The sequence below is a fragment of the Lagenorhynchus albirostris genome, chromosome 12 (assembly GCF_949774975.1).
Source record: "Lagenorhynchus albirostris chromosome 12, mLagAlb1.1, whole genome shotgun sequence".
NCBI lineage: Eukaryota > Metazoa > Chordata > Mammalia > Artiodactyla > Delphinidae > Lagenorhynchus > Lagenorhynchus albirostris.
In genome coordinates this window covers 34,448,237-34,592,415 of record NC_083106.1, presented here as the reverse complement: position 1 = coordinate 34,592,415, position 144,179 = coordinate 34,448,237, and the positions used below count along the sequence as shown (strand labels likewise).

Below are 144,179 nucleotides of genomic sequence, written 5' to 3'. Positions count from 1 at the left end.
ATTTGTTTTTCTCTTTCTGACTTACTTCCTTCTGTATGACAGATTCTAGGTCCTCACTACAAATAACTCACTACAAATAACTCAATTTCGTTCCTTTTTATGGCTGAGTAATATTCCATTGTATACATGTGCCACAACTTCTTTATGCAGTCATCTGTTGATGGACATTTATGTTGCTTCCATGTCCTGGCTATTGTAAATGGTGCTGCAATGAATATTGTGGTACATGTCTCTTTTTGAATTATGGTTTTCTCAGAATATATGCCCAGTAGTGGGATTGCTGCATCATATGGTAGTTCTATGTTTAGTTTTTAAAGGAACCTCCATAGTAGCTGTATCAATTTACATTCCCACCAACAGGACAGGAGGGTTCCCTTTTCTCCACACCCTCTCCAGTGTTTATTGTTTGTAGATTTTTTGATGATGGCCATTCTGACTGGTGTGAGGCGATACCTCATTGTGGTTTTGATTGGCATTTCTCTAAAGATTAGTGATGTTGAGCATATTTTCATGCATTTGTTGGCCATCTATATGTCTTCTTTGGAGAAATGTCTATTTAGGTCTTCTGCCCATTTTGGGACTGGGTTGTTTGCTTTTTGTTGTTTGTTTGTTTTTGTTTTCTGATTTAATTTCCACAGCTGCTTCTTTATTTTACTTTTTTAACATCTTTATTGGAGTATAATTGCTTTACAATTTTTTACAATGCTGTGTTAGTTTCTGGATTGTTTGTTTTTGTGATATTGAGCTGCATGAGCTGTTTGTATATTTTGGAGATTAATCCTTTGTCAGTTGCTTCGTTTGCAAATATTTTCTCCTATTCTGAGGGTTGTATTTTCGTCTTGTTTATGGTTTCCTTTGCTGTGCAAAAGCTTTGAAGTTTCATTAGGCTCCATTTGTTTTTATTTCCCTTACTCTAGGACATAGGTCAAAAAGGGTCTTGCTGTGATTTACGTCATAGAGTGTTCTGCCTATGTTTTCCTCTAAGAGTTTTATAGTGTCTGGCCTTACATTGAGGTCTTTAATCAATTTTGAGTTTATTTTTGTGTATGGTGTTGGGGTCTGTTCTAGTTTCATTCTTTTGCATGTAGCTGTCCATTTTTCCCAGCACCACTTATTGAAGAGGCTGTCTTTTCTCCATTGTATATTCTTGCCTCCTTTATCAAAGATAAGGTGACCATTATGTACGTGAGTTTATCTCTGGGCTTTCTGTCCTGTTCCATTGATCTACATTTCTGTTTTTGTGCCAGTACCATACTGTCTTGATTACTGTAGCTTTGTAGTATAGTCCGAAGTCAGGGAGTCTGATTCCTCCAGCTCTGTTTTTCTTTCTCAAGATTGCTTTGGCTCTTTGGGGTCTTTTGTGTTTCCATACAAATTGTAAAATTTCTTGTTCTAGTTCTGTGAAAAATGCCACTGGTAGTTTGACAGGGATTGCATTGAATCTGTAGATTGCTTTGGGTAATATAGTCATTTTCACAATATTGATTCTTCCAATCCAGGAGCATGATGTCTTTCATCAGTGTTTTATAGTTTTCTGAGTACAGGTCTTTTGTCTCCTTAGGTAGGCTGATTCCCAGGTATTTTATTCTTTTTGTTGCAATGGCAAATGGGAGTGTTTCTTTAATTTCTCTTTCAGGTTTTTCATCATTAGTGTATAGGAATGCAAGAGATTTCTGTGCATTAATTTTGTATCTTGCAACCTTACCAAATTCACTGATTAGTCCTTGCAGTTTTCTGGTGGCGTCTTTAGGATTTTCTATATATATTACCATGTCATTGGCAAACAGTGACAGTTTTACTTCTTCTTTTCCAATTTGTATTCCTTTTATTTCTTTTTTTCTCTGATTGCTGTGGCTAAAACTTCCAATACTATGTTGAATAATAGTGGTGAGAGTGGACATTCTTGTCTTGTTCCTGATCTTAGAGGAAATGCTTTCAGTTTTTCACCATTGATAATGATGTTTGCTGTGGGTTTGTTGTATATGCCTTTTATTATGTTGAGGTAGGTTCCCTCTCTGCCCACTTTCTGGAGGGTTTTTATCATAAATGGGTGTTGAATTTTGTCAAAAGCTTTTTCTGCATCTATTGAGATGATCATATGGTTTTTATTCTTTAATGTGTTAATATGGTGTATCACATTGATTGTTTTGCATATATTGAAGAATCTTTGCATCCCTGGGATAAATCCCACTTGATCATGGTGTATGATCCTTTTAATGTGTTGTTGGATTCTGTTTACTAGTATTTTGTTGAGGATCTTTGCGTCCATGTTCATCAATGATAGTGGTATATTATTTTCTTTTTTTGTGATATCTTTGTCTGGTTTTGGTATCAGGGTGATGGTGGCCTCATAGAACGAGTTTGGGACTGCTCCTCCCTCTGCAATTGTTTGGAAGAGTTTGAGAAGGATGGGTGTTAACTCTTCTCTAAATGTTTGATAGAATTCGCCTGTGAAGCCAATGTGATCCTGGGCTTTTGTTTGTTGGAAGATTTTTAATTACAGTTTCAATTTCATTACCTGTGATTGATCTGTTTATATCTTCTAATTCTTCCTGGTTCAGTCTTGGAAGGTTGTACTTTTCCAAGAATTTGTCCATTTCTTCCAGGTTGTCCTTTTTATTGGCATATAGTTGCTTGTAGTAGTCTCTTATGATCTTTTGTATTTCTGCGGTGTCAGTTGTAATCTCTCCTTTTTCATTTCTAATTTTATTGATTTGCGTCCTCTCCCTTTTTTTCTTGATAAGTCTGACTAAAGGTTTTTCAGTTTTATCTTCTCAAAGAACGAGCGTTTAGTTATATTGATCTTTGCTGTTTTCTTTGTTTCTATTTCATTTATTTCTGCTCTGATCTTTATGATTTCTTTTTCTACTAATTTTGGGTTTACTTTGTTCTTCTTTTTCTAGTTGCTTTAGGTGTAAGGTTAGATTGTTTATTTGAGATTTTTCTTGTTTCTTGAGGTGAGTTTGAATTAAGAGAATTTGTTAAGAGAAAAATATATGGAAACCCGAAGGTGCAATGTCTGGTGAATCAGAACTTCCCAGCCAAGCTGTAACAGTTTTTGCCTTGTCATCAAAGAAATATGCGGTCTTGTGTTATTCTGATGGAAGATCGTGTTTTCTGTTGACTAATTCGGATGCTTTTCATCTAGTGCTGTTTCAGTTGGTCTAATAGGGATCAGTACTTGTTGGAATTAATCGTTTGGTTTTCCAGAAGGAGATCACAATAGAGGACTCCTTTCCAGTCCCACCATATACACAACATCACCTTCTTTGGATGAAGACCAGCCTTTGGTGTGGTCAGTGGTGGTTCATTTCACTTGCCCCATGATCTCTTCCATTCCACATTATTGTACAGTATCCACTTTTCATCACCCATCACAATTTGTTTTAAAACGGAACGTTTTTATTACTTTTAAGTAGAGAATCACAAGCAGAAGTACAGTCAAGAAAGTTTTTTTCACTTAACTTATGAGGAGCCCAAACATCAAAGCAATGAATATAACCAAGCTGGTGCAAATGATTTTCATTGCTTGATTTGGATATTTTGAGTATGTCAGCTACCTTCCACGTGGTATAACATTGATTGTTCTCAATTAATGTCTCAATTTGATCACTATCAACTTCAGCTGGTCTATCTGACCTTGGAGCATCGGCCAGTGAGAAAGTTCCAGCATGAAACTTAACGAACCACTTTTGATACATTTGATCAGTCACAGCACCTTCTCCATACACTGCACAAATCTTTTTTTGCATTTCAGTTGCATTTTTACTTTTCTTGAAGTAATAAAGTAATATAATATTACTTAAAATAATAAGTAAAATAAAAAGTATAATAAAAAATGTTGCTTTTTTCTTGCATCTTCAATATTAAAATGGCTACACAAAAATTCACCAATTTTGATGTTTTTTTTTAAATGCATGCTGATATGACAGCTGTCACAATACAATCTAACAAAATCGTTTCGAATGAAGTTAAAGACAACTAAGCATTACTAGAGCCATCTTATGGAAAAAACCCCGACTAAGTTTTTGGCCAATCCAATATTACATGGGATTCTGCAGGCATTAGATCTGCTAGTATAACTGAAATCTTGAAAGATTTTTCTTTATTTGTTTTTATTTTCAGGGATTTTGGAAAGGGGACAGGACTTGAATTCAGAAGACATGTTTGGAAGCCTTGCTCTACCACTTTCTAGCTGTAGTTATTCTATGAATCTGAGTTTCCTCATGCAAGATAGAGAAATATCTTCTTCACAAGCCTGTTATTAACATAAGAGGATATCATATAGAGAGCACTCTGCAGTCTGTAAGGGTTATACAATCCTGCTATATCTGATCTAATCTAGTCTAATGAAACACATCATAGTTAAATGGAAAGGTTTTTCCTTTGTCTTCATTATTCTTGATTTGGCTGAAACATTTTACTCTGTTGATCAACTTCTTCCTGAAACAACCTCCTGTGTTTTTTAAAGAATGCATCATCTCATTTCTACTTCTTTCCTTCATCATGGTACTTTCTTGATCTCCTCTGAAAGGATCATGATTTGAAGGAGGAGAGAGGGGGAGAAGGGGAAGGAAGAGGGAAGAAAAAGTATCTGAATCAGAAAACCCACTTTCAAATAAGACTCCACTGCTTGGTATGAGGTCTTATACCAGTTATTACTTTGTTTTTAATTTTCTTCATCTGTATATTTATACTAAAAATATGTATCTGATAGAATTCTTGTGAGTGTTAAATAGGTAATACAACTGATTATCTACATCCCCTATGACATGACTAGGTTGAACATCACCATGCCCTACATTCTGGTTTAACTCAATATCACCACTCCGTGTGCATCAACTAGACTTATCTCCCAATTTAGATCTTTATATCCTTTAGTCTAACTCAAGCTTCCACATCTTGTCAACATCTTGCACTGTGCCCCCTGGAACTCATGGTTTGTCATCATCAATAAACCCAATATTCTCAACCTCTTCTCCACCAGCTCTCTTCATCATCAGATTCACTGCACCTTGCATATCCCTCAGTTGATGGTTTTTTCTTCCACCCCCAGGGATGAGGTAGATATTCTCTCTGCCTTTTATTGCCACTTCCAACTTCCAAAAAAAGTTCTGGTTACTTCCAAGTACCTGCTATCAGACTCTGATATGTGATAACCCTTCCTTATTGCTGATGCCTATCATCATCCAGGTTGCTCCCTCTCCTTCACTGAATATTTTATCACCTTTCTCTTTACCATCAGCTCTGTATTATGGGGATTTCAAGATCTATCCAACAGTTGGTGACTTGGTTCACTGACCTCCCACTCATTCTATGCTGTTCTTATATCATAACCTTGAAACAAGCTAAACTATGTAATGTTTCCCAAATATACACTGTGTTTTCCAGCCTCAGAATATTTGCTTAAGCTCTTTTTTCTGTTATAGAGCACCATCCTTTTTCATTTCTACCTAACAAATTTCTACTCATCATTCATTGCCTACCCTTAATAACATTTTCTTCATGCAGCTTCTCTTGATCATTTAATTTGGCTCTGAATTCTCCTTTCTTAAAATCTTGTGTCACTTTTATTGAAGTTAGTTTTTAATTATACCCTTTTGCATTCTTGTCTTATCTGTCTAGTCTTACACAGGTGTTTATTTTATGGTAAGCCCTTAGATAGCAGGAACTACTTTTTACCAATGGCGGCATTACTTGATGGATCTAATACAGACATTTTCCTAAATATATACTAAAGAATCCTTGTTTAATTGGAGAATTATTGCTTCTTAATTATAGTTAATAATCAAAAAATTTTTTTCATCTCAATAGACTGCTGGTTCCCATAAAGAATATGGAGTCAGGCAAAGGGCTAAAGTAGCATCTTTTTCAGATTCTGATTGCCTAAAACAGTGCTTTTATATTCAAATAATTTTTGTTGAATGAATGAATTGTTCTGCTTTTTAGGTCAGGGTTTCCTATGCCCAATACATCTGAAGCAAGACAGACCCTTGCAAGACGCAAACAACCTGCAAAAGTCTTGCAAGAAAAAAATAATCCTGAGTAAAAGTGGTGACAATTCTCTAAAACTGTGATTCAAAAACTTGACCAGTCATAAGAATCATCTGCAGAATATTATAAAAAATGTAAATGCCTAAGCCCCATCCCAGACATACTAATTAAAATCTCAGCAAGTGAAACCAACCATCCAAATAACTTAACGATCTGGGGATGAGACAATTTTGGAAACACCTCTTGTAGGAAACATGGCTGAGAGCTGGTTCCATTTCCTACCAGTAAATATAACTTCTGTACTCCATCCAAAGTAATTATATATAACATATTTTTTTAAATATGAGTGTTTGTAATCTGTGCATTGAATAGGCATTTAGGAAATATAATTGAGGCAGAATAATTGAATAAATCTGCAGGTCAGTGATAATTACAAGTAAATACTTTAAATGTGGAAAATTTAATGCGGCTCTACTTCATTTAAAATAGATTTATATAATATTTGTAACCCAATTTTGGCATATGAAAAAGGAATTTCCAATTTAGTGTTTTTCTGGAGATTTGCTGAATACAAAAAGACTAGGCAATGTTAGTATGTATTTGATATTGTCTGTTCTTGGCTTGTCATGTATAATTGTGTCATATGGACAGGTCCAAGCCAAGTAGACATAATTTAGCAATGTAACAGTAACATGACAGCTAGGAAAGATTATTTATGATTACGTAAGATAGCCAATTATAATTTCTGTTTGTGATTCGTGGGGTTAATCACAGTGGGATAACACTAACTTTTACTTAGCTAATCAACATCTCCTCTATTTTCAGAGAAAACTGAGCACCACACCTTGTTCTCAGAAAAGATTTAATAACTGAGAACTGAAGTGAGATTGAAATGTCAAGTTGTATTTCTCATATTAAAATTAAAAGCATTAGACTAGGAGCAGAAACACTGGACGTTGTTGAGTCAACTAATCTAAGTTCTTCTGCTAATTCTATATACTGAATTGCTGTGGGGAAAAGGAGAGCTGTTTTAAATACTGAAACTATATTTTTATTTAAATAGCAATGAATAGGGACTTCCCTGGAGGTCCAATGGTTCAGAATCCGCCTTCCAATGCAGGGGACGTGGGTTCGATCCCTGGTCAGGGAACTAAGATCTCACATGCCGCGGGGCAACTAAGCCTGTGCACCACAACTACTGAGCCTGCACACTCTAGAGCCCATGCACCACAACTAGACAGCCTGCCTGCCACAACTACTGAGCCCGTGCGCCACAACTAGAGAAGAGCCCACGTGCTGCAATGAAGATCTCGTGTGCTGCAACTAAGACCTGATGCGGCCAAATAAATAGCAATTAATAATAATAATAAAGACAAGAGAAAAACCTTGCTTCATTTGTGTTAGACACAGGAAACTTTGACCTATAAAGATAGAAGTCATTCATTCAACAAAAATAATTTGAGCATCAAACGATTGTAGTAGACACTCAGAAGCCAAAAAAAAGAAAGAAAGAAAGAAAAAGCAGCCACTCCAGCCCTTTGGATTCATGGTCTAACAGAGAAGCCAAAAATATTAAGAGATAAACAATGAACATATTTATTAAGCATCGATTGCATAGTCATCTAATATGGGATGAGTTCTCCATGGGCTTTTCTAACCATAGGAAACTTTAAGGAAGAGAGAAAATTTACTTGGGCTTGAATAATAAATGAAAAGATAATCAGGCATCGGAAAGCATTATAAGCAGTGTTCTGAAGTAATAAACACCATATTTGCAATCACAAGACTTTGGTTCCATTGAGAGTCATGTAATTTTTGAAAGCCAGTTAACCTTTCCGAAACTCAGGTTTCTCACCTGAGAAATGGGGAAAATAATAATATCTACCTACCTCTTATCATATAGGAAGGATCAAATAAAATAGTACCTGCAGAAGTGCTTTGGAAGATGCAAAGAGCCATGAATACGCTTCGGATGCTTTGAGCTGGGGAAATGATGTGACTGGAAGATCCAGAGGCCCAGTGAGCCTGGTGTGTAGAAGAAGGAATGTCGACAGTAAGAAAGCCAACTTAGCTGAAGTGGAAGACTTACTGGGAGTAATGTAAAGTCAAGTTAAATAGACATAATTAGGGTCAAACGATTTTGTTTGCAATCTTGAGAAGCTGTTTGGAGTCATTTTACTAAGCAATATAAAAGCACTCCTTAGAGAGCTTGCAGTTGAGGGGAAAGGGGGCAAATCAAAGCTGACTTATTTTCTGCCAAAGCTATGCAGATGGCTCAAAAGAGGGAGAACATATCAAATAGTGAATAACTGTAGCATTTTAGAAATGACTTCCTAGCAATCTGTGCTAGAATATTGTCTGTGATAATGGAAAGGAAGGGCTGTGTAATGACAGAAACAACTTGTCAGAGTAGCTGACGTGTTGCTAATGTGAGATATTCCAAAAGGATACCCAAGATTTATATTGTTGTTGGGCCATGAATAGAAATGGAATACAGGAAAATAAAATCAGTTTAAATGTTTATGGGAGTAGAGAACCAGAGAGGCAGGGAACTGCCAAAATAACAAAGTTTGTTTTAATCACGTTGAGATACTTTGAAAAAAATGAATGGAAAATTTGGGTAAAATACTGAAGTCATGAGTATAGAGTTGATAATGGAAATGCTAAGAAATTTGATTTATATGTATAAGGGAGAGGGGTGTAGGATATGCCCATAAATAAGGGAGTTGGTAAAAATGAGAATGTTTAAGAAATAAATAAAGGATGAGAAACAAGGGACAACAAGTAAAGATTACTACTCTTTTAGTTGTTTTAGCAATTAAAATTTTTTAATATTAAAATTATTAAAATATTAATAATTAATTAAAAAGAAGCCCTTGAGTGAATCTTTAAAGGTATTGGGACAACAAGTTGTAACGGTGTTGGGTGTGTTTGTAGACAAAGGGAAAACAGGAAATTTAAGAAAGAAGTTCCCGAGGGACTGAAAGATGAGATCAATTTTTTTTTCATTTTGTTTATGATATAAATATTTCCTTTTCCTTTCTCTCTTTCTTACTAAGTAATGCTTATTTTTTCACAATGGCACCTCGAGCTACAGTGTGCTATTCGCATTCTTCGAATAGCCTCACAGGAGTTAATTTGCCAAAAGTCAAATATCTAGCAAGTAACAATCATAGTGATTTAAATGTAGATATGTCTGACTACAAAACTTGTGATCTTTCTTTATCCCACTCTTTCCTTATCTGTAAAATGAAATTATCAGACTAGATACTCTCTAATTCTTCCAATTCTAACATCTCCATGGTATAACCACTTCACTGGACAACTCACCTTATTCTTTCATTGCTGGCAAAGCAGGGTTTTAAAATGAGCCCTTGGACTGGTACTATGACTGCCTGATCTTCCCCAAGATGCATTTCTTTCATTTAAAAATGCATACTTAATTTAGTAAATATGTCATATTTAATTTTGAAAAAAAGAAAATCCCTGTCTGAATCTTTGCCTATTCTTTGAAAAGTACTAGTAGAAGTTAGACATTAAATGGGAAATGATCCAGATGGTAATGAATATATGTTCAGGTGATATTACTTCCTCTTTGATTTACTCCAGAGGTGTAGAATACTCCAAGTGTGCTTTAAGAATTCTGTATTCTGCAGCCAAATTTTAAAAATATCTACAAAATGATGGAGTTTGAATAAAATTGATAAGACTCTACCCTAATCCTTTCACTTCGTAGATGAAATAACCCAGGCACAGAAACATGAAGGCAACAGAGTATTCAGTAAACACACGGGCTTTGGAATGAGACTGCCAAGACTAAATCTTGGCTCAAGAGCAATGGTTTCTAGGAATCATTCTTGGTCTGATTCTCAGATAATTATCTGTAAAATGAGGATAATTATAGTATCTACATGATAGAGTAGTTGAGATAATTAAATAATTTAATGTATATAAAGCATTTACCATAGTGCCTGACCCAGAATAACTGCTCAATAAAAAGTTATTGTTAAAAACATACTGTATAACTCATTTATTTTCATTCAAAAACAAGCAAAAATAACCCATGGTTATAAGTCAGGAAAGCTATTTCCTTTGGAGAGGAAAAAGTGAGTAGAGATTAAAAATGGGATGTGACGGAAAAAGGTAGAGATGGAGAGATACTGGAAACATTCTGGTTTTAGACTTGTGTGGTGATTACACGTGTATCACTCTGATAATTCATTCAGCTGTATACTTAAAGTTATGTAGTTTTCTGCATGCATTTTTTTTTTTTTTTTTTTTTTTTTTTTTTTGCAGTACACGGGCCTCTCACTGTTGTGGCCTCTCCCGTTGCAGAGCACAGGCTCTGGACGCGCAGGCCCAGCGGCCGTGGCTCACGCACCCAGCCGCTCCGCGGCATGTGGGATCTTCCCGGACCGGGGCACGAACCCGTGTCCCCCGCATCGGCAGGCGGACTCTCAGCCACTGCGCCACCAGGGAAGCCCTGCATGTATTATTTTGATTAAAATGTTTACAGTAAAAAACAGTTATTGTTATTACTACTATCATCTTCATCATCAACAGCATAGTCAATATCAGCAGCATCAGCCTTGTTATTCAGGATTAGTCAGAGGCAAAACTCGAACCCAGGTCTCATGAGTCCTACTCAGTATTCTTTCACTTTAGTTTCAAAGTTCTTCACAGAATTTTAAGTTAATAATACTGCACAAAATTCTTTAAAAAGTGCCTTCTTCTTGGGTACCTCTCTCAACACTGGTAACTCTGTTTCAGTAAACGTCACTATATATGTAGTTTCCACAACCCGACCCAGACCACAGTCAATTAGGATGAATGTCCCGATAAAAAGCAATACTAACTCTTCATCACAAGTGCAAATAGCAATATTACAGAGCGGAGATAATTCAATACACAATCATTTGAAGACAAATTGAAGTTGACATTTTTCATCAGTCTGGGTGTTTGTGGCACAACTGTTCTCTAATCCTCCCACATTCTTCAGATGGTAGTAATGATAACTCCCATTTGCATAGAGCTATACAGTTTTCGGAAAAGTTTTCAACTCACATCTTCCTGTTTGATTCTCATTATCTCATTTTACAGGTGAGGACAGTGAAGCTAAGGAGTGACTTGCTTAAGGCGACCCAGTTGGCAAGCAGCTGAGTCTGCACTGAAACCCAGAAATTCTGTCCCCAAGTATAAATGTGCCCTCCCAGCTAGAAAGCACTCTCCCCTTAGCTTGACTTCTTACGTATACAGGCAATTATTTACAAGACTGTCAAAACGAGATTTTTATTTCCAGACCAGGTTCAAGTACAAAAGAGTTGCCAAGTGAGTTCTTAGAGTAACTGCAAGGCACTAGCATCTTACAAAATAAGTTAGTCTTATTCAGACAGAAATATTAATCTGGTTTTCTGGAGCATTACTAGTTGTACTCCTGCCAGAGAGAATTAGATACCTGTGAAGATAAAACTCAGAATCTTTCTTTAAAGCCTGGAAACACACACAGTAAACTTTCCAGTGGAAAAAAGAAACCTAACAGAACAAGCAAGCAAGCAACGGTCATCTTTCTAAGTTGTTATCAAGACTTCTGTGCAACATTTGATTCTGTAATCTGTCATTGCCCAAAGCCAAGAAATAAAGAGACAGTGGGAGTCAAGTCCTCTGTAGAAAGCAGTGGAGCTGTTGGGGGCTTTGTTCCCTTCCTTCTGCCAAATGGGACGGGACTCTGGCAGCAAAATTTTGAATAAATCGTGAAAACAGTTTTAAGGGCCAAGAAATTACTTCATAAGGGAGAGGGAAGGAGATAGAGAAGGAGGTGCTGGATCCCTGGAGCAATCAATTTATGTGCTGTGATATGAGCACATAAATTATCTTTATCTTTATAAAGATATAAAATATCTTTATCTGATTTTTATAACTTCAAATGCTATTGGTCACCAAATACCTTGCATTTTTAAGATCTCTGACTCATTTTTTAACCTGGTGACCTGTCTCTACATACTGGTTATTAGTTCCATTTTTCCCAAGTAATTCAGTATGCATCACCTCCACATTCCCTGAGGGTATTATCTTGTCTTTTGTTAACTAGCATTGGTTTTCATTTTTCATTCTTCAATTCCAATTCATTTTTCAATATCACGCTAAAATAATCACAGCAAGTTATAGTGAAAAAAATGTTGGATTTAATATAGGGAGACTTGAATTGAGGTCCTGGCTTCGTCATTAATTGTATGACTGTATCAAGCTTAATTGTATCAAGCCATTTTTACTCCTGAGGAGCTCAGTTTTCTCCTTCATTCAGAAAAAGAAAATGTTTATTTCTAATTTCTAAGGCTTTAATATCTTCTATAGTTCTACAAATTTCTGACTTCCAAACAATCCACAGGAATTCCTATGTTGCCAAATACTGAGGTAGTATTTCTAAGTAAAATACACTCTCCTCGCACTCTGGTAGGAGAGTAAAAGAATCTATAGGCTACAGCACATATAGCTAAGGTCACATTTTATTCCAAAGTATTTCCGTCCAGGTGAATTAAATGAGCAGATACAAAAGCAGTTAAGATGTTATGTATTTGTTCATATCTTGCTTTAATGTGCAATTTAAAAATATATAAAAAATAATATGGAAAAATTAATATATCAAAAATTAAAATAAGGAAATTGCGAGTCAAATAGAAGACCAAGACCATAAGGGTAGACAGAACAAAGACTTGTTTAGATTGACAAGGTCCTTTACTGTTATTAACGTTGATCTTCACGTCAGTCCTCACATTATGTTTTCCCCATGCTTAAAGATCACAAACTTTTGTATGGGGCAGTGAAGTTATGTTTATTATTTTCAAAGTCAAATATTTTTAAATATTTGTGGTCTTTTCTTACAAAATATCTACCTTATTCAGGAAAAGCCCTGTCTCACACCATATTTCCTAAGTCCCAGATCATATCTGAAGCACTCAGGATTGGGCAATTCTACATGTCTTCTGAAAATAATGTATTCTCTATGCTTTTTAATGCATATATATCTGATCCATACTTAAATAGGTTTTAAATCCAAGGTCTGGATCTTTATTGAAATGGTTTTCAAGATATATCTCCCAGTTATATACTACGATTTGATTCTTTTGACCCCACTGTCAACCCAGAAAACACAAATCGAGTAAAAGCTTGATGGCCATCTTGTGGGGATCTTACAGAGGGTGTTCATGTTTTGGGCAGAGCCTGGCTTTTTTTTCATAAAAGCTGGTGAAAACTGGGTGTGGACTTCAACCCTATGGACCAGTTCTCAGGAATGAGACAGAATCCCAGAGGCCTGGTTAGATCAAATTTGTTTTGCAGAGCACTAGACAGCAGATATAAACCAAGGAGCAAGCACTAGTTTTATCACAGGGATTACCAGTCACTATCTGAAGAGTATTATTAAACAGAAGATCCAAGAGAAAAATGTAAAGACGTAGACAGGAAATAAGGCAAAAACTCAGGAGCTACAGAGATCATGAGCAGGTCAGAAATCAGTGTGGATGGTGGCATGTAGTGAAATGTTTATGATATTGCTATCTGGTCCATGAATGAGTGAGGCAACGCCGCCAGGACCTTTTTTTTCGGGGGTGGGGAGGGGATGTTGAATGGTACATAGATTAGTGAGCTTAAAGGAGCATTAGGTTGGATATATACCACCACAGTTATCCAGTAGAAAAGACAAAAGTGTCAAACCCTCTTCAGATGTTCTGTATCCTCTGAGGCCACCTTAGCCCCATTGCTTTGGCAAAGTAATCATAATAGGCCTCTCAGATCACTCAATAATTTAAGTGTAGAATATCGAGAGGAGAAGCATGTTATTGTCAAATTCTGTTTTAGGAGACAATTCTCCATGAGCCTCTTCCATTTTTCCACATCTTATGAGCTGAGGCACTTTCTATTATTGGACCAGACTGTCTTTTCAAGGATATTTGTAAAACAAAGAGGCTTTGGAAGATAAAGACAGGTTACACACCAGAGCAAAGGTCAGGTTTGCCTATTGTCTCCTGTAACAAAAATTGTGTCCATTTTCAGAGTAAAAGGCAGGAATGGTTACTGTCCATTATAAAAGATTCGGATCTCCTCATTTCAGGACCTCTCTCCTTTAATACAACCCACTGCATGGACAGATATTACCTAATATTTGCACTGTCTTATGAGAATGGGGTGTGGGGAACCACTGCAAGTAAATGCTCGATACTCTGGCTGTTGCTGTTACTGCCAATAAGGTCCTTTGTCTCTGAAGCAGGAGTCCTGTATCTTCTGCCAGCATCTATGAAACTGTGGCAGATTAACTTAGCTTGCAAGGAGTATAAAATCTCAAACAGAATAAAGATTAATTTAAAATAACTTGCTTGTAAAAGAAGTATCTTAAGAGAGACTCATCTCTGTTAACTGCTTCCATGTGAAAAGTGATACTTTACCATAGGCTCTGAAGAATTTAAAAGCTTGAATTTCATGTGATGTTTATCTATTATATTTTATACACCAAAAATATTGGCTTTATATAACCTTACTTCAGAAGCATAGGCATACCTACTGAAAAGAAACCCATTCATACCTATAGATACATTGAATACATTATCTCTACCCTAAATGAGATTTCCTCTTAACTGATAAAACTTGGATTTAGAAATCTCATAAACTTTCCCCTTTGACTTTGAGTTTCACCTCAGTTATCCTTGATCTCTACTCCAATTTGCAATGAATTTTTATTTATGTCCTTAAGATATTCAGTACATTTGCAAGTCTCAAATGGTAACCATTTATAATTGAAGCATCCCAACCTATTGTTTTTCAGTTATCACATCTACAGCATTTATTTGTCCGAGTCAGTACTGTAAGCCTTTCATTAAAAACTGGAGGAAACATGAGCCACATCTACATGGTACTCTTTACAGAGGTCCCTTGTAATTTGTTAAATTCATTTTTTTAATGTGATTGGCATTATAGCTGGATTGGGGATGTCATCCTGGAATACAGTTTGAGAAAGATGCAGAAGGGGAGGAAGAAGGATCATAAAATACAGACATGAAAGAAGAAACAAAATGTAGGGTCTTACATTTAATTTTAAGCAAAGAGGTCAGTAAATTCAAGAGGAGTCCATGATGGGAGGAAATAGAAGGAGCAGAGGTGACAGGGCAGGTGGTGGCCTGAGGCAGACATGCTAGTACACCCCAAACTTAGGTTATTCTATTTTATCATTTTACTGTCCCAAACAACTCCATCAATACAAATGCACTACCCTATTCACTTCAGCAAATCTTGCCAACACTCAGTAAGTTTTAGTTTAAACACATCACACAGATGTTTCCATTCAGCAGAGAAATTTGAGAATTTTCATCAGGATATACAAAAATTGAGTCTGGAAGTTTGTGGTCTAACAAGCCCTCCCACTCAAAAGCAAAAGCATTATTGCTGAAAAGGCTGTTGACGAGGGGACAGAAGGACTGAGAGGTTTCCTAGATGATGGGAAATATCACACCCACCCAACTAATCTGTGTTATGAATCAAGTCATCTTTCTGGCCACACCAAATTGTCCAAAACCAGATTTTTGTGCTTCCTCAACTTGGTGTCACAAAAAAGAGGAACTGTTTATTTCAATAACTGCACATTGGAATTCATGGTTTGGGTTTTTTCTAGGAATGCATGACAGGGCCCTGAGTAAGCAGGGCTCTTATTTCTATCAATGGAAGTTTTCCCCTAGAATATACATTTTAAACTATAATTTTTCTTTTAGTTTCTAATTTTTCACTTTCTGCTATTTATGCAATAAAAGTCATTGATCACCTACTATATTTAAAGCATTTTACACAGCACAGAGTACCAAATGATGAATAAAACAAAATCTTTGCCTTAAAGGAACTTAAAGGGGGCAGTTATTTTTGGAAACATACCATCATAGAAACAAACACATATTGCCACGCCAACAAAAATATTTAGGTTGTTAGTTGGTTTAACTTGCCGCATTTATTAAGTGATTTCACCTACCAGAATGAAAGACATTTTATGAATATTACATATATATACATATATAAAAAATTGTTACTATACTTTTGCAAAGTTGAAAGTGATATAGAATCACAAGTGGCTAGGCTCATTCTTGTCATTCATTTTTATTAAACTAGAAATATAAAGGTACTATAAATACAAAAACTAGCTTGGATTAAACAAATAATAACAATAATAGCTTGTGGTTTTTCTATAACCACCATAAACCCCATTCTCCAGTCATGCATCCAGCACTTGGTCACTCTTTTCTGCCTGTATAAAGGAGCAGCTAAGTCATTCTTATTGTGAATTTACTGCCATCATGAGGTTTGCATTTTTTAAAACGTGAATCCAAGGAAAGTAATCCAAGGAAGGTTTCAGACAGCTTGGCCAGGATAGAGATAATATAGGTGCTGAAGACCCATCCTACAGCCATCAAACAGCATTACACAGTCATCTGATAAATTTATTGTTGGGGTTTATCCTTTCGACAGCCACCCTCTGTTCTTGCCCACAGGATAATTATTACAGTGACATTGCAGGCTGTAGACAAACTGCAATTGAGAAATCTGTATCAGATCTGTTAGGAGACACGGACAAAAATTCAAAGATCATATCCTCGAATGTACCGCTATCCTATCGCCCTCTGCTTCAGACAGTAAAGCCACCTTACGTTCATTCATATATGGTCTGCACTTAATATCTGGAGCAGCCCTAGAGGAGAAGAGAATCAGTACATGAAATCTAAATACAAGCCTCTAATTCTCACCAGTCATTGTGACTCTTACCTCCTCTACACTTATTTTACAAAAGCGAAGATACCTCATCTTCAACCGGCCTTCAACCGGTCTCATCTTCAAATCTGGTCTCTGTTCCCTTTACCCATCTTTTCTCTCCTAGAATATTAACTCCCTCTCCCTACCTCCAGCGTGTGCATTATTTCAGTTGCTTCTGAACACAGCCTATGCGCCCATGGCCTCACCCTTTTGTTTTCGCCCATTCATGGTCCCTAGTCCTCCTGTGGTTCCTAGCTGGAAAACCTCCAAACTTGTATCAAGGCAAAAAATCCCCCTTCTTATTTCTTGGCAACAAATCCACCTTCTTATTTCTTAACACCCAGGAAACAAGGAGAAAGTCACTTACTGTGGAAACTGTGGCCTCTACCTGTTTCTGGTTTCTGGCCTCATCTGGGCCTGCGATGTTTCACTTGACCCTGGCCTTTGCCTCTCCCTCCTGGTTGCTCGTGTTAGGCATCCAAATTTTCACATCTTTCCTTGCCTTTATGCTTCATCCCACTCGCCCCAGCCCCAGCCCATGGTTTCTTCCTAACTACCGCCCCACCTTATTCTTAACTGCACATTCACAGTGAGCTTCCTGAAATGTGATCTTTCCTTCCTTTTACTTTGTTGCTGTTCTGAAGAAATCAGTGATCATTTCTTTCCTGGACTAATGCAACTTTCTAACTGCTCTCCCTGCCCGCAGTCTTGCCTTTCCCTAGCATCTGCCCCCTTATATACAACATATTTTCACTCGAATCCTATTTCCATATGCTGGTAACTCCCAAACCCATATATCCTGTCCTGACTGATCTTCTAAACTGCAGGTCCATAGTTACAACTACCTTCTGAATATCTCCAAGGGGACATTCAGCAGATTTCACATGCTTAACATGTCAAAAACAAACTTTTAAATTCCCACCCTGTAACCTACTCTCCCCTGCACTAAGGTATTGAATCACTAGTGCAAGTTAGAATCTGTTACTCATTGTAGGCCCCTTCCTCTCATTTACTAGTCTCCCCCAGACATCACATATAATCGACTGCTAAGCATTGTTACTAAACCTCTCAAATACTTTTTGAATCTATTCTCTTCTCTGTAATCCTCTTACTAATGTTCAAGTTTTGTCATTTTGGGTCAGAATCATGAAAGTATCCAACTAACGACTCTCGCTTCCTCAACCCCACTCCCCATCAATGCACCTGCCATGGTGATGCCAGAGCAATATTTCTAAAACACACATGGGTAATTCAGCGTGAAAAGGCTGGAAGTCTCGGACAAATCTTCCCACCCTTCACCATCTAAAAGAAATGAAAAGATGACACACACTGGAACTTAAGACCAACAGTGAACTAACATCAGAATTTAGGAAGCATTTGAGAAGAATCCTCACTAAAAGGAAAGTCAGTGGCACTGCCCACCATAAGGAGGAGGAAAGACTATACATTTGTTGAGTACCTACCATGTGTCCAGTCATCTAGTGGGGGCTTTAGACAGGAATCTAATTCATCGCAACTCACTGGATCCAATGTGTACTCTCCAGAGGGAACACCTATATATCCCTGGTGGTAGGTGCACGTTTTCGAAGCAGGCAGGGGGCTTAATTCTACTTCTACTGCCCAGTCAACCATTGGGACCTCCTTTTCTACATCTGGTCTAATCCTGAAAATCTAGGAAACTGGGTAGGAAATAGAGTGTGAGAACGGTGGTGACGGCACATTTATTTCTAGAATGGATACTTCTTACAAGTGAGTCATTATAGACATAGGTAGAGACAAGATTTGTGGAAGCAGAGTATATTGAAGATTGTAGTTTTTAATGTACTTATGTGCTCATAATGACATATAGCAGACAGTGGAATGTAAAGGTAGATTAGATCTTAGATAACGACACTAGATAAACAGTTGCATAGTGAAAACTAGGCAAGAACTCTCTGTACCAACCAGACATTATGGCCAGAAGTCTAAGAAGTAGACTTAACCATCACTAAAGTAAACAGACTCTGAAGCCCAAGGGGAACGCACATACCCAGTGTGTTAGCAAACACCAAGAGTAAATAAACAGAAAACTAAAACAAAAATAAAGAAAGCTGGACTTCAGGAAAAAGCAATAAAAAGTAATGGTAACCTGAGAGAAGTTACATCAAATTTAACGCCCAATGAAAGAAAGAGAACTTTGAAAGAATAAATTTAAAATGTGTATATTTGGTATTTTAAATTAAGATACAAGAAATTAGAACATTTATGAAATAGAGGAGAAAGCCATAAAGGTGAGATGAAAACCAGCAGAGTAAGAATCACAAAAACAAAGATATAGGTAAGATAAGAGAGGATTGCTTTCTTAAGCTAAAATGCAAAAACAGAATTAAAATTCGCATTGGAAGACACAAATTATGATATTAACACTGTGAGAAATAAAACCAGTAATATAGTGGACATCCTTGAAGCAGTCTTCCAAAATACTATGAAAAAGAAAAAACCTAAATGGTGGGTATGTAAGCAAGGTAACAAATATCTAAACAACCAACAAAAGTTAACACTTACAGAGCAGCTTCCAAAGCACTTTACATGCATTCCATCCACTCAGTTCTCTCAACAATCCATCCCCATATTTACAGATTTTGAAATTGAGAGGAAATGACTAGCCCATGGTCACAAAGCTAGTAAGGAGAGACTTACAACTAAGGACATTTGGCATCAAAGTCTGCTGTTTATTCATTGCTATGCTATAATATCCAGGGGAAAAAACAGTCACATAAAAAAGAGAATTTAACTGATAAGGGATTTAAAAAGTTACATTATGGATTTATTATCCATAAAGATAAACATAACCCAGACAAGAAATTTACGTGATGACTACAAAGAAAAAGAATAGCTGACATAGATCTTTTCTGTAATAATAACTGGCAAAAAGAGTTGAGGGAAAATTTTTTGTCCCAATAATTTAATATTCAGCCAAGTTAGTATTCATCTGTGAAGGTAACTGAAGATAGGCAAAGGTTCAGAAACATACCTTCCTTACAACACTTATTAAAAAAATATATAAAGATGCTTAAGAAATGTTTGCATCATACAGTTAAGTGAGAAAAGTAGATTATAAAACAACAGGTATCATGTGTCTTTTTTTGAAAAAATGTATATCATTACAAACATATTCACGGAAAATATTTTAAAAGTTATATAGCAAAATGTAACATGTATGAAAGGATTTTTTTATGTGAATTTCCTGTTTGTATTATGTAATTGCTTGTGTCATAAAAGAATAATAAAAGGTAAAATTAAAAAACGTTTCTGGAAACCAAGAGCTGAATCAAAACTTCATAGGTAATCATATTATTTTTAAAAGATGGTTAAGTGCTAAACTCTATTAAGCATAGAATCAAATTGAAATACTCACTTGATAATAAAACATAATGAGAAACCACATGAAAAAATAATTATTTGCTAATAAAAATCTTATATAAAAGTCAATATTTTTTAAAACATCAGTACCTCAGTAGCAGGAAGAACTAAAGAGTAAAATATTCCCATAGTTCATAACACATGCAGGTCCAAAAGCTATCATGAGGAAAGAATAAAAGCAAGCACTTTCAGAAGAAGAAATTTTAGTGGCTGGGAAACATGGAAAGCTAATTGTCTTCTTCAATTAAGGAAAAAAAAATTAAAACAGCAATGAAATTTTTTTTCACACATGGGCTTGGCATAAAATAAAGATTTATACTATCCAGTGCTGTTGAGCTTAAAATTGTTGAAACTGATCACAGTAAAAATGTGTGTAGAAGGGGCTTCCCTGGTGGAGCAGTGGTTGAGAGTCTGCCTGCCAGTGCAGGGGACATGGGTTCGAGCCCTGGTCTGGGAGGATCCCACATGCCGCAGAGCAACTGGGCCCGTGAGCCACAACTGCTGAGCCTGCGCGTCTGGAGCTTGTGCTCTGCAACAAGAGAGGCCGCGATAGTGAGAGGCCCGCGCACCGCGATGAAGAGTGGCCCCCCGCTCGCCGCAACTGGAGAAAGCCCTCGCACAGAAACGAAGACCCAACACAGTCATAAATTAATTAATTAATTAATTAATTAATTTTTAAAAAATGTGTGCAGATGATGGGAGATGTAGGATTTGGGAGTAACCAGTAAAATTTACAGTGTGCATAACATTCATCTCCAGCAATCTCACTCAGTACTTCTGTATCGCAGAGAAATATTTGAACATGAGCACATAGCACATAGAAGCACCTGCAAAATATTTATTGCAGCATTATTTTTAATAGCAAAAAATTGGAAGCATGTAAATGTAAGTTAAAAGGGAATGGGTTACAGCAATCCCACCCCTGGGCATATACCCATAATTCAAAAAGAGTCATGTACCACAGTGTTCATTGCAGCACTATTTACAATAGCCAGGACTTGGAAGCAACCTAAGTGTCCATCAACAGATGAATGGATAAAGAAGATGTGGCACATATATACAATGGAATATTACTCAGCCATAAAAAGAAATGAAATTGAGTTATTTGTAGTGAGGTGGATGGACTTAGAGACTGTCATACAGAGTGAGGTAAGTCAGAAAGAGAAAATCAAATACTGTATGCTAACACATATATATGGAATCTTAAAAAAAAATGGTTCTGAAGAACATAGGGGCAAGATGGGAATACAGACGCAGATGTAGAGAATGGACTTGAGGACACAGGGAGGGGGATGGGTAAGCTGGGACGAAGTGAGAGAGTGGCATGGACATATATACACTACAAATGTAAAATAGATAGCTAGTGGGAAGCAGCCACATAGCACAGGGAGATCAGCTCAGTGCTTTGTGTCCACCTAGAGGGGTGGGATAGGGAGGGTGGGAGGGAGACACAAGAGGGAGGAGAAATGGGGATATATGTATATGTATAGCTGATTCACTTTGTTATAAAGCAGAAACTAACACACCATTGTAAAGCAATTATGCTCCAATAAAAAATTTTTTTAGAAAAAGGGAATGGGTTAGATCTTTATGGTACATCCATACTCTGGAGTACTGTGTTTGAAAGAATGAGATAGAACACTGTGCACTGGCATACAACAATGTCCAAAAATCATAGTTTATGAAGAGATCAAAACTCAGAAAAATGTATACAAGCTTATTTCATTTATTACAAAACTCCACAGAGCAAAAAATGTGTGTGTGTATATATATATATGTTCATCTGTCCTAAATGTATGAAAATGTCTATTAAAAATCTGGAAAAAGGAAAAAAAATGTGAATTTTTAAAAATTCCTACATTTTTATAGTTCTATATGGGATTTATTTAAAAAAAAATATATATATATATATGTCAAAACCAAGGTTTCCTATAAAACAGAGGCTATGTTAAAGGTTAAATCTTTGGGACTTCCCTGGTGGCACAGTGGTTAAGAATCCGCCTGCCAATGCAGGGGACACGGGTTCGAGCCCTGGTCCGGGAACATCTCACACACAGTGGAGCAACTAAGCTGGTGCGCCACAACTACTGAAGCCTGCGCGCCTAGAGCCCATGCTCTGCAGCAGGAGAAGCCACCACAATGAGAAGCCCATGCACTGCAACAAACAGTAGCCCCTGCTCACCGCAACTAGAGAAAGCCCAGGCGCAGCAATGAAGACCCAATGCAGCCAAAAATAAAATTAATTAATTAATTAATAAAAAAAAACTTAATGCTTCACTTGGGAAAGAGTGCAATCAATGACTGCAAGAGTGAATGAGAGAAACCAGAAAATGAAGCAAGGAAGCAGGGAAAGCAAAGACAACATGGGACTGTATGCAGCTGGTACAGTTTCACAGGAAAGGATAGCCAGGGACATGTCCTGGCAGGCCACATGGAACATCCATCCCACATCGGAACAGCTGGGGGTGGGACGAGGAATGAACTAGAGAATCAGCTCTCTCTCATCTCCTATTCCTCATTGGTCAACTTTTCCCTCACAAGTTAACTCTGTACTTCTGGGTTGTCTTAGTCATGACATCTGACGAGTCTTTGGGAAAGGCAAATCTCATGCCCAATGCTCAGTGCTCAACTGAACGCAAAACCAGTGGGGGGGAAAAAACAAAACCAGTGGGAAGAGATAAAATTGTCATGCATTTAGTTGAGTTGAGCCTGGTTTAGATGCTGCTGTAGTTCTGCCTTCATCAGGTGCAGTAAAATCTGACATCTTGCCAGGGGAACCTGAGACAGTAAGGGATATTTGGGGATGAGGTGACTCCACAGTATAATGGCCAAAGATCTCCACTGAGCAAGTAGCCAAGACCCCAGGAAGTACATGACATCAAGTGAATGTGGGAAGATGCATGTATGTTTAATTCTACCACAGATATATTAAATTATGTAAGTATACTAATTACAGAAATAAAAATAAATAACTAAACAAACAAAAAAGTTACTAATACATTTTTACCTTCAATATAAGGGAAACTAAGAAACTAAAGCATATTTGAAAGTGTTTTAATTCTACTAGTTAACCAGGAGTAAAATTTAAAATGGGATGCTTACTTTCCAAATTCATGGACAAGTAAAAACCAAAATATAGTTCATCACTAATAAAAGGAGACTCCCAGGAAGCACAAAAATCAGAAAATATAAAACAAAATACTAAAAAGGAAAAATCATACATTTAAATTATGCTAAATGGTCAACTTCCCTATTAGAAGACAAGGATACATAATATTAAAGCAAACAAACAACCAACCAATATCCAAATATTTATTGGAAAAACCTTCCTCATCAGTTCTGAGACCTCTCAGAGCACAAACTAAGATATTAACTTCATTTCATGCAAAACATCTCCAACTGTCAATAGAAGAAGAGCCCCCAAATGAGTAGATGAATATAGATGAATTGTCTTAGAGTCCGTGCATGAAATCTAACGGCCAGAACTGAGTAATTTGGAAGTTTGAATATAAAAGCTTCATTTAATTATTTTAATGGAATTTATCTTATCTATAGTTATAGAAATATGATTCTATTTCCTTGTTTTCTAGTATGAAAAAATTATTTTATAAATCATGGAAACGACAGTGCATTGAGATTTTTTTGGTGGGGTGAGGAGAGAAAAAGTGAAGGAAGAGTGTGAATCCTTATGCTTATGGAGAAGATTCTTTGAGAGCTTTACTTCTCTATGTGTTTTGCATTTTTTAAAATCTTGGCACAAAATTGAACAGAAGTATAAAGGCAACAAGAGAAATCTACCAGTAATATTTCAGATAAGACTTTTGAGAGAGTTCATTATGATTAAGATAAGTTCCTTATTTCTGTGCATCTGCCCCAACATAGCTTTTTTCCCTACAAACGTTTTATATATTTTTCTGCATTATTGTAAATAAAACTTAATCTTTTTTTTCCTCTCTAGTTCAAAGATCTTTAGTGGGTTTTCCAAAGCCATATCTAAATGTTTGAGATAATTATTGCACTACAGAAATTTACATATGCCATCAAAGTCTTTACCATTTATCCTCAGGAAATATTACAGTTAAAAGAAAAGATATTTTTTTCTGTTCCATTATTTCTATCCTTGATACAAACTGCACCCCAAAACATACAAAATATGAAGAATTAAAACCATATATCCAGCATAAAGGCAACAGAGACTCATGACTATAAGTAGTGTATAGGTTACTATGAAGACTACTCTTCTGGCCCTAATTTTTTCCCAAGGAATGGTCTTGGCACTGGCTTTATAAGTCTTTATAGATAAACACATTCGCTATGATGTGTTCAGTTCTAGATTCTGAACATTTTTATGGTATTAGTGTCTTTATTCCAAGATATTCAAGCACTAGTTTTATCAGCCATTCATTTTAAGAGCTTCCAAAAAGATTTGAGTTCAGTGCACATAAACACATCCATTTGTCAGTTAATCCATACTTTTCAGACATTAAAAGAAAAAGAAATGAAGAAAGAAGGGAAGAAAGAAGGAAAGAAGATGACACAATCTAAAATCCTGAAATACTGAAAGTAGGTCAATTCTATGACAATATCATAAAATTTATGTTTACTTTATCAATATTGGCCATAAATATGTTATACGTTACCACCTATATTATTATCAATAGCATAAACTGCAAGCCTGAAATCCAAGTCAGCTCTGAAGCCAAGAGAAAAGAATGACACCAACCACATCATGAGGGCAGAGAGCCAGCTGCTCCTTAGTAGAGTCACAATGGCTTTTTAATATTTAAACTATTCCTCTATCATTTAAAGGTACACCTCAAACTGTGAAAGGAATCATCAAAGAAGATACAGAAACTGAGACTCTAAAATCATAGATGATACTAATTATCTCTATTGTGAAATTCTGTTCAGAGTTTTGAGGTAAGGGATAAAAATGTTTTTTTTTGTTTTCTACCATATCAATAGTTTGATTTCATAAATGAAAACATCTTCATTCTACAATGAAGACCTAGCAATTGCACAGGGAGATCAGCTCGGTGCTTAGAGGGCTGGGATAGGGAGGGTGGGAGCGAGATGCAAAGAAGGAGGAGATATGGAGATATATGTATACGTAGAGCTGATTCACTTTGTTATACAGCAGCAACTAACACAACATTGTAAAGCAACTATACTCCAGTAAAGATGTTAAAAAAAAAAAAAGACTTAGAAATTAACCTGGAAGATAAGTTATCACAAAGCCTCTGCAGTCTACATGAGACATTGCACACTCCACACTGCTCAGCCTTATAGAACTCCAAAAAAGAGCAGCTGAACAAAACATAAATCCAAAGGACAAAACTAAAATACAGAGTGCCATGAACTCCTACCAGAGCTCATCCTTGCAAATGGCATTTATCCCTCTTTAATACTGTGTTTCAATCTGGCCTTTAACATCAATCTTTTTGACACTACTGACTCTAGTCTACTATATTACCATTAATATAACAATTTTCAGATATATTTTTAAATGGAGATAAAGTTTTCTTACCCTAGTCATCACATCAGTCCAGAGGAGGCAAAAAGAATTGGGGGGGAGGGGGGAATGGAGGGATTGGAATTAAGCAACATGGATAAGAACTCTGCCTTCCGCCCTGAGCTGAGCTGAGAGGTGAGGAGGCCACCCCTACATGAAAGAGATTCAATATCAGAGTAGAAGGAAGAACACTCTGCCCACGCCCATTGGTAAAGCCATATATGTTCATGGCATGATAATACGAAGGACATGATGATGCACAAGGCCCTCATGTCCAGAACTCTCAACCCCACCACTTAACATTTTATCATCAGGGATTTATGCCTTTGCAATTACCAAGGGAAGGGATCCCACAGCGTAAGCTGACACCCAAGAGGAAAGAAATGGTAGCCACTTGAAGAAAGAAATCCAGAAAAGCTAAAATACAGGATGAAAGGTTTGTGATGAAAAAGGCCACTGAGAGAGCAGGTAATTGTAAGTTACAAAAAAAAAAAAAAAGACAAATTCCACATGTGTCACTCTTTTCCCTGGATAAAATTCCATTTCCTAGTAGAGGAGAAGGACCAGTAAGAATCAAAGCAAATAAAATACATATTGAACACCTAGCATATAAATGTCTTGTTGTAGCTGTGGGCTGTCAGGAAGAAACAAAATGTAGAAATCAAAGTAGGAAGATAAGAAGGAGACATAATAATAGAAATCAAGGTTACAATAATTAAGAAACTGTGAAGCAAAATTCTAATACACATTTTGGACTAAATGTGAGAATTTCTAATTCCACGTTCAGCTCTATTTAGAGATGTGATCCTGTTGTGATATGGAAATAAATTGGTACCTGATGAGAAAAACGCTGGCAACTCTTCATCTCCAAGAGCTACATCTACAGGAAATTAACTATGTGGAAACGTTATGCAGATCTTAAAAAGCATTCACTCAAAATCTGCTTTGAGTAGATACCAATTTATATTTGCCAGAGAATAAAATCAAAGCTGTGTGATTTCTTAGAAATAAATATGTAAAGGACAAAGAAATACAAAATAATTTTTCCTCCCTCAATCCCTAAAGAGAAAATTTCCTAAAACTATTTCCTCACAGATACAAGAGCCGTCTCATCATTCAAGCATGAAGCCTGAAGAATTTCAATTAGTGATACTAAAACATGTCTTCTTAAATAAATAAGTGATACTAAAACATGTCTTCTTAAATAAGTTTTTTATTCAATAGCATTCTTTTTTTCATGTTTAAATAAATGTTTGTTGAGCATGTCCCATGAGCAAGCCATGTTGCTTAAAATGAAGAATATAACCAGATCACTTGATCCCTACACTTAGGGGGCTTTAATGTGTGCTGAGGTAAGACATGTCAAAAAAACAACTCTAAGGCAAGGTAGAAGATGATAATGCCAAAAGAAAAATGAAAGCAAAATGCCAGGAAAGTTCAGAGGAAGCAGAAATCATTCCCGTAATGTTGGAAGGTACAAGACGTTTTTCATGGAGCACACACCAGCTGAGTAGGACCTTGAAGAACATGTAGGATTTCTATAGTTGTAGAGAGCACTGGAGGAATTCCAAATGAACGAAATAGTGCAATAAAAGGAGCAAATGTGAAAAAACCCAAGAAGTGTTTAAGGGAAGAACATGTAGTCCAGTTGTGTATGTTTAATGATGGTACAAGTATTGTAAGAACAAAACTCTAGACTTCACAATTCTTCTAGAAGTTCCTGGCTCATACTCAGATTTTCAAGACATGCTTTTATACAAACAATAAACTATCTTCTATTGAAATAACGTCATAAAATTTAGATCTGGGCCTTTCTAACTCAACCCTCTATTTTAGCAGAATTGAAAAACTGACTTTCAAAGAAGATAAGTGGCATTTCCAAGTTCATACAGCTAATTAATGGCAGCGCTGAGACTCATAGTGGAGCTTATATTCTGGTCTGGAAGGAAAGATTTTTCCTGGTCCATAAATACTCTCTCACTCCACACCTTCCCTCCCCATTCATGCCAAAATATGCACTGGTTCACAGGCTGACCCATGCAGTCTGTAAGGGAGGGGCAGGGTATTTTCTCTGTAAGATGCTAATTGGCTCACACAAGGAGTCATTCCCTACCTTGGCCTCATTAGCTCCAGCTTCTCACCAACTCCTGGACGGGACCCTTATTAACAAAGAGGGTCAAACAACGATGTCAGCAAGAAAAGGAATTTCTAAAAAGAACCAATAGCAGTTGAAATGCATGAAATATAACTTTCTTAGATTTGACTCCCTCTAGAGTATGTTGGAGGGAAAGACTTGATCCAGGGAATTCTTTTTCAATACACATTTTAAAACATGGAAAGTTCTTGATACAATACTCCCCCTCCTCCACAAAATCTACAAGTTTTCTTTAAAAAGAAAAGCCAAAGCAATTCAGTCATTCTTAATGGAGAGAGCTAAAATGTTTCCGGCTGAGTAAACTCCTGATTTATATCTCTAACTCATCACCTGCTGATACCAGGACCAGAGACCTCTAAAGTCAAGTCATTAAATACTGGCTCTGTGATTTAAAGTATTAAAATTCCAAATTCACAGTAATAGCTTTAGTGTGAGGCAGCTAGTGGTTTTTTCTAATGGGCTAGCATTTAATAAATGCTATCAAGTAAACCTATCATGAAGCCTTTATTTCTACAACTTAAAGTTCACTAACCAAATTCAAATGATATTCAGCTTTTTCACATGTATAACGAACATACATTCATTTGTAAAATGTGTAAATGCTATGTGTTGTTTCATGGCAAGATATATATGTATGGTTTCTATACTGCAAAAAGGAAAATCCGGGACTTGCTTAATTCTCCTAAAATCATAACATCTGAATACATTTAAGAGATTCTTTCACCCGTTTTGCATTCTCAATCTCAGGTAGGCTTATTCAACATAGAAGTTTTCTCAAGGTCACTGAATCATTAAGTATCATACATCAATAACAATGGAGGTATTTATGAAATCCCTCAAGGGAATGATACTTATGCTAGGATAATCAAGTTACATCTAATCATTTTTGTTCTTTCTAGCAGGAAACCTACATAAAGTACATATATATATGTGTACATATATATGTATACAGATATCGATGTATTGTAGTTATGGATATAGATAGATATTTTAGTGACCTGTTTAATGAGCTTCTGCTATTCTAGGTTGGTAACCCTATTAAAGTGTTATTTTAGTATCTACCACCCCAAAATTTAAATAGCATATTTTTGGGAGAGGCATGCTATGCAGCTTGTGGGATCTTAGTTCCTGGACCAGGGATCGAACCTGGGCCCCAGCAGTGAAAGCGCCGAGTCCCAACCACTGGACTGCCAGGGAATTCCCTAAAAAGAGTATTTAAAGAAACTTGAAAATAACATGAGAGAAGAAACCATAAGATCTTAATTTGAAAATACCTTAACAGTCACCCGAATTTATGTAGGAATTCTACTCTGCAGGAAAACACATTCCACTTTAGGCAGCTCTCATGGTCCAAAACGGCCCTTATGTCCTTCTCTCTCAAAAATGCTCCACTCAGTGAAGAAATTTCTCATTAGGCCTTGGGCCCCCAGCTATTAGCTGATTAGTAAAGTACTTTGGCTTGTCTACTAATATTAATAATTAACTTGATTGATTAATATACATTAAAGGTGCAGAGGAAAGTCATGCTGGTGGGAACCTGTAACGAACTGCTTATTTATTTGGACACTCTGGTACATTGAGAGTTCATTTTGACTTCATTGAATACTGCAAAGCAGATAATTTCTCACTTTCTGCAGGAGTGAGAGAGAACTCCTTTTTTGACAAGTTGCAAAATGTAGTGACTAATCTTTATTATATTGTATTACACAGTTATGTGACGACTCCTGACGTCCACAGACCATTTTCCATTCCACAGACTGGACTCACTTGACTTTCTGTTTATTTAAGTGACACTTTTGTTTGAAATTCTGGGTGCTTCTTACCCCTTTGAGTCACACACTGTGTCTGGGAGCCTCTGCTCTGGCACTTTTAGCACCTCATTAATTACCAACTGTAGCAAAGTCCTGCTGTTTTGCAACTCCTCTGCCTTTCTTGGGAAAATCACAACCCCTTGTTAGAATGAGAAGGCAGGACAATAGTTATCTGCCAAATGTCCAGTTTGGAAGCATATTACAAAGGCTAATTATCTTAAGGTCTTGTAATTTCCCTAGATATTCAAACTTAGTAAGATAACTCATTGTGTCTCTGAAGTACGTTTCAGTTTAGCAACAGGGGAAATCCAGGGAGCTTTTGCATTCAGCTAACTAAGATTAAGAGAAGTTAAATAATTGTTAAAGCTATAAGTGAGAAAAAGTGATGAAATAGAATATAGTCTCCTCGTTCACATAGGCATCTTTTAGCAGGAGAGGCCCAGAGCTCAATACCCACAGGCATAATAGCACTCCCAACTTCTTTAGCACTTATTGTCTGAATCTCCAGTTTGGCTTTCAGTATGTGCTCTGCTTCAATGTTGTTTATTTTCTTATGCATACAAGTTCTGACCATCCGCCCCACCTCCCTCAGAGGCAGGGGCTGTATCCTTTAATATTCTTTTTTTTTTAATCTGTAGCACATAGCAGAGCACTCCACACATTTCTCTACGTAGGTATTTAAAATACACGGTATTTTCCTACTACAAAACTACAACAAATAAAAATCTAATTATATAAATCATTGCAAGGTCTTAGAAAGAACAAGTTCTTAAATGACAGCTAACAATTTTATGAAGGATTAATCTGTCAGACCAATTTGGTGTTCTATGTTAAGAGGGCAGATATATTGAACAGATGCAATGAGCATACTCCACACCAGTATTAGAAATGTGTTGTTGCCCTTTGCGTCACATATACCAATAAAAAGACTACATATTCTTGAAATCAGTATTCCTCAATTTGGGGGTTAAATAAAAGAAATCCAAAGGATAGCTTTCCACAGTACTGAAGAACACCTACTCATTCCCTTCACGTTGAACCCTAAGACTCTCAGTCATGTTAACCATTCTGATTTGCTCTCTGTCTTCCCCGAAATACTCTGGTTATCTTCTCTGAAATGTTCCCTTTCAGCACCACCCCTTTCCCAAACAAAGAGATTTAGAGTTGTTGAAAATTATTCACTGATCTAGGTGCAGCAGGGGCTCTTGATAAAGTTAAGGGGACACAGACTGATTTGAGCTCTACCCACCTCCACCTCTGCTTAGACCCTATCAGATATTTTGGAACGTATATCTCATCCCACATTCTCTCCTTTCCATGTTTACCTCCCTGCTTTGTGGGTCTATTCCCTCTCGTCATCTGGTAAAAGGATATAGGGGCACTGACTAGAACCTCCTGGGAAATGTTGAAATCACACAGATGCCCAACAACCAGAGATTCTGCTTTAATTGTGTTGAAATAGAGCTCGTTCATCAGTACTTTGAAAAGCTCCCTCAAATGATTATATTGTGAAGCAGCTTCTCAAACCTTAATGTACATGCAAATCACCCAGGAACATGGTTGAAATGATTCAGAAGATTGATTCAGCAGGTCTAGAGTGGGTCCTGAGATTCTGCATTTCTAGCAAGGTAATCTCTGGGGTGCTGCTCTGTGGACCACATGTGAGCAGCAAGGCTTATTAAACTGACATCTTTGGGAACGGAGCCAGAGCTAGAGCTAGCACTTACTCACCCGCCTTCCCTTCCGCTCTCCTTCTCCCCCACATACATTACTTATATATTTTAGATTCCAGTGGTGAGTAAGACTAATAGCATGGAGGGGAAGATTGAGAATAACCTGGCAACCTGCCTCGTTGGAAAAACGATTAGGTGAACAAATGTGACAACACGCCATAGCGCCTTGTGTGGACACTGGAACGTGAGCTCTCAGGAATTGCTGCTGAAAGGGAATCTGAATGTTCTGAAGGGGCAGATGCACAGACTGGGTCATTCAATTGGTCTCAAAGGAGAGAGAGAAAAATTCAAGCGTAAGTCTTTCTTTTGAACAGGAAGAACTTCAACACCTGAACTACCCTTTCCCTATATCTTCATCAGATTTGCTTCAGAATCTGGCTTAACACCCAAGTCTTTAAAGACTGATACCTTGACTGCACTGACCTAGTTCTGCTCATTTCTCTGTAGTCTAAAGAGGAACCTTTGTAACCTTTTTATGTCCTCCTCACAACTAAATTATGAGCCCCTGGAGACCTGTGTCCATCATTTCTTTGGTATAATTTTCACAAAAGTTAATACATTTATGTTTATTGTCCACATAGCAGACATTCATCATTCTCACTAATCGTTAGTCTGGAAGCAGAATCCAAGTGATTTTCATACATTGAAGTAATTTGAAAATAAGTGACAATTTCAGCAGTACAAGTATAGGGTATTACATGGAATAAACACATTGCCTTATTTAATTGAGGAGGGTATAATTTTTTTTTCCTTAAGTACAACTGAAAAATAAAAAAACAGAACAGGGCCACTTGTATAGCAAATCCATATTGGAATTCTCTATTATAAAAACAAATATGGGCTTCAGTTAGGAAAGTAAATACAAAAATATTAGATCTTCCTTCTATTATATTCAGAATTAATCTAACCCTAGACTTTGCAAATGCAAGTAAATGAAAGTCTACGAGGAATTATTAAAAGAACCAGAATTAAAATGTTTAACTCAAGGAAATGGGTAAATTCATAATATTTTAAACTGTATTAAGAGTTCTTCCTTTGAAAATGGTAATGAGAAACAAAGGCAATGCCCACAGAAGGTAGTAAAGGAATGTTGAATAAATGTGAGTGAACAAAAGAACGAACTAGTGAATGAATGAGTTGTTCTCAGACTCCACTGATGTGAAACAAAAGGATACAGATTTCTAAAACAGCACAAGTGATGAAACACTGAATGCTAAATGAAACTGTGTTCAGAATCTTGGTGTGGTCAAAAATATCCTAGTAATGAGAGTGACTGGGCTTTAGTCTCAGCTTTACCAGTGTGACCTTGGGCAGGTCATCTCATCTTTCAGGTCTCAGTTTCCTCATCTACAAAACAAAATAATATATATAGGGCTTCCCTGGTGGCGCAGTGGTTGGGAGTCTGCCTGCCGATACAGGGGACATGGGTTTGTGCCCCGGTCCGGGAGGATCCCACATGCCGTGGAGCGGCTGGGCCCGTGAGCCATGGCCGCTGAGCCTGCGCGTCTGGAGCCTGTGCTCTGCAACAGGAGAGGCCACAACAGTGAGAGGCCCGCGTACCACAAAAAAAAAAAAATATATATATATATATATATATATATATATATATATACACACTAAGTGATCTCTAAGAGCCCTTCCAGTTCTAGAATTCCATGAATTTGGGGAGTCAAATTAAACTAAAACTTTCATTAAGAACCAGAAGTTTTACCAGTTTTTAAGCAAAGATTCTAGTTTGCTTTTGAAATTTCAATTCAGTACAGAAAACTTATGTTGGCATAAGCTGCATTAGAGTGAAATAATATTTGTTCTGTATTTTTTAAAGCTTGCAAAGAAGATTGTAAATTCCTCCCCGCAAGGTCTTTAAAAACAATGCAGACTTTTGCATCTCAAGGATGCCTTTTGTGTTCTCCTGCCTCAAGTTCAAGTGTCAAACAGGTTCCCCTATTGTATTCCAGCTCCCATCTAATGGCGGTCACAGCAGAGAGCCCTGTATGTAAAGCAGCCTGAAGCCCCTTAGGACTTGGTGTTCCAGGGTGCCACAGTCACAGCAATAAGGTACACTTCAGTGGGAGGGAGTTGTAGCACCAGACTGAAATATTGGCCAAGTATGAAAAATTAGATTAACTACCAAACCCTTCAAGTTCTCTAAAACACATGTATATTAATTCATCAATAGCAAACATATCTTACTCCAGGGGATTCAGCTGTGCCATCTTTCAGTCAATTTTGCCCATTATCAGTAAGAGCCTATTGAATCTTACCTTGTAAATTATCCATTATTTTTATTATGATGGAAATTGTCTATTTTAATTCTCTTTTTATTATTCTCCTCCTGCACACTTGTCTTGACTTACATATGCTAAGACCTATATTGACTGAAGGAATCAGAATTTGACTTAAGGGAAGTCTCAGTAGCCCAATAACTACAAAGCTGTATCTCTCACTCATGCTGTATATCCAACATAGCCAACAGCACGTAGAGAATGAGAGGGCTGTTCACCATAGTCCCCCAGGGACCTAGTCTGAAGAAGGCTTCATTTTGTCCTGTGCTTCCATGAACATCACAGCACTAGAAAGAAAATGTGGTAAACCTGACTCTGGTTCTTAAAGCTTTTATCTTGAAGTGACTTAGTGTCACTTCTACTCTCATTTCTTTCCACGTATACATTCTATGCCTAACTTTAAAGGGAGGGAGAGGGAGGGATATGAAATCTCTGTACATGGCTAGAAAGCATAGCGAACGGAGATAAGACTATTTGCTGAACATTCATGTGGCTACCACATGAAGCCATGCCAGGGCTGGCATTACAATTATTATAGGGAAACTCCTGTGCTCACTTTCAACCCATACTTGAGTGCTGTACAAGATGTCTCCGGCTCCCAAGAAGGTCTGTCCTTGAACTATTATGTTAGGTCCCACCAGCATAGGGAGGAATTTTAGTTCATCCTCTGATCTTTGATTATAAGTTCCTTATGGACTTTTTACACAAGGCCCTAGATATCCGTAACAATTGTATCCCTCCTATATGAAAAGAGACATGAATGATTGCCTGTCAAGAGGAGACTAGACTATGACTTCTTTGTCCTACTCTCCTACTGTATTTCTTCCTGTTCCAGAAGAATTCTCCATGTCCTCTTCCTTCTGACAGGGAAATCTTTAGTGACTACACTGTGACTTTCAGTGGAACTCTGTATTTGTATCTCCAACTTTGCTTGTATACATAAAGGGAAGTTTTAAAGTATAGAAATATCTTGACTCTCAAAAAATCTATGGCAAGGTGAATATTACTGGGAATTCAAGAAAGGCAACATTGAGACTCAAAGCAGAACAATGAAATTGTGGTCTAGGTGATATCTGCCCTAACCCACAAATAATAAATAGCCTTGATTCAATAGATACAGTAGCCGTAGGGCAGCATAATTTTCAAGAGAATGAAAAGTTCATGTGCTTAACATTTTCAAAATTGGTATCTTCAAATTAAGCAACGTGGAATATTAAACTTCAGGGCTATAAACTAAAATGCTTTTCACTAGCTGGTACAGTCTTTATTTAAAATGTAGCATGGGTCCTAGTATACAATCAGAAATATCTATGTTGCCATTGAGGGTTCCCCCAGTTAAGCATTTAGAAGTTGTTCATATCAGAGAAAATCCTTTCATATAATTCTCACTAAGAGGTACCAACAATAGCAGCAATTTTGATAACAATTAATTTTTCAAAGAAAATGGATAAAACGTAAAAATGGCATAGTATGTTTTGCCTCACCTTTTTGTGTTCAAGAGTATATACTCATCTATTTTCAATCTTCAGAGCACTTTCTGTACAATTTTTCTTCTTTCCTAAGTCATAGGACATGCCTACTCTCAGGTGAAGCTGTATCAGGGAATTTTAAATTACTTTCAGAACAATCCATTGTTTAATCTTTGCCATAATCTCCTCCTATGGTAAGGGGATTGCAGTATGGTGTCTAATTTACAGTTTTGTTAATGCTTCATTGGGGTCACCCCTAGAAAACTAAGTTCATCCTTGAAACAGTCACACCTCCCCTTCTGCTGCTTTTTCTTTCAGCTTCTGTTTCTGCCCTTACTTTTCAACCTCCCATAGTCACTGAGCATCCTTATTCAACACAAGTCTCCACATACTCACGTTTCATAATGCCCTGCACATGTTGGACCTTCTTCCCTTGCCACATGTCAGAGATCTGTTCAGAAAAAACAATCTAATTAAAATAATTCACTCCTTCTTAACTTTCTTGGGAATACTTGCATTTAAATAAATTTTTAATTATGAGGATTTCAAGTAGTATACATGTGAACAGTTTCAACAATGGGACTAGACAGATGAAAAATATGTACAGTCATATGCACACATAGAGAAAAAGTAGCCTTACATCTTCCCTACATCTGGGGCATACCACCCAGGCCAACATGAAATCAAAATCAAAATATGTTTCTAGAAAGAAAGGTTTACGTGAGGGTAGAGAAGAAAGAAAGAATGGCAGAGCTAAGCTAATCCTTTACAGCGGTCCCCCACCTTTTTGGCACCAGGGACCAGTTTGGTGGAAGACAAGTTTTCCACGGTCGCAGCGGGAGAGAGGCAGATGAAGCTTTGCTCGCCCCTACTCACCTCCTGCTATGCGGCCGGTACCTAACAGGCCGCAGGTGGGGAACCCTGCCATCACTAACGTGTGAGCTAGGGTTAGGTTTCAGAGTAGGGCGCTTCTAAAGCGGGGAGGGGGCTTCCCTGGTGGCGCAGTGGTTCAGAGTCCGCCTGCTGATGCAGGGAACACGGGTTCGTACCCCGGTCCGGGAAGATCCCACATGCCGCGGAGCGGCTGGGCCCGTGAGCCATGGCTGCTGAGCCTGTGCGTCCAGAGCCTGTGCTCCGCAACGGGAGAAGCCAAAACAGTAAAAGGCCCACATACCGCAAAAAATAAAAATAAAAATAAAATAAAGCAGGGAGGGCTAGATTGCCCAATGGATGAGACTCAGCAGGGGACGTTTGGGTAAGGCTGGGTGACCAAAATCCTGTCTGGGAGAACATGTTGCAAAGAAATACCAGAATGTGTAGCGGATGGTGGAGCGTTGGGGCTAGGGTGGGAGAATGAGAGCAGCCAGACACCTAGAAAGGCTGACCTTCATTTTTTTGTTGGTTACTGTAAATATACTCAAACACTTATAAGAAATTGGAGAAATGAAACGTCATTTTTCTCCCATGAGAGGAATCCACCCACAGTGCAGCTACAGTAAACTGGTCAAATCATTAACCCACAAAGACCCCTGCATAGGTATCAGCCATTAACAACACTCCCACATAGTCAATATTGAGCCACATTGAATTGCCGGAGGAGGAGGCCTGATACCATTCCAGGAGCATGGCTGCCTCCCTAGCAAGCGGGCAGCCAACCTTGACCACCGACCTTCACAAAACAAGATAGAAGGAGAGCTTATCCTTCCACCTCGGAATTAGGGCCAGTCTAAGCAAGGGAAGGAATCCCTCCTTATCCACATTTTAAGACTCACCATTAGTCCTTTAAATGCTGCCCATCTTAGACACAGAGTTTATCTCCCCCCACCTTTCCCCAAAGCATTGTTCCTTTTTCCTCTTCCCACAACATACCACCAGCCTTATCACATAGCATTTATCTCGTGGAAGCTTTAATGGTTTATGTGGCTGTCTCCCTCACTGAGGGTGTTCCACTGGAAGGCAAGGCCCTAATCCTCATAGTTTTGTATCCCTGGAGCCTAGCGTGGTGCTTGCCACATGTCCAGTGAATGCTGAAATAAGGGTAACCAGCTGACCAAAAGTAGCTACCCAAATGCATTGGTAACAACAAATGTAAACCATAAATGATAGGTAAATATATAGGTAGAGAGAGGTTGTTTTTGTTTTGTTTTTTAAGAGTTGCTTTGATGAATGTTTCCTTAAAGCTTGTTGTTGAACATGCCCTTATGTGCCTCTACATGCCATTTTATTTCTGTCATAAACCATAACATTGTTTTTAACCAGAGCACCAATACAACCTATAAAGTCATCCCTTGCATGTTCTTATCTTAAAGACCTCGCATAAGTCTCTGCTTCTTTGTCCAGCCCGGAGTTCACTCATAGCAGGCACCATCAACATACATTTCTGGAATGAAGGGATGACTCACTTACCTTAGCTGCCACCCTTCACTACCCTTTCCAATAAAGTACCCTCACTCACCTATGGAATGTAAAAGACTGGTTTTAGACCTAGCAGGAAAAAATAAATATAAAAAATGACTTATTCAAAACAGCCTTAAAATCAACATCATCTTTTGCTACTGCTGTATCCTGACTACTTTGCTCCTTCCCTTCCTACGTATCACCTTGTTGCTGACGCCTGGCTACAATTTTGAACAGGAACTTCGCTTTGCTCCTTGCCATTCTGATTCTAGTTTTTCCCTCTGGTTTAGCCCACAGCCATGCTCTGATGTCTGTTGTATGCCTGCTTCTTTACTTGCGAAGCCTTCCTGGCTTGTAACCCTGCAGCCTCCTCTATTTCCCTCCCCTTCACCCAACTCAGTTTTAATCAGAGTGCATTCCTCTGGAAAGGCCAGACAACATGGTAGAAAAAGCACTGGCTTTGGGCTTCCCTGGTGGCGCAGTGGTTGAGAGTCCGCCTGCCGATGCAGGGGACACGGGTTCGTGCCCCGGTCCGGGAAGATCCCACATGCCGCAGAGCGGCTGGGCCCGTGAGCCATGGCCGCTGAGCCTGCGCGTCCGGAGCCTGTGCTCCGCAACGGGAGAGACCACAACAGTGAGAGGCCCGCATACCGCAAAAAAAAAAAAAAAAAAAAAAAAAAGCACTGGCTTTAAGTCAGACAACCTGGTTTCGAGACCCAGCTCTGACACTTATGCGTCACTTCAGGACCCCGCAAGAATTTTTGGAAGATACTTTTAAAAAGGACTATTTATAATAGCACAAAGTGAAGGGAAACAACAGGAGATGTTAAGGCACCCAGGAACTAGTCATTTCCACTCCTAGGTAAAGAGGCAGGGAGAGTCAATGGTGTTATTGAAACCTGGTTAAGAACTAGGGCCACAGAAAAGGGGCTGCTTGACGGAGCTGTGGTCACCCCTAGGGATACAGCCATTTCCAGAACTGTGTCGAAGAAGTGAGGGAGCAGAATCACTCTTTCCTCCCATACTCTGATCTCCTGCTGGTGCCCTCACTGATTGAACTCAACCAGGAATCAGAGGAAGAAAGTTCTGGGGATTTGTCCATAGAAATCAACATCCTGGGGGTCAGGGAAGGCAGAGAAAATAGATGTTGGGGTAATATAACCAGAGTAGTTTCTATATAAGTTTAGGCAAGCAACTTTATCTTTCTGGCTTACGTTGTCTCATCTAGGAAACAATGTGTTTTGAGGCTGTTTTGAGGTAACACATGCAAGAGCAACTGCAAAAGTGTTGCTCATTAAAATTATCCCTCATGTAGCCTTGCCCACGACATCTTATCGGACTTGTATGTCGTCGACAGTAATCCTTCAGCCTAAGTCTGGGACCACAGCCACTCAAGCTTCACTGTTGACTTTCTGAAGCGTTTCCTGGGACAAAGGAGACATGGATATCAGTCCTCATCCAAAAATATAAGTAGGAAAAAGAAAGGACTAACACAGAATAAAAAGGAAAGGCTGTGCTCAGTAAAATCCATGTTCCTTCCTCACTTACAATTCCTAAAAACAAAAGGAGATTGAGTGGTATCTCCATGAGGTGCAAAAGTCCTTTACTCTAATCTCTATGGGCGTCTGCCCAGAATCTGAGGTTTAAAATGTGTTCCTCCTTGTCCCAAAGTCTAGAGACATCTAGACAGATTAAACTAGTCCTGGACCTAATTTGCCAGGCCAGCGTCATCTAGGATTCTTGTAAGGGTTTAGGCATTTCCAGAAAATCAACGCGTTTACAGGCAGATTTCTAAATCTGGACCTATTCAGTTAAACATAATTCCGTAAGTGAAAGATGTGATGTCACGTAACTAGAAATAGCATTGACATTTGCAATTACAAGTCTGTCTTTCTTTTTTGGATATATTGCCATTATTTTCAGAGCTGAAAGGGACTTTGGAGATGATTTACTTGAATTCCCTCATTTTTCAGATAAAGAAAGCTGAAACACAACAATAAATTCAGAACAAGGACTCACCTTGATCCCTAGATTCTTGCCCTTCTTACCACAACACACAGCCTCTTTCTGTTAAAACTCTGTAGTCAAACAAAATTTTCTGAGGTAGTAAATAATTTATATTAAGTACTACCAGATATTCACTTTTTAAATGAGCCCAGCAAAGAACTGATTTGTGAAAGTTTTTAAAAATAGGCACACCAGACAGTGCTCACCACAATTTTATAAGTGTCCCATAACTTCATCTGGGAGGAAGAACATTCTTTCTTGTTGACAGAAAGTAATTCATCATGGGTCTTGATTTTCTCATGTTCTTAATGCTATATAACCATTTAATCATTTTTAAAATTGCTATAATAATTCTGTCTCCTTTATTTCTCTTTCTAAAAATAGTAGTTTCCTTCATCTACTCATTTCAATGGCTTTTAAATACTGCTGTCTGCTCTCTATTTCAGGGATGACTTCTAGCTGCATCAGTTAGTTACACAGACACCACCCGGAGGACCCTGCTTGACTTACTCACTCAGATGCCTCCAGATCTGAGTAACTGGAGGGTTGAGCATTTTCAGGATCTGCATGTTAGCTCTGTGGTATAATGACTGATGTCAGCCCGAACTTTGCCAAACAACTCTCATCACTACCAGTTATGTACCATTGCAAACTATTGGGCTTGCTCTCTCTTTCTGGAGCACACCCCCCTTTCACATATTTGCAGTATGGATTCAACAATATGACAATCATTTTCTTTCCTTAAAGTGGCACTGCTGCAAGTGACAAAAATAACTTGTTACTGTTGTCACTGCCTGGTGGGGGAGGTAGAAAAGGAGAGATGAGAAGTTACGGTAACTAGTCTGGATGTGTTTAACCCTCTATCTTTATCCAAAACTATTCTATTCTCCTGGCCGACTCAAACTCCTGGTTATCTAAACTCCCTGGGACTTTGATGTTTTCTGGAGAAAAATAGCAAGGAAATGTTGACTTCTATGCTGAGCCTATGGTTTTTAACTTGCTTTAGTCTTGGGCCCTGGAATTCATTGGCAGCCACAGGCTTCTGTGAGCACTGTTTTCTTGATTAAAAAAAAAAAAGTGCTATGTTGCACAAAATAGGCCATGGCAAGCTTTCCATAAGCTGTAAGGACAGTCGAGGGACGCAAGGCTCAGCCAGGGAAGTAAATACACACTTAATAGAACGGTAACATGGATCAGGAAAAAGTTATTCTAAAGCATAGTGTCAAGAGAGAAAGAATACACTCGCCGTTTATTTAATGTTTTCCTTATGTTTCCTCAGAGCAGCACTTATTCCTTGACAAGCTTTTCCTGCCCACTGCATCTAGTTCTTTTCTGGGATGGCTCAAGAACTGCAGCTTCTCACTGTGTTTGTTTATTTATTTACACGCCCATTCCTGTCCTCATCCAAACTAACATATGTCTGCACAACACACAGTGAAAAAAGTAAATTCTTTCTTCGTGTTTATTTCCCTGAACTTGTTCACCAAATTGCTTTTTTACATCCCCTTTTGCAATCTCATCCCATCCGGCTCAAGTATCCCGGATTAGAAAGGCCGTCTCTGGAGTCCTTTTCAAAGGGAGCCTCCCACAGCCTTTAAATCCCCCACGTTTTATGGTGCAGATATTCAGGATCTGAGGTATTAAGAAGGAAAGCAAAGCTGACTGAGACGGGCATAGAAAAGTAGAGTAGCTTCTTTTCTGGATAATCATTATTGGAATTGTCCTGTTGTCTGCAACTTTTCTGGTTCAAAGTAATAAACTCGGTCATTCTCAACTGGACATTATGCAACAGATAAAGGAAGGGAGTGTGTGTGTGATGTATGGAAAATACAGTTCCATCACAGAAACAGAAATCTTGCAAATGGGAATTTTTAAATAAGCCCCAAATCATAATCTTGATGGGTTGTTGTCTTCCCCATAATAAAGAACCTAAAGAAAACTATTCCTGCCTCCAAAATTCCAATACAGGAATGCAAAGTAATAAATGATATTTAATTAAGGAATTCATATGGGAAGACCCAGTCTCTCAGATTCTAATTTTTAGCACCTTGACAAGAGTGCCTATTTCATGTTCCCTTCCTTTGGCTTCCAGGCCATTTCCCCTCCTCAATCCTCACTTTTGGGATGTATAACAGCTACAGCATAGAAGTCGTCATAGACACAACAATTTGAAGCACTGCAAGCTTGAAAATGGAATGGCTAGATGCAATCACTTTTTCTCCTCTCATTTATCAACACAGAAATTAAGGCAATCTGGTAATAGGGGTTACAAATAGATAAAAGAGAGAGAAACACAAATCTTAATTGTTCCTGCAAGGCTTTAGCGATTTTCGAAACCGAAATTATTTGAGCATAAGAATTAGCAAGGTGTCTTTGAATCAGGGACTTTTAAAAAGCCACCTCTCAGAAGTCTGGGGCTGTGTAAAACTGTAATGCTGTAGAGTGCAGTCCTTGAGGCAGTCTGTGTAATACAACACATAGGACAGATTTATGTTAAAAATCACTTCGGGGGCTTGTGACTTTCAACTAAATACTTCTTCAGAAACTACTGGAAGCTCTTCGACTTGTGCTACTGGAGAAAAGAGGTGGGAAGCTACCACCGACTAATAAGAGCCAGGGTGTACGCTCTGAAGGGCCGGCCCTCGGCCTTCCCACCCCGGGGTGGACCAACGAACCTTATTTTTCGCTGCCAAGGGCCCCTGGACCCTCTCCTCTCCTCCCCAAGCCGGGAAAAATCTTTCCAAATCTCATTCCCAGTCCCCCAGGTGAGAAACCAAATTGCACAAGAGATCTCGAGAAGATTTGAGAGACGGAGAGTGAGAGAGAGAGAGAGAGAGCGGCGCTGGGCGAGGGCAAGCAAACTGCGGAGGGAACGCCTGAGGGGAGGAGGAATCTTCCAGAGCCTCAGCAAAGACTCCGTTTGGGAGAAAGTCTCAGCACAGTTGGATTTCCAAAGGTGTGTGAGCGCACACACCTCTGAGTCCTACCCGCTCCGGGCAGGTAACGGGCGGCCGACCTGACCACCAGTGCCCACTGAGCTTCCCCAGGACCACCCGCCCGGCGCCCAGCTGCAGCTACTTCTACTGAAAGAAAGAAAGGAGAAAAGCAACAGAGGAGGGGCTCAAGAAAGCTGGGAAGGAGTCCGCAGCCAGAAACCCTGCAGCGATCTGCCAAGGGGGCGAGAAGCGAGTTGCCCTGGGGCAGTGGTTGCGCGCCGGCGCCGGGAGTGGAGGCGCGAGGGAGCCGGGACGCAGGCCCCCGGGAGCGGGGTGCGCCCAGCCTGAGGCGGTTGAGACCGGCCGGAGTCGGGGACGGGGAGGGGGGCGTCCCGCGGCCGCTGGACCGTCCACCTCCACGGTCCCAGCCCGAGCGCGCCTGCCTCTCCCCGCGACCGCGACCGTTCTGAAGAGGGGCTCTTCTGGGCACGCTGTGCCTCCCCCCACTCCCTCCGGCTCCCGTTCTCCCGCCTTCTTTGCAGTGTCCAGAGATGCTCCGCCGCAGACCCGGGACCCCTTAGGCGCCTCTTCCCGTCCCTCTGCCAAATCGCGACGCCTGTACTTTTCCAGCTCCCTCTTTCCCTCTTGAAATTGAAAGTTATTGAGGTCGCTCAGGGTTGTTGCTCCAGCAGTTTCCTTCCCCGCCCCCGAGCTCCCCCCGCCCCCAGCAGCCATCCCCCTCCCCTCCCCCCTCCCTCGCCCCGTCCCTCCCTCCCTCCCTCCCACCCACCCTCTCGCCCTCCCTCCACCACTGGAGCGGCTCCTGCTCGCGAACAGCAGAAGCAGCTCGGGGTCTCTCCGCCGCCCCTTGGCCATGGCCGCGGTGCTGACGGCGCCCGCTCCCCTCCGCTCCCGGGGCCCCAGCCGCTGCCGCAGCAACCTCTAAGCCCAAGGGGCCGCCACCGTCGCCACCGCCCACCCGGATCCCGCCCGCGGCCGCCGACGCCGCGCACCATGCTACCTGCGGCCGCCCTGGCGAGGCCGCTCGCTGCTTCTGGAACCCTCACTTGCGGCACTGACAGCCACCGTACAGGAGCCCCCGCAGCTCAGGGCTCGGACAGTTTGAAAGTACAGTAGTTGGTTTCCCTGACCACCCGACCCGCTTCGTTTGCCATCCCAGCTCGCCTATCGGATCTGAGTGGAGGAGTCCGCTGCTTGGATTCTCTCTTGCTCTCCATATACGCCTAACACCTACGTGTATTTCTAAAACATTCAATATTAATTAACAATCAAAAGAAAAAGGAGAAAAGGAAGGGAAATATTACTGGGTTACTATGCACTTGCGACTGATTTCTTGTTTTTTTATCATTTTGAACTTTTTGGAATACATCGGCAGCCAAAACGCCTCCCGGGGAAGGCGCCAGCGAAGAAGTAAGTGCAGGCTTTTTTACGCATTTGCTCCCTCCCGCCGCGTTCACCTGTCGGGTCGCTTTGCCTGTCCTGACTCGGCTCCCAGAGGCAGCGGTCCTCCCACCCAGCACCCCACGCCTCGAGAGGAGGTAACCGTTTAGGCTCCTGTGTTGGCGTCTTTCACGCCTTCCTCTCCGCGCCCCTCTCTTCCCCCGCATCCTTCTGGGTGCCAGAGTCCGGTGGACCCGGCGCTAAGGTGGCTCCCGCACCGTCATAATTTCAGGTTCGCGGATAAGTTCGGCCCTTCGTTAGACTAGCTCGAGGGATTTGTGCTTTCCCCCCGAGAGGTGGACGGGTGTCTCGAGCCCCCAGGCATCACGGACTCCCGGCCGGCTGGATGCCCCTGACCACTGAGTTCCCGCCGGGGAAGGCGCGGCCGCGGCGCCCGCTCACCTTGCGTCGCCGCCTTGCTTGGGGAGACCTCGCAGGGTCCTCCCGCGGCGCTGGGGTCGCGAGGAACTCTCCCGCCCCTCGAGAAATGGCGAGCGAGCGCCTGCGCGGCCGCTATACCCCCAGCCACGCACGAGTGGAACCGAAGGGCGCGCGGGGCGCTCGGGGTTCGCGTGCCTGCGCGCTTAAGGAGACGCTCTGCGTCCCAGTACGAGGGATGTGAGGGCTGCCGAACCGGCCGCTGGGAGCTGGAGGTGCCAGGTTTCCAGTTACAATCTTGCCTGTCACGCGTGAGCGCTTTTACCGTCTCAGGCCCTTTAAAGTGGGTCCCCTGGGGCAAACACACACTGAGGGTGGGGTTCCCCTAAAGACTCAGGCTGGCCTCCTCGCTGCCCCTTTTCCCGATTCCAGTTACTTGGAAGGTTGGCTTGTGAAGACTTCCTAGGACAGTGCCCTAGCTGGTATGAAACGGGCACCGCCCCCCCACCAGGGCACCCTCAACCCGGGTTGGTCTGTTTCAAGGTGGCGTCTTCCATAGATGAGGAGACAGACCCGAGAAAGGCACCTCTCACTGCCCCTGCGTAGCCCAGCGCGCTGGCCGCTCCGCTGAGGCGTATGTGCAGGCGTGGGGAGTTCCTTCGCAGATAGAGCCGAGGGCGACCCTGGCTCCAGCGTGGGGGGCGCTGGCGGGGACTGGGAGGGAGAAAACTTCCCGGGGCGCAGAGAGCGATGCTATTGCTTTGACCAACTCGGACCTCCGCCGCCCAGGAGCCAATGACGCTTGGCGGCGCCCGGTCCCGTGCGCAGAGCCACCTCGGATCGCTGGCCCGCGAAGCCCCTGGGGGCAAGCTCGGGTACAGCGCAAAGGACACAGCACAGTCTTGTGTGAGATGGAGATTTTAGTAATCGCTTCTCCGCCACTGTTTGTGCCCTGCTTCTGGACGTGAGGGACCGCTGAAAGCTCCCTTTGTGCCGCTTGCCTAGGGCAGACAAGGTTTGATTCACCTGAAAACTGCCTCTAAGAAACGCTGTACCAAAGCGCCAGGGGCTCCCGCCCGGCCTCAGCGCCTCTAGGATCGCGTAGCCGGGGGGCAGGAGGGCCTAATTTAAGCACGTCGGGGGCATCCGATTTATTATGTTTGGCCTCTGGATGGTTGTATTCTTCGAAACTCCTCCACTCACCCTTTCACTCGAGACTTGCGGCCGCCTCCCAAAAGAAGTGGCTTGGAGCTCGAGTCTTGCCCTCGTTTCTGGCGGTCCCCAGGTCCCCTTCTCGCAGAGTCCGGCCAGGGGAACTGAATCGCAGGTCGGTGAGGAGAGAGAGGGATGCTGGGCACAAGCGCAGCCTCCTGCTTTCCATCCCTCTTCCAGCCAGTGCCCACCCGGCGCCCATGGCCCACACCCTCCTTCACCCCACTGAGGACCCCAGGGCCAGGAGCCACACAATCGCAGGGCAGGGACGGGGTCCTGAGTGTCAGAGTGGTCTCCGATTGCAGTTTGGGGGCCCCTGTTTCTGATGGAAGACACCGGAAAGAAAGCTGGCCATCCATTCGTTCTCACTTCCCCCCAGCAAGGACAGCGTGCAGGAAGCTGTCCAGTGGTGCGGCCCCAAGTCTTCTGGGAGCAGAGGGGGGATGGAGCACCCTTAGGCTCCGATTAGAGAGGATTTACAGAGTCCAAAGGCGAGCTGCTTTTTGATCTGCCTTAATCTTCTCAAGGCCAAATCAAAGGCGCCCTCTTGTTGAGTAGTGGGGATGAGAAAGGGAGTGGGTGGAATTGTGTTGAAATTCCGATTGTTCTGTGGGTGTGGGGCCGGGAGAGAGCTCCCCTAGCAGGGGATGCTCCTTGCTCCTTCACACTTGAGTCTGCCTTTGCTCCTGGGGTTTGCTGATGCAATCCTGGGAGAGGGGCGACCCCTTGCGTTCTCCGAGGAGACAGAGGAGACTCTTGGCAGGTGCAGCATGGGGTTTGTTGTTGTTGTTTGTTTGTTCGTTTTTTCTAGAATGGGGAAGGAGTAGAGGGTAAGGTCCAGAAAATCAAGGTCAAACTGCAGGTGTACAAACTCGTTTCTTTGGAAATCTCTGAAAAAAACTTTTTCTCAAATAGGGACTGGGAAAAAGTTGTTTAAATGAAAAATAAGATAGTAGTCAAAGGTATTCTAGAAAGAAACGGTCTTTCCTATTTTTGCTTCAAGAGACAATTAAGGTATTTAACCTTTTGGCCTATAGTTAAATAGCTTCACTCTCCTAAACTTTTAAATCTTAACTAATGATAGAAATTTGGGGTGTAAGAACTATTTTTCAGAGTTTTTAAAGTGGGCTCTTGAATGTTTTGGTAGAAAAGTTTCTTGCAAAAACACATTCATTTGCAGTGTTAGATATTATCAATTCTAAGGAACCATGGCTTATCCGCAGATAAAGCAGATAAAGCTATCTATATCAGTAATCTCCTGTTTCCCTCAAGGAACTGCTATACCATTTATCTCTACTTTGTTGCAAACTAGTGATCCTGTTTCCTCTTATAGAAAAAATAACATTTTAAACAGGAATTTTGTACTTTAAAAAAATATCTGTTATGTTACGGATGAATAAATACTCAATAACTTTTTTACCTGCTTGGATTCATATACAGCTCCTAGAGTTGACTCAGTTGAATTTACTCAAGATAAAAATGAAATGCAATCCTTATTCAAAAATCCTGAGCGAGAAATGTTTTCAGAGGATGTTAAATAAAGAATCCTGAACGAGTTTTAAACTCACTTCCAGCTCAGCCTTTGCTGCTTGGTACAGTCAGCTTCTGAATTCTAGCTTATCTGCTAATAAAAGTAAAGGTTATATGTGCCGTAATAACCGCAGTACCTTTCAATTGCACCACACTTTCACTTGAGTTATTCACTTGGGTCCCTAAATAGCCACTTGAAGTTTGGAGGCAGGTATTAATATCCCCATTTTACAGGGAAAGAACCCAAAAAACAGAGGCTAAGTAACCTATACAAAGCCATACAGCTACTAAGTGGAACTTATCTCCTGCCGTTTATGCTATATGTTGGCCCATGTCAGAGAGAGGATGTCAGGCGTGTTAAATAATAAATCTGATGGTCTCAAAACCATCATTTATCCTATGTTTGTAGAATAAGCTGTTCTAATTGACTGGAAATTTTTGAACTGATATTTATATGTATCATACATTAATGACCAATGTCAAAGGTTAAATACCTGATAATGATCATGAAGCTTGCTAAATATAATATTATTTAGTTATTAAGAAGACATTGTAGGATCATATTATGCCAGAAGACTATTGTGAGAAACATCAGATGCCATTGTAGTACCCTTTTAATTTGATGCCGTCTATTAATTGGTTTTTAAATGCTTAGATTCCAGATAGATCCAACTTTTGAAAAGCCATTGTAGGCATAATAATTACCAAGCACTCACTGCACAATCTATAAAACTTTTAAAAATCTTTCATAAAGATGTTTGAAATAAAGGAGTAAGAACATAAGAGAAATCATTTTAATGGTGATAAAATGAAAACCGATTTATTGGAATACAGTGGCCATTGCTCATGATACCGTTTTGGATGTTAAGCCATTCTTTGAGATTCTGATACACTCTTTTTTTAAAAAAATTTATTTTGTTTATTTATTTTTGGTTGCATTGGGTCTTTGCTGCTGTGCGTGGGCTTTCTCTAGTGTGGCAAGCGTGGGCTACTCTTCGTTGTGGTGCGCGGGCTTCTCATCACAGCGGCTTCTCTTGTTGCGGAGCACGGGCTCTAGGCGCGCGGGCTCAGTAGTTGTGTCTTGAGGGCTCTAGAGCGCAGGTTCAGTAGTTGTGGTGCATGGGCTTAGTTGCTCCGTGGCATGTGGGATCTTCCCAGAGCAGGGATGGAACCTGTGATCCCTGCATTGGCAGGCAGACTCTCAACCACTGTGCCACCAGGGAAGCCCCTGATACACTCTTACACAGCTAACCTGGAAAATAATAGGTTAACTACAAGACAGAAAAATCTTTCATTCTATTATGCATTTTGTCATATTAATTTTGAATGGAAGTGTATAGTTTGGATATTGGCTACAACGCATTTTTTCACCTGTCTACTTTTGTCACCAGTCTACCTTGTTTTTGAGTGAAACACTGTTTAATAGATGAAGATATGAGTAAAATTTGCTAGAGAAAGTATATTCTGCAACATATTATGTGATATCTGTATGAATCCAAGCCCCAAATTCAAACTCTTAGGCATTGATGGCAACATCTAAATATAAACAAAAGACACTTATTTTTGTGAATTCTAATTTAATCATCATTACACTATCAAAATTGTTTCTTAAAATATCTCTTTGTTATACTATTTTAATTATTTATTACTTCAATAAAAGGATTTTATTAAAAACATTAAGAATGATAATTTTTGAATATTGTCTTTTTAGTCCCAAGTTATTCTATGTAAAGTAATTGAGAATATAATAATCATAAAATTGATTTAATGGCATTACTTCAATTTTTTTTTTTTTTTTTTGTGGTACGCGGGCCTCTCACTGTTGTGGCCTCTCCCGTTGCGGAGCACAGGCTCCGGACTCGCAGGCTCAGCGGCCATGGCTCACGGGCCCAGCCGCTCCGCGGCATGTGAGATCTTCCCGGACCGGGGCACGAACCCGTGTCCCCTGCATCGGCAGGCAGACTCTCAACCACTGTGCCACCAGGGAAGCCCTACTTCAATATTTTTAAGCATGAAATATGAACGGTATTTTAACTTGCAAGTAGATAAGTTTTGTTGAATCATTTCTCCGTTAAATATTTCCTGGAACTTAATATTCTACAAATTAGGTCCCCAGAAAGTGATGAATGGGAAATTACAGCATGTAGTTAAATTTGATTTTCAAGTTATTATGGGGAAACTCTTGCCACACTACTACAAAACAACTTTATTAGTCATCTGATCATTTTAGTCTATTTTAATCTGGACAGAGATCTCCAGATTGCTACTGAGTATCTCAAATATTTTCTAGTTAAATGGTTAATCTTTTTTAAAAAAATGCAATAGTTCTTTTGAATTTTATAAATTATTGATAGAATACTGTGTGTTGTCAGAAACCTTTGTAGAGTTAAGACCACATGATCTCTTTGCAATTATAAGAATGAACTATCAAAAAATAAAACTATTCCACATACAGCAATTTTCTAAATCGTCTTTCGCCCCTTTATCTCTATCCAAATGTTTCATTTTGGACGTTGTCCTAACCTCTCTTCCCACTTCCTCACTATTCACTCTCCCCAGCCCCCAAAACATCCTTTTCCAAGCAGTGAATTCTTGAAATGCCATCAGAGTGGGTATTATGTTTCATGAAATGTAAGAATCAACTTTGGTTACCATTAGGAAAACATCATTCAGTTTTGAGACCATGGTAAGGATCATGTAAGACAGTGTGTTGAAATTATATGTTTTACTTGGTTAAGACTATTTCTTCTCTGAACCGTGCATCATACACTGGCATTCTTTTGAGAATGATCATTTGAAAAATTGTCGCATCATAAGTTATATAGATATTTTTTGCCTTGCTTTTGATTTTGAGGAAAAACGTGGGTTGCTTTCTTGATTGTGAATTTTTTCTTAAGGTTTAAAATTATTTGATTATCTTAAAATTTACCATTTGTTGGCCAACCTAGTAAGTTTGAAATGCTTTGCAGTTACACCTTAACAAAACATATAAAGTATAAAATACACATCTGTAAAAGACGCTGCCCATTTTTTCTATTTGTTTAATTCTGTCCATCAGATCTTTCCATTCAGGACTATTACTAGCATTACGACTAAAGTACTTAACCCAGCAATGATGAAAAGAATGGAATGTTCCATTCTCAAGGCTTGTCGGAGTGCTGAGGATGCCATTGAGTGCTAAGAAATCCAATTTTCTGCTCCAAAGATGTTTCAACAACATGCAGCTTTTAGGCAAAATACCTGGATTCTTTTTACATATAAAAAGTTTGAATAATTTCAAAAACTCATTAAAAACAACATGGCTGCAGGTGCCTCTTCTCTGATAATATTTCTGCCTTATTTATATCCTTGGCGAGGTAACTAGGTAACTGGGTAACCTAGGTAACTAGGTCTAGGTACCATCTGCTGTCACTAAAACTGTTCTGGAAGTTTTTAGGGAAAATTCAATGGTACTGAAGGAGATGATTGCCCAGTTAAATACATATTTAATGGCCTTTAACTGCTTTTATGCTTTATGCCTTATGCAAGTATCTAACCCAGTCTTCAAAATACTACCTTATTCGGTTTCCATCTGACCTTTAAGAATTTGATGGATAGCAGCAAACATCATAAATTCATGGTACAGACTGAGACCTAAGAAGTCATTGAAGGAGAATTCCCAGTGTATGTTGAGAAAAGTAGGCTAAGAAGTAGAAGACCTGGGTTCTACGTCTAGCACTGCTAGTAATATCTGAATAACCCAGACAAGTCCCTTTACCACACTAAGCTGCAGTTCCTCATCTGTGAAGTGAGGTGGTTGGTTAAAAATTTAGATCTAAGCAATTCTTATAGGTTCTTCAACTTTTAATCTTTTGGTATAAGAACATGAACCAGGAGTAGCGAGTAGTAGAAAGTTGCTGATTTTATTTTTCATTAAAAGCAATAGAGTAGCACAGTTTATATGAAATAATCTAAGATTATTCTTCCCATCTATGGTGCATAATACCAAGAGAAGACTAACTAAGGCATGAGAATGTGGGCAAAGTCTAAGTTCTTCTAAACTTAGTTGTTTTATTCAACCAAGTTTAGTGGATGAAGATTAAGAATACAAACAGGGACTTCCCTGGTGGTCCAGTGGTGAAGAATCCACCTTCCAATGCAGGGGATGCCAGTTCAATCCCTGGTCGGGGAACTAAGATCCCACATGCCGCAGGGCAACTAAGCCCTCAGTCCGCAGCTAGAGAAGCCCGCGCGCCACAGTGAAGAGCCTGCGTGCAGCAATGAAAGACCCCATGTGCAGCAAATAAGACACAATGCAGCCATTAAATAAATAAATAAATAAATAAAGAGTCAGAGGAGGAAAGAGGTCATCTTAAAAAAAAGGAATACAAACAAATATAAGTATTCACTTATTATAAGTAAATCCATCATATAAAGATTAATAAGTAACTTATCAACATAGAGACTGAATTAATTATGATATTCCTCACCCATCACAATATCTAGTGCCTGAAAACCATAGCCATAGTGTCAATCCACATACTCCATTTTTGGCAAGGCCGTTTTGTCCTTGGGCTTAGAGTCACAGGGAGCTGGTTTGGAATCCCAGCTAGAGAGATGCATCATGACAGGATTTTAGAAGTGGGCCTGTAATGGAATGGAAGCGGCAATTACAAAGGCCCAGGTTTAAGCTTATAAGACCCTGTGCTATGACAGTGACTGACTGAGCACGAGAGGACACAAAGAGGAAGAGAGCCATATTTGGCACTAAACTTTGGCTTATAAGGACTCATGTTTGGGTGAAAAACAATTATCTCTATCTTTTTGATTAAAGATGATCAAAAAGAACAGGAAAGTAAGACAAGCAGATTTGTTAGGAAACTTATTTTCCTTTTGTGCTGCCTTTGAGGGCCAGCAGGGCATTTAGTAACACTGAATCAAAGTTGCAGAGAGATTCCGGAGCTGAAAATAGCATTTTTGAGTTACTCCCATAGAAGGGATAGTTGAATACATGAGATAAAAATCTGGCAGTGTCTTGTTTATTGTTACTAAAACGTTTGCTGTGCTGACATTGAGACTCACTCTTACTGGTAGTATCAAAATAAGATTAATTACATTAAGGTACTTTGTCTATAGAATCGAATATATCATTTTCAACTGTGGTTTCTCATGCTTATAGCCCTTTTTGTGCTACGTAAGAAAATGGTCACTGGTATCAGGAGTGGTAATTTTACGTTGCCAAGTCTTCCACTTGAAAGTACTTGGAAGTCTCATCACCTGTGGAACGATATTCCTTTCCCACAGGATCTTAGGAGACCTGAAAAACTTTATAGTAAGGAAAGATTAGTTTCCTTAAGGTGTAAAAATGATTTTTTATATCATTCCACTTGGATCTAGCATCTACTCATAGCATTCTACTTTCAAGCAGATTTCTCAACAAAGTGTGCTCTCTTAAAATAAGAAATTCTCGGGTTTCCCTGGTGGCACAGTGGTTGAGAGTCCTCCTGCCGATGCAGAGGACGCGGGTTCGTGCCCCGGTCCGGGGGGATCCCACATGCCGCAGAGCAACTGGGCCCGTGAGCCATGGCCGCTGAGCCTGCGCGTCCGGAGCCTGTGCTCCGCGGCGGGGGAGGCCACAGCAGTGAGAGGCCCACATACCGCAAAAAAAAAAAAAAAGAAAAGAAATTCTCAGGATGGAATGAAACTTGAAGGAATTCAGTCCATCTATATGATACGTGAACTACTTCTGCAACATCCCCACGAGTAATTGTCTAGCCTCGGTAACAACCAGGTTCCACGCCCTCGCTTGCTGCTTCTAGACAAGTTGGGTCTTCCGAATCAGGAAGCAGGTTATATTTTCTAGTGGTCTGTTCTCCTACTTCTCTTCTGAGCACTTGGCTGGGGCATGGGATTACATTTAGTTACCTTAAAACCTCTTTCTAAAATGAATACACAATAAGTCAATGCACTATATTCACTCCCAAAAATTGTCCTTAGAAAACTAGCTGGTAAGCATATTTATAATTATACCCCAATACAAAGCACATTCCTGAGAGTAAGTGGTAAAGCAGCCCCCATTTTATAACCACATAATACAAACCACCACCACACAATATAAAATAACAGAATTTGTGAAATGCTTATTTTAGAACACTGTTTTCTTAACATATGCTTGATAAGCTGGTAAGAAAAAGTGCCCCTAGTTTCTCATTGTTAGGTACCCTCATACAATGGGACCTCACATATATGAACACACAGTCATCTCGACAAAAGCTGTCATATAAGAAGAGACAGTATCAGCCACATTTAGATGAAAAGAAAGAGGTACCATAGTTCTCAGAACCACTGTTATATTCACATACATTCTATCTTAATATGCATTTATATTTATATGTTAAAGTGAGTATTGTGATAATGATTATTGTTTAAATAGCTGCCGTGTTTTGGTCACCTGTGAGTGCCAGACTCTGTCCTTGATGTTTTTGCAAATATTATCTCAATTAGTCCTCCCACTTACCTTGTAAGGCAGGTGCAAGTAGTCCCATATCAGTCGCCTGAGGTCATTCAACAGAGATATGGTGGACCTGGGATCCCAGCCGAGGACTGACGCCAAAGCCCATATCCTTCCTTGATTTTTTCATGTCACTTCAACTATTGGGATTGGTACTTGAAGCAATCATGGGAGTGTTTTCTCAAACGCTACCCCACTTTTTCTTTCCTTTACTCTCTGCTCATTATCTCTTCCTCCTCATTTAACAAACCACAAGTCTTCTTCAAACATTTGCTCTAGAGGTTGCTTCTGGTATTCTAATACTCCTTCCCACATCTCTTTCTTTTCTCTGTCCTTTTTCCTCTTTCCATAAACCTGCCTTATTGATGGTTTTTAAACATAGAAAGTTGCTGATTTTATTTTTCATTAGAAGCAATAGAGTAGCACAGTTTATATGAAATAATCTAAGATTATTCTTCCCATCTATGGTGCATAATACCAAGAGAAGACTAACTAAGGCATGAGAATGTGGGCAAAGTCTATAATTTTGCAGTTAAATATCAAAATCCTTCTCTGTAATTTATAACCACAATAGATATTTCACTGGCTAGTTTTTGCTGTCCAGAAAAGTTATCTTTATGGTACTTCATAAAATCTCTTATTTATATTACTTTTACTATGAGCATTAACAGTAACCTCCACTCTGAATTCTTGCTTTATGGGCCTTGGTACAGTGATTTTTCAACCCTGATTTCCAGTTAGAATCACCTCGGGATCTTAAAAAAACAAAGCCAGACTCTATCTTAGACCAAATGAAGCAATCTCTGGGAATGGGGCCTGGAATTCTGCATTTTCAAAAGTAGTCCTGGTGATTCTAAGGTACAGCCAAGACTGAGAAGTACCATTGGACCCTTAATTCAAGGATAACTCTTACAGCTAAGCAACTGTTGAAAACAATGCCAGTTTCATGAGAGTTCGACAAAAAAAATAGGCTTGTGTGGAGTATGATAAGAGATGAGATATGTGTCGTTTGAACAGATAGTAGTTTAAAATATAAAGCAGTCTGATAGCCCCAGATTGTTTATCAGTTGAGTACTGTTTAACTTGTGGCACTGACTGGTGCAGACAAGACCATCTGATTGAGAATCGTCTCAGCCAGAGGGTCTAAGAAGACATAGCAGAGAGCACACAGTAGAACATGATGGTGAGTTTAACAGCTACTGCTGCTGTTCTCACAGATAAGACCCCTGCTGCTAGGAGAGGTGCGATCAGGAGGGAGGGTGCTTGCGCTGAACTATACCAGGGGTTAGGGAGGCAGTGAATAGAAGATGAGGTATCAGCCATACCCCCAATTTTTTTTCAAAGCTACATAATCATAAACAACTGTTTTCATGTCTTACCAGATGACTGTGCCCTAGAGTCCTCTTTGTTTTCAGGAAAAATGAAATGGTTAGAAAATGGCCTCTAATAAGAAATAAACATCCTTTTCTTTTATGGTTTCTACAATTACTGACCAACTTTATATTGACTACTGGTGATCAGTAAAACTACTATAAATAGCATAGTTGTAACTCTATCTTAATGGGTTAAGTTTTGCAGTAGGTTGTTTATTCTTGAACTTACTGTTCTTACTTCTCTCCTAATGTGCTCTTCTTTAAGTGGTTATCTTCATTAAATCTTGTTTGTTATTCTTTTCTAGTCCATGAACGATGTTCAAACCTTGCCATAAACCAGGGAAAGCTCCATGTAAAAGTGAGGTGGAAGTCTGGGCTTCCTGTCAGACTTAATTCTGTTTGTTAAGGGGGCTCCTTGGGAGAATTTGGGTTCCAGTGAGTCACTAGGCCAAATCCCAATAACCACAATTGCCAAAAGTAATTAGACTGAGGAAAGCCAGGCTTCTGGAGAGGAGGGTCATCACAGCACGCTTGAGCCATTGCTCCGTGGTCAGACCTAGTTAGTTGTCCCTAGGGATTGGGAGCAATCATGAGTTACAGAGAGCAGGAAACCCACCAGAAAACAATGCTTTTCCACCAATTTTTTTTTTCCTCAATAGGTTATTCATCCTAAGCATGCAAGAGATGGGAATGTGCCGCCAGTATACGTGCGCAGTGCAAATCACCGTCATCTTATAAACCACCTTGTCTGCCTGCATGAGGGCAAACGCACACATACAGAACTCCTGCTGTCATCACTGCAAGTTCTCCTCCTCCCTTCCTGGGTAGATAAAAAGAACCCAAGGAATGTAGTCTGAGTCTTTGTATGAGAGGTGTCTGATTAGGATGGGAAGGGAAGGGGGAAAGGATCTTTGTAAACATCCTAAGGTCAATTTAGATATAATATTCCTGACGTAACATTTGGAAATAAGAAAATAGTATATTGCACAGGACAGGAGCTCTAAAACCTCCAGATCTAGGAAAAGGCCAAGAGCAAGCTTAGGATTTCTTTTACTGAAGACAATACCATTTTGAAATATGGTGCTGTAAGCAGCTAAATGGAAATTATTAAGAACTAAGCGGTGCTTTTATTTTAAGCTTTCACTATGCTAGAAATTAGAAGATTGTTAAGCCTTTCTATAGGAAAATACTCAAGTAGCACAAATATATCTATGCTTAATAACCTCAGTGAAAGTTCACCTTTGAAACTATTGACACTGCCTCAAATAACCTGCAAGGTTACTCTGTCACCTCCTGTGCTGGATCTTTAATTGAACAAAGTCACAGAGTTCCCACTGTCCTTAATGTGGTAAGTTTCACATTCTCTTATGATTCAGAATGATGTCAGTATATTTTAGTACTCCTATGACCTTAGACCTTAGACTCCTGTGACCTTAGACTCTCTTTGTTTAAACATGTGGATGGGTGATATTGCTTATTTTAAATCCACAGAAAGGCTCGCAGTCAGATTCTTATTCTGGCCAGCCTTCTGTGGCAACTGGCAATCTCCAGGTAACACTGGGCAAATAAACCCTGACCTCGTGCCCTGTGTACATCAAAGAGTTATAATGATCTGCTATCAATATGATATTACCAGTTCAGTGGAATCATATATTTGATTTCATTTGGTCTTAAATTTGACCACGAGCTGATTTAAGAATTGAAGAATCTTAACTTTTGGAAATTTAGCAGCAAAACGGTGACCTTGCATTTACTTGTATCACTCACTACCTTCTGATGGCATGTAGTTTCTGCCATGCAATACAGAAGATGTAGACAAGTGCTGCTTGGCCACAAACTAAATGAGCACCTACTGAGCTGCTGAAGATTTGTTTCGTACAGAATTCAGTCTTGTTTTCCAATTTATGAGCAATTTGTTGTTCTAAGTTTAACAGGACCCTCATTACTGTTTGGTAACAAGAAATAAAGCCCGAAGGCGGTATCCTTAGCGGCCTCAATTCACAGACTCATTTCATGCCACCCTCAAGATGTTAACTCTTAGCCCTCTCCACAAAGACTAGTACAATTTAAAAGGGGAAGTCTCTCCTATAGCATATTTCTAAGACACCCATCCAACATTCCAGTTCTGTCCAGAGCTTGATGTAAATCTAAGCTTTTAACATAGATCAGTGGGATTCCCTTGGAAGCCAATTAGACTTGCAAGATCATGTCGATGCCTCCTTGGCCCTAGTACAATCAATAGCATGTACCATTCTACCTAGCACTGAGCCTCCAGGGCCCAGCCCTGATTCATGTGTGTTTTCAGACTTGTGAGCATTATGTGTCCATACCTCAACGTTTAATTTCTAATAGAATAAGGGAGGTTTCCAGCAAGCGTAGGTCCAGACCATTTCAGGCTACTTCTACCATTTTCAGTACCCATGTGGACACCTCATTGACGTTCTAGGAATTCATCATGAACTGTTTGCCTCTGAACTTAATATCTTGCCCATACTATAAATGGAGAGCTTACAAACCCAGAAATCTTTGTGTAATAATTTTTTAACCAAACTACTTAATTCACCGACTTTGGGGCAGAAGTACCATCGTTCATCAGATAAGAACACATTTCAAATGAAAATTGCCAAGATTTTCCAATGCAGGATATTTTCTCTACCCTTCCTAGCCCAAACTTACTTTCTCATCCATTCCTCAAATTCTAAACCACTCCTAAGATGAGTCGAACAGCCTTAATTTTAGGCTCTTCCAAAGAAAAAACAAACACACAGACAGCCGAGTTAATTTATGAAACACTGCTGCATTTATCTTGGCATTTATCTTGGCAGATTTCACTTCTCTCCTGTCTAACTCTTGCATGCTGACTCTCGCGCTCAGCAATTCATGGAAGGGACAAGTCATTTCTATATATTAAGCACCTTGGGCTTCCCTGGTAGCGCAGTGGTTGACAGTCCGCCTGCCGATGCATGGGACACGGGTTCGTGCCCCGGTCTGGGAAGATCCCACATGCCGTGGAGCGGCTGGGCCTGTGAGCCATGGCCGCTGAGGCTGCGCGTCCGGAGCCTGTGCTCCATAACGGGAGAGGCCACAACAGTGAGAGGCCCGCGTACCGCAAAAAAAATAAAATAAATAAAATAAAATTAAGCACCTTGAGGGCCACTGCACAGAATGATTTTGGTGTTCCTTCACACTTCCTATACAAGTTTCTTTCCTCATATACAATTTATTTGCTGGGTCTCTGAAACTGAATCCATCCCTTTACTTTAAACCTGAAGCAAATGGAGAGCCATTTTTATAAGAGCAATAAATGAAGGTGGCTGTTCAGATACTTTACTTGAATTTGTCTACACACTGAAGTACCTTTTTGTTAATACAAACCCTTCATATTCTAGCAAGCAGCTTCCTGAAAATCTAGGGCTGCTTAAAATTATATGACCAGGAACCAGGAATCCCCCCTTCCCCCGACACCAGCCCGTTCCTGGGAGTATGCCAGCAGTTTTGCAGGATTCATTCTGACAACTGTTCTGGTGTAAATATTTAGAGAAATCCTTTCCATTAGAGATGAAACAAAGTGTAAGTAACTGTTCCCAAAAGATATATCTTATTAATGTTTGCAACAACAGGCCTTATGCTATCTGATGCACAGATTCCAATATTGTACACTGGAGAAAAGACTAAGGGAAAAAAGAATCCAGATAGGAAGTAGATTGAACTCTATGTAACCTGAACTGAAAAATATAAGTTATCACCAGAGAGATGAAATGTTTTAATGTGTACAGAAAGTAGGGGAAATGAGTTAAATTAAATTGAAAATAGTAAAAATTGGCTACTAGTGTTTTAATGGTTTAATAAAAAGTGAGGGGCAGTTACAGATTTTTCTGTCACCCTGCCAGTTCAGTGTAGTTCTTAGCTATTTCTCCATATTCCCCACAAAATGAAGTAATACATCTGAGATCCTATCTGATGTAAGTTCTGGTTTCTGTGTTGTTATTCAAGAACTATTAAAAGGGATAATAGCTAAGCTCTAATACTTGTATCAAATATCACTTGTTAAAACAGGGTGGTAACCTAGCCTCAAGGGGTAGAAGCGTACCAGTGTTCCACTTCTGCACTTTCCTGTCTGCATGGCATTTTCAAGTGTTTTATATACTAGGGGATTACACAGCTAAGTCATTTAAAACATCAGAAGCTTCATTGACTGAATTTCAAATTAATTCTAGTGTATTGATGATTACTGTGATACTTGACTAGAAAAGGTATACATCCTTTACACTACTTATTGTTTCCTCCTTTGCTTGATGATTTAAGGCCTACACTAAAATATAAAAAGCCAAGAATTTTAATTCAGTTTCTTTATTGATAAGTCACAATATAAGATTTCTCATTAGTATATGTAATTTTTTCTTCTTTACAGGAGTAGGATTTTTCTTTTTACTTTACATAGAATCTTTTTTCTGCTGAAAAGCATTTTAGAGAAAAGTTGCTATATAAATAATGTTGTTAAAATATCTACAATGGGATTTTATTCCTCCTTGTTTTGCTTCTAACTTATAGTGACAATCATTCACTGCTGAGTCTCCAGTTGGATCCCACTTGAATCCTATATTTGTTGGTGATTTTGCAAAGAAAATAAAAAGAGGTTTAAGGGAGATGGCATGGAAACTTCATAAACTTCATTGTAGGAGAATAACATCTTTCTCATTGCCTTTTTAGAATCTTGATCTTTTTGTGTTTGGACTATAGCTAGAGAAATGCCACATTAGAGGGTAGGTGGGTTGATTTCTAATTAACACTCTGCTGTATAATTTAGACAAATCATTTAGTTTGTGATTCAGTTGCATCCACTATAAAATCTGACTCTTAATCTTTCATTTATTTGAAAGCAAGAGACTGATCTTGAAGTCCCTGCAACAGTAAGATCAAAGAGCTTTCCCTTTCCTTCTTGAAGCATGCTCTGTCCTTAGACAACTATCCGTCAAAACTTCAAGAATGTGGAGTTAGAGCTTGAATTCAAAAGCATGAGATTCTCTTTGTATTTTCATGGAGTTTTTTAGATCATATTTTTTAAAAGCTAACAAATGAAAAAGAAGTTCTGTTGGGGGGGAAAGTACAGGGAAAATTGAAATTAAACTTAGCCTAAAATAACATAAATTCATTCATTCATTCATTCAACAGCTATTTATTGAACATTTAGTATGTGCCGAGATTGCAAAAGTGAACAAAACATACGTGATTTGTAGCATGTCACAGTGGTTAAGGAAAAAAAATTAAAAAAACGTGAAACCAAAATTAAACAGTATTTGGCCTAAGATAAGTGAGAACTGTTAGGCACTCTTTCTAAGCTGTATAACTTTTCTTTTTAAGTATTGTTTAAATAGAACTGGAAAACAGATTGTTTACAAATAAGCCTAATGAACACCCAGATTTTTCTCTGGAAAACAAGGGTACTAGACATCATGTGGGGAAGACACAGGAAGGTAGAGGAAAGATCAACTGAAAACACTGGAATTTATTGGGCCTCCCAGTATTTTCTTGCTTGAAAATTTATGACCGATGAATAGGAGTCATGGCTTAGCATGACGTTTGTGACAATCATAGGAAGTTTGCTATGCAAACTATAAACGTGGTTGGCATTGTTAGGTAAAGCTTGTAATGGAGCAGCATGGTTTAGCAGAGCGAATTTCCTTTTTTGGCGCTGAATAATTCCTATAGTTGAACTTTTACACTAGTTCATTAACTGGAATTACTTTTATCAAACAGACAAACATTAAAATATTGTATGTTTAAACATTAGTGCATTTTTGTCCATCTCTCAGAGGCATTTTTCAAACCTTTTATGGTAACCCTTGACCACTACATGGAACATACAATCCGATCTACTTAAAGCTCCAGTTTGGCAAATGCATGTCAGCAGGTTATTTGGATTTCTTATGTGATCTTTCCTAACATCAACTGAAAGCTTTAAATGTCAGTTGCCAGAATTCAGAGGCTTGAAAATAATATGATCGAGTTCTTTTCTGTATGTTATTACTAACTTGTGAAGGATTTTGCGTAAGGAGAGGTGACTATCAAGTGTTTTTATATATGTTATCTCATGTAGCCTTCACACCAATCTCGCGATATATAGTTAACTGTTTTAGAAATGAAGAAACTGAGGCTTAAACTAATTAGGAAACAGATCAAAATGACATAGTCAGAAAGGGTAGAATTAAGTGTATACCCAGATCTTATGGCCTAAAGCACAGCTTTCCCCATTACACTCTGCTTTTCATTAAGCCCATTAACGGAGAAGGCCAGAGGAGGTTTAAATGAGGGAAATTCTCTTTCTGCTCCCGAGACAGAACTACTGATGCCTCCTTAGACAAGAGAGTAAACTGGGCTAATTGACAGAAGTGGTTAGTTGGGAAGTATAATGAGAAGCCTTTAAACTGTTGTTAAAGCAGGGGCCTGATAAGATCACAACTACTGTTCTTAAAAGTGCACTGTAGTTGCTCAATGGGAGCAGAAGTGGTGGTAGGAAATGGAAAGATGTGAGCTCCGTTCATAGGAAAGGGTGATTGGAGGTGAGGGTGGGGAGGGCACCCGGCTGTCTGGCTTTAGCCAATGAATGGTGCCATTTCCTGAAATAGAAAATACTGGAGAAAGAGCCATGTGGATTAGGTGTACATGTTTTATTTTATTTTATTTTTTTCTAAATTTATTTATTTATTTTTGGCTGCGTTGGGTCTTCATTGCTGCTCGTGGGCTTTCTCTAGTTACGGCGAGTGTGGGCTACTCTTCATTGCAGTGTGCAGGCTTCTCATTGCAGTGGCTTCTCTCGTTGCGGAGCATGAGCTCTAGGCGCGTGGGCTTCAGTAGTTGTAGCACGTGGTCTCAGCAGTTGTGGCACACGGGCTTAGTTGCTCCGCAGCATGTGGAATCTTCCTGAACCAGGGATCGAACCCGTGTCCCCTGCACTGGCAGGCAGATTCTTAACCACAGCGCCACCAGCGAAGCCCTACAGCATGTTTTAATAACTAGGAAGATTGCAGGGAATACTGCATGCAGCATAATTCCCTCACGTAACTGAAGAGGAAAAAGAGAGGCCAGAGAAGTGAATTACTTGACTGAAGTCACTTTGCAGTGGAGCCAGGAGTAGAAACAACTCCTGTGGCCATTCTGTTATACCAGACACCACACGGCAGATGGTTCCAAGGACTGACGTTCCAGAGAAGTGCTCTGTGGATCTTCTGGCAATCTGATTTCTTATTTGTTTAATTAACGGTCGTTTCAAAGAGAATTATTTGTTCGCTGGATACTTATTTCACAATCTCTTCATTTTCTTACTCCATGAGATCTAAACACTAAAAAGTTTCTATAACCTGTTGTCCTAGTGTAGCAAGACTCACAATAGGGCACAATTTTTAAAAAACAAACCAATTATACATACTCTCATCAAATACAGTTGTCAGTTTCCTCATCAAATATATTCTTATTCTATTCCTGGGAATGGTTAAGTTCAGATCTGGCCCTGAGATGGTAAAGTACCATTATGCCCATTATTAACAATAACATATCCATATAATTTTGGACAGCTTATAAACACATGCATATTTGTACGCATATTTGTCTTACAAGTTCATGGCCATTCCTGCATTACCAGAATCCCCATTTATCTCCTGTGAAGTTCCTACTATTAGTTTAATTTCTTTGAGTCTGACAATAAAGGCATGTAGATTAGGGGAAATCTTTGTTATGGATGAGATGATTCTTATTGGCTGACAAGGTGAATTGGTGGCTCTTTAAGGTTCTTTCCCATTTAAATACCCATGTGTGAACTCATCCTGGAAGGTGGGGTGGGGGAAATTCCAAGGGAAAGGGGTACCAAATAAGCTATTTTAAAGACAGAACAGAAATGCTTTTAAATCTAAGAATAAAATTCTAAGCCCATGGCTCCCCTGATAGTCCTTATAAGCTAAAATAAATTAAAAATAAAGATTCATAGTGATACATTATTTGATAAAATATTAAGGAAAAAAACTTTCCCATTTTGTTATTTCACTATAATCATTTATTTTTGTTATATATCGGGTAATGAATTAGGATCTTGAAATTTGCTCCCTGATTAATATTCTGGTGATACAGTATCCGAAGGAACAAGCCTATAGAGGGTATGATGGAAGATGAACCAAGCTGGATCTCTTTTTGTTACTAAAGATTTGGCTGTATAGTCTCAATGTAGAGTGATCATTATCGTGGACCACAGGAACATTTATTTCATCCAGTGAGGAAGATGGAAAATCAGAGGAATAACGGGCAGGTGTCTCTGCTCCTACTCTATGCAAGATTCATGACTAACTTTCCAGGACCTGTCTCCACAATGACTAATCACGAAGAAATGAACATCAGGGAATGATCTTAAACACTGGAAATGTAATGGGATATCGATGCTGTAAGAAATCACGCTTAGCTTCAGCATTTTAGTTCTCTTTGGTTTTGGAGAACTCTTAGATTCCATACCTAAACTCGTGCACGCTCAGGTGTAATGATTGAACTGCCAGGTTGCAAGCATTCCCCCCAACTTTGTTTTCTGAACTCCTATTATGCATGAACAACTTTTCCTAAAGTCCCATCACCTTTCAAAACCATGACTTTTCCTTGTTATCGGCACAACCAATTCATGCTCCTTATGTTTAGTCATAACTTTCTCAAGCCTCTAATTCTCTCCATAAATTTCACATTCCAGTCAACGCCCCCCCCCAAAAAAAAAACCTGAAAAGTGCCACAAATGCTAGGTGATCCTTGTCAAGGCACCAAAAATCCATAAGCCTCAGCTTTTGTTTTTGGGGAGTTTGGGGTTTTTTTAATAAAATGAAGGGGTTTAGGGTTTTATTCTTTATGATGCATTATGAACCTGTTAATGTGCCTTGTCCTGGGCTATGTGTTTGGGATACAGAAGGGAAATAAGACAAGTCCAAGCCCCAGGACCTCAAAATAAAACAATCATTTTAACCTGCTTTTCTCCTTCCCTCAATCATCTATCCTTCCAGTTTGATATCTGAATTCCCTTATCTCAGTTAACCACATCATTTTATGCCCAGTTTCCCAAGTTAGAAACCCCCAACTCAACATTTATTACTCTTTCATTTTCCCATTGAAAATTGCGTGTCAAATCCTGTCAATCCTGTCCAATCTTCTTTGAAAATAACTTTAAAGTCCATGCTCTCTTTTTGCATCCCATTAATACTATTCTAATTCAGCTAACAGCAATGCCAGATACAGAACATAACATCCTATTGACTCTCTCAACTTTTAGTCTCTCCTTCCCAGTGATTCTTTTCTCTACCATCAGAGAGGATTTACTTAGAACCAAATTAGATCATGTCACTGATTTGTCCATAAACAGTTCATCTAAATTACGTGTAAGATTAAATTCAAATCCCCACCCAGTTTCTCCTTATTTCTCAATATCCAGCTCAAATGTCAGGTCTCCCAAGTAGGTGTTTCCAGGTGGTTCGTTGTTTCCTTTCTCCCTGGCCTTGTACACAGTGTTTACCATGCTGGCTTGACCTTGTTTATAGTCTCTGGCCATACTTGGAACTCCTAGGTCTTATCCATCTTTTCATCCAAAGCACCAAGCATTGTTTGACAAACTGTCTGAAGGAAAACAGAAAGCATAGTGGGTGTGCTCGATGGTAGTAGAACTTTCTGAAAGACAGATTAATGTTCACTGTGGGGAGATGTTTTAAGATGTTCAATATGAGGGGATGCAGTAAAATAATTATGTTGGCTGCCCCCAAATATCATAAGATTTGTTTTACTAAACATGATTAAATAGACTGTTCTGGGGAAGCTGTTTGAACTAAATCCCTCTAAAGTTCCAAAGGTTTATGATTCTATCAGCTGGAAGCTAATTAACTGTGTGGATGTCAGTGTTCTCATCTGAAATCTAAGATCCCATAAAATTCCACAGTTTTATATTCACCATTATCCCAAATGTTCTTTATATATTCCTACATAAACATTACTGCTCATAACATTCCCTCTCTTTCCATTTGTCTAAGTTCTTCGCTTCCTTCAAGTGCCATAACTATTCCTAATCGTTCTCTACAGTCTTCAGATACCTCAGCCATCAATAATTCCTCCTACCTTTTGATTTCTGTTGTAAATTTCTAAACTATGTATTTACAGCCCTCGGAATATAAACAGACTATTCTACTAACCGCATTGTAGAATTCTTGAGCCAGGGACCGTGCTTTGTCTCTCAGTCCCTGCTAGAGAATTCCCAGTAATCACTGAATAAATATTTAGTTGTGAGGATGGCCATGATGTGACACTGAGAGTGTGATATTTGTATCACCTGCATCACATTCATCTGGGGTGCTTCTTATAAATGTAGCTACCTAGGCCCACCTCTTCATTCCCAAATCAAAATCTTTTGGAGTAAAACCTATGCATCTGCATTATTAACAAGTACTTCAGGTCGTTTTCATATACAGTAAAGTTTGAGAACCACAGGCATAGACCTTCACGTTCTCTATACCATTCTAGTACCATTTCCATGGCATGCCTGACCTCCTGCAGTCTGTTTAAGCAGTTTCTTGTCGTCAGTGTGTTGCTAGAGTCCCAGAGGACTTCTTGCTCAGAATGTTGTTTGAGACCACCATTGATACCCATTAAAAGCTGTGTCTGCAAGTCCTTAAAATGTAGCCCCTCTCTATGACTGTTCGTGAATCCTTGGTTCCTCGAGGTTCCCCAAATCTGTGTTAGAAAGAAGCTTCAGCATCTGCCCTCTCTCCTGTCTCCTTGCTTGGAGGCTCCTGAGGAGTTATTATTGACTAAAGCTTCCAGCTGCCTTGAATAAGAGTGGAAATAGTACAAGGATGTGTTTGGTACTTCTTGAGTAAAACAAAATGTCTTACACTTACTGATTTGTAACGAGTGCCTGTAAGAGTGCTAGGTGCTTACACATGGTCTCGCTTAATCCCCCCAGTGTCTATTGAGTAGATATTTTCGGGTTGCAGATGAGGAAGCTTAGGCTCAAAGAGGTTACCCAACTATTGTCTAAATAAATAATCAGACTCTTATTTGTGAACTCTTCGACACAGATTATTGGTTTTTTTCATCTTTGGATGTTCACCAACTAGCCCAGTGTCTGGATGTTAGAAAACTTAATTGTTTAAATGAATAGCTAGTTGAAGAGGTACCTTCTGGTTTTTCAGTTAGTAAACGTCAGCACTCTGTTTGAGTCCAAAGCCAGTTCTCCACCGCCCAGTTCCTGTTCTCCTCTAGGAAACATGCAAGGCCCATTTCTGAATGAGGGGGTACCACAGTGAATCATGCACATAAATACAAAAGTGAATCATACTCACAAAGGTGCATTTCGGCTCCTGTTCTGTCAGCAATTTTGTGAATCTAGGAGAAAAATCCACTTATTTTTTTCTGCTCAGGACTTTAGATGTCACACATAAAGCTGGATTTATTTAATGGTATACCCACTATTTGTACATCTTGTGCCTGTTAAAATATCACAAGTCCCTTGCCTGCTGTTTGCTTATGCTAAGACTTCAGCCATCAGATATGTTACTTTAGCATGCTATGTGGTGAGAAGATTTAGGTTTATTCAGAATATAACAAAGTGGAGCTTGTTTTTAGCACAAACTGAAGTTTGTTTCATTCAAGAATATGAACTCAGTAGTTATAGAATCATACCCATGCAGATTCATTACCATTAAACTATCATATATTCTGTTTATGTTGATTTCTAATTAATTCTTTCCTTAAAAAAAAAAAACAGAATGGCTCTCTCAGCCAGACCGGAGCACATAATGATTCCCACTGTTGGATGAACACTGTTGGATCTGTCTCATGAAAAACGCTGTTATTACCACCCACTAACTCATCAACAGGTCCTGGCTCTCTACAGAATCTGGGTCTCCATTACCCCTGTCCACGGCCTCTATTCACCTCCACTTGGGAACATGGCCACTTGGAGAAGGGGAAGCTTTTCCCCCAATTAGCAACAGCTGGAGATGCTGATTCAGTACCTTACATTTTACACCCGTAGCAGAGTACTTCATGATAGATTTTCTACTTGTAGTTAGGAAAAATACCCACTATTTTTGGTTCTACAAATGCTTTTTGTTGCAGTTTCAGCAGTAGTGTCAACTATAGCTATCTGGTAGCTCATAGGAAAACTAATATGGTTTTCACTACTTTTGAAGAATCAACTGTGGAATTAGCCCTTAGGTTATTTAAGTCATTTAATGGAAAAAAACCCATAATAGTGAGATTCTAAAAGGAAGGTTATAAGTGAAAACTATAATGCTGTTGCTCTAAATTATTTAGACTGTCAGTAGGCGTCACTAATGGCAAGAATTCAGAAAAATACAAAAAGGATTATATTCAAGATTGCAAAATGTTTTACTCTTTTTATTTATTCTTATGACGTCTTACATATTTCATAACTTTCCTGTTTCTTCTCATCACCACCAACGCCCCCTCCCCCTCCACACACACACTCCAGTACAAGAGAATGAAAATTTAAAACCCCAAAACAAACTAAAATTACTGCTAGAGGGAGGTGGGAGGAACAAAAGAGAAATAACATGTTCCCAAGAGCAAAGTACAGGTAGATCAATGTACAGTCTCTTCCAAGATTGCAATCTGAATGTAAATTCCCTATTTATGTCTAGTTAGAACATTATCCTCTAATATAAAAATTAATAGGAAAACATGTTTTCGTGGAATACAAGATGCTGGTTCTGTTCCATGACCCATAAAATTAACAAAAATTAAAGTGAATAACTAAATCAGGCAAAAATGTGTTCTTTCCTTTCCCTCTAATATCTGCTTACCAATGCAGAGTCTGAAGGTACTTGGTAGATAATCCCAGCTGTTTACTTTGGTCGAAAAGGGTCTGTAGGATCTGGCTTTAACCTCCTTTTCTAACCTCATCTCATACCAGTCACAGCACTGCAGCCTCATTGGTGTCCCTTGTGCTGTTCCTCATGCCCTGGTCCTTCCCACAGTCTGTGCACCGGCTGATGCTGCATCTGGGGTGCTCTCCCTCAGGTTTTCATGGCCGAGTCCTTCTCACCCTCCAGGTCTCAGCTAAAGGGTAAATTTCTTAAAGGGACCTTTCCTGACCAGCATATTTAAAATAACTTCCCAGAGTTATTCTCTGCTTTACCCACCTGTTTATTTCCCGCACAACACTCATCACAATCTTTAATCATTTAATTTTTTGTTTACTTGCTTATTAGCTGATTAACGTCATGAGATCGGGAACCAGATGTCTTATTCATTCCTACGATTTCTGCACCATGTGTTGTGTTGGGCACATAGTAGTTATCAGAAATTTTTGTTAAAAACCTTAATACTAGTCTCCACTATATATATATATATATATATATATATATACACATATATATGTACACACACATATATGTGTATATATGTGTGTATAATATATATAATGTATGTATATTAAATATATATTACATATAATATATATACTATATATAATATTATGTATATAATATATATATATACACACACACAATGCAACCCACTTTCATCTTTCACTTCTAGTTCTGATGCTATAGCCTGTGCATAGAAAAAGCACAGCCATTGTCCACCAACTTGGCATCTAGTTCCAAATATTCATCATATCTTAGATTTCGGGAATTCTATATCTGCCATCATTTGCTAGCCATGTTCTTAATATTTTGAGCTGGCTTGATTTTAGTGGAAAGTCTAGCTAATTGCTACTTAATGTTAGGTCTGTTTTATTGCGTGGTTTTATTTTAAAGTATTTATAGAATATAAATATTAGACTCCCTTCAGGAAATTATTATTCAGTAAGAGAAAAAGAAAGATTTTCCAAGTTTTCAAAGAAATAGTTTCCATTAAAAACAGTGTGTTTCCCACATAATAATGGTGGAGCCCTAACTGGGCTGTATTCAGCAGCTGGTGAATACATTCCTCTCTGAGACTATTAGGAATTTTGTGAACCCATTGGTCCGGGCACAAACTTTCAGACTATCAGAAGTTGATTCACTGGGACAAAAGATGTGGCAGACTCAATGATTTTAACTGCTTCAGGTCAGTCCATGTCTGTGCTATTGATTTGACAAAAGACCAAATAGAATGTGTGGGTGTCATGTGTCTAATACAGGCGCACACTCACACACACACACACACACACACGTGTGCATACATTTATATATTTAAATAGCATAGGTGAATTTTAATTCATTTAATGATTAAAACATTGGTATATGAAGACATTAAAATCATCAGATGATACACAGTACTTCAAAAGTAGCAAAATCTATATAGGTATATATATAAACATGTTGCTCTTTTAACAAATTATTAGTCAAAAATAATAATAGAGGACTATGATAGACCTCTGTTCATCCAGGTATCATTGTTTAAGAATGTAAAGGAGTATTGTATACCAGTAAGCGATTATATTTATTTAAGCAGCTTTTGATATTTTGCTATCTATACCTAATACTCCCAAGTTGCCCAGATGGTTCTAGAGATCTTAGCCATTGTCAATTCTGCCCTAAAAGCTTTAACCTATGCACAAATAAGAAACATTGACTCTCAATATTTTCTGGGGTTGATTCAATAGAATTTGAAAGAGACTGCCAAGTTATTCAAGTTTTTAACATTAGATTTTTCTTAAAGTTAATATTGCCAAAGGAAACATGAAACATCTCTTTCCATGACCAAAAGATTACATTAAACTTAAAAATGATTTTATAACAATCAAGTCCCAAGATCTGATAGAAATGTGCTGTCCTTACTTAGGCAAGAAAAAAGTCTCCATTTTCACCAGGTGAATGGATAACTGAAGTAAATGACACCTAGAAAAGCTTTCATTATGTTATTTTGAATGATTTATTTCATAATTAAGCATCCTCAAAATGTATGTGATTTAAACTTGGTTTCTTTACTATGTGTTCATAGATGCAGTTCACTAAAGTCAATTATTATAGGTACTTTCCGTTAAATATTTACTGCTTTAACATCGTTATTTTTTTAAAAAACACAAATAAATGGCTTATATTTTATATTTATTGCTTTCATCCATTCAATAATCAAACACTCTTTAATGAAGGGACTTCCCTGGCAGTCCAGTGGTTGAGACTCCGCGCTTCGCCTGCACGGGGTGCGGGTTCGATCCCTAGCCGGGGAACTAAGAGCTTGCATGCTGTATGGCCAAAGGGGGAAAAAAAAAAACACCTCTAATGAGGACCTATTCAGTAAGCAGCTACCCTGTGCAGAAGCTGAGAATTATCCGGAAAATTACGAAGAAATTATCTAGACCGACTATATTTCTGCCTTCGAGAAGCTTCCAGTCATGCGAACGTCCTTGTAAAAGGAGAGGACATGGATGAAAGGATAGATGTAAAAGTAACTTTGATTATAGAATTTCACCTGTCTCTTCTCCCTACCCTGTCTCCCAAGGCCACTACATGGAGAAGAGCAGACAGTGAATGCTGGAAAGACAAGAATGCTTTAGGGAGAATCTGTATGTTTCATTGGTTAAAAATAAATTTATCAAATTGGTTAATTTATTAACTTTTGATTATCTGAATTATAAAATCAATGTTACCTTCATGTGTTTAGCACTTCCTTTGAACTTAGTCAAACCTATTATAAACCTAAAGTCTGTTAAATTTTGTACTTCTGGAAATTCTCTAGCCACAGATAAATGACTCTCAGAGGTAATTGGCAGCATGCAATAATGGATTTCTTCTGCATAGCAATTTACAGTAGATGTTAACATTTGCAGTTGGACTGTAGAAAGGGATTAAAGTAAGGGAAATCCTTGAAGTTTACACTTAAATTGTTACAGAAACAGAACTTAGATTCCAATGCTGCAGTTGGTTTGGTATATCATAAACATTGAAAATAGCAAAGATTGTGTATTTTCCAAATGCTCTAGTACCATTTAAAACTCTATGTTCTGCACCTTTTATCAAAAAAGTTGAATTAACTATCATGACAATAGCCTTTAGGAATAGTTGCATCAGTTACACATCACAAGATTCAAACAGAAATAGGAAGACTTGCCTAACAGCTAGAGAAATTGAAGTCACTTACACAGGGAGTATCGACAATTCAGACACTGAAAGTTGGTGTAAGTTATGCATTAAGGTATACTCTTCACATTTAACTTTCGTATACAAATTAAGAAAAGATACTTTCCTCTTTCCCAATTTTAGGAAAAGATATACAAATTTGACCATGTATTTGAAGCATTTGTAATCAGAAGGTCCCAATTTAAAGTTCCCATGAATTCTGCCCATTTATTCACTTTATATATACCCATGTTACACACCTAGAGTTTACTTATATATAAACAGATTGGTACCAGATATCAAAGATCTAGGTTCTAACCTTTGATCTAAGTTCACTATTTGTCCAGCAGTTTACAGCATTTCTTTGAGTCCTAGTTTGGGGTTCCAAAATAAATAATTGTGATAGCTTCTACCCTTACTAACGGCAGTTTCCACGGTTAATTTAGCTTTCTATGAGATGCATGCAAAAAGTGGTAAAAATTGAAAGCAAAAGTGGTATAGAAACACGCAGTATTACTAAAATTAGCTGATAATATATATTTTCCTTATTTGGACTACAATTCCTTCTTCTGGCATCTTCGGCACCTCGCCCTTTCAAGATCTCTTCTCTAATTAAAAGACTCTCACGTACATCTCTAGCAACCATCACGATATTAAGCTCCATCTACTAAGCATCACTTTTTGGACAGTTCACAAAATCTGCAAAATCAGTGATCCCAAACCACGTTTATATTTGTAGACCTTCTTATTCTATGTACCTTGCCACAGCCCTTCAACTGTGGCTTTTATTCAGCCGTCCCTTTCCTTTCTCTTCACTGGCCAGATGTAAAACACAAATCCTCTCACTTATTCAGTCCACATTCTGTTGGTCAGCATATTTGATTGAGTCCACCTCCTAAATATCCTTGGAATATGCATCCCTCTCTCACCACATTGCACTGTCTCTGCTATATTTTAAGCTCTCATCAGTCTTTTTTTTTTTTTTTTTTTTGTGGTACGCGGGCCTCTCACTGTTGTGGCCTCTCCCGTTGCGGAGCACAGGCTCCGGACGCGCAGGCTCAGCGGCCATGGCTCACGGGCCCAGCCACTCCGCGGCACGCGGGATCTTCCCGGACGGGGGCACGAACCCATGTCCCCTGCATCGGCAGGCGGACTCTCAACCACTGCGCCACCAGGGAAGCCCTCATCAGTCTTTTTACCTTGATCCTTACATTAGTCTTCTCCTAGCTTCCATGCCTGCCGTGCTGCCAGGGAAATTGCCTTTCTGATGCAGGTGGGATCGTATCACTCACCAGATTGAAGTCCTCCAAAGCTACAGAATAATTTCTTTGGCAGAGCCCACAAGGGGTTTCATAATCTAGATCTATCCTGTGCTTCCAGTTTTCTTGATGTGCCTCACACCTCCATTCACCACTACTTAAGCATAAGTTGCATGGAACGCGTGCCAGTCTCCTTGATGGGGTAATTGTGGTGTTCCTGCTTCCAGCCCCACCATGGCCACTTACATGCTCATAACGTCAACACATTTTCTAAGATTAAGTTCAAATGTTAGATATTCTGTGAAACCTCCCCACCACCAACCCCTCCAATGCTCATATAAAATAGTAGTACAGAACATTGTTTGCAAAAAAAGTGATTCAGAAATAGAAAATGAAGGTATAACTAGAGTGGGGGAAAAAGAAGCAGCATGACAAAGTAGAATTCTATTTTCTCTCTTAGAATTATAAGATTTTAAGACTGAAAGGACTGTTACAGTCAATCCAGACCAAAGTTTTCTGTGGTTTCCATATAAAAAGTAAAAACTCTTGCCTTAAGATGAAGTTTGGGAAATTTGTATCTAGTTGTGTCATACCAACTGCATAATTTGAGTGATCCTTGTACAGGGTTCAAGAAAGCAAAATGTCATGCTACTCAACTGTAAAAGAATCTAGAATCATAGAATCTGAGCTTCACAGTCTCAATTTTTCTTGCTTCCCACAGCATAACACTTAACCCTTCCAGAAGAAGTAAAGTTTGCCATTATTTGTACGTGCCCATATTCAAAATTCCCTGATTAAAAACAAACAGAAATTTTCTTTGCCAGTTAGGACAATTATATCTTCTTTAATTTTTCGACACTCTGTTTCGTCAAAACTTTTGTCTAAAAAGGCAAAATATGGGGAAAAAAGAGTGATTGTAGTACTATGTGTGACTTGAATGTGCTACAGTTCATCAGCAAAAGTGTTAAAGAGGGAATTAAGCAAGATACTTTGGCACATCTCATAATTTGGGGCAAAATTGTTACTAATCCTGGGACCCATACAGAGGTCTCTCTGGCAGAAGTTTCCAGGCATTCAAAACCCAAATTTTTAAATAAAATTTATTTCAAGATATATCAGTTTTTGAGGCTCAGAATATGTAAGTCATATTTATTTTCATAACTTATCAATTTAAAGTTATAATTGACAAAAGTTTCAAGGGGCTTAAACTTACAATTGTGTTCCTTTGAGCAACTGCGTTTCAGAGATGAGATAGATTGATGTGGGTCAATCCAGTCCATCTTCATGTAAATTCAGTCACTTACTTTCCTGAGCTTGGAGTGATTTTCTTTCAAACTGAGGTCCCGTTTTCCATCAGTAATTCTTATGAAAAGGTTTTACAGGTTTTGACCTACACCTCTCACTTTTTGAAATGGGTCGATTAGATTCCGAACACATGGAACTCTCTTCACCCCTTTCTTTTTTAGCGTCTTTCCCAGATTAAAATATGTACACATTTTCTGTAAGTCTCCAATGCTGGAGTTCCTGGCATGAAAAATGACCCTGTTCCTTGGAAGGCAGTATTCACTTACAAGTCCCCCAGGTCCTGTAATGTCTAAACCTCCTGTGCCACTTTAGATGTCCGCCCCACCCCGCAGAGGAGCATGTACAGGAAGAGCAGACTTCCCTTCCCCCACACATTTCCTCAGTTTATTTACAAAACGTCTTGGAATGAGAATGAGCTGCTTGTGGTTCCTGTGGCTGATTCAGGGATGGTTTCCTCCAGGCAGAGAATGCTGGTCAACCAAATGACCTTTCTGCAGCTAACCCGTGCGCCCCTGTGGGAAGGCTGATCGGGCTTATGGGTACCCCTTCTAACTAAGCCTGGTGGGATTTGTTTTTGCAGTAAAGAACTTAGCAATAATCAAACATCACTGTGAAGATAGACTTAGTCATTGCAAGCTCCCTCCCCGCACCAACAGTAGTCAGAGAAACACGGGGATGCCTTTGCACTCTTGTGCCTCAACCTTGCTTCTCATAGGGTCAGGATTATTCCCTTCTGAATTCCTGAAGGGACCATAGAGCTATTAATATTGTATATGAATAGAGAATACCTTAGGAGAAGAAATCATCCCAAACACCAGCTACATGAGAGATGCACGTCAGTCAGCAATTTTCCATGAGCTCACACATAGGTGTCTATGACCAGTTAATAGTCATAAAAAAAGGTTTAAAGTTGTGAAGATCTCAAGTAAACATGAATCTTCCAAATGTTTGTATTTGTTCAGACTTGCTAATGAATATTCTCACCACACATATGGGTGACTCTTAGAAACCTTGGGATTCTCAGGGATATGTGTAGGAGTAGCCCTTAGAACAGAGTGGTCATGTCCTCACCAAATATATATTTCACTTAAGTAAATGAAAGATGAGGGCACAAAAACTGTAAGACTTCTCTCCCAAAAGATCAAATATTGAACATAACTTATAGTAAATATTATTATAAATACTTACATATGATCCACGTGGAACTACTGATAAGATAAATCACATTTTCATCATTATATCAATTTGAACTGATAAATATTAAACTCATGTGAGAAGAAATGTTTCAGGAAAGCATTGGCAGGGAGTGAGGTGCTGAATAGCTACATAGTTGCAGAATCAGTTTGCTTTGAATCAGAGAGTGAAATGGTGTTCTGTAATAGACCAGAGTTGAAAAAGATATCTTAAAAATTAGTGTCATTACTCAGATTAAGCCCCAGTCTATGTTGTCATCCTTATTTGAAGACATTAGAGACATCCACCACATAAATGAAAAGCAAAACTAATACGTATTGATTTCAATGAGTGAGCACAAAATACCCGTCTCTAATCTGCCAGGGTGCTAGTTCAGTGAGAATACTTCCACTAGGTATATACTATCTATAAATATTTTGGGGCAATATATTCTTATTTTTCAAATGCTCAAATTTTTAGAACTTTGAAATTAAAACAATATATGTATGTACTAAAGGGAAATACCAGATCACAGAAAAGAGGGAAAAATTCCCAACTTATTCACCCATTACCACCAAGTTGAAAGCTAATAAAAGAAAACGTGTATCCTGCCCAGAGAATGTCATTGAACTTCTATATCTATGATTTAACTTTCATTTTTGTCTTTCTACATTTGTCCCCCTAGTGCATCCTAACGTCAGTCAAGGCTGCCAAGGAGGCTGTGCAACATGTTCAGATTACAATGGATGCTTGTCATGTAAGCCCAAACTATTTTTTGTTCTGGAAAGAATTGGCATGAAGCAGATTGGAGTGTGTCTCTCTTCATGTCCAAGTGGATATTATGGAACTCGTTATCCAGATATAAATAAGTGTACAAGTAAGTGTCTACACAAAATTATGTTTTTATCTCATCCTTGGGGAACTTTCCAAATTTGAAATGGCCTCTAGCCATATTTGTAATATTCAATGTTAAGTAAATAATAATATTTACCTGACACTTAGGCTAAACCATACTTGAACTCAGCCCTTAGGACAGGAAGATTTTCACCACTATAAAAAATACTCCAGTTTTGAGGGGTGTTTTTTTCATCATAAAAACAAAAACTGAGAACGTGGTTATCATTCATTGAACCTGTAGAAAGTTACCACAAGCACCAGTGCCACCTGAGTTCCCACCACCATCACAAAATCCAAGTATTTAATGACTGAAAGAAGTCATTCAGCTATTTTTGCTTCAAGAAGGATTCCAGTACAGCAACTGAAACATTTATTTATCAGTTGGAATTAAATGTTGGAAACACTGTCAGATCACATCTCATCTGGACTGAAAGTTTACTCTCCACACCGTAGACCCAGTAACCTTTCGAAATGTAAATTAGGAAATATCGCTACTCTAGCATACATCACATGTGGCCCTGCCTTCCTCGGCATACTCAGCTCCTATGACTGCCCCTCAACCACTTTGCACTAACCTCACCGGCCTTCTTGCAAGATCTTCCCACTTCAAGGCTTTTGAAATGACTGTTGTACGCTCACCGTCCTGGCAGTTTGGAAAACTCTTTGCCCACACCTTTGCTTGGCGGGCTCTCTCCTTTCATTCAAGATTCTGCTCAGATGTCACCTTCTCACAGAGGCACTCCATGACCATCTTGTCCAAAATAATCAACCTCTTCCCCTCATCAGTCACTTTTTATATCTTTTTCCTACCTTTTGTTTTTGTCGTTATTTTTTCCAGAGCACTTATCACTCTGGAAGTAGACTGCTTAGTTTCAAAGACCACTCTGCTCTGTGGTCCTGAGCTAATTACCTAACCTTTCTGAATCAGTTTCCTTCTCTGTAAAATGAGAATCATAATAGGGGCTACCTCACTGGGTTATTGTAAGGTTTAAATGACAATATTGTAAAATACTTGTAGCAGTGTATGACATACAGTAATCACCATATACGGATCAACTATCATTATTGTTTATTGTATCTCCCCTCCTAGAATGTAAACTTTGTGAGGTATGGGCCTTATCTCTCTTTTGTATGCTGCTGTCAATGTACCTAGAATAGGGCTTGGCAGACAGTAGGCAATCAAATATTTGTTAAATTAAAAAATAGACCTCAAGAGCAGCACAAAAATCCTACTACATTTCATCAAAGTTCTAATGAAACATTTTCACTATCATTTAACATAAATAGACACTTGGTCTTATAAGCATCCTTGTCAAAATTTTTTTCATAAGGCAATAAATACAATAATTTTGAAATCAATGAGTGGTGTACCTCAACTAAATGACTATGGAGGAATCTTTAATTTCGTTTGGCAAAATAATTTTGAGCCTAAGTGTTTGTTTGACATACAAGTTGCATGTGCCTGTGTTGTAAGCATACAGAACTGGACCAACAATAAATATTTAACTGACGCTAATGGAAGCATATTTCTCTTTTCTTTTTTTGTTTTCAGAATGCAAAGCTGACTGTGATACCTGTTTCAACAAAAATTTCTGCACAAAGTGTAAAAGTGGATTTTACTTACACCTTGGAAAGTGCCTTGACAATTGCCCAGAAGGGTTGGAAGCCAATAACCATACCATGGAGTGCGTCAGTATTGGTGAGGAGGAGCTCTAAGACTTAGGAGGGATGAGAAACACCAGAGATGATAATGTCAGTCTCCATGGAAACGCTGCTCAAAGTGCTGTCTCACAAGAGCCTGAGGGACCACCTCTAAGAGGCTCGCTCCCTCCTTCTTTACAAAGATACCATCCTAATGGGCCTTACTCAGCGTGTATCACAGTAAATTTAACACCCTGTGCGTGCACTGTTATTTCTTAGGGACCATCGATAACTGTTTCAACTATTGTGATCATTACAGATTTATTTTGTGTCATTATCTAATGAAGTTTTACTTATAGTAATTTATATGTATACATGCACACTTCCATACACACACACACACACACACACACACACACACACACACACAATTTGATCTTGAAGTAAATTTCCACCTTAGGTTAAGAGTTTCCACCTAGATCTAATATCAACCAATGACCAAACTTATTTTCCAAAAGGAGGAAACATATTCTCTGGATACAGCCCTTTAATACTCAGTAGATGGATCAAAGACTTCGAGAACTGGATCTGATATGGTGAAAAAAAAATCTCACTTTTTTCTGTCACACTGCTTTGCTGAAACACCCTGCTTGCACAGGTATTCAGACACAAGGAGAGGATTTTGGACTTAGACTGACAGAAGGACACAGTCCCAGGGCCTGATTAATTGCAGGCTGAGTTTCCTGGAGGAGAGGTTCCTCAGACAAGTTGTTTGCCTAATAACGGATCACTGTCAGGCTATATTTTCCCTGTTTTAAATGGTGTGCAGCTACTACAGCTACGAGCTTGGTGAACAGTTGGGGAGCAGATGCTAAACCAAATGGGGAAACAGCATACTAAATCTCATAATCCCCTGGGCAAGAGCTGCAAGAACCTTTTGATACTGCAGTGCTGTTGGCAAATGCACACAATTGTCCCCTTGATTCAGTGCAAGATAGTCTCCAGGACACCCCTGGGCTCCCCACAGACATATCCATTAGAATCTTAAGTACTGGAAAAATAACTCTAAAGTGGTGGTTTAACCATTTCAGGTCCACATGAGACATTTATTTCTAAACAAATTGTTTGTGAGAAGGAAACAAATGGATGATATTTTAAAGATAATCTCAGAAGCATCTGGAAAACAACTTTCCTGAAACAGCTCATGGCTCAATTTGGTTCAGTCTTATTTTTTCCTCTAGTCAATAAAAACACAGAAAAATAAATTAGAAATAGGGTAAAAGGTACATGAGAAAGCACTTCAAGTTCATCTCTCTGTAGGTCCTGAGGGCTGATGATTAGAGGTGATAACTTCCAAACTGTGGAGAAAATAGGAAACAGTTCTGAAAATATTCAAGGACAGAAATTCAGGATAAGTTGCAGAAAGTCTGTGATATTGCTCTACCCAGGAAAGGGGCGAATGTTTAGATTCTCTTAGTTGTTGAAGGTGTAGCATCAGTCCTTCAAAGTCCATTTATTTAAATGTGTTAATGCTTTCCTATCAGAGAGCATTTAACGCCTGGCACTGTTGGATTAGCTATTAAGGCTTCCTGGTAATTTATAATACTATTTAGACAGACTGTTTGGTTAACACAATTACGTTTAAGAAATTTATATATTTTAGAATAGGGGTTAGCAATCTAAAAGCCATTTAGTGAATCAGGCTCATTGAACAGATAGGTGTAAATGACCTAGGACATAGGAATAGGCAAATCAACTTTAGTTCCCAGCTGGCTCTTGTTGCTTGCTGCATAAGGGATGTCTCCCATCACGTGGTATCTGGCCTACAAGCACTTGTGTGGACCATGCCTGTGGGATTGCCTCAGAATTTCACAAAAAATGATGACTTGCTTGATGATCACAAAGGACCATTAAAGGCTGTTCCTTTAACAAATATGAAAACTAGGACCCAGAGAGCTGAAATGGTGATCCCAAGGACACAACGTGAGTTATTGTCAGTGCTATAATTAGTACCTCTACTCTAGCTCTCTACGGCAGAAGTTGAAGAATGTGTCTCTCCCTTTGCTAAAATCTATACTGCATGACTTGTTTCTTACCCAGATTTTAAATTGAGAGAACATGTCATAAACAGAGAAAACACCACCTTCATACAGAGCTAGGGTAAAAGATTTATGTCACAACATACCCACTCCTCATGGTTTGCAAGTCAAATTAAGCAAAAATGTCGACTGAATCCAATTTTATAGGAGAATGTATTTCTTCCACTTTGTGCTCCAGAAATGTGCTTCCTTTCTGCACTGTCATTCTGCCATCCTCATTGCTCTTCTTGGAGAGTTGGTGCTGTTCAACTAGTCACAGAGGGAAGATACCTAGCTCTAAAGAGTGAGTAGCAAAGAACATGGCCTTGCTATGTTCTCTCTGGAACCATGCAGTCAGGCAGCAAGAATGAGAACAAATGAATAATGTTGTAAGACCATTACTGGTGAAATATCCAATTCAACTTTCTTTCCAGTTCAAGAATCCCTTTTACAGCATTCCAGGCTGACGATCAACCACACCATGACCACTTCCAGGGACAAGGAGCTAACAACATCTTTTGAGACACTTGTTTCATTAGTGAACAGTTAAATGTTCCAATGTTAAGATTGTTCTTAATACAGAGGATAGAAGAAATGCAGTTTCTGTTGAGCAGTTCTGTTTTTTTCTTAATTACCTCTTAACCAAATAGTGCCTCAGATCTATATTGTTCATTTAATGACCTGAATACTACTTAAATCAACCTATTTGTTGTCTTTACATGATCAACAAAGTTTCCATTCTTTCCAAAAATATTTTTTGGATACTAACATTAAAGGTTCATTTGAAAGTATTTAGCTAAGAAAATTTCTTCTCCTCTCAAGGCCTTTTAACTATCCCATCTTATTAGGGCTCTTTATATCTGAACTCGCTAGTTGTGAATATTTTTCCTTCTTCAATGGAATAATCTAAGATTGGCACTAAAATTTCATTTTTAGAACCATTCGTCATCTGACTAAAGACTCATAGCTACCTATGTTGTACTTTTTTAAATCTGTTTTTCTTAAGTCTAGGTGTACATTTGCCTAGACCACCTTTGCTTTTATGAAAATCACAAAAGTTTGGGTGATTTCCACATCACGTAATTTTTTTCTAATTTAGTCCATGTAGTTCTGGCATTAAATGAATACTGAACAAAGTTACAGCTCACAAACTTGGATTTTTATTTTTCCATTTGCTTTCTTGGAGGTGTTTTTATTTGTATGTGCAAAGCTCCCCTACTTTTTAATGACTAATATTGGGATCAGAGATATGACCTTAACTGGCAAGAGATTATGATACCATTAAGTGATTTGGTTGCTCTGTTCTTTAACCAACTGAACATGAAGACTCCTTTGAAAGTGGTTCAGTAAAGTTCATTTAAGTTCATAGAAACTTAAATTCACTTATCTAATCATTTCCATTCAACTCTGTGTTGCATTCAGATACCTGAAAGTGACTGAAAAAGCATGTGAAAAAAATGTATTGTGAATGGTTTTAAATTTCTGAAACATTTAGGTTATATTTCTTGAGGTTGTATGAAAAATAGTATTCTGCTCTAAGATAAGGATTCGTTAAATCAGAAGGCAGCGAGGTTACTGGGAATTTGTTTTTGTGGAAAGAGAGTCATATCATCTGAAAGAGTTACTGTTGCAAGCCGTTTCCCTTGTAAGTCAGGAAATTTTATGAACATAAATATAAGAATATCACCTTGCAGGTGTTTATTTTTATTAGAAGTGCAAAAATCCATTATAATACCTTGTAAAGCCAAAACTGAAAAGATTGATACACACAGAAAAAGGGAAACATCTACAAAAGAAGTTTTAGAAAAAGTATATCAGTTCATCCTAAAAGTCAGCCTGTCAGGTGACTTCTAGAAGCAGTTTATCAGCTGAAATTGACCAGAATTCACTTAAAACAGATACTGCTATGCCTGATCTACACCCATGAATAAATGACAATATTTAAGTACTCAAGAAAAGGCACATGAAGTAGAAAAAGCACTGAGTTGTAGGCCAAGCACCTGAATTCATTTTTTGCTTAATCATTCTCTAGCACAGAAGTTCTCAAAGTGTGTTCTCACTACCTGCAAATGTGCATCACGTGTATCATTAGAAATGCAAATTCCCAGGCCCCACCGCAGGCAACTGAATTGGAAACTCTGGACGGGGAGAGGTCCAGCATTCTTTGTTTTAGCAAGTCCTCCCTGCGGGTGATTCTGTTGCACACTAAATTTTGAGAATCAATTCTCGAGTATGTAATAATGACTAACCTATCAAGTTATGGTCAGGATCTATCAATAATTGTAGCAGTGCTCTAGAAATTGTAAAGCATTGGTCAGTTGTGAATAATTATATTCATGCCTGGGTTAATCAAATCTACAGTGAAAAGTAAACCCAATGCAAGAGTGAGTTTACCTGATAATATGAGGACCAAAAAGTGGAAAACATTCTATTCCTGCTTTCACTTTCTCTTTGTTTTATCTTTAAGTCATCTTGCCCAACTTTGTTCTGCAGGATTTCTGTTCAGAATTTGGGCAAGTATTGATGGAAGCATGCCTTCTTGTTTATTTAACAATTGTGAAACTATGTGTGAGCGAACTGAGGCTGTTTCTGGTGTTCTGTTTCAGTGCACTGTGAGGCCAGTGAATGGAGTCCTTGGAGTCCATGCACGAAAAAAGGAAAAACATGTGGCTTCAAAAGAGGGACTGAAACACGGGTCCGAGAAATAATACAGCATCCATCAGCAAAGGGTAACCTGTGTCCCCCCACCAGTGAGACAAGAAAGTGTACAGTGCAGAGAAAGAAGTGTCAGAAGGGAGAACGAGGTACAATCATACTAACATGTGCTTGTTTGAATCCTCATGATTTGATGCAAATTTCACTTTATTTCTTAGGAAACATTTATTATTATCACTCACGTCTGAAAACCCTAAAATGTGTACCAAACAAATATGTTGGCTGTAAATTACAGAATATCGATGTGGTAATTTTTTAAAATGGAGCTTGATATCAGAACTTTAAACTACACAAAAGTGTGCTAATTGAATCTTAGGAAAGGGGGCTGCATTATAAGCATATAATATATGCCTATATCTTCCTTTTGGGCCATTATCTTTCCTATCATCTACCTTCCTAGTACCTGGAAAACTTAGGGGAAGCCTCAGAAACACAAGGTCTAACAATAACATTTGATACACGAGCATGGTGAATACCAGCCATCAGCTTACTCCTTTCTTCATTGCCTACAAACCAAAGTAGTGCAATTAGGTGTTAAGCTTTTGTAGCTAAACATATTTTAAAGGTTACATATTTTATAAGTATAATACAAGCATTCGTGACATTTTATCCCCAGATTTTTTTTCATATTACAGTAATTTCATACATCAGATTATAGAACCTACCAAATCAATATTAAATAACTCTGTGTAAGGGCTGTTCTGAAGTCGTATGAGTGCCAAGGAAAAATATATCATTTAATCTGATGCTTTAAGGTGATTAAACTTCCATAGAGAAGATCTGCAGTTGTTGACTTTTAAAATATAATTTTTCCATCTTTCTCACTAATCCTCAGCACCACTGCCTACAAATATGTTATGTAGCTATTGGTGAGCCTATAAATGATCCTCTCAGTTTATTGAAGCTTGGCTGACTCTGTAGTTGAACTTCCTTTGTTTATTTCATTCATTCATTCATTCAACATAATTTTATTGAATTTTTATTTTATGGCCACACATAGTGCTAAGCCCTGGGGATTCACAACTGAATAGTGTACCATCCCTATCCTGAAGTTATACTCAGAGTCCAGTGAAAGGTTGAGATGTTTAAGCAGATAATCACAATATCACATAGTAAGGGAGGTTTGGTGTGTGGAAAATTTCGATGGAAACACAGAAGAGGGTGCTGTGAAAACTTGAACTTTGCTCATACAAGAAAGGACTTGGGTCCCCCGTACTTTGCAGTGTCTTTCACTGTACCGAAAGACCAAACTGACCATCATCAGGATGGATACAGCATGTCGTTGCCATTAGTAATCAAGTAGTTAATGTGATAAACTTTTTGAATACATGGATTATTTTAAGGGAACTTCAAGTTTTTGTAAATTTATAAGAGGTTTTGATTAAAATTAGGTTTAAGGAATGAAAGTTGGCTAGTGAAAAAGGTCTTTCTGGCATTTGTTACCAATTAATTTAAAACATCTTAGATTTTAAAAGTTGGATTTGGAAATAAAATATTTCATCACTCTACTTGTTGGTAAGCTCCCATAGCCGTACATTTACTTATGTTTACTAAATTTTCTTAAAATTTAATGACTTACAGGTGGTCTTTGTTCATATTATTCTTTCCACAAAGATTCTACATTACTAATCAGTATTTAGTATACTTTGCTTTTAAAATATAAGTGAAGAAAATCTCATCCAATAGAAAAATTAAATTATGATACTAATTACATTTTTTTCTTTTATTTGAGGATGTGGTCTTCTAATATATTTTGCTAGCACTGACTTAAACATTAACATTGAAAATGTTAGTTTTTAAACTAGCAACAACTAAGATAAGTAATGCCATAAGAAGTTTAAAATAGTAACCTGTAACATAAGCTTGACTTAAAAATTTCTTTCTGGTCCTTGTTTCTTCTCCTCTGAGTAGGATACATTGGCATTTTACGTTTATGAAGAAAATGTTATACAACTAGAAAATTTTAGGTGCTTTATTCTTTTTCAAATTTGATAATCCATAGACTACTAAGTAGGAAATGTGGATTACATGTATAATAAATTCAAGATTTAGTTCCATTTTTATTTAATTTTCATTCATCTTTTTATATGTCTGTCAAAAATAATTTCTCAAGTAGCCTAGAAATTTAAGATAGGAAGGTAACCACTTCTCCCTTCATTCCTTACTTCTCTAACCTATTAGTTTTCTTAACTTCTCTTAATGGTAACTCAAATATCAAAAATATATCTATTTGAATATGAAGAAACCAAATAGAAAAGTAATTATGACCCCTGGATATGCCACTGTATCAAATATCACATCAAAATAATAACACTACCCAGAGTCTTCTTGTTTATATTGTATATCTCAGAGCTATACAATAGTGATAAATATAAACACAATAAAGTGATGAAGACATGATTTCTCCTACCACTAGAATAGCTATTACTTGAGCTGCACCTAAATGACTGTAGATTCATAAAATAACATCATTTAGATTCATGGCTGAGCATTTTCAGATGAGAAAGCTAAAAGATAAGGTTTTTTTTTTTTTAAATTTAGCCTGAAAATCTTGAATTTAAACTTACATCTATCTTCCCTGCCCAAGAGGTTAACAATAGACAGAAGTAGATAACTCATATTTGGAAAAGGTATGGAGCATGTGTTCAGGAATTTTTCTGCTGTGTTGTAATTGCCAAAGGCAAGGTCTCCAGGGAAGAATGATAAGATCCAGAAATGACTTTCTAAAATGTACACAAAGAAGAAGCTGAATAGGAGGAACTAGTTTTTAGTAACAGAATGGATTAGTCTAGTTGTGAGATGCATATTTGTATATATGAAATTTTCATATATATATGAAAAATTGGTTGCAAAATCTTACACATACACACATTTTTCTTTACTAATATTCTTCTCATGCTTAGAATAGTTATAGTTAGTTAATCTGAGGAGATAAATGTCATTTCTGTAGCCCCAAATCTAAACTTTTATCTGATGTACTACTTGTTTGCACATTTAGGATTATTTCCCTTTACCTGGCATGCTGCCTTTTAATATCTTAACTTCTCCATCAATTACTAGCTTTAATAAGAAGTTATTACCAATGCAGTAGTTTCTAGCTTGAGCCTATCTCAATTGAATTATATATCTTAAATGTCAAAGATATGTAACGTTTATTTTAAGAGATTATGAAGGCTAACATGTATACTAGTATCACATATGCCTTAAAACAATATATTGTAAATAGAAGTAAACAAGGAGAAAATGCACTTTTAATGGCTGCCAAATCATACTTATTAACTCTTTTGATATATTGCTTGTAACCATTTTAGATAAGGGGAAGTGAAACAGAACAGGGGAGCATATATTTGTCCGCGTTTGATGCAAAAGAGTGATTTTTTTTGTTTCGGTTGGAAGGCAGGGTGCAAAGAAAGGAAGATCACCAAAATGTTTCTCATTCATTTGTACATTCCTTTAATTAACTGAAGAGAATTTCCTGTAGGTAATGGGTTTTGAGGCAATTCACAAAGAATGAAAGAAATTTTGTTCTTTGGTGAATTGCATGAATAAGATCCTAGTTAATTACATGTAGTACATGATCTTGGGATAGAAAGGAGAGAGAAGAACAGAGTCATGGAAGAAATGGGGCAGGGTCTACTTTCTTGGTGTAAAGAAGAAATAGCATCCTTCCTAGCAGAGAAGGAGAAAAAGAATCCATTAAAATATAAATAAATAAAATGTCCAGAGACATTTCCAGGGAAGAAACAAGTGTGGGAATTACTGCATTATTTGAACATACTGAAGGTCACCTTATGTGCCTTCCCAAAATTAAAAGTACAGTTGTAAAATTCTACTAGGTTTTACATAGAAGAAAAGTGTTATATGTTAACTTACAAATTGCTATTAATCATGTTTTCAAATACCAGTATTATAAATATGCATTATATTTATCATGAGCACTATATTTAAAGTTACAGTAAAATTTGTTTTTAAAAAAGGAAACAAATAAAAAACGAGTCCACTTTGTTCCCAGGTTTGCACCTCTGTCTTTTAGTTAACTTCTTAAGATCTTTATAACAACTACTCCAGTGATGAAGAGTTGAGTTTTATACAGGAAGGATTCATATTAAAGCTTCAGTCAAATTCAAAACGAGACATTTAGCCAAGATTTTCAGAACAGTTCTCAAAATCCAAATAGAAGGAGTCATTAGCTCAAAATTGTAGGATGCCAACTGGCTTGGAGAATTTTGATGATGGCCTCTCACCACCATCACCTCATGCAGGAGGACCAGCTGGCCTACAGACACTGATCCTGTTTAAGCCCTGGAGGATGGGAGCTTTCTGCTCTCTCCCTACACCCAGTCAGTACACTAGCCCTTTAACATAGGGCAGAGAAAATTCGACAAAGTACAGAGCTGAGATAAGAGTGGCGTTAAAGACTGTGGTTTTCAACCAGGCATGATTTTGCTCCCCAGGGCACACTTCTCATTGTCACACTTGGAGGAGGGGGATGCTACAGGCATCTAGTGGGGAGAGGCTGCTAAATATTTCACAACGCACAGGACAGCCTCGCACATCAAAAATTATCTGCCAGTAGTGCCAAAGATGAGAAACCCTGGTATAAACTCAACAATCTCTCTTTGAGGCCATGTTAGTCCTTACCCAAATGGGTTTTTTGTTTAGATTCTGGGAAGGACCAGTGAAAACCTTTCATTGCCACCAATGGAAGCCTGCACATGGTGCAGACCTTTGGTAACAAGAACAATTTGGTGAAACAGAGGGGAAATTTTTGCCCCCCAATCATTACAAAGGTAATCATCAATTTTATTAAAAATTAATATTATTTGAATTTCAAATATTCCAGTACCACACGAAAATATTTAGCTATGTTTAAAACCTCCAAGAAAGGTAGTCTATTGCAAATAAATAATGCCTTTCACTCTGAGCAATGTTCCTTAATACAAATGTATGGACTTTCTCTTAAAGGCTAAGCCCAGTTTTTCATTTAATGTCCCCAATGGAGAGGGCTGTCATTTGTTTAATCACTATTTAGCTCTCTCTCCACTGAGACAAATTATGTGGCTACAGTCATCTCTTGTTTTTTAATACACTCCTATCTACTAGGTTAAACCATATGAAACTGCCATTTTTGTTGATTATAAATGGTCAAATATAAGCAGTTTCATAGGGTTCAACCTAATACTCCAAAATTTTATCTCTCTGAATTTTGTAAATACTAGAACTAGACCTAGAGTACCATTGTTACTGATGAAAACATTACAGTTTGTATATGCCACAACTTAAATATTAGGCTTTTAATATTAATACAGGTATGCTATTGTTTTTGAAGGATGTAGGCACTCCTAACCTCTGAAGATCCTCATAAAAACATGGTTCATCTTTGGGTCCTTTTCAGTTATGCTCACTCATGGCCTATGCACTGATTTATTTGATTACATATTTTCTCCTTTGCCATATTACTCAACTCTTACTCTTCTTTGTTTCTTTCCCACCAATTACAGCTTAATCTTTGAAGCATCCAATCAGCTTGCAAATTTCACAGCTATGTGTCCAAATTTATTATCCACATAGTTAAAAGAGTGTTATCACCTCTGTGACAGGCGCCAATTTCTTTCATTGATTCCTCTGACATTGACATTACAATGGCAGGATCTTTGCAAGCATTCTCTGTTGCCCAGGTTTGTGGGTTGAAGACCATGCTGAGATTGTTTATATATGCACAGTTTACTTCCCTCTGTAATAATGGAGCTGAAGGATCACATCCAGCACCTAGATAGATTTTGAAAAAAGTAAAATGACAGTTACTAGGTGTCTCGCCTTGAGCACATTTGACAATTACATTGTATGTTCTTAAATTTCTCAGTGTTAATGAAAAAGTTCTGCAGAAAATAAGAAGCCTTTTATTTCATGTTTTGCAATCCCAGGTACTATACTATTTTTTATAATTCAACCAGCAGTTTTTATCTTTTTATAATCAATACCAAGTTCATACCATTCCATTTTCGTAGGCTCTCTAAGATTTTGGGGACATTCATAGTCGTCAAAATTCACGGTGGGCTTTATTCACAGTGGGAAAATACTTAAGTGTTGTTATTATCTTTGTAGTCCCTACCTTGCTTTGGTGGTAGAAAAATCATTTTTAGGCTTCTGTGCTGTGTTGGTGTGTATACTGCAGCATCTCTATTCTAAAACAATCTTTATAATAAATTATTCTTGCAAATGCTTATACTTTCTGAGATTTCCTTTTTGTGATTTTTTTTTTTTTTTTTTTTTTTTTTTTTTTTTTTTGGTACGCGGGCCTCTCACTGTTGTGGCCTCTCCCGTTGCGGAGCACAGGCTCCAGACGCGCAGGCTCAGCGGCCATGGCTCATGGGCCCAGCCGCTCCGCGGCATGTGGGATCTTCCCGGACCGGGGCGCGAACCCGTGTCCCCTGCATCGGCAGGCGGACTCTCAACCACTGCACCACCGGGGAAGCCCTCTTTCTGTGATTTTTTTTATAAATACCTAATGCTTTTCAACCCATTGGTATATGTAACATAACACACACTGGTCAGTCTGTTGAATAGAGTAGTAGCTGTAGTAAACAAAGCATTCTTCAGCCCCCAACCAAACAATGATCTTGCCATTGTTTAGCTCCTGTGCATCGGGGTGAAGTTGTTTCAAGTTAGCTTTTGCTGCATAAGTAAGAAATAACCCCAAAACATACAGGCTTAAAACAACCACCATTTATTTAACAGTAAATGTGGGTGGGTAATATGGGCTGGGATTCGCTGTGCAGTTCTGGCTGGCTCCCTAATGTGGTAGACTGGTTGAGGACGGAGGAAACTGCTGTTTCTATCATCCTCAAGGTGGCCAGGGGTTCTACAAGGTTCTAAGAGGGAGAGAAGACGCAGTTCCTCTTGAGTTTGGGCTCAGAACTGGCACAATTTTCCTCCCACCATATTCTATGCAAGTTACAAGGCCAGTCCTGATTCAAAAGTTGAAATAGATTTCACCTCTTGGGGGAGAAGTCCCATAGTTACTTTGCAACTTGGCATGCACATACAGGGATGAGTGGAGAATTGTAACCATTTTCTCCATCTACCACAGAGGTCTTTCTCTTGTTTGCAATTAGATGAGTGTGATTGCTCGTTTATTCAACATTCTCTTCCTATCTAATGTAGTGTCTCTTCCTTTGTAAAAACACTCAGTGGTTGATGCAGGAGATGGTATATAGGAGATTATTTCTATTGTATTTTCCAGTTTGTAAAGGGCAGAATAGGAAGAATAAATAAAAGGCCAGGCCAGGATACCTTCATACACTCAACACATGTTTATTAAAGCACCAGCTATGTGCTAGGCACTTTTAGGTGCTGAAGATATAGCAATGGACAAGGAAGACAAAAGTCCCTGCCATCATGAATCTAGGTATTGGTGTCATGGTTTATGTTGGTCCACAAAGTAAAGACAATCGATGATCAGCTCACTTGTAGCATATGCTTGTGTGGACAGTTTTCATCTTTGTGATTTTCTTCTGTCGGTAGCTGCAGTTTCATTAGTTTGCTAACACATTTACAAAGACATTTGTTTATGCTGGCAAAAACGAAATATCTCTGCCTACTTTTTGTTTTGGTCTCAAGGCAAATCTGTTTTTCTGTGACCACCATGTTGATATGCTAATGTGTTTTTGTGAGATGGCTAAGTAGGGTTAAAGGTACAGCTTGTGGCTGTGGAACAGAGCTGAGTTAACAGGCCCTTTGGAGAAATGACCCTGAGACCCTGGCTTCATGTGCAGCCTGTTCTAGCCAACTGAGATCCCTGCCAATTAGGAGGGTTCCCTAGAGAGAGCCTCAGAGAGCATCAGCATAAATTTAAATTCTGCACCCCCAAGTATAGTTTCCAAAAGGGCCTTCTTGTCCTTTGCTAATTACAAAGTAAACATTTCTCCACCAAAAAAGACACTTCCTCCTTTCATGCTCCTGTCCTCCTTCCCACCTCCCTAACACAGTCACTCCTTGAAACTGCTGGTGTTGCTGAAACCTCTTTGGCAAAGAAGACACCCCACATTTGAAGGCACAAAAGAATTATTCTTTCCATAGATCATTATCTTATTCTCTTTTTATCTACTCCAGTAACTTCTTCATAGAAGTGTTACAGACTAACTTTGTAGATTGTTACAGCCTGACAGAAAAGACTGGTTACCTCGGCCACAGGCCTCCCAAGAGGTGTGACCAAGCAAATACAGCCAGGTTACAATTAAAGTCCCTGACCTCATTGAAACAGAAACATCCTCAAACTTGCTTACATTAAAACCGTATCATTTTTAGCATCACCGAAAGGGAAAGACCACTCTAATGGTTTAATTCTTGTACATTGCTGTCAAAGCAGACCCCAAATAGAATGTGGTATATTTTTGTACTAATGGACAAATCCAAGCATAAAGTTTTTGGCACAGTGGCTGGCATCAGTGTACATTAACATGTACAAAATGGGTGTAAATGAGAAATTCTTCAAAACTTGTTATTCCACTAAGTTTCTGCTCTCTTCCCCAGGTACTTCACTTTCCATTTAATTTTCTATTCAGTTCCCTTTTCCTTTTGGTTAAAGCACCCCATTCCTCATGTCCTAAATTGGAAATGCTTTTCTATCATTTTTCTTACTGTTTTTCAGTTTTTCTAAAAAATTATTTGCAAATGTATGTAATTATTATTTTAACAGAAAAACAATATCTGAGTGTTTATCTTTCATTGACAGTCCTTTTTCACCAAGGTCACTGTTACCTTCTGTATATTCATCAGGATATTTGAAAAGACAGATTTCAAATTACCCTAAGCAAAAAGTAAACTATTTGCTGAAGACACAGTTTGCTCTAAGTGCTCGAACAATATCATTGGCTCCATCTTCTTCTCTCCTCTTTCTTTCTTGCCATTTCAAGTCATCCTGCCTCTGTGTCTGTTTATTGGCCTTGTTCTCCCCTGCTACTGTGAGTCTGTCTCTACTCACAGGGAAAGCTGGCTCTGGGAAGCCCTAAATCTATATCCACGCTGCTCTTGGTCCAAAAGGATAGTGCGCTCTCTCCTTCAGAGTCCATTCATCCAATCTCGTGGAAGGTGAAAATTGACCCAGCTTGGCTCACATGGCTACCCTTGAACCCATCACTGTGGCAGAGGAAATGGAGTACTGTGATTGGTCTGCCTCAGTCACATGCTCACTATTGAAGCCAAGGGACACGTGAGCCACTTTGAGTAGCAGTTCTGTGTAGAAATGAGTGCTAGGCTGACAAAACAACAGATGCAAATGATCTTCTTCCAAAAAAAAAAGCTCAAAATCTAGAAGCTTGTACTCTTCTATAGGGTAATCCCTGTCCAATACTATTTATGGCAAAAAACATTTAAGTGAGAAAGTGTAACCAAAGTTTTACTCCATCTGTTTTAGACTAGAGAGGCATGTCTAGCATAATGCTAATAATATTTTAACTAATTTTTTTTCTGATTTCTCTGGTTTGCTAGAAAACTTTTTTTTGTGAGTAAACTGGCTCTGAAATGAATAGAAAAAGAATCCGGTACTCATATGAAGGCTTTCTGGGATTGATTTGTGCAAGCTTAAGTAAAGACATGTCCATTTCCATTTCTAGCTGCTGAGGTTCTGTGTGAAATGTACCAGTGTGGGTAATGACCTTTTGCTTGATTATACATCAGGCCAGTGAAACTTTAAAATTAACTCAAACCTAATTACTGAACTCTTGTGTTTATACTGTGTATACACCACCCGGTCATAACTCTAGCCTCTGTGAGCCCGAGCTGCCATAATTGAAAAATATATCTTGTAAAGGCTTGTTTTGTTTATTTGTTGTTTCTGCTGGAAAAGCCTGCTTTTCTTATTTTTGCAAGAGATCAGATTTAGGAAATAGTTTATGAACAGAGTCCAATTACATTTTATATCTCAATGCAAAACATACATTTTAAAATGAGATATCCCTTTTACTCTTGTATGATGTGAAATCTAATGTCTGGAAGCACAATGCAACTTATTTTTCACTGAGTTTTGAATAATATCACATTTTAGGCAAGGAAATATCAACATACTGAACTCATACTTGGAAAATATGAATAATTGCTAATTCCAAAAATGAGTCATAGAAAAATGTATGCATACTCAGGATCAGTAGTTAAAATATCTAATTAATTACAACCTGTGAACAAAAATTGTTATCCTCATTTATAGAACGCTAATTAGATAGCTAATTACTTTTTTATGGACCATGGACGTATGAAATAGTGAAATATTCCTCAAAATAATAAGTACAGACTGTTAACATCTGATGTCATGCTCCTCTGGTTTCCAACCAATACCAAAATCATAAAGGAATTTTGGTTTGTTTCAAATTGGTTTGTTTCAATAGCTAAGATGCAGTTTACTAAAGTATTTCTTGGGCAAACTTTTGGTGGATTCACGCTTGTCCAGTTTTTCTAATTTTGCTTTGAAATGTGTAGGAGAGGCAGTTTTCCTAGTTAATGTCTCTCCCTTGCCCTTCGGCTTCCAACCATGTTGTGTGCCCTTAGTGCCCCTCCTCCTGCTTTGTTTCCTGCCTTAACACCCTTTCCTTCCATTCCTGCAGGTTTCCTCCATTTTCAAAGGATTGTATGTTCACAGAACCATTGTTTCTTCTTGTGTTCACAGTCTTCAAAGTAGTTTAATAGTTGCAGTGCCAGCCTAGTTAAGTAAAAGAGTACTAAACTAGTTTGGAAACCAAAACCATCTCAGTTCAACTCTAGATTTGGTGTTTATTTTTTTCTTTGTTTAATTTTCAAAAAAGCATAATTTTTTTTTTTTTTGCGGTACGCAGGCCTCTCACTGTTGTGGCCTCTCCCGTTGTGGAGCACAGGCTCCGGACGCGCAGGGTCAGCGGCCATGGCTCACGGGCCTAACCGCTCCGCGGCATGTGGGATCTTCCCGGACTGGGGCACGAACCCGTGTCCCCTGCATCGGCAGGCAGACTCTCAACCACTGCGCCACCAGGGAAGCCCCAAAAAAGCATTATTTTTAACGTCAGTGATGGTATATATGATATGGTACGAATGGATACCATAATGGCATACTACCAATATAACATAATGGTACACATGGATAGCAAAATGTTTTCCCCTTTTTGCTCTTAGTACTACAGTAAAAATCTCTATAATGTTAATGAACTGATGCACTCCCTTTCTATCAGAGGTTAAAGACGTAGTATCGATACATCGTAGTATTTAGAACACAGGCTCTGGAACCAGAGTACCTGTTTTCACATCTTAATTGTGCTTTTAACTAGCTGTATGACTTTAAGCAAATTACTTAGGCTTTGTATATCCCATTTTCCTCATCTGTAAAGTGGGGATGATAACAGTAACTACCTCACAGAGTTGTAGTGAAGGAGTGATGTAGCAAGGAGTTAATGTGTGTATAAAACTCTTGAGACTTGTGTCTGGCATCTGGTAAGTGCTCAGTAGTTGTGAGATCTAATATAAAATAGAGTCCCAAACACTGGATGGAAAAACCAAAGGATGTGCACATTTTAAAAATTAATGTATTCTACCAGATTACTTTTCAAAAAGGTTTGAACAGTTCACATTTGCAGTGTATCAGAAATGCCTATTTCCTTATAAATAGGAAATGCCTATTTCCTGATGCCCAAACTGGATGTTATCAGTCCTTTGAAGACTTGCCATTCTGATGGATTAACAATGGTATCCTTTTGCTTTTCTGACTACTAGTAAGGCTGATCATGTAAAATGACAGAGCTGCTATGGAAAACATCATGGTGGTTTGGCAAAACAATTAAAAACAGAATTACCATATGATCCACCGATTCCAAGTATGTAGGTATATACCCAACATAAGTGAAAGCAGGGTCTCAAAGAGATATTTGTACATCCATGTTCATAGTAGTATTATTCACAATAGCCAAAAGGTGGAAGCAATCCAGATGTCCATCAATAGATGAATAGATAACAAAAAGTGGTATATAGACGTACAATGGAATATTATTCACCTTAGAAAGGAAGGAAATTCTATCACATGCTACAACATGAATGGACCTTAAGAATATAAAGCTAAGTAAAATAATCCTATCACAAAGACAAATACTGTATGATTCCACCTATATGAAGTACCCAGAATCATCAAATTCATAGAGATAGAAAGTATTGGGTTGGCAAAACAGTTCCTTCGGCTTTTTCCGTAACATCTTATAAAAAACCTGAATGAACTTTTTGGCCAACCCAATAGAATGGTGGTTTCATGGAGGGGGGAATGGAAATTGCTATTTAATGGATACAGAGTTTCAGTTTTACAAAAGGAAAAGATTTCTAGAGAGTGACGGTGGTGATGGTTGCACAAAAATGTGAATATACTAAATGCCATTGATCTGTGCACTTAAACATGGTTAAGAAGGTAAGTTTTATGTTATGCACTTTTACCACAAGTTAAAATAATAAAAGAAAATAGCAGTGCTCGTATTGAAGTAAGGGCTAACCAACCAGTAGCCCTCTGCTAGGGTATTTTATTTGAAACCGTTAAACAAGATGGTTTATAAAATCTTTTACGTTTTTCAATTAGACTCAGGTAAAACCTGAACTTGACATTTCTATGAACCCTCTGCTACAGTATAGCACAATATTTTTTCTTTGGAAAATTGCTTGAATCTCAGAAAGGAAAAATATGTCAGTGTGCCCCCCAAGGCATTGTGCGGAGGTCACGTCAGATGTCTTAGGGTATATGTTGCTGTAGCTGTAGGATATTTAGGGTGACAAGAAATAAGTAGCTGTGAACGCTAGCTCTCTTGGGAGATACTAATACGCCTGGCTTTGTATTTGTTTGTTTCTTGATTTTCTCCCCAAATTTGTATTCTTATACTAATTTATGGAAGTGTGGCTTCCATATTTGTCATCTGAAGCAACAAAACTATGGAAAAGGGACATGACATTTTTAATGTTCCTAACACATACACTGTACACATAACCTTTAACTTGTAGTAATAGTTAATGAACGGCACCGTATCATTTTGAGCATCTTTTCTTGTCATTTGTCCCACCTAATCCCCTAGCACAATGCTTTTTTCAGGATTTTTGTCATTTATCATTTTTGTCAGTTTGTCATTTTTCATTGCTAGATGCAGAATCTAAAACACTAGGTTGCAAACCAGCCTTAAATTGGCTAGGAGCTTAGGAGAAGTACTCTGAACACTTTTTGTATAAACTCTAAGGAGGTCAGATTTAGAAAAATCTCAGCTGCTGTACTTGGATCCCATGAGCCACTGACTATTTATAATTAATATTAATAAATGGCAGATGACAGATGTTTATTGCTTAACTAAAAATGTGTGTGCAATACTAAATTTAAAAAAAACAAGTTAGTTTGAGACCCAAAGGACTTGAATATATGTATTTAGAATACTGAAAAGAATAAAACTACCAACATGTGATCCAGAATCTTCTAACTGCAAAAACCCAAAGTTCCATAGGAAACATAGAACTATTTTTAATTAATGATATTAAATATTCGATTTGCCATGAAATGCTATTCCTTTAAACTAAAAGGCCTGTTTCACAAGCCTACATTTCTCTGGAAAGGAAGCTTATGAATAATTAAAAAGCCCTTAACTATTGATCTTACTCTCTAAAATCAAGTTGTTTAACATATACAGCTTTTATAGTCAAATTAAAAAAAAAATCCAAATTCTGAGTGGGTTTAAATCCTAATATTCCATGGAGCCCCACTAAATAGTACAACAACTAGAAGGGAATTTTCTCACCACTGGACCCTAAGGGGTAAAGCTAGAGTAGTTGTTACCTAGTTACATTATTCCTGGGAACTTGATAAGACGATTAAAATGGAGATGAGACTTCTAGTTATTAAAGAAGAAGTAAAAATGGTTTTCCAGGGTAATTATAGTGGACCCCAAATCACCTTACAAAAAGCCAAAGAAAATACTTTGCTTGGGTTGTATATCCTTACTCAAATCCAATAACCATAACCATTGACATAGATTCTTTATGATTGGGCTGTGATTTAAGAATATGATTTGTCAAAATCTTGGCAGTTTTGCATAATTATCTTATGTAGTTTTTCAAATATTTTGGGCAGTCTGCATTGTTGTTATCTACTCCATTTTAAAAATGAGGAAATTGAGGCTTTGAGTGTGAGTAGTTGACTTTAAATCACACATAGGAAGCAACAGACACAGGACTCAAACCCAGACCTGACTCCAAGTCCAGTGAAATTTCAAGTAACTGAGGCTGAAGAAAGTTTATAACAACCTTAAGAGTGTTAGCTAGTAAACAGATGAATCAGGAACAGAATGTGGACCTTTTGTCTATTAATCCAGTCTTCTTTCTACACTGTCTCTTTCAACACTTTTGACACATATTCAAGATGACCATTTATTTCTATTTTTCCGACCTTTTAAAATTATACACACCACACATGTGGTTGGCATTAGCTATTATTATTATTGTCATTTTGTTGCTGATAAAATTGAGAACCTTCTATTTCTATCACGAAATCTGCTAAATCTTTCTTTCTGTTTTACAATCATTTTGTTGTTCAAAGAACAAACTTGAACTTAATGAGCAAATTGGCCTTTTGCCTCAAATCACACTGCTGTTTTAAAGCCAAATGGTTTTCACAAATTGCTAACATCGTATTCAAATGGAGTAAATGGTTATGTTAGCAGCATCACACTGTCTAAACAAAGACACTGCCAGTCAGTAGAGTCAGTGACCTTCAGGCTCTAAGTGTCATGTGCAATTTTCACAGGGTTATGTTTAAATATGGGACCTAATGAAGATCCTCATTTGGTTTTTTAAAAGGTTATGAAAACTAATACTCCATCCAACTACTATAAATTAACAATGAAGACGTAAAATGAAATTTACTAAAAAATGTATTTCAGAGGTTCAGATTTTCAACTCAATTTACGAAGTGTACATGGTCTCCTAAGTGTCGTGTGAATCAGTGGATATGCCAGACATGGAGCAAAGTTCCCAGCCCAGGAGGTTTCCAAGCCTGAAGCAAGCTGTAAGAGGACAGAGTTCCAAGAGAGAACACAATGTGCATGTACGAATAAAGCAGATGCAGCATGACTTTTGGTTTGTTCTTTGGGAACTCACGACTATATGGAAAAATCACATGCTGCTCTCAGTTGCTGTAGACATCTGCTGAAGGCACGTGAGATTGAGGCTAGGGCGCTGGTGCAAAATTCCTCCTAGAATATAGTAGCTTAACTTTGAAAACAAGGGAAACTGACTGTTAGCAGAATAAGAGTTTCACTATAACGTTATAAATATATATATAGCATGCTCCTCCAAATAGGCAAAGAGAGGGCAGGAAGCTATTTGTTTGCAAAAAGATGGGAGCATGTATTTCCTCTAGTAGTATTATTAGATAGCTATTTACAGACTTTAGTTTGGGCTGTCAAAGACCAACCCATAAACAGTGTGTGTGTTTATGATACCTTGTTCTTGGCAAAAGCTTAACAATTTAAAGAGGCTTTTAACTATTTTTTAGACATGAAATTGAGCTTACAAAATAAGCTTAATGGCAAGTTAGTCAGAAACACATGGATATGTTTTCTTTAAATTATATACAGATTTTCAGAATTAAGATGTGGTAAAACCTACTAGTGATCTATTAAGCCTTCTAAAGCACTTGAAACATAATTAGAGATTTTCGAATTCAAGGATGGCCTAATGGAAATAAGAACAAATTGGTGGCTGCCATTTTGGCCTTGCCTGTGTGTTTTTACAAACACTTCACTAAATCTCATTTTTGAATAGTGGATATGCTCCCATCAGGAAAAGACCAAGAGGTGTGAAGAGAGCAAAAGAAACATGGGATGTTAAGAAATCGGGGTTACAGATACATAATGAAACTGCTTATATGCTGGATTTTATTTTGTTGCTGCTGTCCTGTGGGAACATGAGGACCATGGCTTTACAAGCTGACCTCACTGACACCATATTCTCTAGAGCCATTAGAATGTAACTAGTCTAACTTCATTCTCCTCAAAATTTAAGTATGTGTGTGCTACACGGTAATTAAAACTAATAACATACGGAGTCAGAGAACTGGGAACATAGTCACCAACACATTTTTCTTTAACAAAGCCCACTTTGTGATCTATTTGTGTTTATTCTCAGCCATACAATAGATTTACATTTGAAGTACTCAGTAAAATTTTCCTAGGCCAGTTTGCAAGGATGTCTGATAGAAATAGTGTTTAGATTTATAGAGACGCTTCTACCTTTGGGCAGCTTTATCTTAACTCTTTAAACTAGCCATGGAATCATATGAGTGAGTAACTCTTTCATTTGTATTCCTGAATTTAGGTACAAATGCATGAAGATTTATTCAATTTTAAAACTTCATAGTCAATAGATCTTGTAGCACATTTCAATACAAAAAGAAGTGACTATCCCAGCTTGTTGAAAACACTCACTCTCCCTCTCTTTATGTTCTATAATTCATTTGTCCTCTAACACATATATTTTCCTAGTATGAGTTATTTATTGATTTGTGGGTTTATCCCTATAATTGACACTTAGCGTCTCTTATCTTGGGTATGCGCATTTGTTTTGTTTTGTTCATCTGTCTAACTTAGAAAATTGAGTTCCTTTACTGAAGACAAAGTTCCAAAGCATAGTATTTAGTTTTTGTTAGGTTTGGAGGGATGCATCTTGCTTAATATTGAAAATTCAGAAAATCCAAAGGAATAGCTTTGCTAGTGTTTACAGAATATGTTTGAAAAACATGCAATTGTGATACTTTCCTCAACTGCATATGATTAATCTATTGCAGTCAAGTGGAAAATTGGTTAGGTGACTGCTTCAGTTATCAAATAATACTTCCTCGTAACATTGATTTTTTTCATAAATGATATAAAGGGCTGGAAAATTTTATACTTTTTGATCATTTAAACACCTCTAAAAACAACTGTTTGTTCCAATATTAATTTGCATAACAAATCCTTTTTCTCCCTGAAGGTATTACAAAGGTCAATTTTAGCACATTTATCATAGTCCATTCTAAATCATAGATCCAAATTCATGGACTTGAGCTGATTTTTTTTTATTACTTTGCCTGATTTCTGTTACCTCCATACTGGTCTCAATCGAAAACTAGTAGGAACAGATCTAGTATTAAACCCTGAATATTCTTAAATACTGTATTAAAACTGGCTCACCAAATTTTCTAATACTGGTGAGTGAAGACACTTCATATTGAATGAGGGTATGGTTAGCTGCATTCTCTCCAAGATTCATCTTAAATTTTTTTGTTATAAGTAGTGTGTATTTATAATCAAGAAACATCGCTATTATTTTAAAACACTTATAAAGTGCCCATTTGAAAATGATATGCTGTTGGATGCTTCATAATGTTAAACAGATGCAGACATAAAGACAAAAGCAAATTCCAGGGTATTTTTGCAGCCATGAAACCACCATAAAAAGAGGTTTGTGACCCCAATGTTACCTTAACATTGTCTTCAGCATTTCATATTTAATTATAGTAGATTACTCACCAATATAATAAATATAGATTTATGAGATACTTTAATGTTCTTAAAACAAATGAAAACCACCCAAGAGGAGCCTCACCAACCCTGAGGTTGTCCAGATTGCATTGGCTAAGATTAAGTGGAAGATCATTCATCTCCAAGGGTCATGCAATTAATCTCAGAGTGGGAGTTAAAGCAATGACTAAGCAGAAAAAGAAGCTGAAGTACAAGCCTGTAACAAAGGAATTGAAGCTCCAGTGTCAGGGAACTTGTTATCTCCTTTTTCTTGGTGAATAGACCTAAATGCTCACTCCTTACTATTAGCTTCTTTGGGTCCTAAAATCCCACTTGTTTTAGGTCAGCCAGTTTTCATGACTATTCTTAATATGGTCAAGCAGATGGAAAGAATAAGCCTTTAAAAGAGCACAATGTGGGGCTTCCTTGGTGGCGCAGTGGTTGAGAGTCCGCCTGCCGATGCAGCGGATACGGGTTCGTGCTCCGGTTTGGGAAGATCCCACATGCCGCGGAGCGGCTGGGCCCGTGAGCCATGGCCGCTGAGCCTGCGCGTCTGAGCCTGCGCGTCCAGAGCCTGCGCTCTGCAACGGGAGAGGCTGCAACAGTGAGAGGCCCGCGTACCGCAAAAAAAAAAAAAAAAAAGAGTGAAATGTGTTTTAATGTCTAGGAAAGGGGAAAAAAAGCACTTTATCTTAGGAGTCACCGGAAAGAAATTTAGGATGAATTTACGATAATCCAGGGTTTGGATAATGAAAAACCTCAAGACATATTTTAAAGAAGAAATATTTTACTCTAGGGTTTATATATTTATTTAATTTTAAATAAAAGTCAAAGTTCATCTTCATTTAACTCAGGTGACACCCGTTACAAGGTATGAATTCCTTGTAGCTGAATTACTATACTCCTGATAATCCCTGTGCTTCTCTGTGGCAGCAAATTTTTATTTCTAATAAACACTACCTGTTTCCACCCCTTCCACTCTACTAAGATTCTCAAACCTTACATTTTAAGCCAAGACTCTTTCTGAACTTGCTCTTTTCCTTCATGGTAGAGTCTTCCTCTAACTGGGGAGAATTCTGACCCAAGGTTGGCCTGCGTTTGGGGTTTTTAATGTGATGTGCCACGGCTGATGGCTCACAAAAGTGACTGCTAAGTCTGTTGCTCATGTCAGTGTTCCCACTGGATATTTTGCTCATTCTTTGGGAATTTAGAAGAATAACAAATAACCAACAAGTCATCAAAAACTATAACATGTTACCCAATTCTTGGGAATAAGCCAATGAGACTAAAATCTGCTTAAATATCACAAATGTGAATTCCCAGCCTTTCAAGCTACCAAATTGTACCAAACACTCACTGATGACAATTCCTTACCTCAGCTGTACAGAAGAGGCACATTCATCTGGTTAGCTGTCAACCATGAGAGTCCGTCTCCTTCTTAAACCCAGCTGGTCTTCCAGCAGACAGGACCTGTGTATTTGCCCAGAGACAGCAGAAGATAGTACCCTGTCAAAAAGAGGACGTGGATACAAATGTAATCTGGGATTCGTTGGAGGTTGGCACCAAATGTTCCATGCCAGTAATAAGTTCTGGTCACAAGAACTTAACTCTATATTCTATTAGAATTTTTGATAAGGTGTGAACACAGTAAGTCAGGAACTATAAAGATGGATAATCAAAGCTAGGTGAAAAACTAAATTGGTGAAACAGGAACTGAAAAGAAGTTTTTAAAAATGTAAATTAAAAAGATTTGCATCTACTTTCTCTTTTTTTATAACTTGAGTAAAAGAGATGAAAGACAAAGGGAGAAAGGACTCACAAGAAGCCAGACTTTTTACAAATGTGCTTGTTTTTCCTCAAAAGTCAATTATTTAATGGCTGTCCAGGGAAGGGAGTCAGAGAGAGCCAAGTAGTGGTCTTAAAGTTTTGTTTTTGTTATTGGCGTTTTGCTGGTTTTTTTAATGATAGAATAGAATAATAAATTTTATTTCACTAGTATTAGTCTCAATCTGTTGGATACAGTCCTTTGACTCATTTCTGAAATAGAAATGAAGTGTGAAATGAAACTGGTATTAAAGAATATTAATAGGTATTTACTTAGCTGCTCTTCTAGGGCTTTACATCCTATGAGAGAGTCTATAGTCATCTTTAATCCAAATATTGAAATGTTAACTAATTCTATTTCACTGTATAGATTTTTAAGCAATAGATGGTATATTATAGTTAAGTAGTAACATTTTATAGAATTTGGGTTGGACAACAACTTTAAATATTACAAACAACTCCTTGAGATTCTCTAACATATACACACATGCTTTTTAGTTACTAAACTCATAACAAAATATATGTCTTAAGGCAACGTTAATTTGAGTCCTACTTTTTTCACATAATAATAAAAATGAAAGATAAGTAATATGATTAAAATTTGGGGCAACTTAATTTTTAGGTACCTCTTTGAGATTTTCCTAAAATGATTGGAAGTCTGATAAATTAAAAATATTCTCCATGCTATAAATGTGCTCAATTATAAGTCAGAATAAATAGTAGAATATCTGTTTACTATACATTTTCAAAGAAAGACATTCTGGACTAAGGGTCAACATCACTATGATACAACATTTATTGCCTTGTATTACATATTATGTATAATATAATAATATTATGTATATAATCTTAGGCATTTCCAAAAGATATTTATCTTTCGTGAGCTTCTATAAATCAATAAAATACATGGATATACAAAATACATGTTGTTCTAGATTTCAACTAGATTTTTTCATATTATACTTCAAAAATATGAAAATATCACTGAGAAAGGAGCATCTGTGTCTTTTCACATATAACTTTTCTTGATTATTCCTAAGAAAGCAGACTAAACATGCAGTTCTGACAAAATGCAGCATCCCATTTTGATTTCTGGTTAGCTCAGAAGCCTTCACTGGCTGAAAAAAGTCTCTGAAAAGGGCAAACCTTTCTGACCTCAGGAGGTTCTGATAGGAAGAACTGAAGCAATGAACACCATGAGCACAGAAAACATTGGAATAAATTCCCCAAAGTTCTGTAACCACATTGGTGTGGGCGCATGGAGGAAGGCATAATTTCATTCTTAAAGAATCTCCCTGTCTTCACATTTTTTTCATTTCTCTTAAAGCTGATCTTGCAGATGATACACTCCAGATGAATTTCTGCTTAATAGGAATCCTTGTTCACAAATTGACACTGAAAATGTAGGCACTGTATACAAAAAAATAAGATGGGAAGGACCCATCTTGTTGCACAATTTGTCTTATAATTAATCAGATCATTTTTAGGAAAAGCAAATTTTGGGTTCTCACAAGAATTGGATAAGTATTAGAGGTATGACTTTTTAAAAAATTAGTATTTCTGACACAGCTGCTTTTTGCAGGCTTGGTCACCAGTAAATTCTGTTTCTCCAAATTTCGAGGAATAAAGTTGCCAGAAAGAAATCTGTGGTGCTTATGTTCTAACAGTCTGTCTAGACAAGTTAGATGCTATTCAGAGCCAAGATGATCCATTCAGGTTACCTAGAGCATCTGAATAGTAGGATAGTGGTCTTCAAAACCATTTTTGGCATATATTTATGAACTGAAATATAAGAAAACCATTTCAAAGTTTGGGCTCATATTAGTTTTCTACTGCTGCCATAAATTACCAAAAATATAGTATCTTAAACAACACAAATTTATCATCTTACAGTTCTATATGTCAGAAGACAAACACATGCCTAGTTAGGATAAAATCAGTGTGTCCACAGGGCAGTGTTTGTTTTTAGTAGCGCTGGGGAAAATTCACTTCCTTGCCTTTTCCAGCCTGTATAGACGGCCCACATTCCTTGGCTCAGGGCCTCTTCCTTCTCCTTCAAAGCTACAAATGGCAGGGTGAGCCCTTTGCACATAGCATCTCTCTGGCCCTCTCTTCTGCCTCTTCTTCCTTGTAAGTTCTTTTAAGGACTCATGAAATTAGACTGGGCCTACCTAGATAATCCCAGATACTCTATCCATCTCAAAGTCAGCTGATTAGCAACTATAATTCCATCTGCAACCTTAATTCCCATCTGCCATGTAAAGTAGCATATTCATAGGTTCCAGCATTAGGACATGGACATCTTTGGGAGGCTGTTATTCTGCCTGCCACACGGCTGTTCCAGTAAAGTAGATCATGCTTCTTAGAAATTTGAAGGGCTCCCAATTTACATAATGCTCTCTGAATGGACCCTGGGTAAATAAATGATTACCAAGCCAAGGACCAAACATCAACTAGCATTGCTCCTTTGTATGAAGTGAACATTTACGGTGATGATTTCCTCCATAAGAAATTGTTGACAGATTCGGCTAAGTCTGCCCAGTTCTTTCATTACTCTGCCTGTGTGTCCCCTCTGACTATCTCTTACTGATTTAAAAAGGAAAGTTAATCCTTCTCATAAACAGACTGTAGAAAATATGACTAAATCCATCATCCCTAACTCATCATGCATGTGTTGTGCATATTAATCAGTGGACAAACCGAAGCTTAGAAAATTGGAAGCTGGATGTGATGGAACCATGAGTAAGCCTTGTATCCTTACTGCTTCCAGCTGGGGTGACATAATGATGCCATGCCTCATATAGAACAGTTTTATTTACTGGGTCACATCATCACCAAAAGCAAAGATTCCTTTACTAAAAAGAATATAAAGAAACTGACAAAGCAATATAATTGTGGCAAAGGCAAACTAAGTCTGATAAATAACTTGATGTCCTACTAGAAAATCTGTTTTTATGAATAGAATTGTCGTTAAACTCTTTTGCTGTTTAAGCCTTGTGGTATCACCGCTTGTCTAGCTCTGTATGATTCTGGCATTGAACACTCTGCCTATTCATCCTTTCTTGTGACTTTATGTGTTGAGTAACTACTGTATGCCAGGAACCATGCTAGATGCAAGAAGTGAAAATGACAAGGAAGATACACAAATCTGTATGAGACTCACTTAAGAGTTCACAATTTCATGTGAGAGTTAGTTGTAAACAAATAATGGCAAAATAGACAGATGGGTACAGTGTTCTGGAAACAGAGGAGGTAAAGTGTTATTGGCTCTTGAAAAGCACGTAGAATTCTTCCAGCTAAAGAAGCTTTCCATTAAGGATGAGCATCTAAGGCACAAAAGCAAGAAAGAATGTGATGTGATCAGATATTCCTGAGACATGTGGTATAGCTGAAGCAAAGGCAAATTAGGGTAAAAAATAACACTATACAATAGACTGGAGTCAGATTCTGAAGGGCCTTCTAAGCTATGTATTCCCAACTTTGGAAATACAGGCACAGGGGAGATTAAAAAAACAAGAGACCAACAGGAACAGCAGAGCAGCCCTCTGTGCTATAAGGGGGTAACCTGACAGCGAAGTGGAAAACAGCTGGAAGCAAAAAAATGCAGTGTCCCTAGTTTTGCAGAATTACACTCTGGAGATGGTAAGAGGCTTGAACTGAATGAGAATGAAGAGACAATAACATGTTTGAGCAATACATAAGGAGTAAGATTTTTAAAATTTTAAAGCAGATGGACTTGAGTGGGTTAAGAACTTCCACCAAAAGTCTTAAAAAATTAAGGTTTTATTTTAGTCAAATTAGGGCTCTTCTGTTTTCAAAGGTGATTTGATTTACTCAACTGTTTTATATCTTCATAGAGACCACCACCACCATCATATCATCATTATTTTAGGGGTTATAATTTTATTATTTTTTCAATTTTCTAAGTAGTTACATATCATTTGTTCCTCACACCTATCCCAAGTAGTGAGAAGAATAGGAATTATCTGTTCGTGTTTATAAATGAGTCAACTGAATCACAGAAAGCGCTTCACTTAAGGTCACGTTGCTGCTAAGTAATATAGCCAAGTCTAAAATATACATTCTCTGATACCCATTTCAGATGTTTGACATTTAATTGAATGCCACACATATTTTTAAGCACATATTTTTTTAAATGAGGTCTTGAGAGTTTAAGCAACATCCCCCAAGGATAAAAAATGACTAAATGGTTTGGCAGAGAATCAGACTCAGATCTTTCTAACTTCAAAGTCCAAGGTCATAGAAGCTATACTTGACTGCATCCCTACTCACCTGCTGGAGAATAACTGGGGAAGGCTTCATGGAGAAAGCAGCCTTTGAAATGTATCTTAAAGGATGTATATAGGCAAGGAGTGATTTTCAAAACATTTAACAACTAGTACAGCAAAATATGTTAATATATTAATCCATGTATGAATCAAAAATGTAAAATATATTAACATACATAAAGAATACAATGCTTATTATGTGTTGTGAGCAGTAGCAAAAATCATGTATTAGAGCATTCAGTGATCTCTGAAATATTTGCTGATTTTTAGAAATCATGGGTATTGTTTTCTGTTAGGAGAGATTCATCACCCACACCTAGACCTGTTCATACTCAGGGAAGGCTGCCCAGGAGACAGCCTTCTGTGCTTCACTCCTCAAGGCCTGTGCATCTAAAAAGTACCAATAGAGTTTACAGGGCCCCAAAATGTACTTGATTAAGGGTGGCCAAGGTATAATAGAGAAGAAAGGATTCTTCTTCCCATCCCCTCAACCCCCAGCACAGCAGAGAGATAAATCTGCCAATCTTACTCCTGCCATCCTTAAATATTCTTACTCCTCAGCATTTTTAATCACCTCCTGACTACTACCCTTTTTCCTAAAAGTTCCCTGGAGATAAGGGAAGGGTTTATATCAATCATTGGTCATATATTCCCCTTTCTACCTTCATATGGTCTTCAGGGACACAGGAAGATTGTGCACTTTGCTCAGAAGGTAAAAAACCAAAACATGGAATATTAAAAACTATCTATTCCTTTAGAACATTTTTTTTCTATTTCATTTGGCCTTTTTATTTCCAAGAGCATCTTATTTGACTCTTAAATTCTCAATTAAATTAAGGATTCATTTTTGTGGAGATGGTGTAAGACAGATTTCATTCCTTCAGAAACTGTTACAGTTTATTTCATTTTCAGCTCATTTGCTTAAGTCCTTCCTACGACTTTCTCTCGTTAATTGCATTACACGTGCCATTTGCTGCTCTTGCTACACCCTCTTAAATTGACAGTTTCATCATATTACCCAAGGGCCCTTCCTTTTGGTGGAATTCCACCGAACACAAAATTCAATGGATTACAACAAAAGCCACAGTCAGTCAAAACTCAAGGGGAAATCAAGCTTCTGAGACTGTGCAGTACCACTTCAAAAGCCCTAAGATTGGGCCAAGATGAGCCAGGGTCATATTTCATTATTTTAAAAGAAGACAACATTCCCTACTCCACCAAATAAAGCATCATTTGTGCCTGCTATAGAAGATAATTTAAGGAAGAAAAAAGCTATTTTGCCATCTTTCAACTTTTCATAATCATCCAAGTCCCTTCCTCTCCTCCTCCATTTCCCCACTCTCTCCCTGACCACCTCTTATTCTCCAGTCTCAGAAAAATTTTCTTAGGCCACTCTTTCCCAGTTTTGGGCTGAGAGGTTGTCCACATTCCCAGTCTCAGGGAAACCTTAGAGCCTTCAAATCCCTAAAACTGTTCTAGAATTTAAGTTCCTTCTCACAACAGAAGAGAGGATCCTCTGTAACCTCTGTCGCAACCTGGACTTCTAAGTTCTCTACTTGAAACAGCCTTAGGGATACTCTAGTTATTCATCATTGGTTTGGTCCCAAAGATGATCTTCTAGAGCATGACAAGTTAAAATTATTTCCCTGCAACCATGATGCAGCTCTCTGGAGTGGATGGTAGTCACTTGAAACCAATATTGTATGGAAGTGGCTAACTGGCAGAGGACTCCATAATAATAAATGTCATTCATTAAGACAAGTTGTTCAAAATACTGGGTAATCACAGCATGCTTGCATATGTGATAATAACACCAAAAGCATCTCTCTCTATGTCTGTCCTTACCCGTCTCTCCCTCAAATAGAATGACAAGCATTAAATCAAGAAAAGAGAGCATTATTCATCTTTTCATTTAATTTTTTTAACCAATATTTATTGAGTCACAACTGTGTACAGGCTTGTGCCAAAGAGAAAGGCAAACCTGCCACATTCTTTGGAGCAATGGTAGCAGTGCTTACCTGTGTACCAGGTATGGAGGCCTCCTATGCCTCCAGGTTCTCTGTGCACAAAATTATGCAAATGAATCAGGAACCCACTGCTGGAAGCCCCAACGTTATCCACCCGACCTGAAATAACCCATCCTGTGAATTGTATTTTCTTTCTAAATATTTTTATAGGGAAACAAAATTAAGGTTGAGTTTCTACAAAGGTAAGTCCATCATATTTACAGTTATTACTACAGTGTTCTTCCTATTTTATAAAAAGTAGAAGCATAATTCAATATCATCATGACATATTAAAAAGGGCCTGGAAATATAGATCAAAATTCAGTAGATAATATATGTAGATAATACATAAAATATACACTTAGGGACCCAATCAAAACAATGGAAGGAAATGGACTAATTAGTAGCAAAGAAAGAAGAGGGAAATTGGACTTCTCATGATAATGTCAGTGTTAGGAGAGGAAGTCCACATGTAAAAGTTTGAGTATCCAAAGAATGAACATAATTCTTTAAATTCTTCTGCATTAATCAGATGCTTATTAGAGCAACACATTCTATTTTTCCCACAACATTTTGAAAGTTTGCAAAGAAAAAAAGGGTGCAACTTAGTTTAAGTTAAATTAAATTTAACATATGGAAAATATGTTTGATAAGAAAAAGGTAAAAGTCACATAACTTAGCAGAGTCTCTTAATTTTCAAGGTTCGGGTTTCTGAAGAACTCTTGTAATTGGCTAAATCTCCTTTCAGACTTACTGAAAATTAAATTGGAAAACAGGCTTTCTGTCTTTGAATTAATATTTTTAAATCCACCAGAAAAATAGAACTTTTCCATCTGTGGTGGGAAGGGGCCTATAAATAAATATGTGCATATGTATTTATATGTATACACAAACATACACACACATTTGTTGCACATATGTCTACTCTCCCAACTCCTCCCCCACACTAACATGCATCAATACCATGAGAAAGGAAGTACAATGAAAAACTGTAAAATGCGATGTGGTAAAATATTACTAATCTCAATTATAGGGTGGATATTTCTAGATTAGTGAACGCTCAACTGCCCAAAACTTTTAAAGAAATTAAATCATTTGTATTCCATTCAAGTATATGTAACCACTGTTGATGAAATAATTACAAGGAGCTACCTTGTTGCTTATGGAAATGCATGTGAAAAGTATTTCTAATTAAGAACAGATATTCACACGAACAGAGTGAGAGAAAAAGTACTTAAAACAGCTTGTGTTATCTGCTACAGGTGAAATACACCCCTTATTATCTTATTTACATTAATGAAGAAACTTTATTTCTTGCAAATTTTAATATAGTAAAGGCTACATGGGGTACTCTATGTTTTCTAAGCTTGTTAAGAAGTCAATAGTTTGAGATAGAATCTGTAACAAAAAAAGAAAGAAAATACTAAAACTAGTATTACTGAAACTAGTATTAATAGTGAAAACATTTGAGAATGTACTGAAGTTGCATTAAAAAAATTAACTTTACATAAGTAATCAATAAATTGCTGAAAATACTAAATTATAACTATAAAAGAGTGTGACATCTTTACTAAAAATATGGAGTAACACACACTAGATAAAACGCTTGGTAGTTGTTTTCCCCCCTGTGATGTAATTCCAGATTAGAGTTACATTTTTCCTCCATCAAGCAGTAAAAAGCTTCAAAGGAAAGAAAGAGTGGGATGTGGTAGAATGAGAATTAGACAGCACAGTCAACTAGTGCATAAAATGATAAAAGTGACTAGAATAATATCAACATTTCTTGTATAATCAATCACTGCCAATGTGTCAGCAAGTATGAGGCCATCTCCTCCTGTCAATACAACCGAGTACACAATTTGGGTAAGGGAGGAAGTACAGCACAGTCAAACATGCCTATCAACACTTCTTTTTTTGTCTCAGAAGAACAAAATTCTGAGACAAGTTCTTGGACCAAATGGAAATTTATCCAAATGAAAGTCAAATGATAAATGCCAAGAGAATATTCTTTCTTTGGAATTCTTTCAGTTCTTCAATTTAACCAGCTGGAATGAATTTTCAAGTAGCATTCTGTTCAGACTTTTGAAATGAAGGACTTTCCTGTTAATTGGAAAACTATATTTCATGAAAGATGAAGACAGTGCTCTTGGCTTAGTGATTCTCTTTAAAAAAAAAAAAAAAGGCGTTTGGTGGATATTTACCATAAACAGATTCCAGAACCTGTATTTCAAGTATGAAAGACTGAACTGTGAACCTACACACCTAACTGAAGAAAAATGGGAAAATTCAAATACCAGTGTTATTCTGACTAAGCTCTACATGAAAACACACTGTCATTGTGTTCTCTCATGAGAGGAATATGTGAGGATGAAAAACAGTTTTAAAATATCAATTGTTAATTTTCAGAATCAAATATTGATATAACTGAGGTTTTTGGTTCTCTAAGGTAAATGAATTGGGTAAGTCAACAAATTTAAACGTTCTTTATTGTGTTACTTTAGCATGTGTTAGTGGGACTGGGGTAGGATGATTGTCAACTCAGAAAGATTTAGAGCAAGAGAATGAAAATTCACCAAGAAAAGTTCACCAAGAAAAACATTTTTAAGACTCAGATTTTCAAAGCAGTCTACACTTCAGGCAGTACTTTCAACTTATTGTTGACTAGTGATATATTAAATAAAGTTGTTACATTTAAAATTTAAATTGAGGACTTCCCTGGTGGTCCAGTGGTTAAGACTCTGCATTTCCACTGCAGGGAGCCCAGGTTCGATCCCTGGTCGGGGAACTAAGATCCCACATGCCGCGCAGCTCAGCCAAAAGAAAAAAAAAAAAAATTTAATGACACAAAAGTAGGAAAAATAATTTATCACAAAAATATGAAATGTTTTTTAAACATTCATTATAGTGAAGTATTAAAGAAATCATTGCCCATACTTCTTAAAGGAATCACTCAAAAGATGGTCTGACAATTGTGTATTCTGCTTTTAAAATAATTTTGTAGGAAATCCTGTCCATAATAAACTATCTTACATACTTTAAGTCTGGCAATATGCATATGATAGGAATTTTCAAAGCGGCTATTCCTAGAAAAAAACTGGGTGGTATTTTTTATATTTAAATTGCTGCAATAAATTTTTTAAAGGATGATATGAAAATAATTTTGACATAAACATTCCATAGACTCATACACATTCTCTACTTTGATGTATCAGATGGTAGCCTATAGCAGCAGTCAACATGAGTTGAGGGTGGGCTGTGAGGAGGGAGACAAGGTAGAGAATGAGTGTTACAACAAAGATAAACACATAAATTAATTTCCAAGATACTCATTAATACTTCGAGAAGACTGGTCTCCACTGAAAATTTTGGGAGGACACTCGACAATGCTACTAGGCAGGTTTCAACGGTTTTTGAAATAGCGGTGTCAGCCACATCACTGTCTAATTTCTGAAGATAAGCAATATACACATATCCTCGTAAATTCATAAACAGTATGTGAAACAATCAAAATATCATATGCAGAGTCATTTTTTGTAAAGAGAGCAGTAATAGTCATTTCACAAGCTAGTCATGAATTTCATGGCAAAAGTAATGAACAAAATTTGACTGATTTAATAGGTGAAATTTACCAACACGTTCTTTGACAGCAAATGAAAATCAGAATAAGTTTACTTGCTTATCCAATAGATGAAATTGTATACGACCCAAGATCTAGTTCAAAACACACTACGCAAACATGCTTAGATCAGGAAATTTTCAACATGTAAATTGTATGTGATTTAGTTTCCAAGAATTTTGTAATCTAACCTAATATGCTGGGTAGAATTTCAAAGTGAAGTTAAGAAATTTTGCACTGAAAAAAAAAAACAACACTGAACTTACTAATTTCAAGTGAACTTTCAAACAAAAGGTAGTTGATTCAAAAGAAATTAGCCCACATAAAAGAATACTAAGCTTAAAATAGTTATGTAATGTAAATCGTAATGCACTGTTATATTTTTTAAATATTATAAAATAAAATACAGGGTACCCTTTACTTTTATAATGAGTAAATTGTAAATATTGCAAATAGTAAAACATTTTGGGTTTCTTTTTTCTCCTTGCACTTTTAACTGTTCTTTTAATACTGACGACTTACAACAAGAAGGCATCACAGTATGCAGTATCCAGTATCTCTGACAGTTCCCTTGGCACTCTAGGTAATGTCCCTTTTGAGTGCAAGAAGTCCAGGGTAGCATTCTAGGCATCAGAACCATGAAGATGGACTGGAGTTGCGTTTGGGGGAAAGGCACATGGAAAGTTCTGTTAGGACGTGGAGCGAGAATTCAAAATTTCAGATCTTGAATCTTCAGTGAGTAATGAAACTATTTAAGCAACACAGGGGAAAAAAATCTGTAAAGGCCTACTGACAACAATCAATTCATAAGGAAAGTATTTGATTTGGCAAAAGCAAGTTGATTATGCTGAAGCATATTATGGAAATATAGATTCTGAAAAGTTGTTATTATTGGCGTTTATGATATCTGCCATAAAATGAAATTATTTATAATGGGACTGCCTTCAAGCCTCAGTGGGATTGTGAAATTTAAATTCATACAGTTTTTCTTTCTCTTTTTCTGATATTAAATGTAACAAAATATAAAAATCCCTGATAATTTTATTAGAATTTCAAAAATGTAATAGTGGTAGTTTTAAAAGTCAAATAAAGTTTCTAAGTTAGATATGAATGATAAGATATATATATGTATGCAATATCCTACCTCTATGTGATTGGGAGACGAGTGGAAATAATGAAAACTAAACAGACTTGTAGCAATAAAACAGAAGAGGGTAGAGCATGAGGTAACTGGATGGTGAAGACACAAAACATCTACTGCAAAGTTCCCTTAGGTTCTGAGGAACAACTGGCAGCTCAGGAAACTGAAGTTTCAAGAGGTCAAGTAAGTATGTTCTAATATTTACAAAACCTCTATGTTTTCCTATGTTAGTCCACACCTGCACACTGTCTTTTCTTTTTTGTTTTTTTGTATTCAGTAGTTTAAGTGTGAAATAAAACAAGAATACAAGGATGTCGTGTCACATTGTGCTCTATTGAGACACAGTTGTGGAGGCAGAGGAACACGGTGGTTAAGAAGAGCCCTCGTTTTCCTCATCTTCCCATGGAGGTTATAATAGAGCTTATAGACACAGTGCTCGCTCTTAGAAGTATGCCTGGCACATGGAAGTGTTCATTAATTTTTAGTTATCTGTCATTGCTCTTACTATTTTTAAAAACAGACAGCTCAAGTCATCTTCTCCTTGATTATTGCAACAGGATTACTAATTGGGAGTTTAAGGAGCAAAGAGAGGAGAAACATAAATAATCCAGCTTAAGAGAAAGTTAGAAGAGTGAGGAAGATTTCCCTGAAGGGGTGACATGTGAGTACTTAAGTCTGAGTTAGAGCAAGGGATACTAGAGAATGCATTCTAGGGAAATGAATCAAACATACGGGATCTGTAAACACTGTGAGTGTGGCAGGTGAAGTGCAGAGGTGACTAGGAAGAGAAGGATGAGGTCTTCAAAGTTGCTGACTACATAAGCAGGGGCCAGGTTACAGGACAAGCATCCTGGGCGCCATGGCAAGAAGTTTGGGTTTATCTTCTTTCACGTCAGAAAATTTACACTCAGTGCCTTTCAGTCAGGACAGACTTGTTTCAGAATCCCCAAAAGAATGACACAAATAGATTAACATCTCTTACATTAACCATTTTCAATTGGTGGCAAAATGTTATTTCATCTTAATATCTTTGCAAAAATGGGCTCAAGGTAACTCCCCAAATTACAGCACTTAGCAGAGCATGTAATGATACATCAAATTATTTTTCTGCGAATAGTTACTCAGAAGCATCTTGGAAGTTAAATGGAAGTACAATTGAACTAATTCATGTATTAAATGATGGTTGACCCTTAAACAACTTCAGAGGGTTAATCCAAGTATAATTTATTGTTGCCCTCCATATCCATGGTTCCTCTGCATCTGGGGATTTAACCAACCAGAAGCTATAGTACTGTAATATTACTGTTGAAAAATATCCATGTATAAGTGGATCTTCACAGTTCAAACCTGTGTTGTTTAAGGATCACCTGTACAGAGTAGATAAATCAAGTAGCTTAAATTTCCATTTGGAGAAATTGTCGCCTATTTTTTTTTAAACCTATCATTCTTTCATATTTTCCCTTTATTTGGAATAAATTCCTGAGTTAAAATAATAGCAAAGAAATAAGTGTTTCTATTTTATTAAAACAAAAACAAAACAAAAGGTTTTAATGCATTTCTCAAGTCAGTTCTATTTGGTAATAATATAGCTGAGAAGGAATTTGGCCTTGCTGACTTTCAGCTCTGTTCTTCACCACTGGGTCAGGCTGTCCTGTCCTGTGCCCACAGTTCAAAGACCCTTAAATATGTATTTACACGATAAATCATATTTGCTGAAGAAGTTATACCGTAGCAATTTCCCCTCCGTTGTGAAATTTCTTCGGTGATGTCTTAACAAAAAGGAAAAAAGTTGGAATTTTCATCCTCTATACATAAATTTCAGGTCCAACTCTAGATCCAAAATTCATCAGATTAACCCCATTTTCACACCACTTGTGTTCTTTTGAAGGTATAAAGCCTTGCCTTTCCAGTTGAATTTCCTTCTACACCCAATAAAGAGAAACTACCTAGCAATAAATTTTGTACTTTTGATGGGATATTTATTTAATTGGTTTGAATCATAGATTCTGTCATATTTAGTCCTCAGTTTAGAGTGTAGGATACATTCTCAGCTTTTTGAAAAAGTCTTGGAAGTGGAGCTGCTTAAGCTCAATAGCTCCCCTTAGTGGTATCTTGCAAGAAATTCACCAAGAAGCAGCTTTTATAAAGACAGACAGATATTTCTAAACATCTGGAAAACTGTGAACTGATATTCATAATTTGAATAATTCTCAATAAATAAATTATATTTGTGATTCTAAGGAGAACAACTCTTTTATTTATAACCGCATTATATTTAAAAGGGTGATTGAGCATTTTCTGTGGTTTTTATTTTTACTTGGAACTTAAAATATGTTATATGTAATTTAGGAAATATAATTCAGGATCATTTCCTTCTCTCTTTGTTCTTTTTAATATGTTTATTCTTTTCAGTTCATATTTCCTTGATATATTTTAAAAAGACTATCTGCAGCTAATTTTTGTTTTGTATCTAGGTGTCTATTCCAAATGTACCTAATCAGAAAACTTGACTTAAAAATTAGTAGCTACAGTAAGTTAAAAAACATATTTGATATCCATGGGAAAAAAAATATAAGAAAAGAAATGATAAGCCATGTGATATGAAATAAACTTTTTGAGAGTATATGTTTAAGGAAATTGGATCTTCTGTTGATCTACAGCTATGGTTCTTAAATGAAGCTGCACATAAGAATAAACTGGGGGTGGACATGTTTTTAACTGTAGGTTCCTGGGCCCATCATGAAAACTACTGAATCATGATCTCCAGGAGTGGCACTAGGAATCTGTATTTTTCAGAGTCATCTGCACTTGGAAACCTGGTCTGCAGAAAGCCCTAGGAGGTGTTTACATAAATGGCTATGTACTACTGTATTAATAGAAAGTAACTTCAGGATCTCAAAAAGGTCAAGCACCTACTCAATTATGTGACACTGTCTTGCAACAGAATCTTAAATAATACGCGGCTATATGGTCTTCACATAGACTTTAGCTACTCTTTTAAAAGTTAAGGCTCAAAAATAAATACCAGTCATTACCAATACTCACTTTATGGGTTCTTATTACTTATAGAAGTGTTTCTGAAATAGAAAATAAGGTCACATGTTAAACTAGTCACAGAAACACCCAAACTCTGCTTTGCTCTCAGATTCTGATACTTGCCCTTCTCCAGTTTTCAGTACCACTGGTCCTCAGGACAAACTCCCCAAATGGCAGTCAAGTCCTGTCTATTGTTCCAGCTTCTCTGGGTAATATACTGTATATAAACTCTGATCAAACCAAGGAAGTCTACTTCAGTTCCCCAGATTCACCATGTCCTTGCATGCCTTCATGCCATTGACATGTTGTTCTCTGCCTACCATGCCCTTTTCCCCTCTTCAGCCTGGCAAACTCTCACTAATTCTTTAAAGCTCAGCTCAAACATCACCCCATCTGGGGAATCTTTTTCGATCTCCATTGGCAGAGTTCAATGCTTCTCTTGGTCTGCAACCAGTAGATCTTGTGCATGCTTCAAATTTTGCATTAGTGTGTGACTATATTTATTGTGTCTGTCTCTATATCTCACTTGTATCCCCAGGTTTTAGCCCACTCTTTGGCATGGGATAGAGGTTTAATTTGTGTTTGTGTAATGAGTTATTAACATTCGCTTTCATTTCTCCCATGGTTAATGTGTGCCATGCACTATGCTAAGTGTTTTACAAGCATCTCACGCAATCCTTAAAAAGTTTAGCAAGTAGTAATGATTATCCACATTTTAAATATCAGACAACTAATCCCGAGAGATATCAACAACTTGCCAAAAGTCACACAAATAGCTGGTGGCAGACCTAGAATTTGAACACCATGTTTTTTTGACCCTAAAGACAGTGTTCTTTTTTTTTTAATTTAATTTTATTTTTTCTTATACAGCTGGTTCTTATTAGTTATCTGTTTTATACATATTATTGTGTATATGTCAATCCCAATCTCCCAATTCATCCCACCACCACCACCCCTGCCCCCTGCTTTCCCCGCTTGGTGCCCATACATTTGTTCTCTACATATGTAAGACAGTGTTCTTAAACATTACATTTCTATGCAAAGGCTCAGATTGTACTTGATTGCTAATAGCAATTTCTTTTTGATGGTTTCTATGCAAAGTCCGCCCATGAGGATGGAACATCGAGGGAAGATGAACATTCTTTTAATCATTGGAACACTCTACAACACAATTCTGGTGCGCGTGTGTATGTGCACACACATAATCAATGAATGACAAAACACAAACATATATATGTAAGATTGTGATAACTGGAATGCTTAGTTTGCATAATTACCCAAAAAAGTATAAAAATAACTATTGACCACATCAATGAAAAGTCACCAGAATAGAAAAAGAAATCCTCTTTAATGAAAACCTTACCAAATTTCCCAAATTGCATGTGATTTTTTAATGGACTAGAGCCACTCTTCTGCATTTTTATTTCTTGGACAAGAGGAAAATATATTACTTACGCAAAAGGGTAGTTAGCATTTCCAACCACTAACACATGGCCTGTAAAAAGTAATAATCACATTTTTCTATTGTGCAATAGCCCTCTGTTGGACAACAACAATGTACAATGTGCTAGTTTCCTGTTACTTTAGTAGAACCTCCCCTTTCACTCACCGCCCAGACTAAATAGTTATTCCTTGGATAATAAAACTATGATACTGGGTTTCAAGCTACTTCCAAGAATGTTTCTGCCCATATTAAGAAATAATCATATCAGTTTGCTAATAAGCAGAAATGCACTGTAAGTTGAGTACATTGTCACATGTAGCTAGAAAACGTATAAATCAATCTCTGACCAAGAAAGAAACAATATATTTTTTACATGTCCAAAACTTTATGGTTGGGATCACAGCTGTAAGATGTTGGACCATCATCAAGAGAACAATGTTAAACACTGAACTTTTGGATAATTTCCATAAAAATAACATTTTCTTTGGGGTCAGTAGTTTTTTTGGAACTTTGGAATGATTTTCACTGACAATATTTTTAGAGTTGAGCTTGAACACCTCCAAAATGCTCTTCAGAATGGAAATATTATGTAATCTAACCTTTGCAGCCATGTCCTTCAGAAAATCAAGCATACACCATAAAAACCAGCATTGCTCTCTTTCAGTTCATGCAGATTTGTGAAAACTAAATTATGGTACATATTCAAGAAAGTAAATTAACTCTTCAATTTTCTCTATTTAGTTACTAAGTTTATGTCAGCTCTTCAAATGTGTAAAGCCAGCATAAAAAAAAAAAACACCCTGAATTTCTTCTGTAGAAATCTTATCAATCCAGGATTATTCTTTTAAGTGAAAAGAATAATGGAATGGGTGAATCAATATACAACTAGTCAACCCTAGACATACAGTCAACTCTAACATTGTTTGCTCATCTCTACATATCCAAAATAATTTGACTGATATTTATTTTACGTGGTCTGAGTTCTCATTTTTGTTAACTGTTCTTTTAGAGTCCAAAATTTGGAGGTGTGTTATGTGGAGCCCAACAAGGCAAGTTTTCATAAAGTAACTGGAAGGTTTTGTAAATATAGTCTCAGGCAAAGCTAGCTGCGGCATAAAATCCGAGGAGACTGTGTTGGCCGAGTTTACGAATGCAGTATTAATATTGGTTCCTAGAATTCCATAACCAGAGCTCAAGAAAAGGAAAGCCAAACCACTGAATTCAATATTTGCAGCCTATTTCAGGACGTGAAAATATTTTGGTTCTGTCATGCAAATAATTTATCCAAAATACTTTTGTCCAAAGTGACTTTTTGTAGACCAAAACTAATTTCAGATTTTACATGGCTCAGTGTGTAGGGATACAGCCAATCAGAATTTCTCCCACACCAAGGCGTAGTTTGTTCCTAGTGTTCATTTACTATATTGATTTGAATCAGTAATTTTTCACTGGGATGTGGGTATGAATGGAGGTTACTAAAACCATGCCCTTGAAATTATTTTACACTGTAGGTTGTATATGTAAAATGTTAACGTGATAATAAAATACCTAGTTAATTCACTAATTTGAAATTTGAAAAAACGATTCATCTAATTTGGTGCCAGACTCATGCATTTTGATCAAATTACTCTCTTCTAAAACTGTTAACAGTTCTGCGAGTCCAATAGAATAAAATCCATTTCTTCACCCTGGCTCCAGTCTTTCTTGCAATATGCTTTTCTGCATCAAAACCTTTAAAGTCGTGTTGATTCCATTTTCAAAATGCCTCAGAGTGTGAATCTGAATAAATCTGTGCTTCAAACCCAGTTCAAGGTCAAGGTCCTCCATGGAATCCAGTATATTCCAATAAATATCTACTCATTTGGTTGATAGAGACACAAAGTCCCTGCCCTGGTAGCTAATACCATAGGGTTATCGATAAGTTATAGACACAGCTACCCCTGCATGTAGAGAATTTGTGATGGAAAGTAATTTCAACATATAAATACTTGCATTAAAATATAGTTATCCTGGTATTCCTCATGAACCTTTATTTACATATTTTTTATGCAAATTAATTCTCTTTTAGTAGATGGCATGTAGATATATCAGCATATTGCAAGTATGTAACTGCTACTTGGACAATTTTGAAAACAAAATAGTGCCTTATGTAGGAGCCAGATAATGTATAGACATTAATAAATTTCTTAGATGGCAAGAAATCTATTCAATAATTTCTATTAAATATCCATAAATAGCTATCATGTAAAATAATATTCATATCAAACTTATAGCAATAGAACCATCTGGAATTCAGAACTATCATATATTAATTGCTTCATTATATGTTGTATGTGTTTCACACTTACATTGCTTAAAATATAGCACAGCCTTCATAAAGACTAGTTGAATGAATGATTTAAATAGTAGATATTTGGTATCTGTGGGCATGGTATGCAACCTAAGAGAAATTCAACTACTTTTTAAAAACTTAGAATAACCAAATAGAACATGATTCAATGTTTTTTTAAAGGTGTATCCTTTCATTTCAGGAAAAAAAGGAAGGGAGAGAAAAAGAAAAAAACTTAATAAAGAAGAAAGTAAGGATGCAATACCTGATAACAAAGGTCTGGGGCCCAGCAGAGAAACTCCAGAGCAACGAGAAAACAAAGACAAACAGCAGCAGAAGAAGCGAAAGGTCCAAGATAAACAACAGAAATCGGTATCAGTCAGCACTGTACACTAGAGAGTCCCATGAGATTGTTGTAAACTCGTGATGCTGCTATCTCCACCAGATGCCCAGGACAGGTGCTCTAGCCATTAGGACCACAAATGGACAAAGTGTCAGTTACTGCTCAGTCTAAACAACATTCCAGATAGTTGCTATATTCTTCATACAAGCATAGTTAACAACAAAGAGCCGGAAGTTCAAAGAAGGGATGTTTTTGAATGGTTATCTTACGCGCTTCTGTGCATTTTTAAGAGACAAGAAATTTTGTACATAATCATCAATAGGCTATAAGATGTAACAACATAATGACGACATCTGGAGAAGCAACATCTTTTTCCTATAAAAGTATTTTTTGAGCTATTTGTTTAAAGAAGCAAATGATAGTTCTGCAAATTCAAAGATGTGGTATCCCTTCAAAAGAAACAGGAGATCAGAGGAGAGAAACATCTTTCAAAGGACAGTGTTGTTTTGTGCAGGAAGTCTAGAGAGTGCTCAGATTTTAGGGCCTGGCATTTGGAATCATAGGAATTATCACCACAGAAACAACTGTTATAAGCTTGGGTCTCTTGCCCTCATTTGTCCTTCTGCAAGAAGCATGAGAGTGCACATATTTACAGAATTAAATATACTGTATGGGATTGGCAAAATGTGGAAGAAACCATAGAGTTGGAGATGACTTTTGTGCTTTCCAAAACTGTGAAGGGTTGTGATTACCTGGAACAGGTCTCCAGTCTATGTCAGCACTGTGTGGTTCAGCCTCTGCTACCCCTTGGGTTATGTAAGTCTGTAAACATGTACCTGTAAGTTACTTCCAAAAACAAATCATACTTATTAGAAGAAAATTCTGATTTCATAGAAAATGAAAACTAGAGCAAGGAAAATATAACATGTTTGCAAAGTCATGTGTTTTCTTTCTCTCTCAACGGAGTGGGGGTGGGGGTGGGGAGCAATCTTATTACCTGCTTAATGGTCCACCTGGAACTGAAAGGGATACTACTTCCTAACAAAGTGTATCTAATGGGGGGAAAGCCACCACAATAAATATATTTGTTGATAGTTTTTAAAGCTTTGTTCATTTTGTTTTTTTAGAGAATTGTTACTCTTAGAGACTCCTGAATTAGGGAAGAGGATTCTGCATCCTATGTAATTCAGAACATATTACATTTCTCAGTGTTTGCTTTTGGAATCCACTGTTATCTGAGCCATTGCAGATTTACTTACAAGGTATTAGGAGATATTTATTCAATTTTTTTTTCTCATTTTGATCAAAAAATTCTAGTTATAGGTGCAGGGGCCTCCCTAAATGACTTCACTACTCCCCCTTCATTGCTTCACAATTAGCATCTTTTCTTGTGTGTCAGCTCCTCCTGCATCTTGAACATTTGGCCTTTTCTTCTCCATATTTTCTAAGTCTGTGGGTCTCTTTTAGGGGTTGAAGTCACCCTAGCTGGAGGCCTCACCAGTATTTCAAAGAGGACACAGCCAGCCCAGGGCAGAAGGAGGCAGGTGCCACAGAATCTCATGACCCACCATAACCTTCCTGTTGTAATGGAAGGACACACAGCTCGCCTGTCCACCAGGCTTCCTAGCCCTCTAAAGATCAGTGCTTTCTGAAGAGCTGGCAATGAATCTGGTTTCTGGCTGCTTATTTCTGGTCATTCTTTCTCCACCAGCTGTACTGTTCATATGGACTATTTGGCTTAATTCTCTTTTCCTCTTCCAAGATATAAAATTTCTGAATGATGTGTTCCTGTTTCTTACTCTGGTGTTTTCTTTTCTTGTCCACATGAGATGTGTTTCAACTAACTAGATATATTCCCAATGTATAAAACTAATTCTATCTTCACCTACAATTTATGTCACTAAGGAGAAACAAATCTTTTCCTACTGAGCTATATTAGGTGGAAGTATATTCCCATCTTCTAGAACTTTGGGGTGGTCTCTATCACCATCTTTGTCCTCGATCTTATGTAGTCAAGCATACGTGGCCAAATTATTTTTGTGTATTTTCTATGTTTACCACTGTCTTCATTCTTTCAACAAGCAATTACTGGGAAGATCTACGCCTGCATATGCAGTACTGGGATAAAGGTTAAATAAACTAGGACACAACAATCGTGGCAAATGACTACCATGTCTTCCCAGGTGTTTTGACTCAAGACTTTTACCCTGTGGTCCCCCAGACAATGGCAGATAATCTAAATCCTTGAAGCAGCATGTAATTACAGGTAGAAATATTACAAAGGAAAAAGAAATGAAAACTAGCATTAATGGTCACACGTTGGGGAAATATAAGTGAAGACAAAAATAACATCAATTTTAACTGCAATTCTCAGTCCACACATAATAGATCTTTAGGCACATGGAATCATTATCATCTTCAAACTAGCAGCCTACTCAACTTTGAGCAAAATCTCCTGTTTAACTTCTGGTAAAATTCCTGCACTAGTCACAGTAGGCATTAACTTTCTGCTCTGATTCTGTCTCTAAGATCTGGTGAACTGTTAATGGTAACAGATGGCTGGTAAATTCTTGATACAAAGAAAATCGAGGGAGTGCAGCAATGGAAATCCATGTCTGATCCACACTCCTGTTCTAGTCTCCAGATTCTACTTTATAATAGAGACTATGTCTCTCTTCTATGCAGTCATAGGTGTTAACCACTTACAAGTTACTTAACTGCTCTGGGTCCCCATTTCTTATGTGCAGCATGAAAGAGGTAGACTAGAGATGATCATTGGCAGGGAAGCATGTGACCTTTCTGTTAGTTCAGGGTGCTATCCCTAAGGACTCTGCATTAGTGACAGTGTTCTTTGGGTTCCCCAGCCCTGCTTTTCCAAAAAGTGGGAATGTGTAGGCTCTTAGATGAGAATTAAAAGGTTCCCTACTCAATATAATAATAATTCTATATATAAATAAATATCAATAAAAATAATTCCACAAGCCACACGCATAAATCAATTTTATCTTGATTAATATATGATAGTATCCATATAGATGCACACATGTAATAATTTCAAGGAATAAGTATATATGTGAGAATCATGGAAATGAAATGAATAATAGGAACCAAAATGTAAATACAAGTTTTGTCTTGGATCTTCTTAAAATTAAAAAATCACCTATTCTTTAAAGTATGCATTTTTTATAAATGGACATAAAGATACTATGTCTTTCTCATAAATATATTTTAATAGAAGAACTGACTAGACTCTATCTCAGTCAGACTGAAACTATTTCTGGGCAAAGTAGTTGGGGACAAGGCCTCTTTCTAAGGCTGATTTGTTACTTCTTGTAACACAGAGTTGGTCTGGAAGCCAATATAAATTTACCCTCCACTGAAAGAGTAAGATTACATAAAGCTGGTGGTTGGATCAACTGAGACTGTTCCTGTTGCAAACAATGACATTTCATCTTGCTAACTTAGTAGTATTAACATTTTTGTATTATATTCCTACTTCTAGATTAATTAGAAAAAGAAACAAAACCTAAAAATTGTACCTCCTTTGTGCTAGCCACTTACCCTTTGACTAATTACATCATGTAATTATCCCTAAAGCCCTCTGAGCAGGTTATTGATATCTTTGTTTTTAAATTGAGGAAACTGAGGCCCAGCAAAGCACCCAAAGTCACAGAACCAGCAACCAGTAAGCCTGGAAGTCTCTCCAGCTCTGCCCCTGCTCCTTCCCCTACCTCATAGCTCTTAAAATCCTATTTATTCTTAGCTCCAAAAATGTCCACGAACACATTATGGGAGTATTTTCTTGTGATCTGAACTAGTATCTCATAAAGAAGAAGCTGAGAAGTCAAATCGCAGAGGCCTTAACCCAGGGTAAGACTCAACTCTGAATCTGAACTCAAATGTGACTACATGTGTGAGTGTGAGTGTGAGAGTGTGTGTGTCTGTCAGAGGGCCTGTAGGCTAGCTAGTAGGAGAGTTGATGGGAAAAGGAGAAGTGATAATTATGTTCCATCAGTAAAAGACCAACTTTCAGACAAAAAGGGAACAGCAAGTGTGGCTCCTTGGGAAAGTTCTGGATTGCTATAGCTCTCCATGACTGTGGAATGACTCACAATTCAATTCTCTTTCAGTGTAAGCAGAATATTGGTCCGCTCTATCATCTTTTCCCTGAGTCCTTGTTCAGAGTTAAAGTAATACAGGAAGAAACATAAACAGGTCTTTTTCACTATTGGAATTGCCAAAACAACTTATTCAGATAATGCCTCACTTTCTCCCAGCTACATCAGACATTCAGTATCAATATTTCAATTGTCACATACCTTTTCTTGCCCATCCTGTCTCTCAAATGTAGCATGTCCATCATATAAACAGGTTTTAAAAAATGAAGGAAAGAAAGAAGAAATGTATGGAGGAAAGGAAAGGGGGAGGCAGAAAAATAGTAAACACAACTTTATTCATAGTTCTCAAAATATAGTTGTAAGAGAACCTCAACTAATAAGAATATTCCACTAGCTGGAAAATTGGCAACATGATAATTTTAGAAGACAGAATTACATGACCATAAAATAATCTGATATATAAACAGTTTGAGAAAATATCTTACACTTTTATATCTGCATTGATGCAATGAAAAATACTGTTCAAAATGATGTTGAGACAATCCAAGATATTGAATCATCTACTAAAGATTAAGTTTTACTTATAAAAACAGAAAATTAGTAAATACATATTAGAAAAGTTTTTAAAGAAAAGTGAATAATAACTTTAATTACAAAAGATTTCTGGCTAACTGAGGTTTAACTGGTATGCTAGCTTTTATACTATTAATACCAGTTGCTATTTTAGTTATCCTTATCAAATTTCCATCACGAATAGATTTTAAGCAAGAGAGAGTTTTGTTCAACCAACTCAACAACCTGCTAAAAATGTTACAGAGGCACCTACTTTTATAATAAAATCTGAAAGAATACAGTACATTTATAAGTGCTTTGAAATTATAAAGCACGATAAATATATACACCACTATTGTTGCTAGCTAGTCACTAACTAAAGCAACACATTGCCTTTTCTTTCTCCATTCCTCACACTGTTGATCCCACTGGAGAGTTTATTCTTAGAGGAAATTATCCATATCACTCCCAAAAAGGGATTAATAAAAGCACAAATTCCTGAGTCGACCCCATGTTTGAGAATTCAGCATGCAGTTTTTCCTTCTGGCTTATTTTTCTGTAGCTGCTGTCAGTGGAGCGACATCAAAGGTGGGGCAGGAAACACCAATTCACTTTGTAAATTTTGTGGTAGCCAAATACAATAACATAGGCTACCACTAAATATTGATTTTATACCAGGCACATTTTTGAGTCAGTTAATGCTACCATGTGTGCTCTCTGTTCCCGGACTGACCATGCACACTCTTGGTGAGTCCCAGCCTCCCAAGAGGTAGAAAGTTCTTCAACAGATCAGTCAACCATCTGGCCATGACAGTCTCAAGGTTTGAAAAAATGAAAATAAAAGAAAGCTTAAGATCCCAAAAGAATGGGGACCCTTAGCTACTCAGTGACAACCATGTACTGCCTAACCCCTCTCTCCCAGAATGCTATACAAAAAAAAAAAAAAGGCCACATTCCTAGCGTTGGGGCATGGATACTGGGGTCTCCATGATGGCAGTACCAATCATCCTAGCCAGTAGCCTCTTTCCTTGCTTTGGTCCTGTACTTTGCTTGATTATGTTTTTTGGTTGGCTAGTTTGAGAAGGAAAAAATGATTTTTAAATCATTAAGTAGTGATGCTTTAATGACTTGATTTAAAAAATTAATCTCGGAATAAGTTGGAGGAGACGTAATTTAGTAAGTTCCTCTACTCAATATAAAACTAAGGAAAGACATTATTTTACACTTCTTAAAGAAGTAGTTTAATAAAATCAAAACAAGGAACCCAGAAAAACAAAAATAAAACACTAGGTATTTAACACCCAAGGGGTTTTCCTCATGTGGTAACTATTTAGAAGCAGATCCTATTTATCACTAAGTTTGCCCCTACTGATCTTTTTCCCATAACTATTAAGAAACGGTTATGACTCATTTTAGGAACACACCAAATACTACAGGAAAATAGATTATAGTTTTATCCAAACCAGCAGTGAGAATAATTTATGAATCCAAAAAGTCATAGACAAGCAGAGTCAGTTTAGGAAAGTGAGTCATTTTCATGCAAATGAGTCCTAACTTCCTTGATTGCCATCTTAGTCTCCTTTTAAATGTCGAAGTTTTTAGGGTGGGAGGGGGGGAAAATGAATTATTGTGGTAAACCAATATTTCCGCTTGTTGACTGTGGAATGTTTAACGCATAGCTTAATATGCAACATGTGAAAGGAAGGGTCAAGAGAATAGAGCTTAATTTGTATCCATATAATCCAATCAAATGCGAAATGCTACGATTTATAGAAAGGAAGAGATCATTAGAATGTGCTGCTCCAGGTCTCCAGATTTTTCAAATTTATTATGAAAATTGTCCTTTCCACAATCATCAAAATAGATTGTTTGGTCACAGCCATTCCTGCAGGCCAAAGTAATTTGAAATTCAGGGCCAGTATCAATTTCCTTGCCTCTACCACCCCGTGCTTAACAACCAGTCAATTAGATAATAAATAAATTAAGACTAAATTAACAAAGAATAATTAAAAATTAATGAGTTTAAAGAAAAATTATTGTAGAAAAGCATCAATTGTTTCAGGTTTAATATAGTCACTATGGGAGAGTAATATAAAACTAGTCAGTAGATGTATTTCCTGTCTGTCTTAGTCCATTTGGATGCTATAACAAAATAGCAGAGTCTAGTAGCTTATAGATAACAGTTCTGGAGGCTAGAAGTTCAAGATGAAGGCCCTGGCAGATTTTGTGTCTAGTGAGGGCCCGCTTTGTGGTTAATAGATGGAAACTTCTTGTTGGGTCCTCACATGGTGGAACAAGCTGGGAACTTTCTGGAGCCTCTTTTACAAGGGCACTAATCCCAATCATGACGGCTCCACTCACATGACCTAATAACCCTGTCTCCTAATACCATTACAGCAGGCATTAGGATTTCAAGATATGAATTTGGAGGGGGACACATTCAGACCATAGCACCATCCACTAATTAGGTATCATTTAAATGAATAGTCAAATGATAGATTCCACCATCCTTATTGTATTGCTAATTAGCAACAGTGCTTTGAGGGGCCAATAGAACTACCCAATTAGATTTAGTATTTCCATGTGTATAGGTTACATATTCTCTTAAAATTTTCTGTCAGATCTCCAGGTAGAGGTTAAAGCCTTATATTATTTTGTAATAATTGCTCTACAATCCCTGGCATCTATAGTAAACATTAATGTTTTCCAGCCTGTAAAAATGATAAGAAAACATATTATTGCTTTTGTAGTTATATAACTTTATAAGTTTTGATACCAAAAAAAAGAAAATTTGAAAATACAGAACTCTAACTTTGCAAAGAAAGTGATTTAATTATGAGTTTGAAGGAAAAGTCTTTATCTATGAAAATAAGACTGAACTACCGAACTAGCTAGCAAAACTAAGCACTATCCAAGCAGTGCTTCAAAAGACTGAAAAAAATAAAATACACCTTTGAGTAGCATTTCAAATGGAGAAGTAGGTGGGTGTAAGATTATTTTGGACCCTCAGAGAAAAGTAGCATATTGTCCTGCTTTTCCTTGTGTCACTTAATACACTATACAAAACTCAAATATTAAGTTAAAAGTGAATTGAGAAGACAAATTCATTCCCAAATCACTTCTTAAAGCTTGGAAAGAAAAATAATGCTAAAGTAGAAGAAAATAATTAAAAGTGGAATCCCCTGTACATTCTAATTTGCAAGATGAAACTTCAGTTTTACTACAAAGTGCTGCATTATGATTCTAAAGACACCTCACCAGCCCTAATCCATAACTGTCCTCAGTGCTTCCCCAGCCTTCATTGTATACCACATTCCCAGCTTCTTCTTTGCACGGCGTCCAACCTGTACTCCCAGAAACTCAGTGCTAGATTTCCCAATAGAAAGTCTAAGGGATTTGCAAAGCAGAGGTAAAGAAAAGCAATCTTTGAAAAAAAATTGCTGTTTTATATTGCAAAACAATTTTTGAAGGAAAAATGCTATTCAATATTACCGAAGTGGCTGTGAAGTAGTCACAATGAGAAAAATGAGAACTTTGTGGAACTTTCTCACCCTTGTTTTACAGTTTAATATTGTTTTACTTTGCAACACATAAAGGAAAGGAATGACAGCATTGTTCAGCACAGGAAGCCTCCACAACCTTGATCCAGCCCGACTGCACAGTCATAACCACCTTCTGCCCACCCTCCTCCACACCTCCCTGGTCCTAAGCCTGGTTTGAGAAGCACCAGTGATGCTATCCAAACACGAGGAACTGCTCTCCATCCTGGGCGCCTTGGGAAAATCTCCAGCTATTCCAGTTTCAACCTGGATAGCAGCCAGATTTGTAAGCAAATCCTCGAAGTCCCAGTCACCCCTTCTGCCTTGTGTTTCTTTCATTTCCTCTGCAGGATAACTGGTCCAGAAGCTCAGATTTTCCTCCCAGGATGAATCATGTAAAACCTTACAGGACTGGAAAAGATAAGGAAAAGAAAGAAAAAACGGAAAAGAAAATTCCAGAGTCCCCATAATGAAAGAACATGAGAGGAATGAGAGAGAACATACTGGAGGTTACCAGACGCCCCCATTCTTTCTAGTGCTGGGTAGCTTTAACCCACACCCGCGTCAATTGTCTTTACTTCAAGAAGCTCTCTCTCTATAAATAAACTGACCAATGTATCTTTAAAACACAAATGGCTTGGACTGTAAAAATAAACTTTGCAAAATAAATACCAAATAACATCTGGAGGCACAGCTTTGGAGGGGATGGGGTGAGAGAGAGTGCTGACTTTTCTTAGTTCTATTACTAAAGTATGGGCTTCATTTTTTAAACTTAGGACATGCTTTCCATTATTAACCAAACACAAACCAAAAATGTACTAATTTTACTTTAAAATCCCAAATAATGTAATACTGTCTGTAATTATGTCTTTGAGCTGATCTTAGTGATATTTTAACTCTCTTGTTTTCTACTATTTGAAACTAAGTGTTCAGTTACTAAGCCACTTCATTTAGATATGAAAATGGTTTGTATTTAGCTCTAATTATTATTGGTGCTGGTAGACAAGAAAAATACCCCCTTTTGCCTTGGGAAACTAAAATCTCCAATGTAATGTACTAGGAAGATGCAACATTTCCATCCTAAAAGAATACAATAGTTATTATTACATTAAATTATTTCCCCTTGCAATGACAAGCAAAAAGACCACGTTCCATTTGCTTCTCATATGCATCAAACCTGTGGGTAGTGATCCCATTCAGTTAATATTTATAAAGACAGCAACTGGTCAGACGCTCTTCATATGCAAGATAATTAAAAGGAATGCTTGAGTCTCTCCTACTGAATTTAAGGATTATCGTGTGGATACTTGCCCCAGAGTCACTTTGCTTATTTTGTGTAAAGCTCTCATAAAATTTTTGTAGGTGACATAGGCATTGTATGTCCAATGCCAAAGAAAAAAAACATTAGAAACTTCTGTAACTTTGTAAGTAAATTGTAAGACCTCCAAAAAATATATATCTTCATGCCTAATTTATAGTGAATAATAATCATCAGCTTAATTATTCCGAACTTATATACCCTCAGTTATTTCTTCTTCCTAGTTCATAAATCTTGATTTTTTTAAAATAATGAAACAAATCTGTTCATTACTAGTGGGATAATAAATATTTCTCATTAGTCAAATAAATATGTAAGGATGTTTAATCTCACATAAGAGTTTTGTAAAAGTGCACTCATTTCTCTTTCCATAGGGGCTAGAGCTTGGCAGAGAATGTTGCTGAGATATGGCCTGAGATATCATCTCATCTGCGAACAGTCTGCTCCTGATGACACATATTCTATTTTTCACATATGGCCTAAACTATACCAGCAAAATGGGGAACTCAGTTTTCCTATCTAAAAAAAAAAGACCCCATTTGACTGCATCACGAAACACTCCAAATGCACTTCAGAAGAAACAGCCAAGATGAATAGTTAGATGGACTCGCTGGAGAACACCAGGCGATAAGTCATCAGACATTTCATTACTTTTTTTTTCTTTCTTTTTCTGATTAACCAAAATGCCAGTTTTAGGCAGGCTGCGTAAAGGATGTTTTAAATTCCAGTCTCTTCTATCAGGAACTGTAAATGTTGGCAGTAGGTCAAATTTACCCAGGCTACAAGTTGTAATAAATTTAAAAGACTCTTCCTCAGCTTTGATGATTAACCATTTCCTCTCTTTAACAAACAAAACTTCAGCAAACAAAAATAAAAACGTATTCATATTGCAAGTTTCAAAAAGAGCATTTGCTTTTCATTCTACAAGTTTTTAAATGTCACAAAGTAAGACATATTTAAGCAAAAACAAATATCCCATAGCTCCACAGAAGGGAAGAGGAAGTGCAAACATGGGGGGCACAGTGCTGGCCATTTTGCCATCTGTCTACATCCACTGCCCCTTGACTGCCCTCTTCAGTGACTCCTGGCTCCTGTTTCTCTCCCGATCAATAGACGTCCACTTGTCGGCATCAAGAAACAATCCAAATGTGCTTCAGAAGAAAAAGCCAAGAAGAATAGTTAGATGGAATCATTGGTGAGCACTAGGAAATAAGTCTGGGGTTACTTTGTTGAGTGAAAGTTAATGGAAAGGGCACAGTCTTTGGAGAGTGGAAGAGTTACCATTAAATCCCTCCATCACAGACTAACTGTGCAATCCTGGAAAAATAATAATTTAAGTTCTTTCATTCTCATTATCTTCTTGTATAAAATGAATATATTATTCCAGACTATACAGACTTGTTGTGAGGATTAAAGGAAGCAAAGTATATGGCTTGCAAAATAAATAAATGAATTAAAATAAAGTTTTAAAAAAGTATATGACTTGCCAGGCACATAGTGGGTACTCAGTAAGTTGTTGCTGTTATTGTAAGATCTTATATATGCTTTGTTTAAAATATTTCGAATTTCCAAATCGCTCGAAACGGAAGTTCTTATATATACAGGCATGTTCTATTGCACTTTGCTTCACAGCAGTTCACAGATACTGCGTTTTTGGTATTTTTTTTGCGGTGGCCTCTCACAGCTGTGGCCTCTCCCGCTGCGGAGCACAGGCTCTGGACGCCGCAGGCTCAGCGGCCATGGCTCACGGGCCCAGCCGCTCTGCGGCATGTGGGATCCTCCCGGACCGAGGCATGAACCCGTGTCCCCTGCATCGGCAGGCGGACTCTCAACCACTGCGCCACCAGGGAAGCCCAGATATTGCGTTTTTGACAAACAAGGTTTGTGGCAACCCTACTTTGTCAGATGATGGTTAGCATTTTTTAGTAATAAGATATTTTTGTTTTGTAGATATCAGCAATGTATTTCTAAATATTCTTTTATTTTATTTTATTTTTTTATTGAAGTATAGTTGATTTACAATGTGTTAGTTTCAGGGGTACAGCAAAGTGATTCAGTTATACGTATATATATATTATTTTTCAGATTTTTTCCTTTATAGGTTATTACAAAATATTGAGTAGAGTTCCCTGTACTATACAATAGGTCCTTATTGGGTATCTATTTTATGTGTAGTAGTGTGTATACATTAATCCCAAACTCCTAATTTATCCCTCCCCCCTTTCCTCTTTGGTAATTGGTAACCATAAGTTTGTTTTCTATGTCTGTGGGTCTATTTCTGTTTTGTATATAAGTTCATTTGTATCTTTTTTTTTTTTTTTAGATTCCACATATAAGCGATGTCGTATGATACCTCTGTCTCGGTATCACAGTGCTTGTGTTCAAGTCACCCTTATTGTACTTAATAACAGCCCCGCAGCACAAGAGTAGTGATGCTGGCAATTCAGATACACCAAAGAGAAGCCGTAAAGTGCTTCCTTTAAGTGAAAAGGTGACAGTTCTCAATAAGGAAAGAAAAAACATTGTATGCTGAGGTTGCTAACTTCTATGGTAAGAACAAATCTTCTACCTGTGAAATTGTGCAGAAGGAAAAAGAAATTCGTGTTAGTTTTGCTGTCCTACCTCAAACTACAAAAGTTATAGGCACAGTGGGTAATAAGTGCTTAGTTAAGATAAAAAAGGCATTAAGTTTGCACAAGATAAAAAAGGCTTTAAGTTTGCACAATAAGATGTTCAGAGAGAAAGAGGGAATAATCACATTCATTTAACTTTTATTACAGTATATTGTTACAATTATTTGATTTTATTATGTTATTGCTTTTAATCTCTTACTGTGCCTAATTTATAGATTAAACTTTATCATAGGTATGTATGTATAGGAAAAAAACATAGTATATATAGGGTTTGGTACTATCTGCAGTTTCAGGCATCCCCTGTGAATAAGGGGAGACTACTGTAGTTCTTTGCCAGTGAAACAAGGTAGGAGAGAAGTGATGGAGTCACAGGCCATGAGAAGAGTCTGGCATAAAAGAGCATACATATGCTGTTTGCGGAAATCCAAGTAGCTTTTGTGTTCCCTGGCAAGAGATTTGGTGGGTGTGTGGGCAGGGAACAGGTGACAAATGGCCTTATAAGCTATGTGAAAGACTTAGGACTTTATCTTGAAAAGAGTGATGAGTCTGGGAAGGGTTGTAAGAAGGGCAATGGAATGATTCTATTTGGCTTACAAAGATGCCTTTGGTGACAAAGAAAGGATGAACTTTTTAAAAGAATGAACAAAAGAAGACTCAGATGAGCAGCAGTTTTAAGTATGGGGTATAAAATTATATTACTGAACTCAAAAATAAATAGAGCCTGAATTAATGAAGAGAGAAAGGTGAAGGAGAGTAGGGAATAGGTATCAAACATCATTTGAAAGTAGGAGCTACAAAATGCAGTGACCAGTAGGGAGAAGCTGGTGAGTGAAGTGAATCCCATGTTTCTCTTGGTGTGTCTGAGGATAGAGGTGTCACTGCCCAGAGAATTGACCACAGGTAAAAGTGGATTGCTTCTTTGCCTTGTTGATTTTGAGATGTGTGAGGCATTCAATAGGGATGAACTCAAGGTAGTCTGAAATACAGGTCTGTCTCATTAAAATGTATAAAATGTAGAAATATTGAGTTAGGAGTAATTATCAAATAAATAAACCAGAGGGCATGAGTGAGTGGATCTGAGCAGAATACATTAAAAGAAAAGATAAAAGATTGAACACACTCAGCAATATTTAAAGAGTGAGTAGAGAAAAGGGAAGTTATGAAGGGAACTGTGAAAGTCAGTCTGTGAGGTAAATAAAGAACAAAGAAAGTGACAACACAGAAACATTTAGGGGTGGAAATCAAAAGAAGCTGTGATAATATCAAACGCTGCAACAAAATCAGTTAATCTAAAGGCCCCATGTTGCCAGGGTTTGCAAATCTGATAATCTTTCAACTTGTTTCCTCAAAGTTGCATGGACAGAATTCAGATTCCAATGTGTTGAGAACAGAATGGGAAGTAGGGAACTGCAGATGTGGAAGCAAAGCAGTGGGGAAGCTCTCCTCTTGGTGGATGAGAAAGGGAACCCAGAGTAGGGCCCACACAGAGTCAAGTTATCTTTTACTTGGGTCTGCTTTCAAAGAAAGAAATTGGACTAGAGCATGTTCACCTGCTAAAGCAAAGGAGAAAAAGGATTTTCCTGGCTTAACAGACAAGGAGTACAATTATGCTAACCTGTAATAAAAGTAAAAGTGCAACCAAAGATATTGTAATAAGCATGGAGGACAAATAGTAATTTAAACAGTATTTCCATTTTAACATCCTTCTCCCAACACATCTTCCAACTCTCTCTCAAATCCCCATATCACTTTGTAATTCTCAGCAAGATCTTTTTTTTTTGTCTTCTCCTTTATTTGTCTCTTTTTCCACAAAAATGCATTTGGTAATGCTATTTCACCTTAACTGATTTTTCTATCCAAAATCAATCTATATCACTGCCCTCCTTAACACCCAGGTCAAGTTTCTCAACTTTTAGACAATATTGCCTACTCAACTTTTTGCCCAAAACTTGTATATACTATATTAATTTCTATTTTTTGTATGTTACTTTATAAATGAATTACAAGTAAAATCAAAAAAAGATGAGTCCTTTTAAAAATATAAAAGACTGCAAAACTTAAAGTATAATAATAAAGTATAATATGTTATTAGTATCACTTTAAGGATGCCATATCTCCTCCTCCATCAAATTGTAAGTCAGTGTTTGAATCATGAGTACAAGTCATTGACAAGAAGGAAAGCTGTCCAAGTCAACTTATCACTACCTAGTAGAAAATTTTTACAAAGAAAAGTTTAAACCGACTAGGTATAATATATAGTCTATGAAGCATAAATTTTTGGCTTTATATTTGCTTTCCTTTTTTCAAATACATGCAGCAGCAGTCCAACGTATGCAATCCTGTTTAATGAAACCAGTTATATTTTGTTGCAGTTTGTAACTCTGTCTTTCACATATTGGCACAGTTTCATCTATTCAATTAAAAATTAGATGTTTTACTCATGTGTTTAGTTGCTGAGAGGAAGCATCTTGTGCTCAGCATATGCAGCAAAAAATCGGGCTAAATTGTCTCCATTAACTTATTTGATGTCTAGAAGCAGAAACCTAATGTAATGCTTATTGTATAGATCCAATGGTAAGTATAGAATTCTAGTTTTCTGCCTGATAGAAACTCAGATAGCCAGTAAAAATCACATATCTTCACAGCTCCTCCTAAATAAAAAAGAGAAAAACTTGCTTTCAAGTCAGATTTTAAGAATTTTCTTAAATCTGTTGTACATTCTTTTGAAAAACAACATCAATTATGTTTTATCACCTCCTCAAAACAGCTCACTTTTAAAAATTACTTTATTTTCAAAACATATTTTCTTTTGCCTAAATAACAGGGCCTGCCCTGAGGAACAAATGTAGATTCTGAAGACTACACCAAAGTCATGCGTTTATATCTAACAAGATTATAAAACTCATGTTAAGCTATTGACGCAGAAGCAAGAAGACCAGACATTACTTTCAGGGGAGACTGTACAGGCCACCGAGGAATTACCACAGCTCCCAGACATCAGGCTCTGCCTTACAAATCACACTTTTCCTTTCCTGTCATGTTTTATGGTGTAGGAGATTTGGGGGGTTTTTGTTTTGTTTTGTTTTTAGAGTTTATAAAGTAATAAATTAGGGAAATTTCAAACACTGTCTTGAATTTCAACAGAGTTTCTCTGGATATTTTCATGAATAAATTTACAGAAGTGGCTACAATTAGATGGACCCATATCTAGCTGAGCAACGTTATAGAAGGAATATTGGTAAAATTCTCTGTGTCAACCTGCAGTTTCTATGATGGTGCACCAAATCTTTATCCTTCATCCTTTACTGTTATTTCATCTCAATAAGTTGGATGAAGCTAAAGAAATTTGAAAAAAAATATAAGAGAACGCTGGGAGAAATAACTGATGCTTCGGATGAGAAAATAAGAATTGGAAAACAGCCAAATAAACTGCTATGTCAGTCTGGCACCAAAATGATAAAATCAAGAAGAAAAGAAAGCACAGACCTACATTAAAGTACAACAAACTAAAAAGGAGCAAGGGAATTAATAGCCATTGGCATGGAAAAAATCAATCCATAGCGGTTCTAGTTGACCACAAGCTTCATAGGGCTAAGAGTTTGATATGGTATGTAAAGGAGCTAATGAAGGATGGTACTGTGGACCAGCCATCCCTCAGGGCTGCTGCTATTTCCACCTCAAGGGCAGGTCCTGGGAATTAGCTAATCTGAGTGTCTGCACACCTGGACTAGAATGTCTTCAGAGACCCACAATAAAATCCCCTTATCAGTTAGCTTAGAATCTTGAAAAGTGACATTTCACTCATGTCCTCAAGCCATTGCCTGTTCAAGTTCACCCCTGAGCTCTATGGGGAAATGGGAGGTCAGCGAATCCCAGAACATAGGTGGGATTTTCTCAGGAGGGGAGAGGATTCAGGTTTGCCTGATTAAATACCAACTCTCTCTCTCTCCCCAGGCCACCCCTGTCTTTGAGAAAATTAGTCAAATTTCAGCTAAAGCAAGGAAATGGAGAGCTCAATTTATGAAGAATTTGGTAACATGTTGCATTCTAAGTATGGGGTTGGGAGCGATGAAAGGGAGGAGTGGATAATTCAGACTTGAAGCAACATAGATTATACAGAGAAAGGATCCAGTTTGGGGGAGGTGACCAAGGATAAGAGGGATGTGCATGAAGGAGAAGAGCCAGAAAAATGAGATTTCCTGTTACTTTTTTTTTTTTTTTTTTTTTTTTGCGGTACGCGGGCCTTTCACTGCTGTGGCCTCTCCCGCCGCGGAGCACAGGCTCCGGACTCGCAGGCTCAGTGGCCATGGCTCACGGGCCCAGCCGCTCCGCGGCACGTGGGATCTTCGCGGACCGGGGCACGAACCCATTTCCCCTGCATCGGCAGGCGGACTCTCAACCACTGCGCCACCAGGGAAGCCCCCCATCCATTTTTTAAAGTCAGAAATGGCATTCAACCTTCACATTTATCCAATGATTAAGTCCTCTCAATTTTTTTCTTAATGTTCCTTAAAGCCATAACTTTGTTATTATTATTACTCCATGATTACTGTCAAACACTGGCCTTCCATGTGGTTTTCTACAAGATGTTCCTCATCATTTCTGCTGAAACTCACTGGAGCCATATTCAAATAAATATTGCTATTTATCCTTTCTTACTTTTATAAGTAAGTACTTATGGGCCCCTTTGCCCAGAAGCCTCTGGAGAGTCTCATCGTGTGAGAGACTTCCCTTCTCATGCAACCCTGTCCAAGCACTGCCTAATAAAGCTTGCCCTGTGTTACTGTCTCTCGTGAACATATTTTTTTCCTTGATGAGCGCTAAATTCATTTAACCTGGGCAATGGCCATACTATACTTCTTTCAGGATAAAACCCAATATTTTTAGCAGAGCATATCAGAGAACTCACCATCTGGTCTATTTCTCCAGCCTCACTTCTTGCAGATACTTTTCTTTGTACCTGCTACAATCCAACAGTACCTTATTAACTGCATTTCCTCAAATGGCTGTATTCTGTCTCATGTTGGTTCTATGATAAATTCTTTATTGGGATAATAAAATAATACCCAAATATCAGTAGAAAAATTTAAATCAACCAAGGTTAATAAAAGGTTAGTTAACTGTTTATGCTGTATTCTTCAGAGGCTCAAGTCAACAATCATTCATTTATTCCTTCAACAAATATTTAGCACATACGTACCCTGTGCTTGGCATGCTTCTAGGTACTCAAGGTAGATCAGTAAATAAAATGGACACACACACATACCCCGATACCTGTGAAGCTTCATTCCAGAGGGGTATAGGGTGAGTTGGCAATTTTAAATAGATTTCAGAGATTTCAGGGCAGAGACACGTGAATGAGTTTGGGATTTTACTCTAGGATGAATGGGGAGCCAATGGAGGGAGTGAGCTGATACGTGCCATGATCTGACCAAAATCTCAACAGAATAACTCTAGCTTCTAGGTTAAGAATAGATTTAGAGGATAAAGAACAAGGGAAGCAGCTGAGAAAAGATGGTGTCCTAGAACAGGGTGATACCAATGGAGCTGGTGATAGAAGGACAGATTCTAGAGTATTTTGAAAACAAAGCTACCAGATTTGCTCATAGGTTATAAGTAGGGTGTGAAAGAAACAAAGGAGTTAAGAATGACTCCAATATGTTTTGGTCTCAGCATCTAGAAAGATGGAGTGGCCATTAACTGTGATAGGGAAGACTTTAGGTAAGGTCTTAGCATTTATTCTTTCTCTTCAAGCTTAACCTTTCTCCTCAATGAACAGTAATTGTTATTATGTACCAAAGCTTTGAAAACATAGCTTGATCCCCGGAGAAAAAATAATCCAAACCAAGCATCTCAAATTATACAGTGAAATAATTACAAGTTGGGTGGATCAGTGTGTTCTAGATACTCTGATATTCCATATGGTCTAAAGTACAGTACAATCCAAATTGCATCCATAATAATGAGTCACAAACAGGAACTGCTTAAGACTTGGAAAAAATAAAATATAAATACCAGAGTGGATTTTGAGATTTATTGTCAAAAATCCATTTTTCTTTAGTTTTGTTTTATAACCTTTTTCCTCTTCATCCTCTCTTCTATTACCTTCTACTTTGTTATTCTTTTCTCCTTTCTAAAATTGCATTTTTTTCTTGGTTTCTCTTTGATATATTAAATTTTCAAGGCATTGGTTTTATACTTAAGTTAAAATGTGATTTCTGAAGCATGTGTGGATTAGAGTTCATCCAAATCATCATGTTTTATTTTCATCAGCCTCTTTCTGTTAGCGATACAAAAAGACCCAAATCTACTACAAAGCCTAACTGGTAACAGAGGGGCACTGATGATTCTTTTCATTGAGAGTAAGCAGAATAGGTACTTGCTTTATTATTTGCTCAAGCAAAATACACACACTGCTTTAAAAATAGAAAGTCCCGGGATGAGGATAATCAAATATTTATGTCAGTCTGGAAAAAAAAAAGCATAAATTTTAAAGTCAGAAGACTTGGGAACTGCACATTATATCTTGTAAACTAACTTTGGGCAAGTCATTTAACCTCTCTGAGTCATAACTTCCTCAGCTACAAGGCATCATTCTATAGTTTTTTCCTTCCTGTTTATCTTATTTATTTCTTCCATTCATCTTTACTTTCTTTCACTTCCTCTCTCCACCTCTTCTCTTTCTCTCTCCCTTCCTTCCTTCTTTCTTCTTTTCCTGCTTCCTTTCTTCCTATTATACTTCATACTATATAGAATTTGAGAGAGATTTCAATAAAAACATGCCCAATAAAAAATAGAAAAATGAAAATAGGAATAGGAAGCCAAGAGTACAAATAAGTAACCTAAAAAGCACCAACAGAGCTGTAATAGTTGATCTCTAAGCAATTAAAATTGAAAAGATTAGGGCTTCCCTGGTGGCGCAGTGGTTGAGAGTCCGCCTGCCGATGCAGGGGACACGGGTTTGTGCCCCGGTCTGGGAAGATCCCACATGCTGCGGAGCGGCTGGGCCCGTGAGCCATGGCCGCTGAGCCTGCGCGTCCGGAGCCTGTCCTCCGCAACGGGAGAGGCCACAACAGTGAGAGGCCCAAGTACCGCAAAAAAAAAAAAAAAAAAAAAAAAAAAATTGAAAAGATTTAGCTTAGGTTACTATGCTTCGATTAGAATAAAGATATTCAATCAACACCGTCAGCTGGAGAGAAGCAACTACACCACTTTATGGAGGTGTTTGCAGCCTCAGTTCTCAGTCTACTCCATCACTTGCACACATGATGTAAGTGTTTGTTTCCATTCCTAATATGGTCTTTCTAAAACTCTCCCTATCCTTCCACACACTTATGAGGTCGGTAAACATTAAGTTGTTTAACCTCTCTGAAATCAGTTTCATTATCTGTAAACACTAAAATAAAAACATAAATCTGGGCATTTCTACAAGAATGAAATAACAGATGTGAAAGTGTTTGTAATAGTTCTCTATTACTATATAACCATACCGCCACAAACCTAGAGGCTTAAAACAACCCAAATTTATTATCTCAAATTCTCCATGGTGAAGTGTCTGGGCATAGCTTAACTGGATCTACTGCTCAGGGTCTCATAAAACTGTAATCAAGGTGATGGTCATGATGCTGTTCTCATTTGGAGCTCAGGGTTCTCTTCCAAGCTTAGTCATTGATGAGAGAATTCAGCTCCTTGCAGTTGTAGGACTGAGGTACCCATTTTCTTTCTAGCTATTGGCTGGTAATCAAAAGCCACTCGAAGTTCCTTGCCATGTGGCTCCCATAGTCAGTTCACAGCACAGAAGTTTGCTTTCTTCTGAGTCAGTCGGAGTGTATTTGCTGATGCTTCTTATCTCTTTTATGAGCTCACTCAGTTAGGTCAAGTTCACTGAGGATAATCTCCATTTGAGATTGATCAGTCAACTAGTTAATAACCTTATCATAAGAGTGATACCCCATCATATTCACAGCTTCACCCACACTCATGACCCATGACGATACAATGTCATGGGTCATTGGGGATTAGCCTAGAACGCTGCCTGTTGTATGTAACATATCATAACACCCACTCCCCACATATAAAACAATTAAAACAAGTTTTTATAAAAAGTGCAACTTGGTTTAATCTTTTGGCACACCAGATCTTGACTGGTTCAGTCTGGGTACCGCTATAGAACAATATTACCTTAAGGATTTCTCCAATTCCTGAATTTTTTGCTTTCTTCATTCATCTCTGTCATTCATTTAGCAAATATTTGTTGACTATCCACTATATGCTATGCACAGTGCTAGGCACTGGTGTCATAGTAAGACAGGCATAGTCTCAGCCTTCACGGAGCTTATACTTAGTCCTGAAAGAATAAAACAAATAAACAAAACAAACAAACAAATAAGGAAACAAATAGATACAATCTTTGCAAATTATGGTAAGAGTTTTCAGTCATTAAAGGGATTTTAGCAGAAAAGTGACGTTATTCAGATGGCATTTTTAGAAAATGACACTGAACATTATTGAGATTAATGTTTATTGAGATTGACTGGACCCATTCATGAAATAAGAATTTGGGATTATTTACCCCAAATAAACATAAATATGTTGGCCTTAGGGAGAACTCAAGACTCTTGCATAAGCCTATCTTAAATTCTACTCACAATGAAGAATAACTCTAGTCTAATTTTATTCAAGCCTCAGAGCACTGAGCTTGGGCCACAATCCTAGTAAGGGGATTAAGACGTGTCTGCCCCAGTCTAGTCACTCAAGTCCCTTCTTTAATCTCTGTATATTTTTGCCAGTAAATGTGATCTCAATTAGAATTTTCTCCAACCTCAATGGCTCATCATTTAGGATTAGTTTGGCTGCATATAACATAATAATATTGACTTAAAAAAGAAATACATTTATTTCTATCTTGTTTTTAAAAAAGCCTGAAGATACGTGTTCCAGAGCTGATATGGAGCTCCATGATATCATAGACCCAGGTTTCATCAACTTCAGCTCATGCCTTCCACCTCATGGTCCAAGGGAATGAGTCAAATTCCCTGGGAATTGGTACAAGGGAACAGCCAGTTGAAAAGAAGGAGGCATGAAGAAGAAATGGGCAAAGAGCACATGCCAGCTGATCGTGAAAGAAGGTTTTTGAGAAGCTGTAAAAACAAAAACAAACAAACCAAAAAACCTTCTGCTTACATACCATTCACCTCAATTGCATGCCATACCTAGCTGCAGGGAAGATTAGAAAATGGAGCCTTTTTTTCCAGGCAATCATATTTCTAAATAAAATCCAGGGTTTCCATTACAGGAGGAAAAGGGAAATGAAAACTGGAGTAGGCAACTAGCAGTCTCTGCCATGTGGTCGAAGCCAAGACATGAATTTGAGTGGAATAGGCAAAGTCCTCTGCTTTGGGCCAGTCTTATTTTGGGCCACTCAGGCTAACTCAGTCTAGACAAAAGGGGTGCTCTACCTGGGCCAGCCCCATCAACTAGCATTCTCAATATAGAATTTGAAGTTGAAGCCCAACTAGGACTGGTAGAGCAACTTTTTATGTAAAAAAAATAGAGCAATCGAAAGTCTTGATGTATTAGTTGGGATTCTATCACATATAAGTGACAGAAACCCACCTTGAACTAGCTTAAGCAAAAGGGGAAGTTTTATTGGAAAGATATTTGTCTGATGTTAGGAACTTAGAAAAATACCAAACAACCTAGACTTTGGAAGAAGAAGGGTTGAACTTGCCTCAGGAATAAACCAGATACTGGAGGATTCTTCTGTATATGGTAATATTCTCAAGACATTCTCCCTACTTCTCACCTCTATTTTAGGGGGTGGGAATTAGCTTTATTTTCCTGGGTTTCTCATTATGGTCAATATGTAGAATGCCTCCTGACTATTCAGTCACATCCTACAGTTTCTGACTAGAGAGGGGATAGAAAGAGATTAAATTCCTGGAAAGAGACTCTGATTTGCCCAGTTTGGGAAATATTCCCATCCATGGACCAATCACTCTCAGCCCCCAAGTGAACCAGGTAGATGAAAACAGGAAGGAATGGGTGCTTTACATGAAGAAGGAGGAAAGCAACAGAGCAAATAAACTCAACAAAGGTCTGCTGGACTTGAAGCTGATATACTAAAGTTTTGGAAGTCCTGAACATCAGTTCAGGCAAAAAGAGGCAAAAAGAGAATAGATGTTTCTGTATATAGTTTAGAATTTTAATATTTCTTCAGGAGTAAATCAAGAGTAAGACCTATTTAAGGGACTTTTCATTTCTCTGTGGGAACAAAGGGTGTTCTTCATTAAGAGAAGAAGTTCATTTTGCTTAGTCTTATAGAAAGAAAACAGTTTTCAGACACTTTATATTTCTGGCCTCATGTAACTGAGATAAATTAGATAAATTAGGCTTTTATCTGGTGTATGCTGCCTAACTGGTTAGTTCTTCCACCCAGCTGCATAAGAAAAACCAAGGAAGGGATCTTCCTTGAGTTCCTCTCCCAGCCAACCCAAAATAATGCAGAGGGAGGGAATACAACCAGCTCTGCCCTATGCCTTGGGCCAAACATTTTCTTGGCTTTTGCGCTTTCTTCCTGTTTGTTGCTTGACGGTATGCTTTCCTGGACTCAGAGTGCTGACATTCAGAATTCAGATCTGAACTTTGGAGCAGGAGCAAAGAAAACAAGTAGGTCTTCTGCTGGACTTCGTCACTGAGGACCAATTAACCAAGTCCAAAGAATTAGAGTATGGTCTAGGCTAGCCCAGCCACTGAAGCTCTCCATGGGAGTTTGGAATCAACACCAGATAGCAATAAAGTGTTCCTTTGTTTGTTTGTTTCTGTGCTCGATTTTTCATTTGTTTGTTTGTTTTTGTTTTTGTTTTGTGAGTATGGGTACCTGTTAAGAATAGAATCAAAGCGCTTGGGATGCTCTGTCATGGCTAACCTTATCTCTTTCCATAAAAATTGCAGTTCACACATACGTATATTATGCACACTCACACACTCATATACCTTTTTACAACTATATGTATGCATACATATGGGATTCTGATATACTAATATAGTAAAGTTCTAAACTAGACGTTTAATTCCTTTTTACTAAGGAGCTTATGAGAGCCCTTTAGCCAGTGTAGATGAGAATATACAGTATATGTACTGCTTCAATCTGGAATCCTCTTGTAGTCTCTTCTACAGCTGTGATAGTTTTTATCAGGCCACCTACATTGGGATTTGTGTTTTTCTTATTTAAAAGCCCTCATTACTATTTTCAGAGTATCCTTTTTTATATATATCTACATGCTCACATTTTACTACCAGTTGATTTCTATGGAGAGTTGATTCCTCTAATTTGTTCCATAAAATACTTTCAGCCTGTTTTACTTCTTAACCTTGAAATGCTCCCTCTCTCCCTCCCTCTCTCTCTCTCTCTGTCTCTTTTTTGGATGGATGAATGGATGGCTCGTGGATGGATAAGAAGAAAGGGAGGAAAGGAGGGAGGGAGAAAGAGAGAGAAAGAAAGAAAGAATGAAAGAAAGAAAGAAAGAAAGAAAGGAAGGAAGAAAGGAAGAGAAAGGAAGGAAGGAAGGAAGGGAAGGAAGAAGGAAGGAAGGGAACAAAGACAGTAACAAAGAAAGAGAAAGTTCTCGGAAAGCACTGGTATTATGTTCCAAAGACATTGGTAAGAAGGGTTATCTCCAGATGGGTTGATAACAACTTTGATATTGACTAAAACATGAATATCATATATGACATGTCCTATGTCAACACTGACTACAGCATTTGAGCATGTGTCTATTTAACAATTTCACATACAACACCATACAGGTTAGACATAGTTAATACTCAGTTTCCTTCTCTATTGGTTGAGGATAAACACAAAGGTGATAGATTCACAGGAGCCCCAGCAGTGGCAAAAAGAGGCTCAGAAAAAGAGACTGAGGCTGCTGAGTACAAACTTTACTGCCTCACTACTTGGCCTTTTCAAGACCTTAGGAATGAGTCGGGGAAAGGCTTTGCAGGACCTAGGAGTGAATTTAATGGTCCATTTGGCACCTTTGAAATCAGGGAATCAGTAAGAGATGGCATCTCCCTTAACTTCCATTGTTTCATAGTGGCCTGGGTCATGTCAGCAATCCTAACACAGTCAGAACAAGTTAGCTATTGCCTGCTCATTTAGAAGTCTTCTTGACCTGAAAATGTCAATGAGCCTGTGATATGTGTTAACCTTGGAAAACCTCTTCTCTTTATTACATCATTATTACTCGTGCCAACTTGTAAGTATAATTAGAATGTAAGAAAAATGAGATTGAATTAAGCTGCAGGCAGACAATAGCTACTATTCTTAAAAAATGGACAAACTAGTGTCTAATCTAGTTACATATAAACTGTGTCGTCATGACACAAGA

General features: G+C 37.9%; 1 protein-coding gene and 1 non-coding gene across 2 annotated transcripts; both read left to right on the top strand.

Moving 5' to 3' along the window:
• The first annotated feature begins 43,570 nt into the window (after positions 1-43,570).
• Positions 43,571-120,596, top strand: RSPO3 (R-spondin 3). Its single transcript, XM_060167785.1, has 5 exons — positions 43,571-43,914; positions 75,426-75,617; positions 77,190-77,336; positions 81,963-82,160; positions 119,490-120,596. The coding sequence occupies exons 1-5, from the start codon at positions 43,818-43,820 to the stop codon at positions 119,681-119,683; spliced, it is 828 nt and encodes a 275-aa protein (XP_060023768.1). The 5' UTR covers positions 43,571-43,817; the 3' UTR covers positions 119,684-120,596.
• Positions 110,434-110,506, top strand: TRNAG-UCC (transfer RNA glycine (anticodon UCC)). Its single transcript has one exon. It is a non-coding gene; the product is annotated as a tRNA-Gly (tRNA).
• Positions 120,597-144,179: the final 23,583 nt, after the last annotated feature.

What these genes read in the sequence shown, in the direction of transcription:
- RSPO3 (XM_060167785.1), top strand. Translation starts at nt 43,818, where the DNA reads ATGCACTTGCGACTGATTTCTTGTTTTTTTATCATTTTGAACTTTTTG. An exon ending in GGGAAGGCGCCAGCGAAGAA is followed by an intron (nt 43,915 to 75,425) that starts GTAAGTGCAGGC and finishes TTGTCCCCCTAG; the next exon opens with TGCATCCTAACGTCAGTCAA. An exon ending in AGATATAAATAAGTGTACAA is followed by an intron (nt 75,618 to 77,189) that starts GTAAGTGTCTAC and finishes TTTTGTTTTCAG; the next exon opens with AATGCAAAGCTGACTGTGAT.